The sequence below is a fragment of the Mercenaria mercenaria genome, chromosome 3 (assembly GCF_021730395.1).
Source record: "Mercenaria mercenaria strain notata chromosome 3, MADL_Memer_1, whole genome shotgun sequence".
NCBI classification, from domain to species: Eukaryota; Metazoa; Mollusca; class Bivalvia; order Venerida; family Veneridae; genus Mercenaria; species Mercenaria mercenaria.
Genome location: NC_069363.1, coordinates 100,908,679 through 101,022,672, shown reverse-complemented (window position 1 = coordinate 101,022,672; position 113,994 = coordinate 100,908,679). Strand labels below are relative to the sequence as shown.

Below are 113,994 nucleotides of genomic sequence, written 5' to 3'. Positions count from 1 at the left end.
CTTCGTTGTGTGATTGGGCTTACAAAGTTGATGACCGCTATAATTGTTGGAGTTACAGAATCAAATGTCAAGGTCACAAGGGCCTGAACATGGAAAACATTTCTGCTTAATAACTTGAGAACCACTTGACCCAGAATGTTTAAGCTTCACAGGATGATTGGAAATGTAAAATAGATTACACTTATTGATGTTTGGGTCACTTGATCAAAGTTCAAGGTTACAGGGGAAACCCATTTCTGATCAATAACTAGAGAACCATTTGACCCATAGAGTGATAAGACTAACAGAGTGAATAGCCACTTTTGATTTTGGGGTCACTTGAGCGAAAGCAAAGGTCACAGGGGCCTGAACATATAAACTCTTTCCGACCAATAACTGGAGAACCACTCGGCTCAAACTTTATAGGATGGTAGGGCTTATGGAGTAGAGGACCCCTTTTGTTTTTGGGGCAATTCCATCAAAGGTCAGGGGCCTGAACATGGAAAACAGTTTCCAATCAATAACTTGACAACCACGTTACTCAGAATATTGAAACTTCATAGAAAGATTTGACATGTAGAATAGATGACATCTATTGATTCTGGATCACTAGATGATCTCTACTTGTTTAGGAGTCAAAGGTTATGGTCACAGTGAACTTGCCGATCAGTTACTGGAGAACGTAGGGGCCTACAGATGACTAACATCTATGGATGATTGCCTGTGGTAACTAGGTGATCCCAGTTGTTTTATGATTGGTAGTTGAAAAGGTTAAATCACAGTGACAAAAGGTAATGACTGAAGTATGCTATGGCCTAGAATTTTGTAAAAGGAAGGACTATTTATTTGCCTATTGAGTGAGAGTTGGGACATGTTCGCTATTAAATTGCGAATTGCGTGTTTCTTTTCATGTTATTTTTTGTGAATAGGATAGTCTCGACTTGTGAATATAAATGTTTCAAAGTTCCATGCCTGTTTCGATAATCTCTATATGATAACTTAAAGAAAACACTGATCTTGAACGAATCTCGGCTTTATATTTCTAGGACTGGCTAGCCTGGTGTCAGTTTAATGTGGTTGCATGGGGTATTGTGTCGTGTGTCCGTGGCAGCATTATAAAGTCGGGCATGTTGCTCACTGCTAGGCACCATCATTTACATGACGGAAAATTGCTAAAAAGGACCCTTAAAAACACACGCACATACACGCAACTAACATGTCCTAATCTGAATTCCGAAATTTGTTTCGAACCTCATGCGATCTTAATCAGGGGCGTCGGAAGGTGTTTGATATTGGGGCCGCGAGGGGGTAGGTACGGGAGGCGGATACCCCCTCCCATAAAGGGGGTGTGGGGATATCGCCAGGAAATTTTTTAAAAAACAGGATCATAAATGGCGAGAGCTGGTGCATTTTAGGGGTACTGAATCGCATCTCAAGCCTCCAGTATTTTCTTACTATTTACATGACTACAAGCAAAATAAAGTTTAATAAACTCTTATCAGCATTAATAATGTGTAACGCAATACAAAGAATGCATGTATGTTTTTTTTTTGTATTTAATGTACTGAACAATAATTTTTCGAGTAAAAACAATTTATGTAATTAATTCCTTACGTCTTAGCGGCGTGATAAATCTTAACTAAAGACATGCCAATTAAAAACATGCTGATTTGTTCATGCGTAATTAAGTCCAATCACGGACACGTGTGTATGACTCCGATTAACACACCCCGATCGTGTCACCGTCACCACGGTAACACATTGCTCTGGACAGCGTGTATTGTTTACAAAAAAATCGTTTTGGGGCAATTTATTGGGGCCGCGACCGCGGCCCCTGCGGCCCCACTTCCGACGCCCCTGTTAATAGACAATTTAAAATAAATGAGCCTAAACGCCAAAATCTCTACAACCAGTTTCAAGCATATTAAATCTCCCCAGATATTTTTTTATGGAAACTGTACATGTATAACAAAGAAGAGTATTTGTTAATGTAACCAGCATCGCTTGATGATTTGCAATATACACGTTTTTTTTTTTTTTTTAAATATCTGAACTAACATCAGATCTGTATTTGTCAGGGATGAGGTAAATATGTACAGTATAATACTTTGACGTTTTCTAATAAATGTACTAGTATCTATTATTCAAAAACTTGAAAAACATATTTTGATCGTAGTTCCTAAACCTATTTACAAACCAAAAAATCCAAAACTAAAGATTATTTAGATATAAAGTGTTGGGAAGAAGGCGCGACATGAGAGTACAAGTGGCTGTATAGTCCATATTTCTTGAAACAACGGAAATAACCACACTTCAAGTTTTGCAAGCTAAGTTTAATAAGTAAAGTACGAAACAAATTCACATCCAAAAGACTGTAATTATCGCAGCAAAATCCCATTATTTGGGAAATTGACCTGTACCTGATGCTCCACTGTTATGTTGTTGTATTGACCCATTTTGTTCAAACATTTCTCTGTTTTGCAGAAATGTGTTTAAAGTATCCTGTACATTTCCTGTAGCACTTAATTCATCATTGCTTCCTTCAAAGTCATTACTTTTAGTAGATCTCCTGCTTGAATCATCAGTTGTTTTTAATTTAGTGTTTGCTGTAGGAGATATATTTTTTAGAAATGAACGATCACAGCTGCTAGCTTCGTTTAATGTGTGATCAATAATTTTCTCGTTCGTTGGACCAGTTTTATTGTTCGTTGAACCTGTTTTGTTGCCAAGACCTGGACTTGGAACTTCGGGTAACTCTACGCCATCTTTGCACTTTCTTTGTGAACAGCTCTTTTCTTTGCACAGACTCTCTTTCCTCGAGGCAGAACGGAGAATTTGTTTTGTCATGTTTTCTCTTTCTCTGATTTGTCTGTATGACTCCAAGGGGTGGATATCGCTATTTTCTCGTTTGTGCGAAGAGTTCCTGCTAACCACGATGTCTTGAGACGATGTTCCGTTCCTGGAGGACACGATCGCATACAAAGTGCTAACCTTCCAGTTCCTTCTTACGTCACTTCCGTTTGTACGATCACTTCCATTGCTCTCTATATCAATATTGCTGTTCAAATCAAATGCATCTTCAATGTTGTGTATTTCTTCTTTCAGTACCTCTTCAAATGTCGGACTATCATCACTGCACAAACTTGACGAAGTTACCTTTCTGGTACGTCCTTTTACCTTACTTTCAGCACTAGTCAAATGTGATTCCGATTTTGTCCGCTTGCTGTTATTTTGTTTTAAATGTGCTCTTTTTTCGCTTAAGGTATGTTCAGTTCTGAAGCTATTCTTTGAATTTGACCTTTTAACTTTTGCAATGTCGTATTTCCCTTTAACAGGTATTGGAGAACCAAAATGTTTCTGGAAGTGATGTTTATTTTGGGCAGTCTTTTCATGGTCATTGACAATTTCTCTTTTCTTTGGACAATTTTCATTTTCTGAAACTGTGGTTTCGCTTCTGTTGCTGAGATGTTCATGTTTACTTAAGTCTTCAGGACCTTGACCATCAACGTGGTTATTACTGCTTTCAACAGTACCCTTTTCCCCTTCAATATTTTTCGTATTTCTTACAAAATCAGAATCTAACCTAACTAAATGCCATGGATTGTCATAGGGGTTCTCACTCTGCTTGTACGGTATCATTTCTGGATATTCAGTATTTGAATGGTTTAGAAAACTGCTGTGGATGTATTGTATCTCACTGTCTGGTTGGCTGAAGCTATCGCCTTCTATTTCGTTATTATGGTAACGGACAAGCCAGTTGTCGCGCCAATGAAGGCCACCTCTTGGAACTGACACCATGTTTGACCCGCCGGACGAAGCGTATCTCGTTCTTTTACGCCTGTAAATACAAGTTAAAACGCAGACACATGGTAAATGTTATTAAAATCATTTAACAAAACTTCTAGGTAATATGTTTTGGATATGCCAAAAACTTGAAGAAACAGAGAAAAAAGAAAAATATGACAATGGAGGTATGTGTAATATAAACGAGTTTACATTAAGCGAATTTGTACTCAGGACATACAAATAATTAAAAGTGCACTTACACCAGAAATGCTGTAATGCCTAAAAGTAGCAGTATGACTATGCAACCCGCTATGACGTACAATCCTTCCAGCAAACCTCAAAATATACGAGAACACATATTAGCTCTCAGAAAACATAAAACTATATATTAACTTTCTTCGGTAAAGAAAACAACTTGAAGCATGAACACATCAAACGCACCGCGCAAATCGAGCCACCGGTGCTTTTACACAGCAACGGAAAGACCTGACAAAAAGCGTGCTTTATATTCATTCAAGATAAGATTAAAGTAAAAAAGGGACACTTGAGATATAAATATGTTTATTTTCGAGTCCATTTTAAAAGATGTCAAATTTCACTACAAAAAAAAGATAAACATTTTAACAAGACTAATATGACGGAAATCTTGAATATTTTGAAATTATAATGTGTTAAATGTTCTTTTTGGGTCATATTACCAAAGTTAGGTTTCCCGTCTGCTACATGTGAGTTCTCTTCCATAGATGGCGTGGTATTGGACTTAGCGGTACTGGTACTGACTACAGTCCTGCTACTTCCGTAATCTGTCGTATGCCCACTTGGTTCTGTAAACTTCGGATACGTGTGTACCGCCATGACTGTAGTGGTATGTGGTTTAGGCGGATAACCACTAGATGGCACTATTGTCGTTGACGAGGTCAATGTGGTAACTGCTTGGGTTGTAACGGTCGGACTTTGAGACTGCAGAATCATTGACGTCAAAGAAACATTTTGTATTGTCGCTGATATGACAGATGTAGCGGTTTTGGTCAGTTGTGAAGGACTGAGTGTTGATGTCTGTACATGACTGAGTGTTGATGTCTGTTGTTTTATATATTTTGGCGTTTTCACTTTTGATGTAAACGACGGCTTTGTTGAGGTAGTTGTAACCAAAGACTTCGAAGGCTTTCTTGAAGACATTATTGATTGTATTGTTGTAACTGTAATTAGACGCATTAATGAAAACTGGTGAGTTTGAAAAACTGAATAATACAGTGTGTGTCATATAATATGAAAAGAGGAAAAACGTAACCAGTTTAAACTATCGCAGACTCGGTTTGATAAAAGGTATTTAGATATGCAATCCATCTTGTGCCACCTGACATCTGTAAAACTTATGGTTACAACAACTAGAACAAAAAATTACTGCGTAATAGCTTATTTAACAAAATACCATAAACTTTAAATAGAATAGTCTAAAATACATTTACATAAATAACAATAACTTTAAAGTAATATTGTGTTATTTGAATAATTTATGTAACAAAATGTTATCATGAGTACCTGTTTTGCAGTTGAGTAGGTTTCCAGATCCATTACAAAGTGGTTGGCATTTTCTGCCTTTGCTATTATTAGTAATAAATGTTGTTGGACATACAGCGGTATTTACTCTGACATTTAATCGAATTCTTCTTCCAGCAACATGGGTGCCAAGTGACCGATAGTCTACTTCCGGTTGAATATGTAGACACAGAACATCGGATGTGAATTCCGAAATAAATCCCGTGGTCACGGCTAAGCCTTGCGTCATGGTAGAACAATTTCCAAAGTGTACTGAAATTGTATCATAAACGGGCTTCTGACCAGTACCAATTAAGCCGTTGTACTCATATGCTTTGTTGAACCCGAACTGGGCGTCTTCAACATGGAATGTCGTGTTCCTGGCCCCTGGAATGGAGACTTCCTTATAACAGGAAGTACTCATTCTTGATATTTCTTCAGCCTGGACGTCAAGTATAGGCGTTGTTTTCCCAATTGTGTACTTGATATTGACGGCGTCACACAATTCTGAAAATAGCTTTGATAATACAGTTACAAAGACAGTCAAAATAAAATGTTGATTCGTTCATAAAATAATATTATCATAAACAATAAAGACTATCGTTTAACTTTATCATTTATTAGTGGGTTTGTTAGTGGCCCTTTCCGGAAACATGTGGGGGTCCGTATAATGGAGAGACTTTTGCCGAGTCATCATATATATCATTCATACCAAACACATTCAATGAACTAACGGCGTCATTGATTTGTTTTATTATCCGCTTATTTTAGCAAAACCCAACATTAAGTCTACTAACCCTCGACAGAAATATAGCGGTAACAATGTGACCACTTGTAACAAGTAAAAATGATACAGTCTTGCTGGTGGAAAAAATAATTGTAACGGTTTAGAAATAATAAAGAAAATTATGAAAAGCACTTACCAGCATTTGCAACAGAAATAACACGATAAAGCACAAATAGTGTCACCAGATACATTGCCTCTATATGCAACAGCACGGTTAAATGAAATTATAAGTAGTTCCTCATTTCTTGTAGAAAATATATTTCTGTAATAACAACTGTCAATTTGAATAGAATTTATCAAATAGGAAACAGATATGAGATATTAGATATGCCCGTTTCCATTTTATCAAAAAACAGGTGGTTTTGAAATGTATTGACAGCATAATAACTTTGGAAACAAACATACAGAGATAATAATTTAATGTCGACAGGTGATGGTATTATTAAAACAATTAAATGAACAGGTATAAATTTACATCGGTATGAGTTCATACGTTTTAATAGTTAATGCAACAGTATTTTGGCGGGTCTATTGACAGGATAGAATATGCATTGCATATACTAACAGATATATGCATGTTTACATTATCATATAGCATATGTAGCACACGTAAATGGTGGCCATGCGGCGTTTCTTTGATGTCCCTGTCAAGAGAATGTCCTGTGTCTTGTAGCAGATTTCAACAGGAAACTATCAGACCAATTGTTCCACTGGAATCTAGTTCAAGCATCTGATTCCTCCGCAGACCAGTCTTCTAGCCTACGGCGTAGATGTTCCTTGTAACTCACTGAATACAGCTGTTCTTCATCAACGTCAGGACTATGTTCGCCCCACATGTCATTCGGATCGCCCTTGATAGCATGCCCACTTTGTGGCTTCTTTTGTCGTTCGGTTGGTCTGAAAGAGCTGGTTCCTGCGTGTGTTGCTGGAACACATGATCTGTCCGCTTCATCTTCTGTAGAGACATCAAGGTCAGTAGTTCTCTTGAGGACGTCCTGTGATTGCGAAGGACTATAGTTGTAAAAATTACTTCCTGTGGCAGTGGCTATGTATTTGTCAGTATAATCATGTTTTGTCTTCCTCGGATGATCAGTGTTATTGGACGCTGAACCATTACTATGTGTTCTGAAAGCGTTTGATCGGCTTGGTGTCTCGTTTCCACCATCGCTTGCATCTTTAGTAGCATTTCCTCTACGCTTCTTGTAATTCGACTCGTTCTTTTTCTTATATCGAGATTTGACACAACCCTTGTTGTCATACATCGGGTTGATGGTATAAGAGGACTTCATGGTGAAGCTTTTCTGAACGACGTTGTCAATGTATTCCTGATCATGCCAGTATTCTAGAGGGTAGTCAACATGGCTGATTGATACTTTATCCTTCTGTTTTCTGAAACAGTATAATTTTTAATCTGCTAACTGTTCTAACTTAAAGGCATACTGTTATTTTAAACCAAGTAATACTGAAATCTATTTATTTGATGTACATTTTGTATAAACAAATATATACATAAACAATGATTTGACATTTTTATGCGGAATACATATACATTTTATACATAACTTGCAATAGATACTAATGATTAAAAATAACTGTAGAAACCAATGCTGTTAGAAATATGAATACATGAGTCTAGGAAGCATAGTACCTTTCGAAATTAAACTATTGCAGGCTATATAAATTTCATGAGAACAATGTTCGATATATTTGTCATCTAAATACAAAACAGATAAATTGTTTATCTATACATAGTGGTTTGAATAGCAAAGGAAACAAATAATATAACTGCAGTTGGAAAAATATCAGAATATGAGCATTCGTATTACTGACGACTTTGTTACCTTACGAAAAAAGCGCACACCAGAATGAAGACGAGTACTAGGACGACGCCAAGGACGATCAGAAACGTGTAGAGAGCTACAAAATAAATAAAGGAATAATTTAACCGCCATTAAAAAGGCAAAGACATTCTGTGATTTTTCTTACGGAATTCAATAAAAAAACTGCCTTTTTTTATTAACATATGCGCTACCTAACTCGCATCGATATTAGACTCTGAGTCATGATTAATGCTTACGAGTCTGATTTGACCTCGCTGCTTGCAGTTTTGAATAAATGACTGAAACATCTTGTATCAACAAAAGTCATAATCTCATCAGCATTGATATTAACTAGAAAGTAAATTTCTTTGATTTTGTGTAGTAATCTCTTAAATTTTACATTTTGGAAAATTGGTGTATTAGAACTTTAGTTATATTGTTTTAGAACATGTATAATACATGAAAAGTACTAACTTTAAAAGCAATTATTAGACAATTTGGCCAAATACTGATAAAATAGTCATCATTACTTTATATAAAAATTTAACTAACGAACCTTTCATCGCCTTTTTCGTGTCAAAATTTCCAGACAAGGTTTCTGAAAAAAGAACAATTAAAATACCATTCTACACCAATGTTATAGTACATTATGTCCAACTAGTCAGGATAATTTTGTATTTAGTGACTGAGACTGTGAAAGCATTTATCCCCAGAATTAATTGCCAATCAGATAGATAAATCTACTAATGCTACATTTGTAAGAATGTGTACATCATTCTTTCAACTGTTATTCACAATAAGGATATATTTTTCACTGGTTTAGAACTAAGAAGTAATACGTTATTTTTCAACTGCATTTTATATCATGTTCTAACACTACCCCCTATTTGTTTTCGTATCAAACTAAGAAGACTGCGAATTGTCTGTTATTATGCAAAAATCAACCGTTTTTACGTCACAATTATTACGTCATAGCGTCTAAAGCCATAGCGGCTCGTTAGAAAAGAAACCCACATAAAACAGGTAAATATTTGGTGGATGCCGTTTATGATGTAAATAATAATTCTTGATCACATGTTAGATTCGAAATGCTGTATGACATTCAGATATTTGTGCTTGAATAAAATCATTAATCGTCGTTTAGATACGTATTATCATATCACTCTGGCTGCGGCCTCGTGAAATTATTCCTACGCATCTGAACTTCTATGGTTTTATTCAACGACAAGTCAAAGTTTGGGACACATTATTTCTTAGTCAAAAACTTACAGTAATGAAGATAATGCATGCGTAAAAAGAGATACCGTGTATACACTGATTCATCAGTTTAGGTCCAATACTTATTTATATATATATTTTTTAAATAATCCAAGACTTACCATTTGATTTGTCCAGACCATTCATCGTTGAATTTATATAATAGAGTGTGCTACGTTCAGTAGTATTTAGTGTTTCAAGTGTTGTCAACATATCTAAGTCGTCGGTGGATGTATTGTAATGGTTATTTTCTAACGTAGAAGTGTCTGGCGTTACCGTATACATCCCTCTAGTATGAACAGTTGTACTATCAGCACTGTGAACTCCATTTGTGGACAAAATTGCATTTGCTGGATTTTGTGTTGACGTCAACGCTTGAAATTAAATTTCATATTAGGTTTTCCATTGTACTTACTTGTGGGTTTGTAAACATTTAACTAAAATTAACGGTGACAGTTAGCATATATATAACAGTTGTTGCTATGTTTTATGTTGCCACGCTTTTACCGAGATGTACTATTTATGATACATTTTATTCTCGAACATTTTCGCAACTACCGGACATGATAAGTAACAGCATTCAAGCCAAAAGATGGCACTGACCAGATTTTTAATACGTATATGACCTATAATTTATGACAATTATATAGAGTAACGTGCTAGAATAAATTGTTTTCGTACAGTTGATTCAAAATATTACCTCCAGAGGTACAATTGATTTCTGTCCAATTTCCATATTTAGAACACATGTATCTTTTCCCCTCCTGGAAACAACCTGTATCATCTCCGGGTCTATATACTTCAGTGTATTCTGTATCATTTCTCCGTGGGCACATCCGACTCGTGCATGATAAGTTAATTGCTGACCTACTTTCACACCCTTTATCCTGGATGCTTTTTATTTCAATCGCTTCATCCGTAATGTTACACACTTTTATTCCATTTTGAGAACAATAAGAACAAGACATTCCTCTTGAGACGAAAGAAATGTTTTGACAACATGGTGAGTTGACAAGGATTTGGGATGTGTAAGAATTGAGGATCCGGATGTCGGTGCTCACATTGAGTGTTAGAAGCTGTGCCAGGTTAAGATTTAGATCGAATGTATGGCTACATTCAATGGAGAATGGAGGACCTTCAAAAATATAAATTAATATTTAGATAGAATATATGGCTGCATACCATTGAGAATGGAGAACCTACAAAAGTATTAATTAAGATTATCGGAAGTATGACTGTATTCTATTGTGAGTGGAGCACCTACAAACTTATTTATCAAGATTTAGATCGAAAGCATGGCTGCATTCAACTGAGAATGGAGGAAAAATAAAATATCAACAATTTATGGAAATATCAAAATTAAACATAATCTATACTCTTATGTCAAGAAGGAACATTAATGTCATGACTCGAACAAAGTTTGAGCGTTTGAGTTTAATGCTTAAGATATGATATAGTAGACCGTTTAGACTAAGAAATGCAAAATTTAACGAAAAATTGATTATAAAGTTTTGTTTAAAAAACGAACTTACCACCTTGGGATAGAGCAATCAATGTATACAACAAATAGCATGTTATAATAAACGTTTGCCTCTTCATTTTTTCACAAATTTAAATCTAAGAAAATATTAGGATTCAATTATTTTCTTACAAATAGCATAAAATTCAGTTATAAAATATCTGTGAGGCCTTCACAGTTAATTGTTAAAATTTTGCAAGTTAGGGAATGCTATCATTGTGTCCATGCAGGTGTTGATATTCTACAGAAATGTGAAACATGAATTGATACTATAATCGTACACTGATACTATTCCAATAGTTGACATATGATAAATACTTTTAAACAGATAAGGAGGAGTAAAACTTTAATATTATATTATGCTACCTAGTTGATAAGTTTCAGAAAACAATTGTGGCTGTTGCCATAAGCTTTCATTAACACATTTCTTGTCTCTTAAGATGTTTTTGATTAAACCTTAACATGGGTAGTAATGACCATACCAGAAAAGTATACAAAATTACAATTTAACTAAGTTTTCAATAAAACTCTTGCCCATATAAGAATATACAACAGTTCGCAGTTTTAATTATTATAGAATTTTAGAGAATTTATACGAACATACCACCACTATAACAAGAAATTAGACAAATTACGAGCTAGCAATACAGCCGAGGATGCATGATCTACAACACATCCGGTAACCTTCATCCCACTCCCCTCCCTTCCCTCCCATTCCCCTAAAAACGTTTCAATGCTGTTCTACACTTTCGAACTGAACTACACATTAGAATTGGTTAATCTCTGTTATAACATTTTCCAAACCAGCCGTGTCATTTTGTCTTTCCAAGGGATCGAGACTAGACCTGGGTTACCAGATGTGTTGCGGACTATGCACGCACGGCTATAATGCAAGGCTCTTTCTGGAAATTTGTCTGGTATCTTGAAACAGTGATGGCATGATTGTATAAATTATCTCAATGTCTATAATAATTTAAACTGTGAACTTTTTTTCTGTACGTCGATGGATCCCTTATGTTGGTGATTTGTCCGTATAAATTTTATCTACTCACACACACGTACAGTTACGGGCATACTGTGATTTATAAATGTGGTCAAAACGAAACAATACATCAAACGGTATATAAACAGCAAGGGCGATTTGATATATCGAACTTAACATTCTGGCGTGTCTATGCAATTGGTTGCATTCTTGGTTGCATTCTTTGCTTCCAAACGATCTTTTTACAGATTTTATTTGTATAGGTTTTACTTGCTCTTATCATGTTAATTAAATGACTTGAATACACTGAATTAACCCCTTTTACAGTTTGACGTTATGTTTTCCTCTTTGTTATGTCTGACAGGATAGGCGATTGACCCGTTCATCAGCACTTCTTTAAAATCCACTTTGACGCTTTGGTGTTTGATTTTTTTGTCATGTTTCTTTGGATTTTTAATTGTGTTTCACCTTTTGTAACTATTACGGGTGTAATGGATTCACTAGACTGGGAGAAATTTTATTTACACTGTCCTGTAAAAGTGGAACATGATGGGGATAAAGAGTATGTGTTTTGTACATAATAGCCGATCAGAACTTTCTGCAACTGACCTTTCCAAGGCGATACCCGTGTTCCTATGTTTGTTTTTCACCTATGTTTGCTTCACAAAGGTTATTAGATGCCGTTTAAAACAAAACAATAATTAAATTCCATGAACTCCAATAATACTCCATTCTGCCATTCATTTTCTTTGAAAATCTCAAATTTGCTTACTTACCTTTATTTCTCCTTCATCAGTATCCTTCCAACAATAAACCAATGTTGTTTTGCAACAAATACGTTACAATATCTACACAAGTGTTGCCACCCTAACGTGTTTGCACAATAAAATTGGTAAGTATCTCATAAGCGAGGTTATTAAATGTTGAAATGCAAAGATGTACACAGCAGATTGCCACCTTAGCTCTGTAGATAGCACCATTTTATTACAATTTAACAAATCTTTTTATTCCGAATTTATGAGTTTGGGAAACATCTGGAGGAATGGCAAATACTTGCACGAAATTAGTAAGCATTACTGTAAAGCAAATCCGTGTTGTTTTACACCTAAATTAACATTATCGTTAGGTGTTCTGGATTAGTTTGTAACAAAATTCACTTGATGCAACCAGGTAACAAAGTAATAACGAAAAAGATTTATCTTTCAGTTTTATTTATTCAAAATGTATTTAAATGATGAAGTATAAAAATGTATCTAAATAGAAATATAACTAAAAGTTAAAGAATACACTTTAAAACACATAATGTATGTAAATATCATCATTTAGTACAGATGTTTTGTGAGGTCACGGATTTTTAACACTCTTAGGTTCCTACAATACGAAATTTCCTACGTAAAATCTGACATTTTTAGTTAAACCCTCATTTGATGAGGATATTACGGTAATACTTTTAAACATTATCATTTGCACATACACTGTATGTATTATACATAGAATCTAAACTAACGTATATCACCCCTACTGGCCAATTCATACAGCGGTATATATACAAAATAAAGCCTTTCTCGCGACATCCATTCTTGTACATATACGAACATAACATGAAATTTCAGGTTTAGTACGACAACGATTTTTGAGCCGAACACCTAAAATGTCGAAAGCACTTCAATACTTGGTTTATGTCGAAAATGTGCTTTTGGACGATTTATTCGCCTGCTTTCAAAGTTTAAGCTACACTAAGCTTTAAGGATATAAAAATAATGAACTTCTGAATGCAGTCTTTTATCAACATTGACACTATTGCATTAGGATGCGTTAGAAAAGCATTGGGAAATGTTTTGTGTAACTTCTGAGCGGAAAATGCATAAAAGAATAATGATAAATGATGAAGGCATTGAATTTCTCATGTATTTGTTTAACATATATATCTAAAAATATTTGCAAGACATATTCAGTTAGCATATCCTAAAATCCAAGGGTATTGTTTATGTTTTTAGTTACTGGCTCAAATTGAAATATTTAATAAAATGTTGAAAGCGTTTACGTTCTAACTTGAACGACGTCAGTAATTCATAAAACTCCTATTTCTGTTCAGATAATTGGTAAAACTCAATTAACTGATATTGATCATAATCCTCGTAGATATTTGTGGTTCATAATTTATCCACAAATGAACGTCTTTAAATACTTCTAAACCGTCCCAGAGAGGACTCTTGTACCAGCTATATGCACTAATTACTTCCCCCCGACGATAATGGGATAATACATGATGTTACATACTCATTTATAAACTCAATAAAGTTACAATGGTACCTGAAACACGACAATATTTTTCGTACTAACGTTCAAATTACGTATGGTGTGCGTGACATATTTTTTGACGTCAGTTTCAAATTTGTCCTTGCATTGAAATGTTCTTCAACAACGATATTATCGATTTTACTCAAGCTAATGACAAATTTATTTTATTTATACAATAGTTACAAGTGAAGATGCATATGTAATAAAAAAGATTATTTGATTTGCATCGAGAAATATGCACTCATTTTTTAAGCGGAATAAAACTGCCCTCATAAAGTCACGCAATAGATATCTGCTGTAGAACCCGTGCTTATGTCTTGATACCAATTTGACATTGACCTATGAGCAACATATCATTGTGTAACATTAACTTTTTTAGTTGAAATAACACTTAGCGTTCTACAACTGATCTGTGATCTGTGCAAATAGATCTACAGTCATTTTTACTTGACAGCACCCTTTAGGCTTTTCAGTACTTTCTGTTGTGGCTGCTTCATTAGTAAATGGATGGATGCAAGCAACAGTAAACATTTTCCTTATAAACAACAGATGACAAATATGTCAAAACATTTAACATAATTTTTGACACACATATTCACACTTTTTCAATATAAATGGAGCACTTGCATCAATTTAATCCTTTCATACTAGAAATATATGACGATAATGCCAGGAAAAATTAAATCGCACATTATCATACATACGTACGTTTATGATATAAGCATTATAAAACCCAGTCAAATTCAAGTGTATGTGTTTATATATAAGGATATTTGTCTGAAGCAATCAATGTATCATTATATATAATTATCAACTACTCTACATATGGTGGATTTCTTGGAGAAAATAAATATTCAGTAATCCCTGACGTCTATCACAAAGGGAGAGCATTTTAAATCACGTCAATTTTGTTGTAATTATGACGTAATATGCACAGTCTTTTAATTCTAAAAATAGATACAAGTGAAATGTCACTCTTATGCTAGTATAGTTGTACAAATATGACATTTCTTATCAAATTTTCATTAATCTCGTTTTGTACATGGGAATCGCCACGTTAAAAAAACACAGAATGGAAGTTCCGATTGTGGAATCAAAAATGCACATTTTGTTTGAAACTAGACATGCATACATCACCATAAAATTTAGGTTTATGCAAATCACATGTAAAGAACCACGAAAGAAATGACAGAAAGGTGAAGAAAATTTGGTTTTCTGTGCAGAAAACCTGTTCCTTGAAGTTGTTCTTCCATCGTGACGACACACATATTTAAAAGGTCTTCTTCAACGTTAACCATCGCTCTTGTGTTAACATAACTGATTCTGAAAGACCTTCCGTAATATCATATTGCGTAGTGTAAGTTACACACATAATTGTTCGGTATATATGTGAATACACCATGTGTTTATACACTATGTGTAGAGTTTAAAAATTTAAATCTAGAGACACCACGCCCTGTCAGCACACCATACAACACTGTCCTGGCATCTTCTTTGGAAAAGCACAGTTTGGCGAAGGACACGGTGTGGTTTTGCATCGTATCTTACCCATCTGAAAGGTAATTAGAATATTTAGAAGACAAAAAAAAGAATATGACAATGGAACGGTAATCAAACTCAAAAAAGAAGAAAAAAATCAAATAGGGAAACGTCATGTTCCCAGAACGTAGCCCTCTCACAACAAAAAGCTAAGGGAGTTTATCAATGGATATGTACTATTTTTATATATAGACACTGAGAACAAGACCAACCAGGACAAATAAAAAAAATGAAGGAACACAGCTGTACTGGTCTCGTGAGACGACAGGCATACAGATTATGCAGTATTCTCTGAACAGACTGTGGTGATAAACTGATTAAATCGTAGATTCCTACCTTCGAACCATTTCCAATCAATTCATCACTTGATCCTGCTTCACAACCAAACCAATTCTACAATTTCCTCAAATTACTTTAATTTTGAAACTCCGGCTTGGATAATAAGTACTTTGGAAAGTTTAAAATCACTTAAAGCATTTTGCAAAATCAGAAAAAAGAACAACTTACTCTACATTTACACCTTGTACAATCATCTTTATTCCATTTATCTCCATGAGGATGTTTCTGTCCGTCATCATCCATACACATTATATCTTTTGTTGTATGTGACATCATTGTGCGCATCTAAAATAATGCACAAACATTTCATGTAAGTTTAGTTACATTTTCTTTATAGACATAATGACATCGATATAGGTAAATACTGGACATAAGAAGTATTATTAAAATTGTATTCAACAAAACAAAACGGCTTGCTTAAAATGTGATAGGTTGAAAAACAAAATCTTCAGAGATCCTTGTTGGATATCTTTCACAAAAGTACCAAACAATGATATAGACGAGGCATAAAATTTCGCCGCATCAATCGTATATGTGTACATCATAAATCTAAGTTCAATATTTTGCATCTCGTCAAAATCATTAGTAAAGGATTTATTTAACCTGTAACACTATTTTTAACTCGACTATTTAACTTGATAGTAGTAAGCTAACTAAACTCATCTCAACTTCTCTTCAATACAGCAGATGCTCTATCGCATCTAAAAATAAATCAAATAAATGTCATCACAACATACATTTCGTTTCATCTTTTTCATGGAATGGTCCATGGCTTGCATGATGCCCTGCATATCTTTCAGCCTGTTCTCCATGTGGTGCATCTTCAGGTCTATCTCCTGTCTGTTGTACATCTGTCCTCTCAGGTTCTCCAGCATCTCTAGAGCTTCGCCACCACTAGAACTGTCTGACTGATAACTGAACTCTGGCGCTCGTCGTCTTCTAAAATGGCTTGTTATAGATCTAAAGTCACCAGCTTTTCCGCAGTCTGAAACAAACAAAAAATCAATGATAACGTAAAACAAAGTAGGCTATATTGAAAGGTAACAAATTTAATTTATATTATTAATTCGTTTAGTTACATATCAATAAGCCATCCAATTAAACTCTAAATCTACAATGTATTATTGCACTAAATTCAATTTCCTGGTCAATTAAGGTCGGGGAATTCATTATTGAATTCAAAGACAATGTATTCATATCCTTAAGTTTCCAACTATTATATTATATTAACAATTGGAAAAACTAAACGGCTTTCATTCACTGTTTCGCACGAATACTCACAGGTGCCCGTCCAGTCTTGGTGCCCATACAGGTGCCGCCCCAGCAAAAAAAAAAAAAAAAAAAAAAAAATTGTCACAAACCACTATTTATATCCTAAAACGAAAAAAAAAAATTTTGAAAAAAAATTTTTTTTTCATATATACTCTTACATTGAAAAGGTACCGGTCTTGCCGTAACGCTATGGAGGTTTACTAGGACACGCTGTGGAACAACCGAAATGTGCAGTTCAGTACCAATGCAAGCTACCCTGCTGCCGTTTACACATCGGACATTTAGAAAACAGTAAACAATTCTATTCTACCTAGTTTACAGCCTAAAATAACTTACATTTTAACCCCAAGCCACAAACTTGTTTGACACTTCAAAATAACTGTGACGATCGGCCATTTTGCTGCAAAACGAAAGTAGAAAACCTATGCCGTACTGTTTCCGCGCTACTGGTTCCCGATGATGACGTTTACTATACAGATGAAAACGGTAACCATTGAATTTTGTTTACTTTTTGAGCGCTTTTTCAGACAAAAATCAAAAGCAAATATGAGTGCTGTAAATTGGTAAGTAATTTCTCTAGGAAATTGAATTTTATACCGAAATGTAAACAAAGGTACTCTTGTATCCAAGGGTGTTATAAGTAGCAATGTCAGTATGCAGGAAAGGGCCACGCTAATATTTCTTTTTGAGTAGTTGGGGGTGGGGGAAGTTTCATTTGACTTATGCTTTAAATTTATTTGAATAAAACTATAGCTATTAACGCTAGACACAGTGGTCCACTGGTAACTTAAAGACTGTCTGTACATAGAGGATAGTATCCCCGTTCAGGATATGGCCGCATTAACCGGAGTGAGGGAGAGGAATGGGGGGGGGGGGAGGGGGGACAGCAGCACCCCGCCTCCCCACACACACACATCTTACATTATCAAAAAATATGTTTTAACTTTTTTCTATGCAATTAAAAACAAAATTGAGCCGCATCATGGGAAAACCAACATAATGGTTTTGCGACCAGGATTCGTGCTGTTCTCTTTCAAAGCCTATTGCAATTAGGGAAACCATTAGCGAACATCATGGATCCTGACAAGTCTGCAGATGCACAGGCTGGTCTTTATCTATGTTGACCGCAGTTACTATGTTGATTTTCCCATGGTGTGGCTCAAATGGCATTAAAGGATTTATGGGGCTAATTGAAATAAAAAAGAAACAATAATGCTCATGATAAAAGAAATTTATAAGACATGTGATGAATTATCATAAAAACAGAAAACATATCGGTCCATATAAATGATGTACAAGTATACGCACCGGTATACAAAGGTTTTTACGCATCTACCTTGAAACTAGTGTTTCAAACCATTAATTTGACAAACAGGTATATATTAAAGTTACCCTATAGTTTTCTCATTAAAACAGTGTTACTTTTTTCAAGAACAGTCAGAACAAAAGAATTCGCGTTCGTCTAGATATTTTTTTCCATTCAGAGTCGGACTTAATTTTGGCACATTCCGATGTAGCCACCCGTCACAATTGTGCAACATATCCAATCCGTACCGATTTCCCCTTTGAAACACACTTTACATAGTTCGTCAATATCACTGTCTTCCATTGAGTGCGATGTGGAAGGCTGTGGTTGGATCCTACGCTACAGCCAGACGTGGACGGCAGAAGTTCAATATTATCACGGGAGTTAGATGTTGAGGGATGCGGAGCAGAATGTACGGGAGAACCAGTTCTTTTCGTGCTAGGAATTCTGAGCGATGATCCGCTAGATGAAGATAATTCCGATTCTTGAAAACTGTGCATAGCAGTTTCTACATTGCTTGATTGTGATTTGTCAGTTTTATCTAGCACTGCTAAATTTGGCATGTAGTCGCACTTCAGTATGGCATTTTCTAGATCGTTTATCAAAATAGATTTTTTTGCTGCTCGATTTAAATTTAACATTATATGCTCGCAAAAGATGTTGTATTTGCACTTTGTCATTACGTTAAAGACATCAACTTTGCTTAAAGCTAGACCTTTCAGGATAGAATGAGACATTTCCCTGTTTTCCGTCTCATCATTTCTGTATGGTTGAAAAAGTTACTGTCTTAACTGATGAAGACTCTTTTCTTTTGTTTTTTTACTTGTATCTGTTTTCTGTGTGCCATATTTTTTTGCCACAGAAAACGATTGAAACATATCTTTTCTAAATTGATTGAACATGACCATAAGAAACAACTGAGCAATTTCTTCAAATAGATTATGAATCAACGAAGTGGGTGTGTCATGTACATCGCTGAATAAGACACTTGTACATTTTCTACTTCTCACAACGCACGAAAACTCCTCAAACAAGGTAGAACACTTCATTAGTTCAGCTAAGCAATAATTATGCATATTTTCTCCATGTACTTAAAAATTTTTCTTCATTTAACACTGAAAGGCATTTATGGCTTAAATTAATGAAAAATTCAAATAAATCGTCAGATATGTGAAATAATCCTCTGTTCAGATTTTGCTTTCTCGTTACATCTATCAGAGAGCTTGGTACCGAAGTTACCTTTTTTAAATAATTTTCCTCTTCTCTTAAGCTGTTTAAGATATTTACCTTTTCGGCAGCATCATCAAATTCCAATTGCTTCTCGGTACTCAACAAATACATGCGCGACCGTTGCAATCTCAGATATTTTTGCGAGACCTTACTCAAACAATATCCTCCAACATAACGGATTCTTGCCTTCGAACCATCAGTCACGGTTCTGGTTGAACTTTGGGGGGGTACTTACCGGAAATAATTTTGATTTTCCTTTAATTAGAAAATTCCTAACCGCAGAAGTTATTTTGAAACAGATATGCGAGTTAATTTTACCGAAGGGCTGAAATAGCATAGCGCATGCTATCCTGTATGAGTCACTTGTTTGGTGAATATGACATTGTCTATAAAATTCCGTCATTGTTTCTGCTTTAACAGGCGACGGTCGCGAACATCCATATCATCCACAAGTTTTCCAATACTTTTAAACTCTTTCTTACAAAATTCGTTCACTTTCACTTTGTCTCCCTGAATCATTTCATTATAGCATCATTCATTTCTTTTTGCATAGGAGTTAATGGGTTTTCGAATATGCATTCTTTAAAACAATATCTATGTTAAAACTTTCGGAAGCTGGAAATTAATACCAGTTTCCTCTAAATTGATGTCTGCAATGACACGATCAAGTTCTTCGTCAAACTCATCATCCTCAATATCAATCATTTCTGAGTCTTCATCATCACCAATAACAAGAACATCTGGTCTTTCTTCGTCGGTCCTTCAAATACAAAAAAAAAAATATGATTTGATCATTTTGAGAAGGGCATATAATTATATATACAATTATACACTTTATGAATGGCTTGACGGTCAATAATCAAAATTATTTGCCCGAGGTCTAAGTCATTTGAAATGTGATTAACTACATGACATCGAGATTAAGTTATCAAAGATATTTCTTATTTCTTAACCAAGCATACAGGTGCTGAATGTAAGACCGGTCGTAAAACACAAGAAAATTTTTTTCTGTGCAAAATTCAAAACATGAAGAAGAAAAAATTTGGAAAACACTTATTTCGGTGTCATGTAACAAAACATTAATATGGAGATCAGTTTTTTACTATGACTGGCAAGGCATTCAATAAATGCATATCATTACATGACATTTTATATAGAAGAGCCGGCCCATAGTTTACGCTAGTGACCCGTATATAGGTCAACACAAGTTTTCGCTGAAGAAATGAAATGAGCCGCGCAATGAAAAAAACCAACGCAGTGGCTTTTGCGACCAGCATGATTCCATGCTGTTTGCCGACGATTTCTCTACTTGCAGTAGTCTTCGAAAGCGAACAGCATGGATCCTGACCAGACTGCACAGATGTTGGTTTTCTCATGGCACGGCTCAAATCTTTGAAAACTTGTAAATGATGTCATGTAGATAAAACACTTCATGCTTGGCTTGTTGGTCAATAGTTAAAAAAAAACGGATCACAGGCTATAATTTTGACTATTGACCGGCAAGCCATTCAGTAAACGTATAATGTATCAAAGTACGCTAAATTTGCATATGTAACGACAATTTACGATCATTTCCGTGCTAAAAGATGGTAGGGTTAGTATGCGCCGTCATAATAAAATTATCTTTTCTGTCTGTTTCAGGCTTCTTGATCGAGTTCTGGAGGCCGATGAAGAGAAGATATGACTATCTTATATGAATCGTACCGACTGGAAATATAGACAGTGGTTATGAAATTGAAATGGATAGGAGGTCCTTTGTCGATGTTTTCCTAAAATTATTTCCAAATGCTATAAGAAAAAAGGGTTCGACAAGGACAGTTTGTAAAAAATGTGTATGAAGGCATCAAGCTTAAACCACTTAAAAACCTGTGCTTACTTCTACTGCTACGCACTCTTTCGAACAGTTAATAATATATACCGTGTGATTTTGTAGTGAAAGAATATAGTGAAGAGCGTGTTCTATGCAACCTGGATACGTTCTTTAAATCAAATGGCAATACTGTACAGAAGAATGTCACTTTTCATAAAGATTTGATCATTTCTGTTAGTGTTGGACAACAAGCAGTTGATCTTAAGCAGTTAGGTATTTCCAACAGATTTCTGCTCAACCAAAATAGTATAGACCTTGTGTGTCAAACTGTACGAAAAATTGAACTATGTCACGGGATTGAAATGAAAAAGACCGTCAAGTGTACTCGTTTTCATACGCTGGATGCTTGGAGAAACGAAAACAGTAATGAAACAACCAAGCGTATCAGATCGGTTTGTTTTTAAAGGGGTTGCTAAGTTTACACCCAAAGACGAACGTTGTAGATATGTCAGCATATGACCATGGAAGTAAAGACACCCGGAAAAGAAAATCTGCAGATAAACGATCCTTCAGGCAAAAACATTACAAAAGAGCAAGTGAAAAAATTAATACCTGGGGCTCCAGAAGAAATGGTGGATTTTTTAGTCAGCCAGGCAAAGAATATATGTACAACCCCGAAGGGCAGGCGATGGAGCCAACCTATAATGTCTAAATGCCTCCAGTTATATGCCAAGAGCCCTCATTTTTATAAGCAGTTAAGAGACTCTAAGCTGGTAGTTCTCCCTTCTCCTGCTGTGATCGTTTTGTACAAGAACCGGGTAAAACATGCAGTTGGATTTCAAGACGATATTTTCAGGTAAATAAAAATTCCGTTTCTGCTAGCGGTTACATACACTTCAAGACATTTCAAATAGAATGTTCAATCATTGTTTCATTTTTTTCACATTTGTAATTACTTCCCTTTAAATACAGTCAAACTTGCTTAAGAGACCACTTGTATTAAGCAAAAGCCCGTGTAACAATACCATTTTATTCTAGGCTTCAATTATAGTACATTTCATATAGATTTAACTACTTAAATTAAAATACCATCTGTCTTATGAGACCACTATTTTGCTTTTCCTTAAGTGGTCTGTTAAAACAAGTTTCACTGTATATACAGCTGTGTACATGAAAATTTAATGACACTTCACGCATTTGAAAAACTGATTTTATTCTCCTTCTTTTGGTTTAATTGAAATGTATCATTCCGTATGCTGATTTCAAAGACCTGTGCTCTTGATTAAAGAGTCCCACTAATTTCAAGCGGTTTTTATCATCTTTTTTTTTTTATTTTTTACGTGTCAAAAGTTTTAATAACATATTTAATCTAAAGAGATATAGAAACGTTGTCGAACTTTAAAAAAAATCTGTATAATTGTTGCCATTGCTATGGTTTTACTTAGTCTTCCTTATCTCGGGTCCGGGCTATGTTCATGTTTTACGGATAAATGACGTTACTTCCGGTACCTTAATTAAGGACGTAGAAGTATATTTTTATGCCCCCGGCATCTACTGATGCGGGAGGCATGTAATGATTGTCCTGTCCGTCCGTCCGTCCGTACGAGGTTAACCAAATGGGACCGTTTTCGTATAGCATCAATACTCCTTACTAGAATGACTCGATACTAATGCAGATGTAACCTGTGACCTTCCTCATCTTCAGACATCACCTGACCTCAGTTTGACCTTGAACTTGACCTCGTTTTGGACTTGCTTTGTTTTCGACAAGGATGCCACCGGGGGGATCAAGCGTTTATTGAACGCAGTTTCTTGTTTTAAAATTTATATTTTTCTTACAGATGGATGCACTGTGAAGCTAGACGCCTTGAAATACCAGAAGAAAGCTGGGATGGTGGAATTTCTTGTGGATGAAATGGCAATACAAGAAGATATCCAAATTAATAAACATGGTGATATTATTGAACTCACAGGATTTGAAAACGTTGGACAGGAAGCAATGACATGTGCATTCTAAGAAAGGGAAAAAAGGAAATTACACTTGGAAACCACGTGCTACAATTCATATTTCTAGGCAATAGCGGATTTCGTTTTCCGTTCGCTCATTTTATTTCTACAAATATCCAAGGTATGAATTAGACACCCTTTTTTGGGAAGCCGTTTATCTTTTAAAAAATGTATGGGTTTAATGTTTCATATGTATGCATGGACGGTGCACAAAGTAATCGTACGTTCATGCATATTAACATTGGGAAAAATGCCACATCTTTGATTGCACAAAATCCTTGCGAACCCGAAAATCCAGTGATATTTTTAATGGACTCGTCTCATGTTTTTAAGAAAATTAGAAACAATGTGATAAAGAGTGGAATTCAAAAAGGTTGTACGCGACATCTTCAACTTCCCAATGGTGATATCATTAATTGGGAAATGTGGGCAATGCATACACCTGGGGTAAATCTAACGCTCTCCAATTACACAGGGAAATTGACAAACGAACACATCTACCCATCACCACAATCGAAAATGCGCAACCATCTCGCTGAACAGGCATTAAATACTGAATGCTACATCTTATGCTACAATATCAGTTGTCTTTAGGTAATAAAGGTAGTATCTTAAATGGCGCAATTGAATTTCTGAAGAAAACTTCAAGACTGATTGAATTATTTCATGACACAAGACCGATACGACTGGTAACTGATGAACGTTTACAGGAGCTGAAATGCATCAGTGACTGGTTTGAAAATGGACGACTGTATAAGAAGTGGTCCCGGATCTTCTGCCGAGAAAGCACATAAACTTATATCGCAGCAATCTTAGAAGATATCGGTCGTGTATAATAGGGTTTTTTCGAATTGTGTTACAAGGTTTTGACTGGAAAAACCACGTACATTATTCCAGCTCTAATTAATTCAGACGCAGTCGAGAATCATTTCTGTCAAGAACGTAGTACCTACAATGGGGCAAACACAAATCCCATGCACTTCAGTACCGGAACAATTTAAATTCTATAATTCTCGGCCAAAATATTGTTTCTCACAAGTGCAACACTGGAAAATCACTCAAGTCACCAGCATTGGCATATAGTCAAAGCAACAAAAAAACAGTTAAAAGAAAGAAAAGTGATTCCGCTGATAGCAATCCCCCAACATCAATAAAAGTCTTAAGAATGTAACGTATTATGAATATAATGCAAAAATGTAAGAACAATTTGTGGTTGTACATGCGAATGATAATTATATTGTACCTTTTGTGATGTCTACAACAGTTTAGGTTATTGTCCAGGTCCTGTGATTTCTGTGTAATAAATGCATGTATTTCATCAGGATGTGACAAGCATACGCATGGGTGAAAGTTGACAAATTCGTAATCCGTCCGGTTTTCTTACTCTTCCCATGGCGACACCAAGTTGACCAGGTTTAAAAATCTGTTGACAGTCGACCGTCACCCTGGATACATGTAACACATGATTATATGATTAGTTGTTTATTTATTATATTAATTAGATCTTTTATAGCTAGACGATTTGGTAAATAAAATGATGATATAGATTACAGACATTCTAATAAAACAGCAAATAGACAATGATACAGTTGTATGAATTTCAACTTTTTATTAGTTCCTTTATGTTTATATTATGATTATATATACTTTAGAATAAGATACAGACATAATATTGTTTACATTACCTGTCTAGCGTCATTCCTTGCGCCTTATGAATCGTTATTGCATACGCCAGCTTCAGTGGTACTTGCACTCTAGTAGCTATTGTCATGTTCTTATCAGGATTAAATACTGTAATATACAAAGAAAATGACTGTAAACAAGAAATGTATTCTCCTTCCATTCCGTTAGTGTTACAACTTATTTCTGTAAGAAACATCATCGGCACAACCGTAAAAAGAAAACACTTATTTAAAGATGTGATATGATTTGATATACAACCTTACCTGCCTGACATAAAAAACAAGCACGTAAATTCACAAGCCCCCCCCCCCCCCCCCCCCCCCCACCCGCCCCCCACCACCAACACACACACCCCTCAAAACACACATACAAAAATATGTAGAAAACGGCAGAAATTGGTGGTCTGTATGAAATGTATCGAAGTCGATATATAATTTACTGTAATCAAGTTAAAAAAAGTGTTGTTTTTTTTATTTATGAATTCAAGAGTATCGTTAGTAAAAATATATGAGAACAAGAGTGGCATACTGTCACAAGATATGCCCGTCATCAAACTTGGCCTAAGTCAGAGGTCATACTCCAAGAGCGTTTGGCGCGACTTGACCGAGATATTATGCCCACAAACATTGTCAGCAAGTTTGATGAAGATCAGATAAAAACTGTTCGTCTTAGAAAGCGGACAAGGCTAAATTCGCCCGTTTCAAGAGATTCAAGGGCCATAATCCAAGATTTTGCTGATTATAGAATCTTGCCGCGATATTATACGCTCAGGAACTTTGTCACCAAGTTTGATGAACATCGGATCGAAACTGTTGACTTTGGGCGGACAAGGCTAAAATTGCAAATTTTAGTAAATAAGGGCAATAAGTCGGGAGTTATTATGCCCATAAACATTGTAAGTAAGTCTGATGAAGATCGATTGAGAGCGGGCATGCTTTTCGACGCCGACAAACCGCCCGCCACGGGTGTTCACATAATACGCCCCGTTCTTTCGGAGACGAGCGTTTTAAGAAGCACTCCTTTAAGCTGCACACCTCCAGTTTTTTGCCAATTTTTGTACTAAAATTTAGAAAATTATTTCATTAGTAAATGCAGTTGAAAGGACGCATATACCTTTAAAGGTACTCATGTGCCTTCGTGGCTTAGTGGTTAAGGTCGCTGAATTCAAATCACATGCCCTAATCGATGCGACTTCGAGTCTCACCTTCATGCGAGGGCTTACTGGGTCTTCCTGTACCAACCAAACTGGAAAAGTCACCATATGGACCTTATATTTTGTCGTGCGACGTCACCTTCCCCCCCCCCCACAAAAAAAAAAAAAAAAAATAGAGGCGCCTACTCGCCAACACATTTACGGCGGGAAAAAATATTCGCTCAAAAATCCATAAAAATGCGAGTACATGTACTTAAAAAATGACTAGAGGTACAAACGTACTGACATGATTTTTGCAACATATCCAATAAAAATGTTGTGCATAAGAAATGTTGTGCATAAGGTAGTAAACCGTTGCGATGCTTTGAACAAATGCAGAAAAATCCTTTTTTCTTCATTTCCCAAACCGTGGGTATTTTGCTTTTTTTTTAATATTTGAAATACATTGCAACATGATATAAAATCAAAGCCTTAAGATGTCTGGTGGTTGCGGGTTTTGTTAGATTTATTTTCTGTTTAAATAGCAATCTATAAATATACATGAATGAAAAACAAATACAAATGTGCCTCATATCTAAGATGAACTCTGTCTGACCTAGCTTGTGATGTAACTATGGACTTGAAAACCTATTCATTGGTAGATCTTATATAATCTTAAAAAATCTATGTATGGATACAGATTGAATTAGAACTGCTTGATCATGATAATTAATCTGCATTGTTCATGAATGGGGCTATTTTATGTAGCACATGAACATCCTTTAATTGGATGTGATTTGGAATCAAATAAACATGCTATATGATTGTCAGAATTACACTTAACTTTGGTAGCGGGTAAACCCGCAACCAATTATGTAATATTAATGTTCTTTTGCAGGCATACCCCTTTTATATCTACACTTTGCCTTTACCTTCTTTTGACTTATTTATGTGTACAATAGGTTCTTAAATTAATCGTTTACCTGTGAAAGATACTTTCTCAAGTTTTGTTGTACAGCTGATGGAAGGGAAGTGGACTACGGGACAACCTTCTTCAAAATCCACAACTTTGCCTTGGAGTCCGTTCACAAGTGTTTTGCTGAGATTCCTGATTAAAATTACAGGGCATCCTTCTTTCAACCATAAACGTGGTGGCGCATTACTTTTAATGAGGACGCGTATGTCACCAGAATCCTCTGAAACAAATTCTCGAATTTGTCCAGGACATTTAAGAATTTCACGTCTATTATATATGTTGACTAAATCATTATTTGCAAATAACACTACACTACTGTCTGGGCCAACAGGAAAAGGTCTTTCTAATTTCTTAATAAATGAAATTGTTTCAGGGGAAACAGTGCCCTTGGACACTTCATGAATTGCTTTGATAAAACATTCATTGTCTTGTCTTACTACTTCTGTCAAAACCACTTTGTGTGGCAGCACCTTTTCAAACAGAGGGCTTGTAAAGCACATGGCGCCCTCATCTTTGTACTCCTTATTTGGCACTGGTGCCAACTGGAAGAAATCTCCTGAAACAATAATCTGAATGCCACCAAAAAGTCTGGACGGATCTTTGATCGAACATATCGCACCTAACTGCTCAAACAGCTTTGCACTAAGCATCGAAATTTCATCTATAATTAAAACATCTGCCGATACTATACATTGAAGCGTTCGGCTGTATTTGGGTGAATGTTTTATTAAATTACAAATCTCTTTTGAAGTATATCTTCCATCTTCCAAGCCTGCCCACCTATGTATCGTTTGTGCATGGAGGCCAAAATTAGTACATGCAATGCCGGTAGTACATGTTAGGAAGACGGTTTTACCCTGTGCTTTGAGCTCGTGATAAATATTGTTAATTACATACGACTTCCCGGTACCTGCGGGGCCAACTAACATAAAATTATGCCCTGACAATGCCGTTTGCATGGCTTCTCGTTGCTTTTTGATAATAAGGCCCGTCATTGTTGATTGCTACGCTCAAATATTATTGTTATTGCGCAATTTAAAATGGTTCCCGCATTTTACTTTAGTATACATAATACGCCGGGAACCATTATTGCGGAACAGTACGTCATAGGTTTTTTTACTTTCGTTTTCCAACAAAATGGCCGATAGTCACAGTTATTTTGAAGTGTCAAACAAGTTTGTGTCTTGGGGTTAAAATGTAAGTTATTTTAGGCTGTAAACTAGGTAGAATAGGATTGTTTACTGTTTTCTAAATGTCCGATGTGTAAACGGCAGCAGGGTAGCTTGCATTGGTACTGAACTGCACATTTCGGTTGTTCCACAGCGTGTCCTAGTAAACCTCCATAGCGTTACGGCAAGACCGGTACCTTTTCAATGTAAGAGTATATATGAAAAAAAAAATTTTTTTCAAAATTTTTTTTTTTCGTTTTAGGATATAAATAGTGGTTTGTGACAATTTTTTTTTTTTTTTTTTTTTTTTTTTTGCTGGGGCGGCACCTGTATGGGCACCAAGACTGGACGGGCACCTGTGCGAATACTGCTATAATTTTAGACGAAAAAAATGGTTTGCAGCGTCGGTAAGAAAATATACAGCATAGGGTCATTTGCTCATGTCTCATCTTTAGTTACTTACCCATACAGCAGTCACTCCACATTTTGAGATCAATTTTTGGAATGTCACTACACATTATGTAATCGTCACGTGACTGTACCATAGTGAATACGTCACGTTGAGCATGTGTAATAGAATCACTACTGTCACATATAACGCGAGCTAAAGAAAACTGTTTCAGTTGAACAAGCTGATCAGGACTAAACACCATTGGATTTTCGTACCAAAACCTGAAAATATTTTTAAGACACAATTAAAGATGGTAATTGTAAAGGAATTAGATATTTAACAAATATTCATACTTCTAGTCAAGCGCATTTTTCTACTAAAATTAACCTGTCCGTTTACAATATTTTGTTAAATTTGCAATGTACTCGCTTACGAAGTATATGAAAGTAAACTACTGAATCCATTCCATTATATTAGCAATATCACGGACATTCTCAAGAACAATAGTGCAGATATGTGAACAATACCAACAAAATGTGCAATAATCATCTCCAAGAAAGATATTTAGAAGTGTGGAATCCGGTTAAGTACAGAATTTTGTAATAGATCGTTTTAAGGTTTTGAACATAACAAACCTGTCCCCATCCCGTAATCTTTTGAACTGATCGGCGAGTATATGTGTAAATGTTGGGCCAACTTTGGCACCCTCTAGTGGTGTCTCTGCCATGCCACCGACAAATAAGTCAATATTATCTGAAATGTGTTTAAATGTAAATAAAGTAAATTTTAGACTTAAAATTGAAAAAAAAGAAACAATATAAAAACTGACACTATAAATGTTACTACGAGAGAAACTTAGATCTATGTGATCAAAAGCTGGAAGTGGAGACCACGTTCCTGGTCCCTACCTATCAAAGACAAAGAACTTCTTCTGACATTCGGCGATTTTCGGAAAAAAGACAATTACGCTGTCTTAAAAGATAAGTACATAAATAAATAAATTTAGTCTTTCTATTTTGCCACGTAAGAATATCTAGGTACGTTTACATACCAACATGTCCGTACAATAGTTCAAGACTTTCTCTGGTATTTCTGTCCTGTATTTCGTTCCTCAAATCATTGAAGTTTCTCGCCTCTGTCAGGTTGATCATCTTCCTGTACTCATTATAGAATGGTAGACCATGATCTCTTCCTCGCTGGATGTTTAGTGCCGCAAGATCTTGTCCTGTTTATACGAATGAATAATTATGATAAATAAACAGTACGAAAGTATGTAACAAATTAACTGTTACATTTTTCCGCAATACATTGAAAGGCAAAATTCCAAAGCATAATATGTTTTGCGCCAAACAGTCTTAATAAATTACTTTTTTAAATTAATGTACTTTGCCATAATTTAACGGAATGTCTGTAAATGTTTGATTTCTGAAATGGATTGTTGACTTTTTCAAGATTTCAGAAAAATGATGAAAAAAAAAAACAAGACTAAATAGTTTGATATTTGTAAGGGCCATTTACCACATGTATGAGAATAACATTAACATGTAAAGTCGTACCTATTCTGTTTGCTAAAGAAAACAGCCTTTCAGTCAGTTCAGAATTCATGATTTCATTTGGCATTCTTAGTTTAGCGCCTTGTGCAAACAACCCTCTAAGTATTGGATCAATTCCACCTTCTTCTACAACCCTGTATGGGGAGAAAAACGCCTTGTGAAGTGGCAAATTGCCTTCCCTAATTGGCTGGAAACTTGAATTAAGTCTGAATAATACCGGTTGTACTAGAGAGTGCCCAAATCGCATAGCAGCAGTTGCAAACTCATTAGTCACTGATGCATCAACTGCAGGATTGTATCCCTTATATTCACCTATCATCCTCATACCCTCGGGACCAATTATCTTTGGTAACCACCCTGTATATGTTATATGCTGCATCATTGCCCCAACAATCTTTCTAGCCTCGTGGTACAACATATTTCCATCCCAATGTGGATTAATGTCTAAAAGTTCTGAAGCTATTCTATTATGTTCGCGCATCCATAGAGTGTGCATAGCAGTTAGTCCTAGATGCTCGTTTGCTCTACTGTCTCCGGTTAGGAAACATGGTATATATCTTTTGCTGCTTTCTATCTGACAGTCAGCTGGTCCGATTATTCCGTGGAAGTCATATGGAAGTTGTCTTTTTCCTGAATCATATAGTGAACCGACTAATAAGTGGCCATGTTCATGCGACACGTCTCTCAGTCTTTCTGCTAAACTATCACTACTTCCGTATACTTGACTTCCATCTATGTAACTTGTCAATGCATTTAATTGTTGTCTGTGAGAAAATGTTTTGAAAAATATAGATGTGGTCCCTGTATTACATGTGGCGCTACTTCTATGAAATCCTAGACACGACTGTCCCCTAACTCTCTGATCGCTGGACGGTACAGGTATAGGGAAACACGGGAAGCTGTTTTCACATGTTTCATTACATCGTCGTCCATCATTGAATATATGCTGGCTGACTGATTGAGGGGTTAAGTCTATATCATGGTCAATAAACTGTCCCCACTGCATCACCATGTGAGTGTCTTTACTATCAGTGGAGACACTATCTGCCGTCATCATTACGGACGAAATTAACCGTGGGCTAGGTACGTGTTTACCATTATATAAGCGGGCTTTATTCCAGCCTGCAAATAGAAAATAACTTTCAGAAATTTCAAAGACCTGCGAGAAAGGCTTGTGTAACAGTACGTTCTAAAATACTTTAAGACTGTGTAAAATACATAATTTTACGTGTTCAACAAAGTTGTTAATTTTGATATTCAATATAATGAATCAAAGATTGAAAGTAGATTATTAGTATGCCGCTATGATTACTTGCATGTGTGTTTATTTTTGAGAAAAAAAACTAATAGACATCGTTAAGTCATACCTATAGGGGAGTTGAAACCATTTTCATATTGTGCTGGGAGAAGTCTTTGCAAGGCAGAATTGGCAGATCCCCAGCTCGGGTTCTGCAAGTTATTGCACGTGCCATCCAGTGTCCTATATTTCTTGTGGAAACACATGTTGGTGCACTTCTGTGGCAAATTTCGTCGGAAACATCCAGACATGTTTGCAATCAATGAAAGATGAGCTGGCGATACAATTTCCTGGTAAGACAGTTCTGGAAACGCAGAAAACAGTACAATAACAAATTAGATTATACAAAAACACAAAATACAAGTAACATGTGCTGACGCAAACAAACAAAAGGAATATAACTATGTTTAATCAATTGTTTTCACATTAAAACTTAACATTATATCATTTATATATACAATAACATTGTTAGAACTTTCGGAGAATTTCTGGAATTTTCATACAACTATTATACTGATATTCCTGACTGTACGTTGAATGCATGAAATGTTATTTGAAATTATTCTTGAAATAAAAGCAGGAATAAAGCGGTGAACATTTGATAATTCAAAGATCTTTAAGAATTTGACTCACCATTTCCTTCCAAGTCATAGTTATGCCCTTCAGCAACATGTCTGTGAATAATTTCTAAAGTTTGTTCAAATATTTCTTCTGCGCGAGCGATTTCTAGAGTTTCAGCGGAAGGATATCTGAACAGAGAAAGTAGATCTTCGACGTTGTGTGTCTTTCCTCTGTCGAACAATTCACTTCTAGTGATATTGATCGCGTTCTCTACACGTGATGTCGCTGACGATATTGCCTCGGTTACAAATCTGTCACCTGGTCTAACAACAGCATCTGTAATGTACATTACGGTATAAGTTACAAATTGACATAAAACATTAAAAAGTAATTCATGTCAACATCACCGCATATTTTTATGTTAAATCTAGGTGAAACTTGGGCTTTTAAAAGCATGAATGCAAATTGATTGCAGATATTTACAAAACGGAAGGATTTTCGACTGATCAATTTTATTTTTAAAAATAATTAATTATGATTTTCCATAAAAAAATCAAACTAATTTTCGCTGTCACCGTAAGTGTTGTTTACCTCTTACAATAAGTTTGACAGAATGTCGTGCAAAGCCTAATGTATTTTCCGCAAAACACTCATACAGCCCCTCATCGCTATTTATAGCTCGTCTGATGGTAAGAACGCTTCCCTCCACTAAATATTTCCTTCCGTTACGTAAAGTAGTTCCGTCTTTGATCCATCTAAACTGCGGAGATGGTTGACCATCTGCGGAACAGTCTAAATTAACATCTGCGCCCTCCTCCACATACTTCTCTTCGACCTCTCTCCGGTTAAAGTTCGGAGCAGCTACAGCATAACAAGTTATATATAGTGTTTATCTGAATTCTAAAAATTCTTAAATAAGCCTGTGTAAACATTAACAAACCTCAAAGCATGACTTTTTGAATCATTTCATTTCTATACAAGAATTACGAAACTTATTTTGTGATGGCGGACAATGAATCACATGTGCTAGGGTATGTCATATTTATCTCATAATTAGAAATGCAATTACACTTTAATGAAGATAAGATAAAAAGGTATATTCATTTGTGTTAAATAGCTAGACAGCTCTTGACAGCGGAATTTCTTCCTAAAGTGAGTTTAGGATCGAAACAGCAGTTTGTTATTAATTACTTTTTGAAGAAACTTGTAGTTCGGCTTGAGCTTCCATTCTGCCGGCGGCACTCTCGGCTCTACATACATATACATCACGATCCGACGTCTCTATCCTGGTAATTCTCAAAGTCCGACCGGAATCTAAAATCTGGAATCTGCCATTGTTTGGAAGTGGGTCATCTAAGATATACAAAGAAAAATTCATTAGTTAAAATGTGCTTTATCCAAGGTTTGTCAAACATGTTTGATCTTATTAGTTAAGTCAATTAAATCTGTATTAAAACTAAAAGCGGTTCCTTTTGTAACCAATGTCTAAGCCATATTGTTTTTCACTTTGGTAAATATCTTCTTTGCTCTTGAGTACCACGTTGCTTGATGTAATACCATTTCATTGTTATACAGTTTAATAGTATCGAAGCCACATCTTTTACCATATGACACTACCAAAATGAATTTGAGCCGTGCCATGAGAAAACCAACATAGTGGGTGTGCGACCAGCATGGATCCAGACCAGCCTGCGCATCCGCGCAGTCTGGTCAGGATCCATGCTGTTCGCTAACAGTTTCTCCAATTCCAATAGGCTTTAAAAGCGAACAGCATGGAGCCTGACCAGACTGCGCGGATGCGCAGGCTGGTCTGGATCCATGCTGGTCGCACACCCACTATGTTGGTTTTCCCATGGCACGGCTCATTTGTTGCGTCGAATAAACCGATTTTCACAATTATCAGAAAGGACAGATGGTAGCTTATATGTCATTTCTCCCGAGTCCACAGTTTCTATGTACAAGGTATCAGATCTAAAGAAGAAATCTAGTGTACTCACTATTTCTGTACCAGGATATCAGAGGTGTTGGCTCTCCCATTGCGTCACACTGGAACACTGCCGTACTATCTTCTGGCAAAATTATATCCACTGGTCGCAATACAAAGTGTGGGGCCACTGAAACATTTACCAATAACAAATATAAAAATAAAGATAATCATCAGATGGTGTTTCCATGGAGATTTTAAATACTGATACTTAAAGCAAATGGTAGTTGACTCATTGTTTGAATGCAATACATAAGAATAAAAAACGTGAATAAAAAACCACTTAAAGTAGGTTTCTCAAACATTTTCTGTTTTTATGTAACGGCGTCCTTGACCTTTTATTGTTTGATTAGTGTGTACAAAAATCAGTGTATATCGTCTTGGGAAACAAAATGGTTTCATTATCGCGTATGATATTTAGTGGCTATCTGTCCTTGCCCATACACTATATCGGTGTTTTACCTTGTACAACCAGTCTTGCAGTAGCAGTGATAATGCCCTCAGAATTTTCAGCCCTGCATCTATAGTCGCCCCTGTCGTCGTCTCTTACACTGATGATGTGTAGACCCCCACCCACTATACTGATACGTGAGTTCAGTCTAATCGCGTTCCCATTCAATGTCCACGCGATTTCCGGTTGAGGATATCCGGTCGCCGAACATGGTAAATCAATAGTGTCACCTAGGTCTGCGTGCACATCTGATGGCCTTGAAAGGAATGTTGGAGCCACTGTAACATGTAAATGTATCGGCATATAATATTCAGGTAGTGATGTTGCAAATCGGTTCTTGAATAATACAAGATTGTGTTTTATCACGTAATTTCGTGGCTATCAATTAACCGACTTAATTTTAGGCATGTTTTCTGTCTACTTCAAAATGCTAAAACTATATTGCGGTTGCACCTTATTTCATCACCACTTGCATCCAGTATCCGTTGTACATTCTAAACCACACCAGCCGCATTCCGGATAGTCGAGAAAAAAATTCCTCACGCACAACGTACTCTATTTGAAAATTTAAGAGTATTGGTGTAATCAACTTATATTTTTTAAAGAATATAATCTATCGTTCAAACCAATGTTAACCACAGTCTGGCCAGAAATTCGTGTAATTATGTAATTAATAAATATTTATGTGCCATAAAAGTAACTTCCTTTGCATGCTTACATGGTTTGTGCAAGTCATCAATATTGGGTGGGAAAATGCGTACGTGACATTTTGTATAGGATGTTTTGGTTTAGGAAGTATAATAGTGTTTAAGCATAGTTGTGAAATTTTAGATAAAATACGTGTTTATAAGTTATTAAATTAACTGTCTGTTTTATGCTAGTAACTTAAAAAGTTAGAACAGAGTCTTCTAGAAAGTTGCAGACAATATCTATCTGAGAATATATTGTTTAAGTTGTAAAACTTTATGCTTGACATTTTTTGAAAATAACTATAATAAGAAATCGATTAGGAGAGGAGTGTAATAAAGATGTTATTAAAGAAGTCGCTATTAATCGTTACATACAATTGAGTGACTACGATTAAATGTAACTTGTAAGATGTTCAAACTTCCCTGAAGACTCACATTTTTCTACATACCACCCGCAGGGTAAACTAAGTTAATCGAATTCAGACGGCCGTGAGTTTGAATCTCTGGGCGAGACAACATTCACTATAACCAAAAACCAAAAACCATTACTTTACCATTGTAACGTGGTTGATCATGACGACCAGGATGACGTTCAATTTGATTATCTAACTGACGCCTTTGATTCTGATTCTGTTGCTGTCGATTATGATTGTGATGATGATGGTGATGTTGTTCGTTCATTCGTAATTCTACGCCATCTGTTTTCACCTCGCCGGCGGTGTTTCTAGCGATACATTCGTAAGTACCTTCGTCTGTATCCCGTGCGTCTTCTATCATCAATGTACCGTCCTCTAGAATATTATACCGTCTTTCGGTCGTGTCCACTATCTCACTGTGCAGTAATAAATATTTTTTAAAGAAAACTGTATGGTCGTTTATCATATTTTTTGTCTATTATTCTGGTGAAACTTTGATAGTTCTTGAAGGAAAAAATGTGATTTGATATACATGTTTCAATCTATGGAAGGCCGTACACTTCAAAATTTTATAACGGAAGTCTACTGCGAAAAACGACATACACTTACTTGTTTTTTACCCAGACTATTTCCGGTGTAGGACTGCCTTCAGCTCTACATCTGAAGTAAGCAGTGTTGCCAAAACTGATCTCTACATCGGATGGTTCACTCGTTATTACAGGTTTTTCTACAACAGTAAAATCATATATGTCAATAACTCATTTATCCATTTGCCACTGACCATTGCAATTTATTTACGTTTATTTAATTTTATTATTTCAAAGTGGAAATGACGCCATGAAATAGCATTACTTATGAAACAAAAACGTCAGTTTCAAAATAAAATAAAATTCTTTTAGTCACTTTTAAAATATATATATAAAAGGAAAAAGTAAGATATAAAATGAGACTGAAGGTTTGAATAGTTGAATACTGCAAAGTGAATATATCACAGAGAGTGATAAATTTGAATTTCACAGATCAGAAGTATCTTGATGTGCAAAAACAAAGAGTTCAGGGGTTAGTGGCATAACAAAAATTCCCAATAAAGCACAGGATAAAAGCTGAAAGATATCTTTAATTTCTTAAAGGCATTATTAAGAAAAGCATTATGTGACAGTTTTAACGTAGCATGCTCGTATTTTTCACATGCTTTTAAAGGGACATTGTACCTCTACGGATGTTCAAGGCAAGTAACTTTCTCTGTGTCGCACTTGTGGATTCTAATACAGAGTTGTCGCCCTTAGCTAAAACGAATGATCACAAGATACATTATAATAACTGCTACCTAAAAATTGTATTCTAATAAAGAACTATTTTCGGCATTGGATTGATTCGCGAAAAGTAAACTATTTAGAGAAAAGAGTATTCATACATACCACAATTGAATTCTGACATATTGATTTCCATGAGTGATTTGCCCCTTAAGTTGCCAGGATGATCGCACGTTGCGGCAGCCTGGGTGTCGGCCAAGTTCTCCTTTAACATCTGTGCGAGCCATACCATCTCACAATCACAGATCAATGCATTGGAATCTAAACGTCTACAGAAATATAAGAACAGACACTGATATAAGGTATAAACTATACACCAATAACAACGTAAGAGATTCTTTATAGCTGTAAAATTGTAAAAACTTCCGGATAAAAATAGCAGAAATTCGAATATTTTTGTAGTTTGAACATGACGGAGCACAAGAGATCAACACTATTTTAACTCAAAACATTATTTTTTACTATCATTGTATTATATACGTTTTCGACAAAAATATTTCAAATATTACCAATGCTAATGTAGTATCTTAACAAAGGACGAAAGTTTCATTTGGGAAAAAGAAGTTTCATACAATGTTTCACTTCATTTTAAACATTCTAATTAAAATATATGCAGTTTCACATAAACAAATTTTTTAAACAATTCTAATTCATGAATATGCAGTCATGAAATGCGAATGAATACATGATTTATTGAGAAACGTTAAATTTTTACATTTGTGTAACTGCCAAGGTTTCTCTGTAATCATGAAATATGATGACAAACAACTTCAATGAATTACACTGAATAACAAAATATCATGTTTCGCACCAGCAATAATGACGATGAAAAGTGCATTCATATGTTAAACATATAATGAATGTCTGCAAATGTAATTGATAACAGAAACCCTCTTAATATTAATAACAATAAAATGTTTGATGCAGCAATTGACATCCTAAGGAATCAAGTTTTTATTTTCAATATGTAACAAGGTAGAAGTGTTAATACACAGAACAAGAATGATTAAAATAAAAAAAAAATATTGTTCAAATTAGATTTTGTCCTAGAAAACAAATGTAAACGAGTTGCAAGGAAATGCCGTGCAAAGGGAAAATAGAAATATGCAATGAATTTATTTCAGGTAATAGAAAGTTAAAAAAAGATACATTAAGCAATATTATTAATGTTACTTTAATTATATAAAAAATGCATCAAACGCTTTTGAAATTTCAAATGGATTTTTTTTTCAAAACTTTTCATCTCTCAAACATCTAGTCAGTTTGAAGATAACCGAGATTCAGTATACGGGCTATTCCCATGCGTAATGCATATAATAGATACAGTTTTTTTTTATAAAGAATGCAGACTTTAATTTCACATTACATGGGGTATAATTGCCTATTTGACACTGATTTGTATTTATGACATGCTTTTAGTTTGTGTATTAATGCATTAACACTAGAGAAAGGACTTGTGTTAAGTAGGCAGCCCGTGATTCAAAATACTTACAATCGCTTCAATTTCTTGTTTGACGAAAACAACCCAGGTGGTAACCTCTTTAAATCATTACCGTGCAGAAATCTGAAATGTATGATTATAGTAAATAATTTATTTGTTTCTCGAGTTCTGCTATGTTTCCTTACATAATTTTAACAACGGGTCGATACAGTTATAGGTCATATGGCGACTTTCCAGCTTTGATGGCAGAGGAAGACCTCAGGTGCCCCCGCCCCATATTTTATCACGGGCGGGCACCTGGTTAGAACCACCGACCTTCCGTAAGTCAGTTGGATGGCTTCCTCACATGAAGAATTCAACGCCCAAAGTGAAGGTCATACCCACAACGGTGAGGGGCAAATGATTCGAAGTAAGCGATCTAAAACACTCGGCCACTGAGCCCCCCACCTCCCCCCCCCCCCCTCAACCCTGTTTTTTTTTTATAGAAGTGCTGACAAGACAAAATAAAAACGCAAAAAAAAATGCAAAAACTGACCATTCAATAGTTTCAATAAAACCATATATTTTTCACTCTGGCCTAATACGAAAATTCAAAATTATGTCTACTGTATCATATTTCAGTAATACCTGCTTTGTATAAAACTGTGATTTTTTCCTGGTATGTGATCCGGTCAGATGTTATCGCATTTAAATTTAATTGAATAAACTAGATAAAATCTCGGGACAAAACATATTTTCGTTTTTATATACAATAGTTCATTGTAGACAGTTGTGCGCCATTATTGTACCTCTGAATGTAATATTATTGTATACTAAGCAAACTTTTTTGTTAATTAAAAGATTGCATGCGTGAACCAAAAGAAAGAAAAAATCGAATTAATTTAGAAGCAATCAGTAAAATCAATTTAAATTCGTAATGAAAATGATACAAAAAACTAGTTAAGCCCTTAACAGGAGAATAACTAATTTTGTAATTAATGTAATTTGGGAACTAGGTTTCAGTTAATAGAAAACATGTATATTATGCAATAGGCAAAGAATAACGTTTACCGTGTCCACACAATGTTTTATATTTGACCCAAAACCATTTCATTAAGAATAAAACAGGTGTTTTAGAAGATCCACCAGAAGCTCAGAATGCAACCAAGCAAAACAATTGCAGACTGCGGTTGTTCTCGAGATGTACTGAAAAGAGCAACACTCCGCGCGCCCCGCGGCATCGGCTTAAAATCGGAACTCAAGTTTAAAAAGAGCATTTGAAACAATATTAAAATTTCCCTTTCTCCCTTCACTCATTTGTTATGATAACGGTGCAATTTTTCCAAATAGTGCCCTGCGACACATGAAAATCTGAATGCGCTTTAACAGACCGCAAAACACAGACAGACCAGACAAACAAACTGACAGAAAGTATTTATCTTACAATTGTTCCAGCTTGTGTAAATGCTTGAATACATCTGGTTCAATTTCTTCAATTTTATTCTTGTATAAATATCTGAAATATAAAAATCAAGCACGCTACGGTAAGTACTTCCGGTGAAATATTCATAAAATGACAGAATTTGATAAAGATTACGTTCAAATAATAATTTTGTCTGACGTATAAACGTGGTAACAGTAAATTGTGGGTGTATGTCAGATTGCCGTTGAGAAAGCCATTAAAAAAGAATGAAAAAGTAATTAAATGACAGCTGTTATGTTTGATATCAGTAAATTAATCTGAAAAAGTCTTGTAAATCTGCAGCATGCCAGGAAATTTGAGGTATTTACAATCTTCGTACAGGTTATCAATCAAATGTTTTGGTTGCGTGAAGAACAAAGTTCAGACAAATGTAACAGTCAATCAAACATAAACTGAAAACTCCCGGGATGTCATTCGTAAAAAGAGAAATATCTTGGATAAATAAAGACACTGTCACAGGTTTGCACAACATCTTTCGAAAGTATGAGAAAAAATCTTCTGAAAAAGGCACCATACTATCACTGGCATCCGAACAATGCTGTTTGCCAACGGGTTATTGACTCAGTTTGCGTGTTACATCATAAAAAGTCTTAGTTGGGTGTCACCGTTGTTGATGTAGCATACAAGATTTTTTTTAGGGACACTTTAATGCGAACTCTAATTTAGTTAACTTAGAAAAGCCAAACAGTTGTATTGCTATACAGGTAAATGAAACCAATTCCATGCAAATCAAGTTTTCACTGCTTAGATCAGTCTTTAATTCGTAATTTTGATACATTTGATATATATACTTACAAATATCTTAATTCTCGAAGTCCTTCGAAGGCATTCGATTTTACAACTTCCAACTCGTTATTATTTAACAGTCTGAAAAACAAAAATAAAATAAAACAATGGTTTAAATCGTTGCATGATATGCTTATTTTGTATAGCGGAATCTTTGCCAAGATCTACATTATGATGATAAAACAAAGTAAATTTAGTCTATTATGAATATAATATAAAAACATTTTACCAGTCATTTTAACCGGTTTTTTTTTTTGTTATCTTTATAAACATCGCGGGATGCAGAGAGCAATCTCTGTAATCATAAATTTCGAGCAATTTGAAAATAAAATATAGCGAGGATAAATATTTATTTCCTACTTGTCGACTTTTGTCTTTTTCCCTTTGATTTAAAACAAAAGCACTAGAATGCACTTTTGCAAGTGCACTGATGATGTTTTGACATATAGAAGTCACTAAGGGTAATCTTGTGTTACAGATTTTCACATAAATATACAAGAATACAAGTAACATATTGAACAATATATCATGAGTGCAATTTTACAGCCTGCTTTGAGTTCCCAGTTCTACTGTTCTATATTCAACAGAAGTAATGACTTAGACAGGCCATTATAATATTATGTTATGCCCAATATTTATACTTGAAAAAAAATGAAGACTTTCCGCACAATATCTAAACATAAGATAAACTTGTTTGTCGATTTGTAAAAACAGTATTATGTGCTAGGTTAAAAATAGGAAACACTTGATAGATATGTAAAAATATATAAATTCCCGGAAACACACCGACCGCGAAAGTCCGGGTTTAGCAGTATATATACTGCCATTAAAAACTAACAAATGATTGCTAATACATAACATTTGACAGCGGATGTAACTGTATAATTATAAAGAGTAAATTTATATATTTATTCAAATTAAATATATCATATGATTTTTTTTTAAATTTGAAGCTAATTTATCCAATGACAAATATTTCAATGAAAGTCGAGCATAGTACACCTTTAAAGACACAAGTAGAATAAAGACACAAGTAGAACAATGGTAGGTACTTACAGAGTATCTAGTCTTGGTATATTTCTAAAGGCTCCTCTTGGAATGTCTTTTATCACATTAAATCTCAGATCTCTGAAAAAATACAGAAAATATAATCTTAGTTTATACTAATTTGTTTTAGCTCGATTGTGATGAAAGCTTCAATCTTATTGGAACCACTCTCGATTCCGCTTTCTGGAAAACCAGTGACTGGTGACACATGAGAAGTCATGGTCGTGATCCCTGTGGGACTTGAACCCACGGCCCCTGGATGGAGCAGCCGACACCTTATCCACTAGATCACCGCTCCCCTTAAGTTGAACAGTGGTCAAAAGACTTGGGGTCAAAACTGGACTTTTATTTTTGTGTAAAGGAAACATATGAGAGCATAGGCTTTATCTAAGGCTTGACATGTGCCGTTTGGCTAAGGTTTTACAAAAGATCAAACTATTCTGTGTTTTTGAGAAATTTTCTACAAAATTATCTGGCGACAATGCACAATGGGTGTAAAATACATATATTGTATTATACGCAAGTTAAAAAAAAACAGCACACACACACACGCACGCACGCACACACACACACACACACACACACACCATCTACGTATAATTATGTCGAGCAAAAACAATAAAGTTCTTTAATTAATCTTCGGAGAAAAAAGCAAATGTCATTTCTAAAGAGATTTCTCAAGAATGTGCAAATATATTCTCTCATTGAAAATACGCCTACTGTGTATTGCATTTTCTTTCATGATTAAGTGGTATACTTTCATAGAGAATTCGGTGAACAAATAAAAGATTGTTTAAACTTCAATTTGACAGAGGGGATTTTTTGGAAGTGGAGGAAGAAAAAAAATGTTATATTAAGTTTTATTACACATCACACGTAATCAAAATTAAGATAATCAAAAAAGCTTAATTACAATAAAACAAGAGATGAATACATATAATATATAAATAAATACTGAATTATTTTACAGTGGGTTTAAGAAGAATGGGTTTGATATCGATCTGGAAAGTAAATCAATCGATTCAACGCGTAACATAATTATCAAAATTTCATTTTTGATTATTATATCCGTGATATATAGTGTCATCATTTCTGCCTATAAATGTTCATACATCCTTTAAAATATACATTACGTTACAGGCTAAGTTACTAAATAAAACTTTCATTAACAGTTACCTGCTAGTTTCGTACATGTTCTAAAGGTTGTTTTATTTTATTGTGAAAGTAAAATGCATGTGCTTATTTTCAAATTATATGCTCGAGTTTGTTGGCAATTGTTTTGTCCAGAACATGTCAAAGTTGTTCCAATGACATTTCTAAACAGAAATTAACATTTATTTAACAACTGTGATACAATATTTTTTGTTGTAAACCGGAGACACTGGTAATTTAACACGATTTGAAACAGAATGAATAGCTGACATCCAACTATGTGTATTACAGCAGATAACAGAAGGGAACTATTTTATCACAGAAGTATTTTAATATTTCTCAAAATACTGCACACTACAATAATCTGAATCATTTTTATTACCAAAATGATCAAATTTACTCGTAACATTATCAAGCTAGGAAAATCCTTCAATAGGAACAACTACCAAGTCCCCATAGCATCTATTTTTTTCATACCGAAGAAGCTGAAGATGATTTTGGAAAATAACCAGATAAGTAATTATTATTCTTTTGTATTATGAAAGACATAGACTAACAAAGTCTGACCTTAGATGTGCGATTACTTTGATCATGATTTGCCTCTCGGACAAAATGCAAACATTGTAACCAGCTTAAAAAATAAATACTATTTTTATCTTCAATAAACGTATTCACCACTGAGTAAGTATTTGATAAATTGATTAAATAATGTTTAATTTAGTCCCCCATTAAATAAAATAACATTTTGATAATGGATTTACAGACGATAAAACCTTACAATTTTATGTTTTATCTAGATAAAAATAATTTTAATTTATTGCGTTAAATTATTTAATGGCCAGCTTTTTTGCATCACGACATTTCATTATGATGATATAGATACGTAAAATAATAACTGCTGATGTTTTCGAATATAGAAAAAACACTATTATATTCACCTTGCTCTTGAAGTATTAACTGATTTACTGAATGTATTTTTATCATTTAAAACATGATTTCCTAGTTCTTTTATAAATCATAACCACAGATCCGTTTGAGCAAATGTTTACATGCATGCGGTTTCGACAAAAATGTATCCACATTTGCACGAACATTAACAAGCATAACAAAATATATTGGCGCTGTAGAAATTAAAGAACAACTTGGGTAGACCCTGATAAAAGCGAAAACTCAGCAAAGCATTACTCGTCCCGAGGAAACAAAATCAAGAATAAAGGAATTAATTAAGCCATCTTTCACGACAAAACAGAAAGCGCGAGAAAACGAAGAAAAAAATGAACATTTAGACTTATTTTAAACCGATTCTCACCCCACTAAATCTGTGACGTTCTTATGCAACACAATCACAACTATTACGTCATAGCGTCAAAGATCGCAAGTGCACGATGAAAAAGAAATTCACACAAAACAGGCAAGTATTTGGTGGATGTCGTCAATGTTATAAAAAATAATTCTTAATATCGTGTTAGTTATTCACATGCATCATGTGAACTCCATGCAATGATTTTATTCAACGACAAAATCACTGTTTGGAATACATGTGTTTAACCCTTAGCCTGCTAAATTTCTAAAATGGAATGGTCCATCATTCAATCTGGACAGTACCATTTATCATTTGCAAGGGTGTTCAATGAAAATTTACTGACTGAATAGTGAACAGTGCAGACCATGATCTAAAGGTTAAACAAAAGACCAAACACTGTAATTCTGTTTAAAATGCTTTCTTGTGAAGAAAGATAACACTATTGCACAATGACTATTCAAAATATAATATATTTATTTACAATGAATTACATATAAAACTAGTATCAACCTTGAAATATGACCATTTTCAAACAAAATTAATTTGCATACCGCTACATTCAAATCTTCAAAGATTAATGCACCTATCAACATTTCTTTCATGTTTTAAATAATTATAGATTCGTTGCATTATACATATTTGTTCTGCCTAAATATAGTGCATGTTTTATTTATTAAGTTACAGCCATTTAATCTGAAGTTTTTTTTCTTTCTCTCTTTCTTTGATGAAATATGCAAATGTGTTTAATTTGAAATCGCTCCATCTTATAATTGAATGTAAATAAATAAAATGGATAATGCCTTGTCATTCCAGCGGTAACCAATATTCCTCGATGCACAACATAATAATAATAATAGTAATAATAGTAATAATAATAACAATAATAATGATAATGATAATAACAATACTACTACTACTAATGATAATGATGATAATGATAAAGCAAAAATGACAATGAAATAGAATTATACTCCCAAAACAGAAAGTAAGACAGGACTAGTCTGTTAGAATATTGGCTCGGTCTCAAATATAGACGGTTATGTTCATGCTCTGTTATTTAGAAGTCAGATCCATATTGCGTCATCAGAAATCTATCTTCTTGAACAGTGCAAAGAAACAGATCTGGCATATACATTTAGAACATTATGACGAGTAAATCTATAATTTGAAAGTAAGTTAATGAAAAAAAAAACAACGTAAGCTTAAGTTGCAATAGTATAATGATAATCATTCCTATTTCACCGGTCACATTTTCTCCCGTGTTGGAAAATTGCAACAATTGTGAAAATTGCAACGTTGTGGATAGTGGTTACTCAAAAAATGCTGCAAAATGTTCGTGTGAATATAACAGTAAAGTACAAGTGATTTTAACATGTACCATATTTACGGCAATTGTCAGAAATTGCTTTACTTTCGGCACATTGTTATATCTGCATCATTATTGTTCTTTACCCTTTACTTTTACACAGCTGTACACCAATATCCGGAAACCATTCTGTTTTGCTCAATACTAAAGGTCTTTTGTGATACATTTAATAAATAGGCATACATACATTTTTATTTGTTTTATTATACACACCCATCCTCATCCCCATCCCGAGGTTTAATTGTCTTTATCTCACTGGAGTCATTTTTGCTTATTTGTTTTAAATATATTCAACAATTTTATGTCAAAAGACTGAATATAACAAATTGCAGCATAACCAAAAATTGTCAAAATACTTCTGTAATATTCTCTTTGAACAAGATGTGTGTGTCGGCTAAATAGGATGATATACTCTACAGAGCAGCATCTAAAGACTGTCCCCATTTGTACAGTACATTTTCAAAAGAAACAAGAAAAACTTGATACATTTATATAGTATGCAAAACAACATTTGTAAATACAAATATGCTTCGTATTCACGAAACAGATTTATTAACGGAAGTATATTTTTGGTCTCATCATAGCAGATTATAGATATCGATGAAAGCTTAGACTGTTTGCCTTTACGTAGGTTTTTGTTTCAACTACTTGACTTAACCGCAACTCCTTAAATCAAAGGAAAATCGTTAAGCATGCCAATCTATTGACACACTCATATGATTTGACAGACACCCACCATTTGACGAAGAGTAATATCAAGTAGGGTGTTACTTTCTAATAAAAAAAAAATGTACTATTAGCTGCATCTCTCCTTTACAAAGGTTTAAGGAGTAAGATGAACAAGGGAAGCAGACATCAAACAATGAAACATATAAAGAACATGTGCAACTCCAGTATGTAATACGTAGAAACAAAATCCAATACAGTTTGAAATGGTAAAGCTTATTATATGAAAAGATTGTTCTTTTTACCAAATACTTTAACGAGATTTAAACAAAACGGTATCCAAATAAAGAGTTCTTGCAAGGGGGCGACTTTTCTGACCACTGACCTGCAACTTAGGGACATGGGTAGGATAATGAGAGACTTGTGAGGATGTACAGGCAAGTACGTAGTTTGAGCTACCAAGAGGTATTTTGCCGGCGGAGTCCCATTGTGTTCCTTACTGCGTTTGTTTTGCCCTTGATGCCTACTCGTCTACTTTGTCCGTGCATTTTTGTGAATATGTTTATCGTTTATACATCCATACATATCCTGTTGGGTTTTGTACTCTTTGGATATGGTTATTTCGTAAGGATCTATGTCCCTGATTGTAGAAGTAAAGTCATTTCTAACATGTAATTTTTACGGCAAACATCAGGAAATGGGTTATTTTTGTCACGTGGTGATATGAGCAGCGTTACTGTTTTCCAGCTAGTACTTTTTCACAGAAGGACACCATTATGTTCTTTTTAATATTATTATCAGTTAGTCCGATGCTTAGAGAAGAGCATACTGAGATATTGCTTGTAAAAGATCACTGCTTTCGTTTAGGCATGCATACAATTTCATTTGTTTTACAATACCTGCCAAAACCTACCTTAATGTATTTTACCTTGTAAAGTGTCAACCAGTTTTTGCTTTTTTCTTCTGTATAACAGGTGTTGATGAATGTTATCTTAACAGACATTAAAAAAAAAAACAAAATTTAGATGAATTTTGCTCACATAGGCGAAGTTTTCAATACACAGGGTGTCAAAATATTTATACAAATTCTCTCTGAACTGAAAATTCAAGACTTCTGGTTTAAGCAAATATTTATAACAAGCAGGTGCCCGCAGAAAGATCTGTTAAACGATGATATGGTCTAAACTGACTTCCTTTCTATGATATATTTTCACGCCAAGTGAAATTATACGAATGTTTATTTATACACTTGTATAGTTCTGATGCAAAATTGTTTATCAATAAAACTATAGAAATATAACAAATATCCAAGAACGGAAATACCTTTTAGCCTTATTAATAACAGAACAGAGCAGAACAGAACATAAGTTTATATACAGCTAATCTATTGTAATTGTAATATGCCTGGTCAATGTATCGCTGTATCTAGGCCCTTGACTCAATACTAGCTACTCTAATCAAAGGAAGATCCATAAGTATCTTAATCTAATGACAATTGACAAACACCCACTGGACGGATTTTATCAAGTAAAGTTTTGTTCTCTTATGAAAGCTGAAGTACTTTTAAGCACCAAAAAAATCAAATGTAACTCCAATAGGATATACAGAATCAAAGCTTCATACATATGAAAAATGGAAGTCATGACAATATATAATTATGATTTATCAAGCATTACCGAACGTTATATAAAACTGTAAACACTTGCTGATGTGCAACTATGGAATTTTGGCTGACATTCCACAATAGGTGCGTTTGAAACAAAACACTACCTTTTTAGTTTCAAATCAAATTAATATATTATAGCAAAAACAACAGAGGTTATGGTTTCTCAAATTTATCATTCAAATGAAAAACGTAAAATGTCATTTCAAATCCTTACAGATTAAATATACACCCTCACTGTAAATACACCTGGCGTATATTTCCATGTCTTTGATGAATAAATATCATGCGTTCTTTGGCATTTCAATAGACATTCTTAAACAAATCACTGAGTTTATAATCTGTTATTTACTTTTGTTTAAGGAATGTCTATAAATTTGGAATGTTGAGTGCAAACAGCTCTTTAAACGGAGAAAAAAATCGAAACTTAGTAAAAACTCATCCTTTCATGTGATTGTCTTCATTTCCAAGATAATAATGGAAAATGAGATGAATGCCATACAAATCACCAGACACTTGTATGCCACTTGTAGAATATGCGCTGTTATTACCGCGGGAATGACAACTACGCGCGATATTGTATACTGCACGCCGGTTTCCTCTTTTGCAAATACTTTAAAAATCACTCGAAGTTTTTTTTTATTTGAAATTAAGCTTAAATTCAGATTAACGTGTTCAAGATAATATGTCAAACTTTCAAAAATACTGAATATTATGTTCCTTTTACTGCAACAAACCAAATTGTCAGTCATAAAGATACAGATAGTTAAAGGAATACTGCGGTGTAGTTTTTGAATTTTTTTTACTAGAAATTGTTTGAATATTACTCAAAGATCAAAAACTTTTTCGACAGCGCATGACAATGGACAATGACGTTATTTTGATTTTTTTGCCATGACCTCCCATCATATACTTTTGGCTAGTTAATTTATTTTGTAAATTTTAGTGTTTCTGTGACTTTTCAAAAATGTGTTTTAGAGGTAAAATGGAGGAAATTTAGTTGATGATATACGATTGTCAGAAGTCGAGACAAACACTTACACAAAACTTGATTTATCTAGACATCTATATCACCCAACAGCGCAAGAAATATTTCTGACAGATAAATTATGGAACGTCGCAGCGTATAAATATCTTTCAGCTACAGTTTTTGTAAGATTCCAGGATCAGAACGTAGCGGAAAAAGTGGTTTCACAAATTTATTTTTTCCGTATGTGTTTCTAAGGATTTACACCGTAATCGTTATCTACCAGAACCTTTTCCCTGGATGTTATCAGTGAACTTTATTTATTGTATGTCTTTGGACAGATGTTTCTCAGAAAATATTTTAAATGAATAGTCTCACATAAAGTATTTAGCATCGGAACCGATACTCAAATACTGTAACTGTCACATTTTCAGACATACAATAGTATTTATTTAGCTGAAAAAAATGTTTAATTCAGATGCATTTTTTCTGGCACAAGCGTAGATTCCTAAACGTATGATATCATAATATTTTAGCACAACGTTTACTAGATTTGAAATACCAGATACTTGGTTATGTAAATATTTATTGGCACTATTGTCTTCGGAAGTAAGCAGAATAAGTATATGTTAAGACTTTCACACGCTCTTCTCGAGTGTTAAGAGGAACAATAGGCCTATTGCTTGTACACTAATATACAATGAGCTCAACGGCATGTTTTAATAAATACCGTAACTTCGTGTACATGTACCTGATACGTACATCATTTAATTTCAAAATCATACCATGTATTTGTCACGGTATAGAACTGGAATATTAAAACGGGGAGAAAATGTGTAGGCGGCCGGACAGCTCAGTCGGTAGAGCACCGGAACGGTATTCCGAGGCCACGGGTTCGAGTCCCGGTCTGGCTGCACATTTTTCTCACCCTGTGACATTTGGCACCCAACATGGGACCGTGACGGCATTACACTGGTTAGTCTCCGACGCCTGTAACTGCTTATATATAAAGTAACCGCTGAAATTCGAGGACGAATTTCAAAATGGTGGGGAAATATGTCACGGTATAGAACTTGAAATATATTAAAACGGGGAGAAAGTGTGTAGGCGGCCGGGTAGCTCAGTCGGTAGAGCATTGGAACGGTATTCCGAGGCCCCGGGTTCGAGTCCCGGTCTGGCTGCACATTTTTCTCACCCTGTGACATATTGGTCTAATTTAACATTTTTATAGCAAACTTTGACACAAGGCGAGAGAGAAATGATAAACTTTGTTGAAGCCACGGAACAGTTTCTGTAAAATACTCGAAGGAGAAGAACCTTTTCGTTCCAAATATTTTTGTGTCTGTAATCAGACATAAGTACATCATTGAAAAGAAACTAGATCTACACCTTATTTCATCTGGTCAATTAATATTTGTCTAGTCTAATACAAAAAAAAATATTGTTTATTCTAATATGCTTGTTTCTGTTAAAACACGCTTACGCTAAAATGACGTCACGTTAACGTGCGATGACGTCAATGTTTTTGTTGCGACAAAGAAAGACCGCTACTATATTTTATCTACTGTTTTGATTAAGGGCATGTTAGAATCGAGATAATGTATAGCAAAATCGTGTTTTACCTAAATGAATACTCTCAAAATCGGTTATACGTCGCCAGAATAATTCACTCGGGCTACGCCCTCTTGAAATTATTCCGCAGACGTATAACCTCTTTTCGTATATTAACAACTTTAAAACACGGTTTTCTTATACATTATTTCTTAATCAAACATATAATGTGGACTATTAGAATTGCTTAAACATGACATCAGTTTTGGGACCAAAAGTCCTTTATTTCAAACATTGTCTCTCTGCAATGTGTTCTAACCACAGGAAAACCACTAAATTTGCTCATCAAAAAAGGTTTCGATAATGACATGTTGATGTGTAAAGACAGACACTCACTGTATGACCCGAAAACACCGGGACAATCTCAAGTAGATGTTTGCTTCTAAAGTGAAAGCTTTGCACCAGATGCCACCGGTCTTAATTGCATCTATCAGTGTCTAATGTTTATAGAAAACAACTTATGGAAATAGATGTAGAGCATATGCTTCTTGCTGTGAAAGAACCTATAAAACGTAACATAACCAGGTGTGTAAATATTACATTAAACAGCAGATTTGTTTTGAAAAGTTAAAAGATGGTTACATTTCTTAACCCAGCTGACCCTTATAACGCATTCCTTAAATTTCACAATTATATTGAATTTTCCATCAAACTATATGTTTTATGTCTTCAAGCACTTCAGCATTCATCAAAAAGTAATATCCCATAAAATTGTTGAAATAAAGTCCTGACAGAGAAAGCTAAGCAAGGATTAAATATAGAAACACATGTAGCAGTATACAATTTAATGTCTTCAGAGATGATTTGACCGTTATAAAAACTACATTTTTGTAAACCTTTCAAAAGGTAACGCTTTATTGAGGTTTTCGTAGTTTGATAATTTTAATAAAAACAACGTTCAGTGGCCATTTAAATGACGAAAATATGTGAACAAAAATCACAAAATGCAATTATATATTTCATATTAATTTTCTTTTGAAACGAGTGAACAATGTACTGAGTTGCTGTTCTATCTTTTTTTGTTAAGTGTAAATGCCGCCTACATATTGTATGACGTAAATGCTCAGTTTGCCTGAAGAAAGAATCCCCTTTTCTCTATTTTTCTGTAGCTCAATATATTCTACGAATAAGTCATTCTCACTCATCTGACGTTCAGCAAATTTTCGGATACCACGGCAATCGCATTAAAAGCATTTTATTTATCTATGTTAAGGGGGCCCTTTCTTGTGCTTACATTATTTTAACAACAATCATTTTAAGGTTACGAAAAATGACAAGATTACACTATAAATTGAGATTTGCTGACAAACATGTTTTCTTTACCACATAAACTGACAAAGTAAATATGAAATAATACTATCTTCAAAGAAATGGTTTGTAACTTCTAGCTGTGTAGAAACATACGTGATGTAGGAAATTAATCATGTTTATAAATTGCGTCATCTATAATCTGTGATAAGGCAGTCTATAACGATGAATTATTAGTATTTTATGATTCTTAAAGTACATGAATTTAAATTATTTCAAACTCTTCTAAATTAACATAATATTAATATCAAAGATAAAAACTGTATGTTTTTCCTTTTTTTTTTCATTTTCCCTAGAGTTATGGTGGAACATCAATCTGACTGAAGTACTTGATCTTCTAAACGAAGATCTGAGAACGACCCATTCACATACGTCTTCTGTATATTTTGGATTTCCAGCATTGCTATTTTTATTTTAACCAATGAGACGACTTGTTAGAATGTCAAAGAGTAAGAAAAATGTGCAGTTATTCCAGGGCTCGAACTCGGGACCCCTCGATTACTAAGCAAGTGGCCTACGCCAGAGCTAACCGTCTATCTGACATATTCCGACATAAGAATTGTAAATATCAAAAGACAAGGCTACAGGTAATTTGCTAAATTTTGTAAGTTAAGCTCTGATTGGCTAGCGAAAGGGTCGCCAGAACGAGGCTATGAATAGGTCGTTCTCAGATCGTATGCGTAGCGTAATGGAGGCAGTAAACAGTTTTGAGCCGTTAGTGTCGAATTGGCCGGGGTGAAATTTACAAATAAGAGGCAATTTACGGAATGAAGTGCATATTTGAACTTCTAAATTATAATAATTGCTAGAATTGAAGTTTCAGCGGCTAGAATTGAGTTTCACTTATTTAAACAAAATCAGTTGAGTAGCCTTGATCTTGATAGTATGACGTAATGACTTGCAGGAGCGTATACATGCTTCCTCTGAGCTAGCTTAAAGTGGGGTTGTCATTTTAGCAGGGACCTCAGGAAAACTGGAACAGTGAAGAAACGGTACGGATGGCACATATATTTGAGCTTATTTTCAGATTTTACAGTGTTACTGGAGTATGGAACAGTGTAGCAGTTGGGGCTATAATTTTCAGGAAATTTTCTGCAGCGATTTAAAAATTGGCAAATTTAGCTTTTTTCGTCATCAGTTTCCGCGACCGGGAGAGCACAAAATTCAGGTCTTGTAAACAGAAAACTAGATATTAGAGATGTATTGTAGATGGTTTGTAACGATAGACATACAGTGATGTTAATGTTGCAATATCTTTATTTCAGGTGTGTGGTTACAGACTTTTGTGTGAGGTTTTGAAAGTTAGGTAGGCGACTCTAGGCTGAGGAGCTCAGAAAACTGTTTACTGCCTCCAATAGGAGATGTACTTTAGTCAGATTGGGTGGAACATTGTGCCTGCCTACATTGAAAACTAATGTATTCTTTGAGTAAATGCAATGACATTAATATCTTAGTGATTAAAATAGTATAAAGGTATTATAATATACATGTTGTTGTTTAGAAACTGAGCTAGTTTTTTTCTAATGTATGTATTCCTCCCTTACTGGAGACAAGTGAAATTGCAAACTCGCCTACAAGACAACAAACAGAGCAGCAATGCATGACTTGTAAGACTATCAACGGTGGCTTTTTATGAAGATGCCGCCTAAGATTGCATTGTTGATATACCAGGAAAAACTTATTGTTTTGAAATTTGCTGCAACTGGATGAGTTTCTACGCCAGTACTGCAAATGTACACGCTTATTAATAAATCTCAGATAAGTCTGTAAGTAAGATTTAATTTTTAGATAAAAGAGTATGTTTTACCTCGAAATATTCGACATTCGACACATGTTCACATTTCATACCACAGTGTATATATTATTATATAATCGCTAAAGCCTTGCTGTGGTATTTATTACAATTTGAATAGAAAACAATGAAACTGATAAGTTTAAAATGTTCTGCCATGCTGGTTAAGTGGATGTTTACTTCTTTAAGACTTGCGTGAAAGCTGTGCACTAGATACCGCCAATCTTAATTGCATCTATAGATCAATTTCAAATGTGAAAACGAAAAGATGTTGAAGAAATAAACATAAAACATACGGTTAATATGGAAAGAAGCTAATGCACTAAATCAGACGAAGTAAATGCTACTTTTGTTAGCACGAAAAAGATATGGATTTGCAAGTTATGAATATGACTTTGTTCAAACTCTGCTCTCCCTATACTGCGCTTGTCGCTATTTAAAAAATCCAGCTGTTACACATACACATGTCGAATTTTGGTAGCGACAAATCATACTTATGGTGCACAAGATTTGTAAGAAACGTAGAATGAAATGAATTTTGGTTGTTTTATCAACAACATGATCCCCATTCTCTTCGTGTTGATAATGACGTCTTACTTGTGTTCACCAAAATGGGATTAGGAGAATCCTTTCACTTTAAGCTCTCATGTTTGTTCAAATGGTATTCTAGGGTCATAATATACTCAAGATCAAAATTTAATGAAAAATGACCGTCACTGTTCTCTTGTTTTTACGACGATATCGTTCATCAAAATAATATTCCAATCAATTATAGGGATGCATTACATTTTCATTAAAGCCATTTTGTAGTTGATGTGCACATATCGAATACGTTTTGGTACTTTGCTACAAAATGGAATTGTGTCTAATGAAATTTGGTTGTTACTATAGAACTACGTAAGTTGCACTGCTGCCATTTTGAGGCGTAACAGAATAAGATTAATGCTTACAGTCATAAAAAAAAACAATTTCAGAAATTCTTATATCTTTCTTTTTATCAAACTAATGAATGAGGCTTCGATTGTTTACGTTTTGTCTGTGTTCCTGTCTATCTATTTGTACATTAATGAGCCGTGCCATTTTAAAACCAACATAGTGGGTTTGCGACCAGCATGGATCCAGGCCAGCTTGCGCATCCGCGTAGTCTGGTCAGGATCCATGCTGTTCGCTTACGGTTTCTCTAATTACAATAGGCTTTAAAAGCGAACAGCAAGGATCCTGACCTGACTGCGCGGATGCGCAGGCTGGTCTGGATCCATGCTGGCCGCAAACCCACTATGTTGGTTTTCCCATGGCGCGGCTCATTTCTGTTTTACTGTATTCTCGTTTACATTTAGTAATATATTTTCAAAATCTACACATATCACATATAGTTTACCCACCGCAAATGTTGTTTTTCCTAAATGCGGGTTATAATTTTTTGCATTCATAAATTATAACCAGCAGAAGATTATTTCCTATCGGCAGTCATATATATTAATTTGCAAGAGGTTCAGCACAGTCGAGGGGAACCAAGATGAACATCCGGTATGCGAGAATATTTGTGGTAAGCATTCGTCACGAATATGTTGCTGTTGCTTTTGTTTATTTTAGTTTACAATTTAAGATTACTTGAAATGACACAACCAGATTGGCATTATAAAATGACGTCTGCTGGGAAACGTGTTTTCTTCATTATGAAAACTTACAAATTAAACATGAAATAGTACATTCTTCAAAGAACTGAGAATTAATCATGTTTATAAATGACGTCATCTAGAAATCTGTGATAGCGATAAGACATTCCACACTGATGAGATAACAGTATCATATAATTGAAAACGGATATTCTAAAGGAAAGAGTATGCTTATAATTGATTTACACGGCTCCATATTTACATATATTATGAGTAATAGCTTTGTATATTAATATCCGCATGATCAAATGGATAGAATTTGAAGCATTTCTCACTTCTACTATCAAATAAAGTGACATGCATTTCAAAAGACATTACATATATGATGTATTAATAAAGACGCCGATAATTTTGTGGCGTTTAAATTGAGATGCCATCTAAGAATCATAGAAATACTTATCTTTCATGAAATTACACGAGTTGTAATGTAGCTTCAGCAAAATTACATTCCAAAACAATAAAACACGAAATCGGATTATATTAGTTTTAAAGTTTGAAGTTAAAGAACAAAATAATTAAGATATCTGACTTTGGTGATATGAATGACTGAAAATATGAATAAAACACTGTCCAGAATACATTACTACCATTCTGACGTACATTTTATATTTTTAGTTATTCCAATGAACCATTATCCCATCAGAAATTTAAAAGTCATTGTTTTTCTAATAAACTCAATGATTTCATATTTTGTCTTTTTGGCCGACATCTCAAAGAATATGACCACATTGAAAAAAAGAACAACGTAAAGGATATGTAAACATTACTATATATTTTCAACAGTGCAAATGAAGCTTTCAGCTCAACCCTTAAACCTTGGTGCTCATCCCTGTAATAGTGCATAACATTTAATTACCAGACTACATCAACAAGTCGCATGAAAGACTGGCTTTCAAGGACCGATTTGTTGATTTGTTCAAGTTAATTACATCTGTACTAAGTTACCTGCCCTGCTTCTTTGAAAAAAGAAAAGAAAACATGTTTACAGGAAAATCGCAACTGCAGAATCAATTTCAGATTATGTCACATAATTATATGTGCAGATGTACATTAACTTCAGTTAAGTTGCGATCAGCTGGTTTAATATATTTTTGAACAAATACAAACATTGAAAAGAAAGATATCAGTATGCATTTATGCAGATTTAATATGACATATCTAACGATACACGACACTTAAACGACATTCTGATGTTACATACGTTTCAGCTCCTTGAAGTTTTTATACATTTAGAAAGGAAGAAAATGTTAATGTAAAGGGTGCTAAAGAAAAAGAAACGCTGCTCCGTGACATGCAAGCCTGAAGTATAGGGTCTTCTGTCAGTTAATATGAAAAGAAGGCGTTCTAATTAAAACAGACACGGTTTGTCTTGATCAAGTATTGCAGAGGCCAAGAATTACATCACATTTCATGTACTGTCTTGTCAGTAGTCGGAACAAAATTAAACAAAAATAAACGTGCACGCATTGACTTTGTTGGCAAAAAGTCATCCTGACAGAAGTATTTACAGCATCACGATGTACAATTATCTTGATATTAGTATATTATTGCATTCCTGGAATAATGTTTTACACCAAATGTCTGTGTTGCTGCTGTTCCAGAACCTCTTTTTCTTCGCTTTTTGCAAGTTATTAGAAATTTATTTTGCATTATTAATATTCCCTGGTGTATTTTAATGCTTTTATCTTCTGATTACGCTTCGTAGCTTGCTCTGCTTTTGTCTGATTATATCATTTTGACAGATGTTAATGCATATGAAAAATGTTTTCGTTTCGCCTTGAATTTATACTACAAATCAAAATGTTATATAACTTAAACACACTTTTTTGTCTGTAGAGCCATACATCAACTTCTCGTTTCCTGTTATATGTTTTGTTCATTCTAAACTTCCTATATGTGAGATGTCAAAATATTTATACAACTTAGCTGCTAGATTTGAAATACTAGACTCAATATTAAATAATTATATATTTATTGCCGCAGTTCATTTTAGATATAATCAATTACAGAAATTTGTTCTTGTTTTACAACTCACCAGTGTACACCTGAACAATTATATATCATTACCACAATTTTCAGTGACTCCCTTTTCCCCTTTTTTCAACGAAGTGCACAGTAGCATGGCTTTTCGAATATGCTGAGACTGATAATGAAGTAACCCAAATGTAATGTTTTCTGACCATTTTGCATGATGGTAAATAAGGGACAAGCAATAATTTGTGATGCACATGTAAACCCCTTCAAGATACTGCAATTATCTGCCAATTAACCTATGACTCATATTAATATAACAAATACTTTTATACTATAGTACGAACTATCAAGAAAATGTCGTGTTTTGTTTAAAGTACGTCACTTTCTATCAACTACTTTTTCAAGAGAAATCCACTTAGCAAGACTATCACATCAGTTCCGATATTGACACATTCAAGTGGCCAAACAGACACCCACTGTATGGCCTGAGAACATCGGGACATTGTCAAGTGGAGAGGTGCTCCATATGAAAGCTTTGCACCAAATACCTTCTATTTTAATTACACCTTACCAATATGTTATGAAACATTCAAAGAGAATACTAGGCAACTGCTCTGATACATGCAATACATGTCTGGGAAATAAAAGCAATTTAATACACCAGATGTATTAAGTGACATAAAAATGTATTATTTATATTCTATTTGACCTCCTTTGGCACTCGTATGAGTTCTTAACACCATAGAATATTTCATTTAAAAAATACTGACAGGAGAGGCTAAAGCTTAGTAAGAATTTAATATTAAGGTAGATCTTCAGTGGTGCATTCATTGTCATAAAAACGTATGGTCATATTTGCTTATTTTATAGTATACCTCCGGATGTTTATATGTACCTTCGCTTGTATGCATGTCTGTACGTCTGTCCTTTTGTTAATTTAGTGCTTCTACGATTTTTGTAAGTTATTTCTTTAAGACTTTCCACGGGTGAATATTCTAGATTTTATTTAACAAAATGAGATATTTTGTTATGTAAGGATAGAATTTTTTTAATTAAGTTATTTGGTTTCATTATATGATTCATGCGCCGTTCCTACAGATCACGGTTTCTCGTGTTTTTGTAACATTTACCTCTCTCAATGTTTCATTTAAATAATATTGTTATATTACCCTTGCTTCGAGGGTTATTTTCTTAGTAACAAAATTTGACAAAATAAACACGTAAAGAAAGAAACTTCAAACAGATGACTTGTAACTTGTGGCTATGTAAAACATATTTTGTGTGCAAACACTGAAAGGAGTTGTTTATGAGATATTCTACCAATGAAGTTATCAAAATTTTGTAAACTGTAAAATATTATTTCATGGTTTTAACAGATTTACAACGAATTTTATTAAAACTGTACTTTTTCTTGTATATAAAGTTATTTCAAAACTAGTAATTTATTGCAAATATTACATTTCTACAAAACCCTATAACTGCTGGTCTGGATTTTACATTCCCTACGAAAACACGTTGATTGAAAGTACAAACAATGAGTAATATTCTTATATTAATGTCTGTTACAGAGATTATATAATCATGAATTCTAACCATTTTTTTCTGTCCAGAAAAAAGGTCATGTTTATTTCTTATTTTCCGTACCTCTGGGTATATACGTACCTAGATTTATAAGGCTATAGGAGTACTACGCAGTGCTATGTAATTATTCAGGGTATGCCAATTTATCTGACAGAAATCAAGAATCAAGCAAATATGTGAATTTCTGACATCTTATGTTCAGGAGTAAGTACAAATTGCGAAGGGAAACCTATATAAAGACTGTTCCGGAGACCATCTTTTCTGAAAAGATATTTACTCAATTATTCGCATCATAAACTTTTTACGAGCACCAAACATATGTTTACGGTGTGTTTATTAGTGATTTACTATATATAACGACATACCGAACACACCAAGTGTTAGTCAGTGTCAGTAGCTTGCCAAATTATCTAAAATAATACTAATCAACTGTTCCTGCCTATCCTACATATTCTATAAATATTCTTCTTGTAAATTTCATGATACCTTTTGACAGTATTTTTCTCGTAATGTGCCTATAGTACCATTTCACCAGTATTATAATATTAAATAACCTTTTCTATGTCTCTAACGAAGTTATATACGCAGTATAGGAATATCTATGCTCCTTCCATGACAAAAAAAAATCTTAGACGAAGGCGATCGACGGATTCTTGAAAAATGGCGGTAAAATGAATGAAACATTACAATACGTTACTATATACATAGCGCGGTGCCTTGAGGGTGCTTAGCATGATGTGGATACAGCAACTTATTAGCTTTGGCATTTAATTAAGATACCGGTTAAGATAAGATTGTGCATGTGATAGAATGTTTATCTTAGAAATGCTATGAATGTATATGAACTGCAGTATAGGAGTGTATTTTGCATAATAACTTTTTCTTGTAATTAGACCCATTTACTTCCAATTTAATTGAACGTTATTTTGATCCAAATATATACAAGCACATTAATTGGACGTTATTTTTATCAAAAGACTTATCTTAGATGTAAGATGTCGTACAGAAAGCAGGAATAGTTTATTGCGCAAAAGTGTTCTCTCTTGTAAACAGATTTACATCGATCATATCTCATATTTAAAATTTTTCACTGAAAGTGTTACGTTAAAATTCAGTCATTTGTATCTATAACAGGCCATATGATTAATCAACAACAGAAAACTAATGAAAGTAATTTTTAAAAATGTTTCTCTACACTCGATGTAAATATCTGAGTTTGAAACACATACTACAAATACTCTGAAAAAGGTCCATGAAGGAAAACAGCTGTCAGTTTCAGTGCATGTGGTTGGCAAGCCATATTATATTGTTAATATACCATATCCTGTTATATGATTATTGCTTTCTCATAATATGTCTAGCAATAAAATCATGATTATAATCAAAATTCCTAGAATATATTAAAGCCGTAATATTGTACAGCCATGACATTAAATGATATGTTACGTAATGAAATTTGAATTGCTCAAACTTTAATGTCAGTGTTGATGTGTCTGTACCGAGATGGTATGAAGACAGCGGCCTCGACGGCTGGTTTAAAACTATTTTTGAAGCATTTCATATGTTATATTGCGTTGTTAAAGTATCATACATCATTTCATTACAGACAACTCAGTCATAAGACGAATTATAGTATTAAACTAAATTTCCTTTTGAACAATGGGTTACAGTTTTCTTAACATAGTTTCGTTACTATATATATTCTATGTGTGCAACAATCATTGTCTCTGTGGCGACTGATACTTCTGTTATTAAGCTGTGACGCCAATAAGCAATGTCACAATCAATGAGGAATGTCTTATGTAATCCCCATTCAGATTCCCATTTTATAAAATCTTCAGTATAATTTGGGTTGCCCCTTATATTCCTAATATAATTAGATCAACATATATATAAGTATAGTCATGTTTGCTTCGATATTATTAAAATAAACTTCTACCCTACATTTTTTCTCTTTGATTTTTTTTCATTTGAGAACAACTGCTCTAACGACGCAAAGAAACATATCTGACAGAAACAGGCTCAACTTCATCTCTTGAGTTGGATTTCATTAACAGCAACGTGTTGTTCCACATCTTCATTAATTTCTCTGTAAGTTTCACTGTTTTCTTATCCATTCACCTTCCAGCCTTTACTTTTATAATACAGTCAAACCTGTGTTAAAGACCACCTCTGAACAGAGACCACCTGGCTCTAAAGATCACATTTTTGTTTCTCGTTTAAACATTTACAGTGTAATTTAACCTGTGAGTAAAGACCACCTCCCAGTTAAGACCACATTTTAGCTCTTCCAAAGGCGGTCTTTATAGACAGGTTTGACTTACATCGTATACGTTTTCACAGACGTTGATTTTGTCTATGTAACCAAAGTCTTCAATTTGTTTAAACAAAAAAACAAAAAACAAAAAAGAAACGTTCGAGTAAAATGGATTTTGCTGGCATAGACACAATTTCGTAATCACGAGGTGTCAAAATATTTATACACATTTTTGCTCGACACATAACTATGTAAATATTTACTATTACTGTTGTCTCTGAACAAATATCTGCCTGAGGATCTGCCCATGATTATAAACATTAAATACAACAGAAAAAGGAATTAAACTGCTAATGAACTTGATATAATAAACACAGATATTATTTTTTTGAAATAACATGCATTCAAATGTACGGTTCCAAACCCTTTCTGAACCAAGTATAGTATCAGACAACATAGCGAGGTCGGTAAGATTGTACTGAATGAGGACGCCCATTTTGCTCGTTCGTGCTTTAGTAAAGTTCACTGTCCTAGTCATTTAAGAAATACGACAATGAAAACGGGAAAGCCTCTGAACTGTTGCTATAGAATCAAACTGTTTCATATTCAATGTATAATCACTCTACTTCGTCTTTTGTTTAAAGCACAAATCTCTTTCTAACGAAAGGATGATCCGCCCGGCAAGGGCAAGTCTACAAATAGGTTTGTTACATTCAAATGCTCTTATAGACACCCACTGTATGGTCCTGGATCATTGGGTCAATTTGAAACAGACGAAGCTGTATGTAGATGCTTCATGTATATAGAATAAAAAAATGAAAAATGAGCATTAGAATGGTGAAAGACATTTTTTTCTCGTAGGTTTAGTAGTTATATTGAAAACATATATTTACTTTATATAATAAATTCGCAAATAATGCTTATTTGAATGAAATGCGTTTTCTACATATTTTTAACAGCACATAAAGACAGGCATTTTCCTTTAAGGGTTATTCACGTCAAGACAGATGACACCAATGTAATATTTTCGACATTTTTCTTTGAAGGTTGCATGAAATGGGAAAAACAGAAAGACTTGATAGATAGATGATTGCTGGGAAACATGTTTTCTTCGTTACGCAAAGTGACAAAGTAAACATGATCAAATAAATGATTTGTAACTTCTGGCTATGTATATACAAACATACCTTAGATACAAAAACGTAATTAATTTGTTTATGAATGAGGTTGTTGTCATATAAATGAAACATTCAAAATCGTGTTATGGATGTCTGCTATTCGATTTTATAGGTTATTATTTAAGTTTTAAGAGAAAGCTGTTTTCCTAAAATTACAAATCTTAAAAGTATGTATGAAAAACTCTGAATTGGAATCCCCTGACAGAAATTTTGACTTGGTCAGCTATAGTTGTAAAATATTATATGACAGTCGTTGTTTTCTTCATCTACTTGGCGTGGTTCCGGGAAATTTATTACAACAGTCTACAACAGAAACGTTTTAAAGCTTTGCCTCCTTTCGTTTGTCGACACGACAAAAACACGACAAAATATTGCGTTATACGATCAGCATAACAGAAAGATTGATTATTATTGCAGACTACGAGCAGAAGTATGAGTAATGCACTAACATTAATATCTGTATAATTAATTATTTAATGATGTCGTTCAGCGAATGTGCCAACTATTTTTACCTATCTCCGTGACAGAAGGATTGGCAGTTCTTTGATAGCAGTACTACGTTTTTCTTGCTGCACGCAAAAATTATAAATAAGAACATCAAATGGAATCACTTATATTACTGCAGTGTGAAAAGTACTCGCTCCATTAAACTTTCTGACAGCAAAGCTTGTGTATTAAACACGTGTTTACAGCATGTTTAATAGTAATTTACCACATAACAACAGATTATAACAACATGCTTGTCATTTGGCAAAAGCTTACCAAAATATCTAGACAAAACACAAGAAAAACGGCGTCTGTATGCCTATTCTTATATAGTATCCACTTTGTTGGATAAACATTTTTATGTAATATCTTTATACTTTATATTTACTGTAAATTAAAAGAAAATACACAAAAGATGGCGGATAGGCAGATTTTAGAATGATATAAATAAGTTATTTATAAGAAACATGTATCTTTATACTGAAGTCAGTAAAGATTAAAAGAAATTGTCCAGCTACATGATAGGTAATCATTTGTAAACCGCTCTAACATTACTTTATTTTCAACATGTTACTTAGGCATGCATATAGAGCTTTAGAGAGAAGAGACATGCACTGATGTTTTGTAGGGTGGATATATTTGAAGTATTAGTGTTGGCGTTTGATTAAGATGTCGGCTATGATAAGATTGTTAACATGATAGGAAACCTGTCTCGGAAATGTTCCGAGGCAAGAATTGTCAGAATGCTGGAGTTTCTGCCTACCTGGAATGTGAGAGTCACATGCTTTTTACAAATCAACTTAATTTTTTGAACACTATGATTATAAAACTTACACGATCCGGTACAACATCATCTGGAACCCAGGAGAAATTTGACATAAAAATGGTAAAACTAGAACTCCATTTACGTACAATCCTTGTATACAAATACAAATGTTATTTTATGTCTAGGTTCACAAATATTTTTAAAGCAAATATCAGAGATGAATTTTGAACCATTATTGCGTAAATATTTTATATTACTTGAAATATTATTGTATGTACTTTTATATCTAAGAGATAATATATCCCAAACAATGATTTGTCGTTGAATGAAGCAATCTGGCTTCGTTTTATTATTCATAAGTGTTTAGTTTTTATTTTATAAAACATGCCCTGTAAGTTAGTGTATTCTCTATAGATCATTCATTACCTTCATACGTTTTGACCTAAAGTAATGAAAATGCCTATACTTGTTGATTTGCATTCGACGGAGATTATCTCAGTATATTGCCAATTAACCTTTGTTCGTCACTCACACAGGCGGCATGTTAATGACAATTCATCTCTCTACCGGGATAAGTAACTTGTTTTAGTCATGGCCTCTTCTTTAGAGCACTTATGTCTTTATCAAATATTTCATCAAAAGGAAAGGTCAACAACTGGTTTTGGTATTGACACATTCAAGTGGGTCGGATAGACATTCACTGGTTGACCTGAAAGCACGAGGCCAATGTCAAGTATATAACTCTTCTGGAAGCTTTGTAATGGTAACCAACAATCTTAATTGCATATCCCTCAAAAGTTTACATCACACGTGTTATAGAGGATGCACATGAAAAGACCACTAACCAAATTCGACCTCACTTTTATCGTGTTTGTGGTGGACATCATTAACGAGTTGAAGTAGTTCCATACAGAGCTCCTGTTGATTTTGCCTCATCAAGTTAATCACACTTTCTACTTGGCAAAAGTTGCTCTTAATGTATCAGTGCAATAAAATATCATAAAAAAGGTTACATCCCATAAATTTGTTACACCGAAAGCTAAACAAGGATGAGAAATCGACAAACACGAAGTAAACAATTTAATGTTTACAGTGATGATCTCACTATCATAAAAGTCCTATTTTCGTAGATCTTCAACATTATATTCGGATCTTATAACCATAATAAATTTAAATGATTCTCTTTGAGCAGTTGTGTTTCGTTTAGTGCTCATGTTTATACTGTCTTTATTTCTTAATACACTTGGTTACCTTGCAATCGCACCTATGCTTTTTTGGCAAAATATTCTTCACACAGATTTTTTCTAAAACTTCTGGATATATACAGCAAATACCAGACCATGATTAGAAAATGTTAATCACAAAATTGCTTTACACAACATGATTACACACTGTAATAATGTACTAGGAGACCAAGTGCACTGCTAGAGCTTCGCGCTCCTGTCCCGCATCTTTGAGGTGAGTGCAGAATATTTCTGTGGACAGCGAAGTTTTTATTTAGCATGGTTACATTTAATGATATTGTTTTTAATCCTTACTCTTCTATATTTCTAAAATAGACTGGTCCATTATTCAATTTGGGCAGTACTACATATCATTTAAAGGGCATTTCCCTGAACATTTACTGACTGAATAGCGAACAGTGCAGACCATGGTCAGACTGCACGGACCTGCAGGCTGATCTTGGTCTGCACTGGTCGCAAAGGTAGAATCACTTGCCACCAGAAGGGTAAATATAAAAACAAGGCATGCGGAATACCAATATCATAGCATCATTGTTTCATTGTACATTAATTGTTAGTAATAGTTAGTTATGGACATGCAATTATGACTGTGGGATTAATTAGGTACTGAAGCTTCTTGACAAATATTAAGACAAGTCTACCGTGCTGCCAATATATATAAAGAGCGGTTGATGCCGACCATTGTGAAACCTATATACACATCCGCTGTTATAGCGTATACAGCATTTCCACGTTATATTTCTTCCTCCAAAATCTGTACATTTGAACTACTTTGCAAGTTTATCTTGCATAAATCAAACAAATATTTTGATTTCTTAACTTTTATGTTAAAATTATGTATATATAGGGCGAAATGAAATTTAACAGCTGCTTCGGGACACGGCTTTTTAATAACTCTTAACTAATAAATAGGACACATGTTACTTTATGTGAACAAAGTTCTAGGCCAAGGCAAAGGTTTGCCAAATTATCTAGAAAACGCCTTTTTTCTGTGAGACATTCATACGCATTTCACTTACCTGATGTCTTGCTTCAAATTATTTACACATTACGTTAATGTAACTTAAACGAATACGCTCCAAGTGAGACGTTGGAGTCTAAGAAACATACACACTGTGAGGCTAATTAAATAATATATTACTGTTAATAGAGGCACATGATATATCGTTTTGTAATGGGTCTTAAAATGATAATGTTCACAATAAGACTGCACTGTGGTAATCAGTCTACATCAGGCTTCAAACCTATAAGCGTTTGGTAACTAATTTAGAACTGGTAAGAAGTAGTTTGATAAAAGATAAGAATAATAGTAATTAGCTACATAATACTGGTCAGAGATCGCATGAACTATTAATGTAGGTAGCCAAGTCCAACCATCCGTCTATCGGCTCTATGACTAGGAACTTGAAGTAGTAAATAATCCTGGCATTTGTTGTAACTGGACTGAACTCACGATGTCAGCACACGAAATATTTGCTAAGTAAAATTAAGTCACGGTTGGAAAAAATCATTCAGTTATTTTATACCCCATTTTAAGTTCAGAATATACCTTGATTTTTTTTCTCAGCATTTTAACATCAAAGGATACATGAACAGGACACATGGTTGATTTCGTATCAAGACACGTTTTTGCCATTTCTAAAATGTTTAGATCATATTAACTGTAATATCAAGTCTCGATAAAAGTAATACAATACAGTTTTTTTGCTATTTTCCTTTAGCATGTCGTAATATTGTAAATAATACATTACAAAGAGCTCATTTTATATTTCTAACATTATGCTCTTGCAATGAATTACCAACTATCTTGATCTCAATATTCTCATAATAAATTTTTTGCATTATCATGTTGCCTTTTTCCGAAAAAGTGATATCTAAATTTGTGATCTAATTGTTCTTGTTTGGTCCATCGTCATACCGGGTTCCGAAAGCCCTTTCAGGAATTATTGTATGCACAAACGAATACCTGAGTTGAAACAACAAAGTTCAAGACCGGTGGCTTGAGTCAACCTTTGAAAGGGATTGCCCTCTCGCGGGGGCTCAAACCGATATTCACGAGGATCAAAATATACGAATAATTAGATATTATAAGAGCATAAGGTTTTGTAACCTCAAAGGAAATGGTTAATGTTGGTATGTTTTCATAATAGAGAGAGAGAGAGTTATATATAATATACGTTAGGAAAATGGTAAATCCCCCCTCCGGATACTAGTAGCGTACAGTCTATTCATTCATAGTTTTCATTTCATGTAAAGCTTAAATGTTTCAACTGTGAATGAATAACTTTGAAAATCAGCAGTAAGTTTTAAGTTTGGATTCTCGGTTAATAAACTGCATGGTGTCTGACTTGGGAAATATGTTGCATGATTATTTATACAGATGCACACCTGAGTTCAACCGGTCTAATATATTTTTGCTAAACTCTAGTTTTCAATGTTAAATATTAATGAAAAAATTATAGGATTTATGTAAATTTTGTATGATAGTGTCAGATTATATAATATGAATGTTAAATGGTATTTCACTATTTGGTGTTAATCTGCATACATTAGTTTTATCTACTGAATAAAATAAAATGATATCACAAAATGACAGATGTTCACACTGCCGGTGTATAAAGTTATACGAGAACGATGGTTTAGTGTGTTTGAATGGTATACAAAGATGTCATTATTATACAAAGATGTGGTATAATCACCCGAGACAAGGTCAAGGCTCTATGATTTTAAGTAATATCCTAGGTAATGTCCTTGCCGATAACAAAAATTACAAACACTGCGGAAGGAAGGTTTTGTACATGGAATATTGTGGGGGTTAGAGTGAGGTGGGTGCGCACCATAAACCGGTTTAAGCTCCTCAGTGGTGGTTTTGCCACTGACCGTTCCAAGGCGGTGCCCCACTACATGTGTTCCTTTAATTTTTCGTTTTGCTTTGTATGTGTGTATGTTGGTACTGTACACATCTGTGTGTGAGTTCCGTTTTGGGGAGGGTGCATTGGAGTTTAACCTAATTTAAACATTTGTCCGCCACTTTTATAACTGTAAAAGTATAAAGTATTGTGTCAACGGAAATATGTCTCTGTGACATCATCAATAAATAACACTAGTCTACGCATAATCTCTTGTTTAAGGCACTTATATCTCTATCAATATTTCAACAAATCAGGGTCATCGATAGGTTTATATATTGACGCTGTCAAGTGGGTTGGATAGACATTCACTGAGGGCATGAGGACAATGTCAAGTACGCAATTAATTCTTCTGGAAACTTAGAACCGGGTACCACTAACTGTAATTGCATGTCTCGCAGTTTGAAAGGTTAATACGTGTTATAGAAAAACTATTTGAACAAGATACGTGCGAAAAGAACCAATTTCAAAAAAAAAAAAGTTTATTAATATCGGCCTTGGTTTTCTTGCGCTTGTAGCAGACATCCTATAAGAGCTGAAATAATTTTCAATATGACGCTGATGACTTTGTCCCAACTTCCCTAAAGAGTAAAATTCGTTTACCTGCATGGCCAAAATTATGCTAAAACTGTTTTACCGCAATGATATACCGGTATTCATCAAAAAGTTATATCTCATAAATGTGCTGAAATAAATTCCTGACGATGAAAGCTAAACAAGGATTAGAAGTAGACACACGCATAGCACTTTACAATTTAATGTTTACAGTGATGATCTCACTGTCATAAAACTACTATTCATACATCTAATTTATTATGTCCGGATCTTATATCCACAATAAATTTGAAAATATTGAAGAATATTCTTCAAGTAGCAGCTGTGTTACTTTCAATTACTGTTATTGAAATTGCTGTTTTTGATTGTTCTATTGCTGGTTTATTCTCCGCATAATACATTTGGTTCTCTCACAATCGCGCCAATGCAAGTAAGCCAAATATTCTTTTTAACAAATGCTGTTGATGATTTGTGAAACATGGCACAGGTCAGATAAACTTAATTAAGAATAAGAAAGTGTGAGCATTGCCAAAGTATTCTCAACATTTTAACATCAAAGGGTATACCTACAGAATATATGCATGATTTCATATTAGATAATATTTTTTGCAACACATCTCCTGCAATATCAAAACCTAACGAACTCTGTAATCAAGTAATACAAAACAGTTTTCACCTGGCGAGCAAATGTACTGTTGTAAATATGAAATAATTAAAAGAACCTTTTTGTGTTTTTGATATTATGATCATGCAATAAAAAATCACTTGATTGAAAGTCCTGTAATCAATGTAATACGTCAAAAATGTAACATGCTATGTGTGACTGTACATGTTTGGATTATATTCATACCGACTGTTATGTTCATATGAGAAAGGTCTTTGCTAGAATTATATGTGATATACGAGACACCGCAGGGAAACCAACACCGTCCCACAACCAGCTGACAGGTGCAATTGTCATGTCCCAAGGTCACAACATAGTGGACAGAAGATAAGGGAGCAGCAGCAAGCAAGGAGGTTCCACAGCAAGCAAGGAGGTTCCACAGCAAGCAAGGAGGTTCCACAAGCCTTTGGTTAATGTTCAAGACAGAAGTGTGTACATTTTCTCTCCGAATGGCATGTGGTACAGATGCAATTTTTGTCTTCCTTTTCATACATGCAGTTTCATATTTATTTTGGAATGCTGAATATAGTGTAACTTTAAATATATTTACACGCCGTAACTTGATTATGTTATTTAATAAAATATGTTATCGAACTATCTAAACGTTGAAATATAATTCAATCATTAGCGCAACAGTATTCTACACGTGTAATATCTGTTTTCATAACTTCCCTAATTTCTTCAAGAGCTTTGAGTTTCATTATATGAAACAGATGCACATTTTAAATTTGGATTTTCGGTTAATTGAATTGCATGGTGTCTGACATAAAAGTGTAAAATTGGAGGCAAAATCGTGTGTAGAATACTTTACTTCTTCTGTACTTTAGAATGACACTTTGCATTGTTTAAATGTCAATATAAGGTACTCGTTTATTATAAAGGCCACTTTCAAAGACTTGGATGGCGTGTAGCTTTACGGCACAGTTACTTAGAAGGTGGGTTCTTGAGCTGAAGTAACATCACTGGTAACAACCCTTAGCCTACTGATGGCAAATGATTCTGCCTTTGCGACCAGTGTAGACCAAAAACAGCCTGCACATCTGTGCATTAATAGTGCATTAATAGCTAATGGTACTGTCCAAATTAAAAGATGAACAAATTCATTATAGAAATTTAGCAGGGTAAGGGTTAAATCTTACTCAGTCTGTCTATTATTAAAATAGAAACAGGTGATATCCTAAAGTCACCCTAGTGTGTTGTTCTAACGTAACCAGAATCAATAATGGCAAAATAAGTCAAAATCTATGCACGAATGTACGAGCTGACGCAATGTCTGGCCACGGTCACTTTTATCTTCTGTGGAAGAAGTGTTTGCCTGAATGTTGTATGGAATATGCTGTTCTGGAGAAAAAAAAAACTTTGTTTTTGTAGGAAGGTATTTACTTTAAAGAGGTTTCATATATAGGTTTGTACCAGTTGAATATTTTGCCTCGATTTATAAAGATTACTTGTATGCTGAATATACGCTATTCTGCAGCAAAACTGAATTCTTCGTTATAGTGGTACATTGTATACCAATTGAGATTTTGATGACTTAGTTAAGTAAGCTATTTTAGGCTAATGTAGCTTTCTAAAGTTTTCATTTTGATTTTGGTAAACAAGTAAAATACAGGTAAAGTATTATGCTTATCAGCTAATACCTGTACTAGCACATGGTCCCTATTTACCAGATATCAAAGTTCACATTCCTTCATAGCAGGAGGTATTGTTAAAGCTATCAAACTTTGAAATGTTGGAATATTTTAATATAAATTACATAATCTTACCAAAAAATTTGTAATTACTTAAGGCGCGTAAACATTGGAAAGGTAAACAATTGACCCTGGCATCGAATGAAAATATTGTTGTTAACTTTTGTCCGTCTTTAATATCGGAAATATATTCAATAAGTTATTCCGGGCATGTCTGACTACACTTTATCTCTTGTTAAATACACTTATATCTCTATCAAATGTTTGAACAAAAGGAACTGGCGCACTCAAGAGGACATCAACTGTATGACCTGAGAGCACGGGGGCAATGTCAAGTTATTTGTCGCTTATATCGAATATATTCTATTTATTCGGGCATGTCGATACACTTTTCTCTGTAACACTTTATCTTACAATTGACAAGATGCGCACTCAAAGGAATCACTGTATGACTAAGCACGGGCAATGAAAGTATGTATCTAGAAGCTTGATGGTACGAACTAATTGCGTACCAGATCAAGTAAATATAGACCATTAAATCATTGATCGCGGCCGATGATCATATTGAATAGGTAAAGTATATGCGCGCTGGGGAAAATATTTCATGATGGACCTGTGAATTCTTTACTTATGGGTGAAACAGGTCTCATAAGCGCAAATACGACTAGCTTCTACTGATTATAAAACATACCGTACGATTTGTTGTGAATTAACTGTTGTTGTACTTTTAGTAGTTCAATCGCCACCCTTGTTTAAGTGCAACATTTAAAAAACACGTTTTTTTTTTCATTTTCAAGTAATAAGTAAGTAGACTCGCCCAGTTTAATCAATCTAGACGCATAATCTAACTCTATACATAGAGCGCCTACTTCACCCGATTTACATTCGGAACATTTTCACGCGTTTCGGGCTTTATCGTATGTTTAACATGGGATTTTTGAACCGTCCAAAGATGTTGGAAATGTTTGTCTCATTGTTTATTTTTTTTTTTAATAAAACTGTTACTGCTTTCATTGTCTACCACTTTTTTCCACCCTTGCCTGAAAAAACAGTAATGAGTTTGTAGACTGTTCAGACAATTGTGCTCTGTTGAAATTTAACCAAACACAAGTTTACCTGCATAAACAGAAAGCATGATATGTCACCATGCGCGGATCCAGACGGGGGGGGGGGGGGGGACCGGGGGTCCGGACCCCCTCTGGAAAATCTTTAAAAAAGGAAAGAAGACAAGAAGGAAAGAAAATGTTTTTCGAAAAAGACAACATTAGGACTGCAAGTAAAGTATATGTGGCTGCTGCTACATACGACCCCGACATAATTCATATTATTTATCTAAAAGAAACTAAGAATTTTACCTTCAAGAAAGCTTGATTTTATCATTTTCCCAAATTTAACAGGTAAGTCCATAAAACTGTCCCAGAATGCAAAAAATGAAGCGCTAAATTTCAAAATTTCCAGGGTGTGTGTGTGTGTGGAGGGGGGGGGGCAGGGGATCGGACCCCCTCTGAGAAAATTGGCTGTGTCCGTGCATGGTCACTATACCTGTCCAGTACTGGACATTATGGTAAACGCTTCTTTCCTGCACAAATGACAATTTCGCAAATTCTGTCCGGTTTGTACAAATTTCTGGCCGCGATAAACCATTTGACTTGTATAAATGTTGAATATGGCAGATGAATGCAGAAGGAAGCCGAAGCAGGATTGATGTCGGGAAGTTTGTCCAACATTTCAAAGTTACCGAAATGGCAAAAGTTATGCTTTAAAGTTTTACCACAATAAACTAATAGTTAAAACGTTACATCCCATAAATTTGTTGAATCAAATTCTGACTATGTATGCTAGCTAGACACACACGTAGCAAACAAATCCATATATACACTGATGATTTGGCTGCCATAAAAAAACCTACTTTCCTTCTTCTTCTCTTGAGAAGGAACACTTAGAATTGGCACGTCGCATTTGACTGAGTAACTGATCTCGAAAACTGTTGTCATTATAAGCTGGCCAATCAAACTCCGTTACCTTAGAAATAACTTATTCTTCCTAACTGAGGCGACTCTCTGGCTGAACGCGCTCCGCGTATTACATATCACTAAACCTGAGGATGGAAAAGTGGCGTTGTTGAAACATGTCAAACATCTTATAAGTCACAAAGGTTAACATACGTCGTTACCTTCGAGTGCATGGTCAATATGTGAAAACAAACCCAACTGCGACCTTTCATTGTGCACAAAAAAAAATCACGCATGGAATGCCCGGATGTGACACGAACGAGATCTAGGACAGATACTAAAAATAGCCATGGATTACTTGATTACCACTATGTTTGTTGTATGCGAGGACGTAGACTGTTGGCGCATAAAATCACTACATTACGATGTTAAACAGAAAAAAATGAAGCGAATATATGTCAAGAAGGTAGAATGGGATTGTCTTTGTGCCCAATCCTAGGGTTCCACACACTAATGACCAATTTTTAAAACAGACATGGCAACCAAATTTTTACAAGATAATCATTATTTATTTATATAGATGTGCCCTAGAAGGAGCTGTTGCCATGCTTTAACTTGTACTTTTGATTTATTTTGTTCCTGTCTTATAGCTACAGTCAATGGTATCTTTGTACTGAAGCTGTTGTTTCTGTTGTCTGCGTTTGTCTGTCCGTACGTTTGCGTTTGTCTGTCCGTACGTTCGTTTGTTTGTTTTGTTCTCCAATGAACTGACTTGGTTACCTCGTAATCATTTCTTACATGTACTTTGCTCAGGACATACGAAACATAGTATAAAGTGTGTTGTTGCTTTTTCAAATAAAATAACATGAAATAAAATCATGTTTATTGTTCAGCATTACCATAACTATGCATTTCAAAATAAACTTGACATAAACTAGAACTTTTTATTAAATGCATTCTATATCTTTTAATCAAATCATAACTGAAAAATGATATTTTAATGAAACGAGCATGTTTATAATTGATTCACAAATAGTTTTCTTCACATTTTAACTGAAATCAATGAAAATTGTTTACACTTGAGCATTCGATTTCCGATAACAAACAACTGTACTTACTGATTACAATGGGGTGTTCTTACAAGAAACATTATAAAAAGCGGAATGGTTTAGTTATACGGTTTCGCCCCATGTGCCGGAGGTTTGAGGTTTGATTTCGATAGGACCGGAATATCATCCTGAGCTACTGAATCCCTAAGCAACACTATTATTCCACATAGTTACCCGATATACGCAGTTAGAAGTTGCAGTATTTTAAATGCTATGGACTTATTGACTAATTATATGAGCCGCGCCATGAGAAAACCAACATAGTGGGTTTGCGACCAGCATGGATCCAGACCAGCCTGCGCATCGCGCAGTCTGGGCAGGCTCATGCTGTTCGCTTTAAAGCCTATTTGAATTGGAGAAACGTTAGCGACACATGGACCCACAACTCGATTCCAGCTGTCTGGATCAGCTGTCGCACACATATGTTGTTTGTATGACGGCTCATATGTTGATGAGTTCGTTCGCGCGTTCCGGTAAGCATGCGAATTGAGACTTTTCTTTTTCTAGTCAATGATATTTATATCATGATATTCAGTCTTTAAAGACATAAATGTACTTTAAGAACCCATTGATGTATTTTTTTTTCAATTTTGTTTTACAGACAGTACGCTTGCTTATAGGGATTCAGCAAAATGACAGTACGGTATTTTGCAATTTTTCGTCCTGCCGTGTTGTCGTTTTGGCGGGGGCGAAAGAACAGTACAACGGCAAGAAAGATAAATTAGAAAATTTCATTTTAGCGAGCAAAAGAACGCTCTTTCGCTGTTCTTTTCATTGTTTCGTTGTCTGTAATCGCCGCCAGAACAACAGAACACAAAGACTTTTAAGTTTAGGGCGTCATTCCGGCCTGCTCATATTAAACTGTCGATCTGTCGTTTTGTCGCGCTGTATTTGATTTGTACCGTACCTGGGCGGTTTGTTTACTTCATTGCAAAAAAACTGAATGCATAGCATATACAAAACAGTCTTAAATATCTCATATCCTTTGCAAACTATCGGAAATAAATCGAACAGATAGTCTGGTGTCTTTATTTTCATACATGTATCCTACAAAATGAAATCTAGCAGCTGTTTCGGAAACATAACTCCTTCAAAAACTCGCTCTTTATTTTGTTTTCACCAGTACCAATGCCACAGGTATCGCTCATGTTAACTAACTGGTACTAGTGTCTTGTCTTTAATAATATGCCAAACAGACAAAGCAAATATTTGCCGTTTTATCTGGAAAAAAAGACAACCTCGGCTGCCTATTTCTTTATTTCTCATTCACTTTTTTGCAGATTACACATGCAGAAGTCTCAACTTAGCGTTTTAGATACTTAATTTCTTGTTTCAAATTATTTATACATTACGATAATTGTAAATTAAACGAATACACCCAAAGAAGTAAGGCGGTTGGTTCTAAGAAACATGTGCTTTAGGTGATTAAATGATACACTACACCTATAATAGACACACGATATATTGTTTGGTAATAATAATGTTCACGAAAAGGATACGTAATAAAGTTTGGGGCATACATCAAACCTATTAGAGTTTGCATGTTATTAATATAATAGTATCTGATGTAAAACAGTTTGATACACGATAAGATACAATACTAGAGTCTGCTGCTACGTAAAGAAGGTTTTGGCGAATAAAATCTTTTTCTTTTCTTCTTTTTTGTGTGTGTGTGTTTTTTCTTTTTGTTTTATATTATATTTTAAATCATCTCAAAATATTGCTGAGACTATGCAATTTGTAATAAACGCTGGAAAAAACGGCAAAAGTAATTTCAAATTCAAAGAAATATTTGAAATATTGAAATACATAGTTAAAAGAAGACTGAACTCACATTAATTTCTTTTTTGTCCGCGAAATATTAACAAGTTGTTGAAACGTTCACATTGAAAATTACTTTGTTACAAAAACATCGCTTTATTTTCAAAATCTATTAAATTCTAGATATAACTTTTTTTTTCTTTTTTTTTCATCTTCATCAAAGGGTACGCTATCATAAGAACATATGCATGATTTCATATCTTAGATCATATCTACTGTATATTAAGTGCATAAAGTCTCGATAAAAACACTTTTTGTTATAAAACATGTCTTAAACATTAATTTGTTACATTAATGTTGCAAAATTTCACAATTGAGAGACTTTTAGATTTTTTTCTGCATTAAAATCCCACTCACACTGATATTGAAATGTGTTGTCTCGAAAAGATCACGACAAGTTACATGATTGTTGGCGTATACTAGTAGACATCTTTATACGACACGTTTCTATACTTTTGCAAAAGAAGGAAGATCCTTTGCACAAATTATTTCACGTACAGGCGAACACGTCAGTGGAATAAAAATCGTTCCACAAGCCATCTGGACATATTGCGAACTTCTTTCAAATAATTCTAATTTATTAAGAATCGAACCAACGGTGGCGAGGAAAGAGAGTTCAGGCCACTGTCAAGCTGTGAGTATATGAGAATGTTTTGTAATGAAGAAATGTTTGGATTTTCGGTTTATTCAATTGAATGGCAATCTGACTAAAGTACATATCCTATTACGCTACGCATAGGATCTGAGAACGACCTATTCATTGCCTCGTTCTGACGACCCTTTCGCTAGCCAATCAGAGCCTAACTTACAACATCCTGCAAATCTACCTGTAGCCTTGACTTTTGATATTTACAATTTTTATGTCATATCGTATCAGATAGCCGGTTAGCTCAGTCGGTAAGCCACTTGCTTTGTAAGCGAGGGGTCCCGGGTTCGAGCCCTGGAATGACTGCACATTTTTCTTACTCTTTGACATTCGAACAAGTCGTCTGATTGGATAAAATAAAAATAGCAATACTGGAAATCCAAAATATACAGAAGACGAATGTGAATGGGTCGTTCTCAGATCTTCGTTTAGAAGATCAAGTACTTTAGTCAGATTGATTGAATGGTGTCTGACCTGGGAATTAAGCTGCGTAATAGTTTATATAGATGCACCTGAGTTGAGCCGGTCTGATATTTTTTTTTGCGTAATATACAAACATTAACGAACTATTTATGACAGTTTATGTAGATTTAATATGATAGTGTCAGATTATATAATATGAATGTTAGATGGCATTTGGTGTTAATCTGCATACATTAGATTTATCTGTTAGATGTTGCAAAATGGAAATACAAAATGATATTACAGATGTTCATGGACGCTGCACAAACCAAGCTGATATGAATTTTTTGTATGCACAAAGAAAAACTTCCCTTGCGTCTGAAAGAGAAAATTGAAATAGCTCCATTTTATTAATAAAACATGCATATCCATCATTGAAAAGGTACACAAAGTTAAATCCAAGTATTACAACATATTGCAAAAGCTGGTGTAAAATCATATTTCGGTCGATTTACTTCATTTAAAACATCGATTTGTACTTAACAAGGGTACTTTTATTTATTTCAAATGCCAATAAGTACTTTTATACATTAAAGGCCACCATTTGTTATAAATGTAAGAGAACTACGTACTGAAAATATACGGTGGTGATTTGGTTCAAGAAAGTGTGTCTGAATGGCCTGTAGCAGCCTCATGCATATGATTGTGCAATTCTAGAGCCGTTTTCTTGTAAATGACCACTGAGAAAAGCACGGTCGAAATTCCACTGGTATCTAACCTGTCGCCTTTCTGATGACAGGACAACCCGACATGCTTAAAGACCCGCCACAGAATAACTGTAATGATTGTAATTACTTGCATGACAAAACTTGAGAAAAAAACAGTATCTAGGTAAACTGACGTCAGCGTATATCATATGAGTGCAAGACAATAATAAATTATGTTTAATGTCTAAATATTTTATTAAATTAATGCAGCACTAATCACACTACTTGATGTAATCAGCTTAGTTTAGACCAGACTTTGTTTCTACAGTGTAATTTATCTATACTTTTTAAAACTATACCGAAAAGATATTGACTGAATAAGTTAGCAGATGAAGTTGTGTAAACATATTAATTCGTGAAGGACATAAATTGTCAAGCTGTCATCTAGAAGTATACCTGTACTATCAAAATGATTTTCATAACGTTTTTGAGGTGGGAAAAAGTAGGTCACTAGGTTGTGGTGGGTCTTTAACCCAATTACTCCATCATATACAATTACAACATGCTGTTACTAAAATGTTTACTCCAGTTAAAGGTCCAAGTCTATCGTTATTGTCAAAATTATTAATAGATATGCGTGAGTTCATGTAATTGAAAGAGGAATAAATGTGTTCATTTTACATGATATTTTCCTTGCAAAGAAATGTCCATTTACACAGGAACTGGTGAAATTTGCAAGACAATATCTGTCAATGTAGACACAAATTTGTATTCCAAAGCGTCGTTCTGCAGAAAACAAACATATCTGTAGTAGCCTTTAAAATTCATGATGACATAATTTAGTAAGATATTTGTCAGCTAATAAAGTTCTTTCTGCTTCTGGTAAACAAAGAACAGGTAAAAAGATTATGCTTATCAGCTAATACCTGCACTTAAACATGGCTCGTATTAACCAGATATCAAAGTTCACATTCCTGCATAGCAGGAGGTATTGCTACCAAACATTGAGATGTTAGAATATTTTAATATATATTGTGTAATTTAAATTATTATCATAATGGACATGCTTGATTCTGCCTTTGCGATCAGTGTAGATCATGATCAACCTGACATCCGTGCAGTCTGATCATGATCTGCACTGTTCGCCATTCAGTCAGTACCTTTTTCATAATCATCCATTTTAAGAGTTAATGGTACGGTCCAATTTGAAAGATGGACAAGTTCAAACAGAAATTTAGCAGGGTAAGGGTTAATAATAATTCAATATTCTCGTCATGACTGCAAAACCTAAAAACTCAAAAGGTGTATTTTATATTCAGACAATTGAAGAATATGCATGTATTATTTTCACTAGAGTATGGATGGTGGTTGTTATTACTGCCTCTTTAACAGCTTTATCTATTTTGAAAAAAAATAGTTAAAGCTGCCTACTTTTTTACTGATTAATGGAAGGTAAAAAAATCCTTAATAACCTCGCAAAATGTTTACTTATAGGAGTTCACCATTTAAGATCTAATAAATTAATTGGAAAAGCAATATTATCTTGATCGAAGTTCAGTAAGTTGGGGTGAATGTATGAAGTAAGCTTCTTAAACGATTTCTATTAATGTGTCCTTATTCGACCTTTCTTTGTGTGCACGTGTTCTCATGCGCAAATTTGCGGTTTTCTTGCAAAAGAATAAGCTTAACTTATTTATTACTATTCGTGTTTTATTCGATAAATAGCTGGATCGGGTAGACAGACAACAAACAACAACCCTGCCATAATCAGCTTTGAAGATTTTTGATTTGTATGTTTATTCAAAAGGATTGTAAGTAAAAAGAGAAGGAATTATAATAAAAACAGTAGACTATTTTTGAACGCGTCTTTGAAGCCTAGATTTATAATTTATTTCCTTTTATTATCGATTTGCCCCAGTATGAACAAAGTCATTTATTTTCAATTTAGTAACAAAGAAATCTTTTGTGATCTGTTATAAGCATAAAGCGATCAAAAACTCCTAAAATTCGATGATTTCTGTGTTATATACGCCGTTTTGATTCGTAACATCTGGGGACTTGAGTATTAAATTTTCTCTGATCACCGATTTGAAAATTCCTTTTATTGTGAGTAGCTAAACACTTTTGATATTAAAGAAATTTTCATTATACATTTTAAATATCACATTCTCGTGTATTTTCATTCAGTAAGTGAGAGAAATATTACTTATTTGCAAACAAGACATTTTTAAATACGAAAAATGAATTTGTCACGAACATTTCAATACTCTATCTATTTATACTATCAGGTAAGAATGTTTAATACATTTCACAGTGCAAATTTAGATTCTTTATGACCACCTATTGATATTAAACATATTTTCTACTTAATACTTTACGTGGATGAAAGGCATACAAAAAGTCATCTCTTTAAGTTTGAATATTGAATTTTAAAATGCACCGTTTCAAATGTGGCCAGATAGATAAATTAGTTTTAAAGACATTAACAGTGTAGCGAATGTGATCAGACTTTAGATGGTGTACTGTTTCACATTTTGATACAATTTTATGGGCGAACATTTTGAATGTTTCTCATTGCAGAGTTGGTGCAGCCGTTCTGCGCATGCGCGGAATTATTATCAAATGGAACGCACGGCAAAAATACTCATTTTTTTGCATGTCCGCACGCATTTAGTGTATAATGTGCATAATATACTGACTAAAGGTTAGAGTTAGAATCACCATGGTTACAAAATATATACATTTAAGGTATTTTTGTTAAAATTTAGTTAATCCGGTATATACCGGAGTCTGTAATATATCACGGGTGCACCAACTCTGTATATAGTCACAGCCGAACATTTTGTGTTTTTTTGTTAAAATATCTGATACGAAGATAAAGAATACAACGGTCTGTTTCCCAAAGCCTACTGATGTCAGAGTTTAAACTTAGGTGAAAGGTGGTTCGTGATAATCATAATAAATGTGTCTATTTTAACTTTTAGACGACAAGTATTAGTATCTGTTTAAAAATATTCAAATGTCAGTTTTGTAAAAACGACAGTGTCGAATGGTAAAAGTAGAGACCTATAGCACTCCGTGTTATATATACTCTTTATTTCCACTTTTCTTTTCAGTAATATACATTTCAAACACAACATAGATTACAGATGAGAATGAATATAATAATGAAGCAAACAAATCGGTACACAAACAATATAAAATGTAATGAAAGTATTAAGGCCATCGTCACCTCTTTGCATTAAGTAAGTTATGCTTAAAGATATAAACCAAATATAACCTCAGTTTCATTAATTTGCAATGATATTTGCGTTTTATTTACCTATATAGTCAAATTTACACCATTAAAGATGAAACACGTAAAGTGTGTATTGTAAAGCAGAGAAGACAAATAAACAGTTGCAATCTACAGACAAATAACAGTCATTGGTGTCTGCCAAATGATAATATGTATCACTACCATCCATGACCAACATTCCAGGCCCAGACTAACAAAATCTGTTGTGATCAAACATTTCTTAATTTTCGAATCTTAACATTTTTTCTGAAAATACGTTTTCTGTACAGAGCCACCAACAAACCCCTGTTTTAGAGAATAGAAATGCTAAGTGGAAAAAAAAACTCTTCTGGAAGTAAAATCAAATACTGAGGTTATCAAAGCTGCCTTACCATTGGTCAGAGCCAAACTTAAGCCCGGAAATAACCAATCAGCTTGTAGAGTTTTGAGACTGATTATTTCCGGGGGTAAAACCAAGGGACCAATCATCGTATTGCTTTCTACGTCCATTTCAGCATGTAGCAGCCTACACATATTTTTTTCTTTCCTTGTATGCAAATTGCAAGTGTGTTTAAAGTGAACCTGTTAGCTTTGTTTGAAAAAAAAAAAACAAAGAAATCAAAAACTCCAGGTGTGAGGAAATTCGAGGAAACCTGTTCACGATAATGACATTAAACATATTTCCTCTTCAGACATATGTAACAATGATTGACGTCTCTATTCATAACGGTATCAGAGCTCGTGCTGAGCTACCGCTAAGCAACTGGTGAGCTCTTTCTAGGGAAAAGTCATCGAGGTTATCCTGTAATGTATGTCGTCAAGTTTTTTTTCTTTTGACTAAAAGCTCATTTATTAATATATATTATTAGTGTTTCCCATTTTGATATTTAAAGGCGTAACGTAAATGTGCCAACAGGAACCTCGGCTGCAAACACGATGTTTTATGTGATTTCTTTTTCTTTAAAATAACATTTTAAAGTTTACAAATTTCTAAAACATTACGATTTGTGGGTATGAAACAGCAGGTGCAATGATGTATGTACATCTACTTTTAACATCTACATGTACGTCTAAATTATATATATAAAATACGATTTTTATCAGTTGAAGATATCGTTTCTAAATGTCATAACGGTCAACACAATGGACCTGACACACACATAATTTATCTTTATTCTTTCTTTGAGATACTGGGATATGTTAAATTTGGAGATATGTCCCTACACATTTTTCCTAATCTCACTCTAATTTGCGAACATGTAGCAATTGATCTCAATTTTATAAAATTTCCAGACTTCATCATCAGCAATCTACACTTCCTGATTAATTTATTTGTTTTTGTAATGCATTGTTTATGCAAATGAGCGACCTGTTGGTGGGAAAACTGAACTCCGAGACTGACAGCTTAATTAATATTGATCGCATATGCATTTATAATTATGTATGATTTATCTACGTCAAGTTGGGTCTATCAAACACTTATCATGCTGGACATGACAGATTCTGCCTTTGCGACCAGTGCAGATCATGATCAGCCTGCACATCCGTGCAGTCTGATCACGATCTGCACTGGTCGCCATTCAGTCAGTATCTTTTTGGTATGCACCCCCTTTATAACAGTTAGTGGTTCTGTCAAAACTGAAAGATGGATAAGTTCATTACAGAAATTTAGCAGGGTAAGGGTTGTTGGATCGGTAAATGATATACTTGTACATTCTTTTGGGCTGTAGTATCTGTCAAACAAATAGAAAGAGACGGTCACTAAAAAAAGGTGGACAAATATGCACATCGTTATACTCTAACAAACATCATCTTTGCAGTGACAAACTGCATTTTTATTGTGTTTTTTCCCCAAAAGTTTTATTGACTTATTACTACTGTTGGGTACAGCGTTTGTAAAAAGAAAAAATCACCGGGAACCAGCATTTTTTTCGGCAGCACTGTACAGTTGTATACTGGTGGTTGGTCAATAATGACTGCATGGCTAAAATTATGCAGAGAATATAGTCCATAGATCAGACGGTGTTCAACTTCAAGAGTAACTTTTTATTCAAAACATCGAACAGTATGTCTGTATAGCGTTAAACACTGCATCCTTTCGCCTGGCAGAGCACGTTCTCACACAGTAGTTTAACGCGCGACATTCCGGAAGTCCACAATTTCGTTTTCTCATTTACACACGTTTAAAGGCTGCAGCCGACATAAAATTTAATGGTGTCATGTCAAAATTTGAATGATAATGCACACGGTGACATTTTAAGTAATACAATCTTTATAGGTCAATCAATACAAATTTTGAGTGCATTTGCAACTTGTTATATATGCTGGTTGTATTTATTTACAGGTTATAAAGAGTACAAACTTCTATCGTGTGCAAATGAATATTTTCCTCTAATATGAAAATAAGTTTGTCAAAATAGTTTCATTAATCGCCTTGTTATCTTTATTTTATCTTAATCGTGTCAATAAAGTAGATTAGTATAACATTATTCTTTTTGAACGCAAGACTTAGCTGACAACCAGGCTATGATTTATTTGACAGCGCGCAAGATTATGAAAATCATAGGCGGATCAAAAGTCAATAAACTAGAAAAATTATCTACCGTACCATAACTAACTGCAGTGACTTTATTAATGCAATTTTATAGATTGTTAGATGGTTTCAACTGTAGAAGATTATGTAATTTTATTTTGACGTACACGAAGTAGTGTTTAGCTTTTAAAACAAGCACTCAAAAGCAGGTTTTGGGCAATGTATGTCATAATTTAAGAAAAATCATACTTAGGAACGTTTGTAAAGCAGGCTCATAGATCCAACCCTAAACCTTTAAGAACAGATTACAGGAGCAACATTAAAGCATCAGACAAAGCAGGCTTAAACCTAAGAAAAGGCAGTCTAATAAATCCAATTCTTAAACCCCAGACAAAGTAGGCCCACACATCCAACCTTAAATCTTTAAAGAAAGCTGGCTCATAGATGCAACCCTAAACCCTAAGAAAAGCAGATTCCTAGACCCAATCCTTAAAACCAAATCCAACACTAACCATCAAATAAACATGCATCTAGATCCACCCTAAACCCTTCAGTCAAAGCAGACTCCTATATCCAAGCCTTAAACCATTCAGTCAAAGCTGGCTCATAGATCCCACCCTTATCCTTCTTACAAAGCAGCCCCCTTAATTCAACCATAAAGCCTCAAACAAAGCTGGCTGGTAGATCCAACTCTTACCCCACGAAGCAGGCTCCTAGATCCAATATTGACCATATCAGACATGTCATGTCCCTAGATCTATCCCTAAAGTTCCAGACAAAGCAAGGTCCTAGATCCAACCCTTATTCCTAAGGCAAAGCAGTCTCCTAGATCCTATCCCTTACCCCCAGTCAAACAGGCTCCTAGATACAACCCTTATCCCTCAGTCAAAGCATCTGCTAGATCCAACCCCTTAACCCCAAGTCCAAACAAGCCCTTAGAAGATCCAACCACCTTATCCCTGCAGTCAAAGCATCTCTAGACTTCGAAACACCTGTACCCCGATCAATAAGCGGCTACCCTAGATCCAACCCTCTATTGTCCATTCGCAAAGCAATCCTAATTAAAACAACCATATACCATTCCAGACTTTGGATCCATGCTGATCACACACAATGTTCTCTTTCTATACGATATATATTAACTACTGCAGAAATTACTTCACAAATAAGCGTTACTATGTTGGTAAAACATACTTCTGTCTCTTGTTATTATAATAGGTTTGTATGTATGTATTATGTCTGGTCTGGCAAAAGTACAGGTGCTTCCACGTTAACTGGTATTCAGAAAACGTGTTCGTACAATTTGTACATGCGTGTACAAAATCTCGTGCCTTTAGTTACGGAACTGTAAAAACACACAGCCATGTATCAAATTAACTACTTTTCAATCATCTACAAATATTCAACTAAAAGGATTCAAATCTCTATTTTGTTCACTTTATGTTGAGTTTTCGCCTTGTTGGAACTGGCTGTGTACAGGGGATCGTACCAGTGCCATAGACGATGGTACCAGTACCCTGAACATCCGGTGGGTTATACTGAATTAATTAATAGATGAACAGTATCGATCTAAAAATTTCCTTTACCGGGTTTCAATTTTCCGGGGTGGGTGATTAAAGTAACGACACCCGAACTTGCTGGATCCAGGCGTGTCCGTTTTCTCACTAAATAAAGGCACAAGGCCTTTTAAATTTGTCAGTTGACGGAATTTAGGTTCAGTACTAAATCACGATACAAATGTCAGTTAACTACATGTATCAACATAATTCAGTCATGTTCCATGCTGCGTTACAATTGAATAAATTTTGACATTCAGACTGATTTTATCAAGTACTTTTTATCATGACTTTTTTCTACCATTTAGATCAATGGGCTATCAAATTTTGTGCAAAAACATTTGAAATTCTCAAAATTTTATCAGCAAAAACACGCAGCCGAGATTTGCATGAGATGCCGATAAAAAAAGGAGGAAAAAGTTTATTTTTGCAAATTACTGAGTCATGCCACAAGCATTCACCCTTGTGCTATTTTTCATTAAATTACCCCCTCAATACCTAACTTAATGAAAGCAGACACATTATACGGCTGTATTTAACCCAGGCCACTGATGCTCTCGCTAATTACAGCTAACCTGGAGCAGAATAAGCGCAAATGATGTTTTAAATCCATCAATGTCAGCATACTCTCTCCTCTGTGTCATATATAACTTTATTCATTAAATATTCAATATAAAGCTGCATTTTACATGTGATGAAATCCACCGAAGCATAATATTTTATCGTTTTTATAAAGGAATTAGAAAATAGCAAGATAATCTTTAGTTACGTGAATTTATGTTCGATGCATAGACATGCTGAAAAGCTATACATTTATTATCAAATGTAGGAGTATTGAATTTTCAAGATTATTTTTTATCAGGCTGATATCGCGGTCAAATTTACTGTATTTAATGCTGGGACCTCCGGGGATGAAGATTGCTACTGTTTCCTATAGCAACGTTTTTGGTTTGTCTTTGTCGAACTAATTTATAGTCAGAACGTGTCAATTTGAATGTAATTTGTCTGGTTGATGTTTAAACTTAATTATCTGTTACACTATGTTTTGACGGTTGTATTTAAACCGTTCCGCGATAAAGTGTAGCAGACGACAATTTTAGTTACCCGCTTCTACACCCATTCCCCCAACACACAAACACCCCTCCGACAATATCCATCAAGACTGATTGACATTCTGACTGAAATTTGGTACATCTTCAATAGTAACAAAGCGATAGTACGATCCGTTGTATTTTGATAAAACTAGAACGTAAACAATAAACAAAAAAGGGGTCTTTATATGTTGATTACAAGCCCATGACTTGACCACCAAATAAGAGTAGCGTTGATGCGAGTATATTGTTCACAAAAGCCGGTGCTGTATATTATTCAACACTAAAGTGAGAAATCCCAGAGTCTTTTGATTGTAAATGTACGTACGCTTTTCGACATACCGTCTAAACACACAAAGTTATAATCCACCCGTTTATTAAGATTTCACTATCATTAATATCACTTCACTCGCTCGTAAAATATTGATTGTACATAAAGAGGAGTATGTAAATAAAACTTTGGGAATTTTAATATGTTATGATAAGTTTTATACTTACAAGATTGTGGTCGTCCTTGGCACAGCCGGAATAGTTTCCAGTTGCAGAAACATGCACCTGACGGTTGTGCCGTAGCACTGACACCGGTCCGGGCACTGGGCTCGAACCGCGTACATAAGACCGTATAACACGGTCAACGTAATATAGCATTTCATTACGTTTAAGCCGCTCATATCTAATCTTAAAATCTTCGCTGTTCCTTAATCCTTGTTTAGCCTAATCACTTACACTACAAGGTGTCACTTTGTTAAAATGAAATATTTCCACTGTTTTATAAATTTCCAATAATTTCCAATAAATCCACACTTTCAAATATTAACTGTTTACAAATTAGAATATCATAATTTCACATTTATCATTTTCTTATCTCACAATGAACATATTCCCTCAAATTTTGAAACAATCAAACAATAAATACACTCATCCACCTACGATCAGTAAAAATCCCCATGTAATTACTTAAACTCCAGCAATCGCTTTATCTCCAACATTCCGCTCTCTCCTTATTCGCTGCACGAAACATGCAAAATACGTCTCTTTATATTACAAGCATTCTAGATAATGTAACGTATTCTCTCGGGGTCTTAAATCCATAAAACTACTCTTTCATCAAAGAGAAATGTACCCATCGAGAGTACACGGACGTACTGAATTTAAGCTGTATGAATTTCACGCTCGCCTACTATAAATATTATGAATCATCTTCAAACGTTTGTATGTTTAAAACCGATTGAAGTATACGAATGTCAACTACTTTTCCGTTAATCCCAACAACATCTACTTTTTGGACATTATATCTCATGATTTAAACACGCATTTTTTTCTGCTGAATAGGAAAATTTTTAAAAAAATAATTAAAATACGGAGCAGACTTATTTAAGGGTCAAACACGGTCAGGCCGGTCAGAGGCTAATAGATAGATTCGAGATGGATTATAAAGACAAAATCCAGATATACAAATACTGCTAACAATACTGTACATGTTTGATCTAATACTTAGGTATTGACATCCAAAGGATCCACTATCATAACCGAAAGGGAAAAGAGATAAGAAGGGTGGTTCAGTAAAATACTTAAATACGTTAAGTGTCACTTTGGACAGGTTTTAATGTCATCTTGTCCATTCTATTAAAGAGAGTACGCGCCGTTTAAGGCTTTATCATTTCTGCACCTGAAACGCTTGATTATAAGGGATGTTTTGAAAATAAAAATTATTGGACGCCACGAACGTTTATTTTCCACATGCCGTCTTTTTAATAACATTTTTGGTTGGATGACCAGGTCATTTTTTCTTTTCATTTTTTGTCCATTTAACGTTGAAAAACTTTTAATTAAAGAAAACTTTCTTAAACCTGGTCATTACAACCCAAACTTGTTTTGCCTGTAATGTTTTTGTTACGCGTGTCGAAACATTTTCTTTGATTTTGCCGGTATTGGTGGCGGATATTGTAGCCTTTTGACAGGGAACCGAAGTTGATAAAACATGGGGCGGTACTATTTCTCAGATCTTATCTGGACTTTGACAGGCCAACTGACAGCCTTCAATTACCTTCATAAAATAATCATAAAATACAATAAAGAAAACATATCGTCAACTAATATTAGACATGGCTCTTGTAAGAGTATCCAATAATTGTAATAAATTGCATTCTAAATATTTCGGTTCTAAATTCTTTCCCTAAGTCGGCGAAATTAGATACCATAATGGTCATCATGATCATACGTATAATGAATTGAAACGCGACATGTTTATTTATTTATTTATTTATTTGTTTATTTATTTATCTATTTATTTATTTGTCTTAACATCTATCCAAACATCTATCAATCCAGCCAAACAACTAGTCCGTGCCTGTCCGTCCGTCCGTCCACCAATATTTACACGTTATTTACTTTCAGAGATAATTCATTCACATTTTCTGCGGCAGACAGGCCTGCGAAGTTGTAACGCATTAATTATAATTAATTGCCTAAATATCTGGAAATTCTTCAAATCCTCCCGGACTAATTACATGCATAAAATGTAATAAACGTGAAACAAAGAAAGTGTTTTGATTCTTGGATTATTGAACCCTGCTGACTCATTCATGATCTTTCACATCAAGTCCACATTACAACGTGTCATAAGCCCGGGTGTCAAGTGCCATATTAAAGAACTGGATAGATAGTTCAATGAACGCAAAAAAAAAAAGAGAGAAAAAAATCTTTTGTCTTAATTATCGTGTAAAATCAACCAAGATTTATTGAAAGATTGACAGAACTTTGTTCTCAATAGCTTTAAAACTGATCTTAATACCAACACTACCAACAAAATACATTCTCCTGCAGTTACTAAATATTGTTAACTTTGTTAAGTGAGTGAGTTTGATCTTACGGCGAATCGACACAAAAAAGTTATTTAAATAGCGCCAAAAACTTGGTACTAAAATTGTAAAAAAAAAGAGATTTGTTTCTAAAGATTCATTGATGTTTTACATGTTTCATGCCTTCTGTCAGTTTTGTTTCTGATTAAATCATTGTTATTTTTTATATAATTTACATTAATTTGATATAAGTGCTATCAGGTTCGGATTAATGTGTAAATAAATATATACTTTACAGTTTAATTTAGATAGGTTTATCTGCCTAAATGAGTATTCTATTGGAAAAGAAGATAGCGAAAGTTCTGAAGCAGGTAGCTTTGATAGCGAAAACTATTTTCTGAGGATAAATCCGCAGATTTGATCTTTATTTTATTACAGGTCTTGAAACTATTTAATGGTGTTTTTTGTGCTGTGATGTAGATATCGGTCATTGCATAACGTCAATCTAACGCTTTTGTAAAAATTAGAGGTATCAGTACCAGAATTGTCGCCCCTGCATACATTTCAACATTTTTATCATTATCAAAAAAAAAAAAAAAAAAAAAAAAAGTAGAAAAACAGAAAGAAAACCCACTTACTGGAATGGAACATTGTTTTTAAGCTTATACATATCTTTTATCTTTGATGTGGGGCAGGGGAAATATTCTCATAAACAGCATCTATCAGATGCCTTCGGTGACTGACGCATTCATGCAAACTGTAAAAGTTCTTTTCCCCTTTTAAAATCACGTTTTGAACGTGACGTTTTGTATATACTATTATTGACACAAGAATTACATAAGTACAGCCCTGCCTAATATTGAGGCGTCGGCCTATCATACTTGTGACGTAAGTATAAAAAAATCAGCAAGTTTTGCATTTAATCTTTCGACTTTGTCCGATGACTCAAATGTCCTATTTCCGGTAAATACTTGATCATGATCATGTTTAAAGTAGTTTTTTTTTTATGTGTGAAATATTGCGGTTTTTATTAAATGAAATCTTTAATACGAAACAGGGTCAACAAACCGTGTGGTTACAACGCGCTGTGAAAAAAGACACCATTTCTTTTCAAAAGCGAGTCAACTCCCGCACTTTAAGATGCGCAATTGTCAGATTGTCAAGGGTCATTTTCAGCAACAGGTGTGAAATTTTCTTTTCGATTTTCAGCTAGCTGGAAGATTGTATTACGATTGCCCGGTCTATTAGAAAAAGAAGATGTAATTTAATTGGCTACTTGGAGGTCTGCGGGGAATACAAATTAACTGAAATATATCTTGTACGATAGGTTGTTGAACTAAGCTACCCATTCGAGCATTTTTTTTTACTATTTTACAAGTGTTTACGAAAGCATTAATATTCAAACCGACACTATTTACTAAAAACCTATATTTTGATACTTACCTTGAGATTCAAGTTTGCAAATACTAAATGAATACCTTGAATTTCAAGACTAATTTTTTATCAGTACAATGCATGAGAAGATTGACTCTAGTCTGCTCATCGACTAAATAATCTTCGTGCTTTCTTTGTTCTTTTACTTTTATCACTTTTTGATATTTCATCCAAAATATTTCTTTGCCTTTCAGAAACTGATAAGTATGATTGCTTGAGAATGAGAAATTCCATGGTAACAAAGAAACGAACAAAGGAACGAACAGAAACGGTTGGCCAAAAACACAGACGAAAATAAAATACAACCAAAGAGTATAATATACAATACATTTTCTGTGATACAAATGAGAATTTGGTCAGCAGGTGATGTTCCTCACTGAAAAAAAAATGCACCGACCGACCTGTCTGTATTCGTCTATCAGTTGAATTCCATTGTCCGTAATCGTGATAAAACAAATAATACAGAAGAAAAAGTCCCTGTCATGAGGGACCAGTATGATTGTTTTTATCTTCTAACACTTACCGACTCTTTTGGAGAATGGAATGATATCTCTAATGAAAAGCCTACAACGATAAGTTCATTTACAGCATTCATCCGCGCACCAACACTGCGCAGATATACATGAAGATCGGCTACCGAGAGATACACCCAGGGGGTCCTCTCCCGGAACGGAAATGAGGATTTTCAAGGACCACGACTAAACAACTGTGGTTGCGCTATTACAATTCGTTGACGTGTGTCATAGTCGAAAAGCAGTCTTTATTATCTTAAAGTAACTGAAAGAACGCGATATAACGATCAAAGCGTTCCCTTCAAAATTATGTTTGGTCATACTGAATGCATGTACATTCTTTTGAATGGAAATTAGATCATTAAACTAACATGATTTGACAACTCAGCTTAAAAAAGTATGTATTAGACGTGTGAAATTAAACAGTAAGTATGTTACACAAACAATGGCTGTTTCTAGTATTACACTCATTTCCCTTACATCATACCCTCTACTGAATAGCCACGAGGAATCTGACAAGTGGTATCAACTGTCAGTCACGCTATATCCCTTTTTATCAAGGGGACGATTTATATGTACATACAGTTGAATTAATTTGTGTTTCTTAATACATGACAGGTATGCTGCGTTGAATTTGTTGGACAGCTCTTATGTCAATATGTACATTGCAATACAAAGGGATATGGTGTCAAAGAAAATAAATTACGAAAATATTTGGTATGCCTTGTCTTTGAGTTAGAAAAACAAACAAACAACGTTTATAACGCTTAAACCATGTTATAGCGTATCGTGGACTGCCTTATTTTTTGTTTGTTTATTTTACTCTATTCTGTCACATAACAGTGGTTTGCCAGTCTATAACTGTTCCAAGATTACTGATTATCTGCAAGACAAGCAGTTCCGGAGGTGGAATGTCTCGGGTCAACGCGGGACGTGTAAGAAAGAGTTCCTTCGTCATTTAAGGCTCGCTGGCCGATTAATTTGCAGTCAACCAAACATAAGAATCTATTGCTAATAAAGTTATTTATGTAATGCCTTGAAAAAGTAAAGGCAAAGTAGACAAAGAATTCTATGATAATGAAACAAGTCGTGTCAGTTTGTAAACTAGCAGTGCAGTGCTTCCCTAGATAAACCTGTGGCCGTAAAATATATATCAAGCTGGTAATGATAAGATAAATTGTCTTCTGACTACGGGTTCGTACCCACAGTAATTCGCTGTCTCCAGTCTTTGTGTTTTGATTGTGTCTGTTTGCCGTTTTTCAACAGTGTTTCAGCCATGTATTGGCTGTGTTCTTGGATTCTGTACCACCGGTACAAACCTGTTCTCCGCAAGTTGAACTACCAACTTCCACACACGAAGGTGAAGGATGAATGATTTCAGACACAAAAGATTGAATTTCATACATTTTACCTTACCCTTGACTTCATTCATAAAATGCAGAATCTGAGAGAAAATAAAAGCAGTAGCATGAACACTTTACCTCTCAGCAATACTATACATTTGTAGTAGATAAAAGTAAGCAATTGTTTTGCACACATATACAACCTTGACACCTAGCTTTTACTGCCTTCATTCTGCAATCATAACATTTCTCCTGAGTGCGAAAACTCTATTGTATATGCGTCTTTTGACACAAACAGTTGCAATAGCTTTATATTTTAGGAGAAAAGTTATGTCCTTTGTTGTTAAAAGGGTCATAAAACACGAAATAGAGTTAAAGATAAACGTTTCATTGCCTGTATGTACGCATTTCATTCTGTAAATAATTATAATGGCAGTAAAATGAATAATAAAAACATGTAATTTAAAAAGATTAAGAAAGGTATGAACAAGTAGGCAGTAAAACATCAGAATGGCGTTTTTTTCCCACTTTAAAGCATACAGAAAAAAAATGACGCATGCGCTCTGATATTTTAACTTTTCATGTAGCAGTCTTGGAAGCGAATTTGCCGGGTTCAAAAAGACGAGTCTCCAAACTGAAGGTCCTGTTTCCGTCTAAAAGATATTCCATGCAGATTTTGTGTTTTGGTGCTCCTGCATTGACATTTTTAACAAGCATTCTCAGCTGACCTCTTGAAATCGGTCAGATGCGCAACTGCAAATGTCGATTGCTAGCTATAAGTACAAATGCAAAAAAAATAGGTCTAATTCTGCAAGGACTACTGGAAAAAGTAACTAGTTTGTGGGGAGGCACTGTGAGTTGTGGGACTCCTGCGTTTTCCCTAACATTTTCCAACTGGCCAAATATGGTAATATTTTGGAAAATTGGTTCATACTATCGCGGCCTAATGATTTCAGACTCAATGTTTTTATCAAATCGTCACGGAGAACATACGCCTCGTCCGGGGATCGAACTCAAGGCCCCACACTCCATAAACCTGTGCTCACTCTATTGTGCTAAGCGGACTGGCACATATAGTTCTTTGAAATGAGATAAATATTTGTTCTCAATAACTTGACTTGTTTTAATATTCTAGTATATGAAGTGTATACTAATACATCTAAAGGCACGTTTTCAGATCATGTCCGCTTGCATAATTCGCGTTATAAAGATTATATCTGATTATGTTTCTTTTGGATCTAGACAAAACTTATTCAGAAAGTGTATCAATGATATAACTAGATCAGTATCACTAAAGTTATGGGCCATAACTGAAAATGATCAAACAGAATGTGCAGCACTTTAAAGGGCGCGCCTCCGGATTTATGTAAACGTTAGTAGTTACATGTATAAATAAAAAAGTAAAAATAAAATGATTCAGTAAGTTCTAGAAAGTATTTAAATTTAAAAACTCACAATTGGTTTGTAAGACGCTCTAAAGCGTTAGTGGCACCAAGAAAATCGACTCTAAAAAGAGGAAATTCCGTCTGAATTTGAATTATTCTGCTTTATGTTTATTTTCATATTTAATATACGTAGCTATAACTGTAATTGTTTTTTGTTTGAAATTTTTATTTTCTTCTAAAGGCATGTCCCTTAAACGTCCAGTTCTGTTTTTATAACTAACCTATCCGGAACAGTTATCGCGAGAGTTATGGTCCATGCAACTGCAGTTCATTTAGTCAGTCTTAATGAGAACATTTAAAAGTATATATATGTATCTAAGATTTTCTTAAAGTTTTCGAAACATTATATTATATAATCTTCAGTATATGTTGTTTTCTGTACAATCTATTGCCGTTTTGGTGGATAGATGAAGGTTGACACATGACTTAAGGTCGGAAGTGAGGGAGGCTACATTTGTACATTAACCCTTACCCTGCTAAATTTCTATAATGAACTTGTCCATCTTTCAATTTGGACGGTACCATTAACTGTTAAAAGGGGTGCTTACCAAAGACTGATTAGCGAACAGTGCAGATCATGATCAGACTGCAAGGATGTGCAGGCTGATCATGATCTACACTTGTCGCAAAGGCAGAATCACTTGCCGCCAGCAGAAATGTCATAATCTTGAAAAAATCATGCGATCTTAAATAAAGAAAGAATAGCAATAACAATATAACAACCAGTCTAAGTCTATGATCTTTTTAATCACGATATTCAAAAAAAAAAAATATTCAAAGTATATGTTCACACGTAACACATTCAGTAACAAAATGTCATCTACAAATGGTAATCAAGATATCAAATTTCTTCATTTAATAAATAAGTCATTTATGCCCTCTCATAGAACACTCTTGCTTTATCGTCCTTTCTCGAGCTTTGCAATTTTTGCGTTCTGTAACTTGGTTTCCTAGTAGATCTAGATGCATATGATGGTGGTGTAGGGGAAAACGAAGCCGGCCTGGCTTTAGCTGTATGATTCTTTGACGACATTTGTGTTGCATTTTTGTCCGTTTCTGCGTTTGCAAATGGTCTTTTATGGGGATCAGCCTTTGATGACTTTATTGGGGGCAAAACTGGCCGTCTAGCTGGTCTTTTTTCAGATGCTGCTTTCATGTCCTTCTGTTGATTTGCTGATTTTACGTTCGGAAGAAGTGTTTTAGTTTTGTGTTGATTGGCTGGTTTTATGTTTGGAAGAGGTGTTTTATTTCCAAATGACGAAGACGATCTCGGTACGTTATCGGCATTCTTTGTTGCCATAGACACATTTTTCAATGGAGGAAGATCGTGGTTTTTAGCTTTTATACAAGATGGTTCCTTTCTTATGTTTGTTACGGCATCTTTGTTGCTGTATTTCACACGTGCTGGTTCTTTCCTCGTTTCTTTTCTATTTCTAGAAGCAGACTTATCAATTTTTGTAATAGATTGAATAAGCTTTCCTGGTTTATTTGCCGTGGTATTGGTCGGTCGATGTTTTAATCCAGTGTCAATCTTTGATTTTATTTCTGTCTTGTTGCAATTTTTTTGAGCATTTTCGTGTTTCCTCACGGAACGTTCGCTAAGCTTATCACCTGACCTACGGATTGTATTTCCCTTAAACTCTCGGCATTGTTCTGAAACAATGCTGCAGCTTGTGATATTATCAGATCTTTCTACGTCCGTTCGGTCAAATTTATCAATCTCTGGATCAAAATAACCTAAGCTTGATGTTGTGGCATGTCCTTTGACATCTGGTGTACAATCATCTCTTTTATAATTTTCATCCTGAGTCTTCATTAAGGATCTACCTTCAGAGGCTTTAAGAATTTCACTGTCTCCAGCAGCGCGCCCATAAGGTCGCACAAGTGGTTTAGGGATTCTAGATTTTCTCTCACGAACAACAGGCAGTCTTGCAAATTCAGCTGCAGACATTTGCCTTTCCGGTACTTCCGATCTGCAACAGTCAGGTGATGTTCTTTCGTCTTTAACTGCGCATACTGGCGCATCTCCCTCTCCAATGTTTTCATCAGTGATTTTTACACTGAGAGGCTGTGGGACGTACACGGCTGTGGTGCCATGTGGTTGACCTCTTTCATTGTTAAATACCTCAACAGAATCATTTCTTTCATCGGTATCCCAATCTGCAGATATTTTCGCATTTTCATCGGAAGGAAAGTTTTGCTCATTAACCCACTTTAATAATATGCCATTTTCAGTTATACTATCGTTCCGAGGTGTCCCAATATCTGGAGAAACATTCCCAATATGTGCGATATCAATTTCTAATTCGGGACGAATCATATTTTGTGAGTTCAGTGGTGGAAACTTAGAAATACTACTATCAACTTCTTGAGCAAACGTTCCCTTTCTAACATACGTAATACCATTGTCCATCAGTATCATTCTCAAACTATTAAATTCTTCTATTTTCTTTTTACTTTCTTCTTCCACCTCCTCGTTTTTGTATTTCAAGAGTTCCACTGCACATTCTGTTTCTTTTGTGTCTTGCTTTAACTCCTGTAATCCTAAAGCCCGTCTTTCTTTCATTTCATTTATTTCATCATACAGTTCACGGATTTCCTCTTTCAAGTCTGCATTCTCTTCTAACAAAATATCTGAACTGATCTCTTGCTCTATATGTTGAACTCTGAGTCGTGACGCTTCGTCTTTGTAATTAGTGTGGGCTTTCATTGCATCAGCAAATGCTCCAGTTGCTTTTTCTAACTCAGCATGTTCTGAATAAATTGATTCCATCACCTCATCCATCTCTCTAAAAGAAAATGATGTACAGTAATTAACAAGTAAATACTGTTTCACAATGCTGTAGGATAAAATGATAGGAAACTCTTGTAATTGTTGATGCGATTAATTTGGCATCAAACACAGAGATTCAAATAAATTATTAGAACATCAGAACAAGTTAAATTTTGAAGCGTGAATATTTGTCTTAACGTCTGTAGATTTACGTCATTGAGCAGTCAAAACGGAAAACAAAAGAAAATATAACAAAATGGTTGGTACCTCAATTGTTCATTTATCTCATTTTCTCGTTTCTCGATCAATTTTTCAAATTCTTCTTTTTCTTTCAAGTGAGCTTCGTAAACCTTTTTAAGTTCCAGCATTTCTTGTGAACCTGAAGGACAATGAGTACTGAATGTGTATTATGAATGTATCAAGAGAAAAATAACAGAGCTGTGAACGCAAGACTTTCACAATGGAATCATGAATAAATAACTTCACAGTGTTCATGTTTTAAAAAAGTATACTACATGTATATTAAAATGTATAATGTGTAATACTGAAATACCTGGAGTTAACTGATTAGAAAATTGACAACTAACCGTTAGATTCACTGCTTTCCTTAACAGCAGTTGTCTCAGATACAGTTATTTTAGTTGACTTCTTGGATTTGCTTTGTTTTGTCCTTGTACTTTTCTTTTTCGATTGTTTGGCTGTTGTATCCTGATTTACTGCGAACTGTTGCTTCTCTCTTGGTTTCATCTTGATCAGCTCTTCTTTCCGCCTATTTTCTTTCTGTTTGATATCATTTTCCACTTGGGTATACTCTTTAGAGCAACTTGTGTTTACACCACAACGGTCCATATTCCCAAGCGTTTTCTCCATGGCCAATGCCTTACTTACGGCGACCGTGTCGATATCGTTATTGGTAATGGAAGTTTCCGAAGTGGCTATCAAATCAAAAAACATAAATTGCAAAGGCAACGTTACAAAGAAATGCTACATTTTAAACATTTAAGTGTAAGTAAGTAAGTAAGTAATTTATTTATTATAGTGACTTGTGTAAACAGTTTTCCATAACTAGGTCATGTAAATACATACAAAATACACCCGGCCCAATGGGCCTATAGGTCACTTTTAAACAAGTAATCATAAATATTTACATGAGTGTATGCTAAAGATATGATTTAATGTGTAAATGCATGTTTTTGTACACAATGTTCTGATCTTTCGAGCCTTTTATTTAGGTAAAAAATTGTAATTTGGTTCTGTCTAAGAGCAGCTTCTTTATTCAATTTATGATTAGAACATACACCCAAAAATGTATGTTATTCTTAAAATCTTCTGTCTCATATTTTCAAAAGGTCTTAAAGGATTTCGAGTTATAGAGTTTTAAATGCACTTTAAAGAATGTGATGCAAAATTAATTCATGCATATCCTAGGCGTCTTTTGTATGACCTATCAAGGTGCCCGCCCGTGATGAAATTATGCATCGAGGGGCACCTGGGGTATTCCTGCACTATCATAGCTGGAAAGTCGCCATATGACATAAAGTGTGTCGGTGCGATGTTAAATCCAACGAACAACACAAACACGCTTTTGCCTGACCTGTTTTATATAAAATGCCACCAACTCTACTATAAAGGATGTTGACATGAAAAAAAAATGCTTTATTAACTTTTTATCATATTTTGTATTACCTTTTGTATGTGAAACAGAGTAGCAGCTTTTATTGTTGTCGTTCGACGTTGGAATCTCAGAAAGAAGTTTCTTTTCTAACATCATGATATCATGTTGATCCTCTGGATGTCTCTCTTCTGGCGTAGAGGTTTCTACTGGCTTTTGCCAGTTAACTGGAGAGTAGGAGGAGCAATGTCTGCTGTATGGTACAGGTGAATAAATCCTCCGTAATTTTACGGAAGTATGCTCCATATATAGAGTGTCCATGACTACAAAAGTGTCATTGACTGGGGTCACAACGTCTGCCTTAAGTTCAGATTTATGATCTGTTGCAGACGCAGGCATGTCACGCTTGATGAACGGAAGTGGGGCGTACACTCTAGAATTCATCGATCTTGGACTGATGCGGATGCTCCGAACTGGAGTTCCGTTATCATCTGCAAAAATGAAACTGATGTCAAATGCAAGGCAAGCAACTTATAGAAAAGAAATTGTATGCTCAACGATAATAATGATGAATAATCTATAAATATTTAAAAAAAATTATTCTCAGAATAAAGTCGACTGCTGTTCATTGGAGCAAGCTATTCCTATAAATCAAATGATACCAAGCACTGCAAGGTTTTCGACGACTTATTTTTGTACAAAAAGTACACATAACATATACGTACCTTTTTGAACGCTAGGTTCAAAGTCCATTTTCTCTTTCAATACAGGAGTCTCCTTTACGTATGCTGGGTCAGGAGTATGGTGATCAGCAACAGACATGTCATGTGATGATTTGATCACATGATCTTCTGTTGATGACCTTTCTATGATGTCGTCTGATGACGAGGTCATATTTGCATCAGTCAGTGGTTTAAGGCGTGTCATAACGCTGGAAATAGAAATATAATGCTCACCTCACGTATGAAAGAGTGGTGTAGAGTTAAAGCTCTATATAAATGGGGAATATGTTGAGTCTACTTTTTGATCAACGTTATCTGTAACGAGTTTCTTAATTTCTCTTTGGATATGAAAATCATGTAGATCTATCATTCTACAGAATTAAAATGGTGATTTTAAGAAGCTTTTAACACATTTTTAAATCTTTGTAAATATTAAATCAGTCGTGAAAAATGATGTTGATAGAATAAGTTAATTTCGGCCATTTTTGGAACGCGAACAAGTTTTAAAAATTCAGTTTTGATTTTGTTTGTATTATTTGGTTGTTAGCAAACTTTCAGGCAGTTTTGTTCACATCAAAGCAATGTGTTCCTATAAGGAATTATCGCACTTCTAAAAACACTCACAGGCCAGAATTTTACACATTTGAAAAGACATTTTGACCATATATTATCATTATTTTAGATGTTTTAAAATATAAAAAGTTAATACTATCTCCTACCCCCCGAAGGGACCTTTAAATATTACAAAATTTGTGCCTGAATCTTGAAAAATAGAACCAAAATTCAAGAAAACCCTATTTCAGATTTGATTGATTCTTACTCTTTATTGTAATTATTTTTCTGTTCTAGCATCAAAATGACGGCCAATAATCATGACACTATTCGTCTAATGTCCGCAGCTAAATGACAACTGTCGTGGAGAAGAAAAAAAAAACAACAATAGATTTTGATGTAATTTTCTCGCGGTCAAGTATGTCACGACTGGCTTGAAAGTTGGAAACTCCGCCGATTTATCGAGCAACCACTACAGTTTGTTCCTAAAAATATTACATGAGTAATTTTGTTTGGGGGGGGGGGGGGGGGGGGGGGTGTGGGCTTTGAGTTTTTAGCACTGGAAAGGAGTTCAGCTGAAAAAAGCAATAAGCTAGTTTCATAAAAGCGCAAAATTAAACATGCAGTCTCTATTTTATCGAAGCCGCTAGGTTACAATGAAAACATAAATCTTTTGAATGAAAACTTCGATATCTGCATGAGCAAATTAATCCGGTCCTGGTCTACGAAACATATATTAAAAGAAATATATTCCTCGCGCATAACATACACAATGTGCAGCCGTAATTGTACTATTAAAGAAGATTGTTGCATGTGACAGAAATGAAGAAATGATTATATCTTTCTCCACATCTGCTTCAAAATACGCTTAAAGAAAGAAAATGATCAAATAAGAAAAATAATTCTATATTGATATCTTACTTAAATATATCTCCCAGTTATGTCTGTTTCTGGTGACCTGTCTTTTCTTATCTAAATCACTACATTACTCCCGTTTTTTTTAAATGAAAATTCTTATTCAGTAACTTTCAGTTCCGTCTTATTCTTTCTGGTGTTTGCGTAATCAAACTGACAGGGAAATGTGAGGACTGATGAGTGAGGACTGTTGAGTGAGGACTGTTGAGCGGCAAGCCGGCAACCAAGTCATAAAGCGGTCAGTTATGCAAACTTACACTTAATTGAAAGGCTTACCGGTAAATAGTTAAAACTATTGCCCGGGGTCCGAGAACCGAAGGATTAGTATGTTGACTATTGATCGCCCAACCATTCAAAACGTCTTTTATTACACGACATCAGATATAAAAGGTTTGGTTTTATTTTCATTTATTTGACTTATTAGTTCAGTAAACATGTGTTTGATGTAGAGCGGTCATATAGTACAAAATGTGTACCGGTGATGCAATTAAGAAGTCGTGTATAAGATAGCACCTGGACTTGAATATGTCGCGGTAAAGAACTTGAATACTAAAACGTGGAGAAAATGTGTTGGTGACTGGGTAGCTCGGTCGGTTGAGCATCAGAACGGTTTTCCGATGTCCCGGGTTCGATTCCCGGTCTGGCTGCACGTTTTTCTCACCCTGTGACAATAGTCTAGAGTGAATTACAAGTAAAGCTATACGAAAGTGTGCAAATATAATTGTACACACCCATTTAACAGTTAAACGCACCGCTCACAAACCTCAAACGTCACTGTTCGATTTAAGGACATTTAGATCTGGAGCCTGTTTGGCAAAGGTCCAGACCTTTCATTCTAAGTTCTTTCCTTGGCGTTTTTTTTTTTCCCAAGCGGTTAAGGTGTCGGCCGCTCAACTCTGGGGTCATTGGTTTGAGCCCTACTGTGGTCACGACCATGACTTCTCATATGACAAAGTACTGGTTTTTCCAGGAAACGGAATCAAGAGTTGTTCAACTAACCTTTAAAGCCCTGCTCCGCGGCTATACAAATTCTATTGTGTGTATGCAACCCATGATTACAATTTACAATAGGTAACAGTTAACGGCCACGCGCCACACTTTATTTCACAGGTCATAGTCAGAATTTTCATGCTTTTTCAGTGAATATTTAAGGTTAAAAAGTAGGACTGGAGCACGTCTTTAAGCTTTCATCACAACCGAGCTAAAATAAATTAGTAAAAAACTAAACTTAGTATATGTCCTCGATCAATGTGGTGACATATATGATTATATTTTTGTTCGACACAGACGAACAGATGGCGTTTTGGTGAAACATTTTTTTCTTTAGTTCAGATCTTCGTGAAACGGGTCCAAGAATAATAAAGGAATTAAACACTGGTAAAGAAAATCACAGTCTTAAAGAAGGCGAATTTAAAATCTATGAATACGTTTAACGCATGCCTATCATACCGTCATTTCAAATCAGTATTTAATGTGAGTCACTTTTTGAAAAAGACAATCACAAAATTGTATTTCAGAATTTGGTTTTATTGTTTTTAATTTAATTGTTTAAATGTGTTTTACATTATTCAATATCTTATGACAGTGCTGTTTATGTGTACACAAATTATATATTTGAAGAAATGGCGCGATCTGATGAGAGACAGTAAATACCGGACTCGTTTTGAACAAATCTAGAGACGTTTGAAAAGAATATCTAAAACATTATTTCAATACAAATGTCTCATATAAAACAATATTTGTAGATATTAAACAATGTATCCACTTACCATTGCTCTGTTAGCTTGCTGTTTCATTTTAATAGTTTTCTTTGTTAGTAAAAAAAAACGTTTTAAATATGAATGCTCGTCTGACTAGCAGGACATAACAAACATAACTGACGTTGTGTATCCAAGACCACATGACGTCAACGACGTTACGTTTCTACGTCAAAACGTTAGCGTCATTATATCTTCTTGCTCAGTTAAAACAGATGGCAGTTAATAAATTTCTTGCATAAAACTAGACCATTACTCATAAATATATCATTAGGTCAGAACTTGGACGGCTATGTTTTTCGGACAAATCACATATCTTATAAAAAAATGTTTTGAAAGATCCAAGATTCAGCCTAATGCAACAATTTATAAAGTTTCACAGCAGTGGCTGTTACAGTAGTCAATATATGTGGACTCTCTCACTGGTTGAAGCAGCGAACTGAAATATGTGTCTCGAGGGTAACAGTTTGGGTGGTAACGAGTAATAAAACACGTAATAGAGTTTCATTGCTATGTACGCATTTCATTCTGTAAATGATTATAATGGCAGTAAAATGAATAATAAAATCACTTTAAAGATTATGAAAGGTATGAACAAGTAGCTTGTAAAACGTCAGAATGGCATTTTTTTATTCAATAGCAAGCTGAAAAGATAACGCATGCGCTCTGGTATTTTAACCATTAAAGTGGAGGAACATTATATCGTATTTTTTTCAAATTGAGGAGATATACACATTTGACGTAATAACCTTCACCAGAAATAAAGATAAGTAACTTTGCTGTTCAGGTCTCTTCCAAATTAAGTTGCTGTCAATATTGTCTTTCAATCTTATTGCATATTTTGCTTTGATGCGTAGTCAAGCGTTATTGGAAGTAGTTAATGTGGTGTGTAGGCGAGCGGTTATTCGTATAGGCGTGCTGTAGTTAGCGATGCGTATAGGCGAGCTGTAGTTAGCGATGCGTATAGGCGAGCTGTACTTAGCGGTGCGTATAGGCCAGTTGTAGATAGAGATGCGTATAGGCGATCTGTACAAAGCGGTGCGTATAGGCGTGCTGTACTTAGCGGTGCGTATACGCGAGCTGTAGTTAACGGTGCGTATAGGCGATCTGTACTTAACGGTGCGTATAGGCGGTCTGTACTTTACGGTGCGTATAGGCGAGCTGTAGTTAGCGATGTGTATAGGCGAGCTGTAGTTAGCGGTGCGTATAGGCGAGCTGTAGTTAGCGATGCGTATAGGCGAGCTGTACTTAACGGTGCGTATAGGCGATCTGTACAAAGCGGTGCGTATAGGCGTGCTGTACTTAGCGGTGCGTATAGGCGAGCTGTAGTTAGCGGTGCGTATAGGCGAGCTGTAGTTAGCGGTGCGTATAGGCGAGCTGTACTTAACGGTGCGTATAGGCGAGCTGTAGTTAGCGATGTGTATAGGCGATCTGTACTTAGCGGTGCGTATAGGCGAGCTGTAGTTTGCGGTGCGTATGGGAGATCTGTACTTAGCGGTGCGTATAGGCGAGCTGTAATTCGAATGAGTTACCGTGTAGGTTAGCTGTTCATGCATTTCAGGATTGTTTTACCGAATATTTTTCAGTCTACTCAACACATAAGTATGGCATCTTCTAGAACTGTTGGCAAGAAAACTTATTGTAAAAAGGTACAAGTAAAATAGACAAATCAGATTTACGTCAAGTGTTTATTATTAAAGAATTAGGAGAGTTATATCAGTTGTTCACTGATGTAAATTTCTGCATGTAATATTAAGAAGCAAAATATATTTCAAGTGGTAAGAATAAGATGGAGATGTTTCTAAAAATGTTTCGAATGATTTCTTATGCTTTAATTCACTGATTCCATACATTTTTGTTATTCCTATGGCTGTATTTCTGAGAAAAAAAAACAGTAACATTAAAATTTTACCTTCCAGTAACTATAGAAAACGGCATCAGTTATTTCAGTAACAACATGTAATCAGCATGAGCAGCAGTGACGCTTCTTTCTAAGATCATGATATTTTGCCTCCCGATTTTTGTATTGTTTTTGTTGGGTTCAACGTCGCACCGACACAATTAAAGGTCATATGGCGACTTTCCAGCTTTGATGGTGGAGGTACCCCTCCATGCATTATTTCATCATGGGCGGACACCTAGGTAGAACCACCGACCTTCCGTAAGCCATCTGCTGGATGGCTTCCTAACATGAAGAATTCGTTACAAAATTTTGTATAACAATAGTATTAAGAACTATTACAAAGTTCTTATAATTACATAAAAATGATTACAACATTTTATTTGTTAAATACATCAGAAAATCGACAGCTTTTGTTCAAACTAACTGCAAAATTAACAGGCTGACAGAATTTTATTCCATGTCTACATTTTTTACATATTTTGTTTTTAACGTACAGTCTTATTTAAGTCTCGATTAATTAGAAAATGATTAAACAGAACAGAACAGAACAGAAATAGCTTAAAAGAAATGTTTGAATCACCCGTTCGTTGAAAGAGTTTCTTTGTGTTCATTTTGCATGGAGCCATATAAAACCTAGGAATGCATGTAGTTTCTTTTGAATGGAAATTAAACCATGAAAACTGACATGCTTAAAAAGTATGACGTGTGAAATTAAACGGTATAGTGGTATACCCTAGGATCGCACTAATTTCTATTACATCATACATACTGTGGTGTACCCATTAATTTATTTTGTAAAAGCGGAATTCGACCGGGGGACAACAGCTTCCCAGCACGATATCTCTTTATCCGATTAAGAGATCAGACGAAACGACAATACAATTTAAAGTAATACCAGTGTAATTGTATCAAATATGTGTATCTTAAATCACGGGAGGTATGTCTGTATATTTTTTTGTCTTATGTCAAACTGTGATCGCACAAATTATAGCTGAAGCATGTGACTTTTTGAGGTCCTTATACGAGGAAAGGCTTATGAGCAAATCTAACATTTAACTGTTAACTAGTCGGTAAGTCAGCCTACCCATGTTTTTCGTATTTAGAAGATTTCTCCCGCGTCGTGGTATAGTAATATGTCTTCGCCCAGAAACGTAATCATAATGAATTAGCGGGCTTCTAGACAAGCGAACCAGCTTATAACTATCTTTTCGTTCAGGCTATAGATTTGTAAAAACTGAGATCCAATGACGCCATCTTCAAAATCAAACATTTCGGTATTTTTCTTTGCTTTGTCGTACACTCTCAGGAAAGAAAACTTGCTAAAGTCTAGATAATTTATTTAAGAAATAACTTATAGCAAAACCGTGTTTTAACACTATTTATACACGATGGGCGGTTCTACGTCAGGCGTAATAATTTCACGAGGACGCTTCCCGAATGAAATTATTTCGTACGACGTTAAACCACCCGAGTGTATAAATAATGTTCAAACACGGTTTTGCTATAAATTATTTCAATTCTATTAAATGTATCTTTATATAAAGTATGATAGAACTGTTTATTGGTGCATGTATGGTGCCAAATGGTAGGTCGGACAGTTATACTGTGACATTTCGTTTTAAACATGTTTTAACTAAAATGTTTGATGAAATATGAAAGCGCTATTTCTCGATGCGTAAATGGCTGTACATAACACGTCGACGTGACGTCTGTGGCAACGTTAAATGTCGCAACGCCGCTAAATGTCGCAACCACCGCTGTATGTCGCAAGGTTGACGTTAAATGTCGCAGCCACCGTTAAATGTCGCAAAATCGTCTGCCGCTAAATGTCGCACCTTTAACGTTAAATGTCGCAAAAATTTGCCTTACCGTTATATGTCGCAACTCCAACGCTAAATGTCGCACAGCAAAATAAGGTAAGTTAAACAGTCTTTACAACTTAGAGATAAGATTGGATAATGCATGCTTGCATGCATCAGTATGCAATGTGTTGATTTTGGAAGGGCTGAAATGACCTTTCACTCAAATCTGCACGTTTGCTTTTCAGTAGTCCCGCACCATTCATACGTTATATCTTCTATATAAAGGTTTGAGCACTAATGTAGTACTCGCCACAGTACTAAATTTATTTCAGGTCTGAACTATGTAATTCTATGAAGTCCTGTTTAGCTCATGAGATATTAAGCTCGCGCGGGTTGTATCGCATGTCTTGAGTCGACCTGAATTTCGTTACAAAACAGCCCGGGGGCCAGAAATTGTTGATGGAAAAGGGGGGAGGGGGCACCAGGTAAAAACAAAAGCGTCACCGGCGACGTGCGGTAGGTACAGGTTTCCTCTATCCGTATTTTTGGGAAAGTTTTTTTATGTACAGGTATGAAATGCTGGCCTGTGGTGCATTTTTGTCTATTTTTTGAGGTACGTACTAGAGGCGCACTCCCCTTATTTTAGGTGGTTAGGGTCTTTTCCCCTTCACAATACAGGTATGGAATGCTGGACTTTTATTGTATATTTGTTCAAAATTTCGGTGCATGAGAGAAGTTATGGGAGGGAAAGTATGAAAAACAGGTATAAAATGGTTGCCTCTGGTGCATTTTGGTCTTAATTTTAAGGTACTGGAGGGGTACTCCCCTCATTTTAAGGGGCCAAGGGTTCTTCCCCCCTGGGGAATTTTGAAATATAAGTGTAAAATGTTCGCCTCTGGGGCGTTTTGGGTCTACATTTTGAGAAAATATTATTTCCAAAATAGTCGGGTGCAACCTAGGTGAGTATAAGTCACTACTAAGCCAACAAGGGTGGGGTTGGGGGTGGGGGATCGGCTCGGGCCGCGATCCGGGCCTGTTACACAACAGGATGTTTAACTACGCGACACGAAGACTGTAACTGTGTTTTGTACCAGCTGTAGAAAACCGTGCGAAGATTTTCTATTAATCAGCCATGGTTTCTATTACTTTTTTTGGAGGTTTACATTTAAAGTCATAAGGTAACCGGCATTAAGCTTCAGTATATATCCTTTGTGGCCCTTTTTACATTTTTTTTAGGTAAAGCGGGAATTTTGATATTATTTTACTTTTAGTCTCTTAAAATTGTTTTGTTTAGTCTCATTCCCCTAATTAACCGACATTTCCGCCTACCCACACATAACCCCCTCTCTCTCCTTCCCCCCCCCCCCCCCCCCCCCCCCCCCCCCACCACACACACACTCCAGAAATGTAAATATTTATATTTTCTATTAATCATGTTAATTGTCTTGGTGCTGTGTGTTTGTGTCTTAGATTTCTGTGTCGTTATTCACCCCGTTCCCCAACCATACCCAACCCCCACAAACATACAACATCATTACCAAATCGTATTTAGTTAGAAGAAACATCAGAATATTTCTGTCCTAAAACACTGGTCCTATTACAAAATAATAAATATTTTTCTTGCGTGACTGTTCAAGCAAGGTGTGGAACTCAGGTGAGCGATCTAGGGCCAACAAGGTCCGCTTGTTGCTATACGTTACAACACTTATCATTAAGATAATTATTTGTATTACATAACCCTGTTTATTTTTCTTCCCTCAAAAAAGTAAATATACACAAGTAATTGATATTCATAGTGTCAAATAGGAAGTGCGACATTTAGCGTTGGTGTTGCGACATATAACGGTGGGCAAATTTTTGCGACATTTAACGTTAAAGGTGCGACATTAAGCGGCAGACGATTTTGCGACATTTAACGGTGGTTGCGACATTTAACGTCAACCTTGCGACATATAACGGTGGTTGCGACATTTAGCGGCGTTGCGACATTTAACGTTGCCACAACGTCAACTTAATATCGTTGGAATGATTAAAGCATTGATAGTCATATTAGAATTCTTAATTCTAACACGGCCTGATTAATTTTGCTATTAATTCTAACACGACCGGATTTGAGTGTTATTAACTATACAAAACAGAATAATATTTGGTGGATGACGCCAAAGATGGACATAATAATACATGATATCGTGTTAGAATCAAAACATATATCTCAAGCAGAGATTTTCTCTTGAATAAAATTATTTTTTGTTAGTTAAGATGCATTAGAACAAAAATGCATGTCAATGCTATAGTCACAAGATTACCTTTGGCACTGGTCTTTGAACTGCAACGCTTATCAATGTTACAGCAGCTGCAAGATCTCAGACATGTTTAAACTTTTGACATTCGGGCAAGGTGACATGGTCTTGCGACCGTTACGTTCGATGATTGGACATTTGATTTCCTAGGAGATTTTCTTGTCCCCGACAAACTTTTCTTTCTTGTGAATATTTATTTTGTGCAAGCTGAATTCTCTTTTCTGGTTGCAGAGCTTTAGAATAACAGGAAATAGATTCTTTGAAACCTAAGGTCCCTACCCCAAAATATAAGACTTATATTTTGGATTTTGCATGCCCGTTTAAATGTCTACGTATTCTGAAAATCTGTCAAACTTGTCCCACGTGACACATATAATCTCTTTTTACAAAGACAGTTAGATCACTGCTATAATCAATTGAGCTGGTGTCCTTTCATAACATTTTTACATAAAACATTGTTTCTAATGTGTGTGTTTTTGTTTTGCGCTTCTCTACTAACCAACAGTTTGTAATAAGGATATGTATTTTCCCGATAATTCAGCCGATGAAAAACAATTATTAAATTGACTGCTAAAACATTGAGTACATGACATTTGTCATAAATATCTGCCAGCATGTTTAACATCCAGTACCTGACATTAATTAGACAAATTCCATACAGATATCTGCCAGCAAAGGCAACTATTGTCCGCAGCAATCATAGACTGTTTGCATTAACAAATGGACAAACAACCCTAAGACGGAAAAGAAACACGAGCAATGAGAGAAAAAATAAAGATTTCGGATGATTAGATAGGAACACATGTATCTGCAATTAACCAGAATTTGTTCTGAAATATAGAAATATTTCTAACAATCGAGAAACTCCAGAATTTTGTTCTCCCGCGTTGCTTTTAATCGCATGATCATATTGTTATTAGAAGATAGGGTCGTTCCAATTATTTCTCTGTTTAATATTCATTCAAACTCCTTACAGGAAACATTTGCAATAGCCATCTGATAAATGCTGAGGAAATGAGTCTGTTAGTCATCCAGGATTTTTGTTGTCATATTAAAGTAATGGGATATTTTCCATACCGTCTCTTTACCTACCACAAAATGTAGATATAAACAAATATTCGGCAGCTCTTTTCCGTACTTAACAATGAGACAACAAGAAATTTCGTTATACAGAAAATGGAATGTAATATTTAGATTCAGAATATAATGTTCCTACTTTGTTAATTTATTTATTACATGTAATAAATACGTATTTTCATTGTCATACCTTAAAAAACAATTGTTTCTGATTTGTCTTTGAGTATTTTGGTCTGTCATGTAATTGTAGTGTTGTACTGTCCCATATAATATATACCAACACGAGTGCAACTGTATCAATTTTGTGGGAGGTATGGCTTAGTTCCTGTCAAATCATTGGTCAGTTTTTACATAAATATGTACATTGCAATACAATAACCATCATTTTACGTATTGTTTGGAATCATTTAAGACGCTAGAAGAAATAACAGCAAGAAGAATTTAGCTACATGTGATCGTTATAATATTTTGTTTTGTTGTGTTTAACGTCACACCGACACAATTATTGGTCATATGGGGACTTCCCAGCTATAATGCTGAAGGGAGACCCCAGGTTTCCCCTCCGTGTATTATTTCATCATTGGCGGGCACCTGGGTGGAACCACCGACCTTCTGTAAGCCAGTTGGATGGCCTTATGAACAATTCAACACCTAGGGTGAGGCTGGAACCCACATCGGTGTGGGGCAAGTGATTTGAAGTCAGCTACCTCAGCCACTCAGCAAAGGAAAGTTTCTTTCACATAATTTTTTGTGAATTATTGAAATATCAGAGTGAAGTATATTTGATAACTTCACGATGAAAAATATTAAACACAGCTGATAAGATCTTATTAAATCAGTGAATAACATGGAATAAGATTTTTTGTGTGTTTGACATATGTTAAATTGCTTCACTCATAAACCCCGGATCTCATATGGGAAAATTAGACCCATCGATTTTTCACACGAGTGAAAATATTTTATATAGCGCAAAGAAGGAGCCCTTTACTTTATTTAAATTCATGGAAAAAGTATTATAGGTATTTTAGCTTTGCAAACGATGTGATAATATTCAATGCATTGACTTTCTTATGAATATTTTATTTTAAAAATGAATTTAAAAGAAAATGGTCTTTTTTTGCGTATACTTTATGTCTGTCTATCTACAATCAGAAATATAGTAAAATATGGATAATTTGCTGAAATTTCTTCTGTTTAACAAAGAATAAATAGATTCTTATGTGTGCTTAAAGACCTTTGCAAACGACTTAGTAATCTGTATTCATTTAGCTATTGTTTCATACTAAGTTCAGTTTTCTAGGTGAAGAAGAAAATGGTCTTTTTTAAGCATTTTGCAGATGAGTATAGGGTTTTTTTCCTTATCGGAAAGACTCGAACATTCTCGTATGTTTCCGTCAATTCTTACGGAATTTAAGCTCCTTAACGGTAAAGACTGATATCTTCTCACCCGCTAAACAGCACACATGTACGGATTTATAAATTAGTGGACGCTCCATAATATGATTTGTTTACAGCCAATAGTCAATTTTAAACAGCTTGAGGATCGAAGTTCAAAATTAAAAAAAGAAACGTTGAAATTTTAGGCGGCATATTTTGGGCAAGTTAGAAGTAGAAAATCAAAATTCAAATTATGAAAGGATGATGTTGAATTCCGCTTACATTGAATTTCGCACAGACTCGGAAATTGAAATTAAAATAAAAAGAATTCGTCGAATTTCGAGACAGAATTGAAATTAGATCCAGCAGGATGACCGAAATTCAAATATTTTGAAGGGAGCGATCGTCCAGTGAATAATGTGTCGGCCGCTCAACCCAGGGGTCGTGGGTTCGGGCATACGTGAAAGGAGTCAAGACCATGACTTCTCATATGACACCAGTACTGGGTTTTCCCGGAAGCTGGCTGTTTAAAAGATAGTTTCACATTCAATACCAGTTTTAAATTCGATTGCTTTGAAAATTCGAGCATGCTTGAAATATAATACCGAGAATAATCTATTTAGATTTTTAACAAGGAGCTGTGTTCAATAAACGCTTGATGCCCCCGGTGGCATCCTTGTAGATACAAAGCAACCTAAGTCCAAAACGAAGTCAAGTTCAAGGTCAAGGTCAAACTGAGGTCAGGTGATGTCTGAAGATGAGGAATGGTCACAGGTTACATCTGCATCAAGTCATTCTAGTAAAGGGTATTGATGCTAGACGAAACGGTTCCATTTGGTTAACCTCGTACGGATGGACGGACGGACGGACGGACGGACGAACGAACGGACGGACAGGACAATCACTATATGCCTCCCGCATCAGTTGATGTCGGGAACATAAAAGCTTGAATTTCGATATATCCGATCTTGCACGATTTTTAATCTTTGAATCTTGAGCAGATCGCAGTTTCAGTATTATACTGAAATTCAGCTTTTCAAAATTTGAAGTACGTTTTCGATTTTCGAGATGGCTCGACACTAATTGCTTGCTCGATATTTGACTTTTTCATTTCAGTATCAATCTTGGAACAGGCTGTTCATTCAATACGAGATCGAAATTTAGCTTTTGGAATATCGTAAATTTCGATCATTGAGCTGGCCCAAAATTAAAAGCTATTTTGCAATTTGACGTTTTTCGATCTTCAGGTGTAGCTTAGGATCAAAATTCGATAAGTTATGAAGTTGAATTTCAATCTTCGAGCTGGCATATGATTCTAAGCTAGTTGGACACCGCTCACGACATAATAATAAATGTGCAGTTATTTGATTACATAAAAAACTACTTAAAATTTTTATTTCATAATCATGAACATCAAAGAAAGTATTATAAAAGCGAGTTTCCATCTGATTGTAAGAAAGTAGAAATTACTTTTGGAAAGTCATTGTTCGGTTTTATAATAATGTGCTTGTTGAGAATACCGTTATAAATGGTATTCTACGGTGCCCCTAAAGTGACATGTTACACACTTTTTTTCCAATTAGGTAATGTGAGACTTTTTTTATTTCGTTTAAACGAAATGATTTCGTTTAAATGAAATAAGTTATTTCGTTTAAATGAAATAAATGAAATAAATGAAATAAGTTATTTCGTTTAAATGAAATAAATGAAATAAATGAAATAAGTTATTTCGTTTAAATGAAATAAATGAAATAAGTTATTTCGTTTAAATGAAATAAGTTATTTCGTTTAAACGAAATGATTATTTCGTTTAAACGAAATGATTTCGTTTAAACGAAATAACTTATTTCGTTTAAACGAATTGATTTCGGTTTAATAACTATTTCGTTTAAACGAAATCATTTCGTTTAAACGAAATAAAAAAAAGTTTCACATTACCTAATTGGAAAAAATGTGTGTAACATGTCACTTTAGGGGCACCGTAGTATTCTGATTAAACCACCAACAGCCATTTAGGTTTCTATTTTCTAATCTATCTTTGCAATCACTGTAAATTAGACTTAACAATATCCCTAAATCCATATGATCAAAAGTATTAATGTAACGGTACATTGGCGAAGAAGGGTTAGACATCGGCCTGAAATACGGAGTAGGCCGAAAACTAGCGGACAGTCTCGAAAGCCGATTTACCTGGCCAAACGTATTATCGGCTTTTGTGGTGATTTTCACGATGGGTCTAATTTTCCCATATGTGCGGTTTTTGTCAAAGCAGTGCCATTTACAAAAATATTGCATCTGCATGGTGATTACTTCCTATTTTTCACCAAAACAAACAAATATCCAGTGGTCTGTTTTCACTATGATTTTTTGTTCACGTGGTTAGTCAGCCGACTAATATTCGCAGATTTCTGGTATCTTCAGGGCACACAAAGGTGGAACAAGAAAATGCTCCTTGTCATGGCTTGTGGAGCGTTTAAGTTATTTCATTATTTCAGGCAATTATAGGGGATAATTGTACTGAATATTTTGCCGTCCACCAAACATTAAGAGGAAATGAACTAGGTAATGTCTGCTTGCAGAAGAATCAAGATAAAGCTAAAGTAGACAAAACTTACGTCAAAAAATCAGTAAAAAAAGGAAATTGTTTGTTAAAAATCAGCTTGCGATGACATTCTGTGCTTCCTGAAAAAAAAACCCTTGATATAGAAGAAACAGAAGCAAAATTTTAAAAAGTTGGTAGTATGAAGGGAAACCCTCCCGTTTTACGCACTTTTGGTTTAAATATCCTCGAAACTTTTTCTTACCCTTGTCACAAAATCATGGGCAATGTTTTTATTAAGTTTTATTGTTTGTATCTTATAAACTGCTCAGAGGGAATTCAGAAATACTAAAGTAAAACAGTTTTGCTTTACTGAAACACCATTGCTTTCCCAGATTAATTTTTGACCCACATTAACCGTTTTTGGGATTTTTTTTAAATTGGCTAAAATTGCTAAAAATGACACTTTAATTCCGGTTAAAAACTTAATGTTTTTTTTTTCTAAACATTGCAACTTTTTTGATTACGAGATTTTTTGTTAAAAGAGAAATAAAACACATAATGGATTACGGTGAATCATTTCATTCCTTTTATATGTAAATAATTTTTTAAAAGCAGAAAAATGTATTATCAATGATCTAAAATTAAAAAGGTATAAAATGGGCTGAAAAAACCCCTTGGGAAGGGCAGCCTTTTTTTCATTAAAGCATCTGCAAAAATGACGCTGTGCCAGTATTTAACCCTTTTCAATAAAACAACAATAAACACCTTTTTTGCACACTGGGTAGACTTTGAGTTTCGCACTCCTCGAAACCTAGAAAAAAAATTTCAAACAAAACTAACATTTCTTCAAAATCAAAATTTGTTGAAAAAGTTTTTTTTGAAAAAAGTATTATCGTAGCAGGTTAAAATTTTCATTTTGCACTCCAAACAAATTTTGTATAACCCAACAGTTAAACATTTAAAGGGAACATTAGCTCCAAACTGCTGTAAAAATCAAAACGTTAACATAATTTGCACAATAATGTTGAAAACTCATGTTTCAATCGTACAGTTTTCGTGAAAATTTAAAACCCTTTCATGAAAAGAATCTCGTTTTAAGTGAAAAAATCATGGTTTTTGCCTTTTCATACTTTTTGATACCCTGATTCTTACATGTTTTGCTTTGATGATAAAAACTGGTTAAAATCTAAATACATTAAAAAATGATAAAAATGGCCATTATTTGATTCATCTATTCAATGGAATACCATATAACATCGTCGGTGTTTATAAAAGGGAAAAGAAACGTTTTTTTTTTTAAATTTTTAATTTTTTTACTTTTTTTTTAAATATTTACCAAAACAAAATTTTTCCTTTCAAAATTCGTTTAAACAACAAAACCATTCAAAATTCTTGTGCAT

General features: G+C 34.7%; 3 protein-coding genes and 1 long non-coding RNA gene across 5 annotated transcripts; 1 reads left to right on the top strand and 3 right to left on the bottom strand.

Annotated features, from left to right (window-relative positions):
* Positions 1 to 12,863: 12,863 nt before the first annotated feature.
* LOC123523842 (peroxidasin-like) lies at positions 12,864 to 86,913 on the bottom strand. 2 transcript variants are annotated; one of them, XM_045301562.2, is made up of 22 exons: positions 86,226 to 86,913; positions 41,834 to 41,905; positions 40,787 to 40,858; positions 39,953 to 40,024; positions 38,581 to 38,652; positions 37,194 to 37,357; positions 36,987 to 37,061; positions 36,385 to 36,502; positions 35,914 to 36,191; positions 34,682 to 34,948; positions 34,233 to 34,349; positions 33,427 to 33,588; positions 32,827 to 33,096; positions 32,308 to 32,571; positions 31,745 to 31,978; positions 30,381 to 31,499; positions 29,876 to 30,049; positions 29,460 to 29,577; positions 28,897 to 29,105; positions 16,586 to 16,833; positions 16,017 to 16,133; positions 12,864 to 15,522 (listed from the first exon to the last, which is right to left on the bottom strand). In XM_045301562.2, exons 1-22 carry the CDS (start codon positions 86,396 to 86,398, stop codon positions 15,430 to 15,432), a joined length of 4,488 nt encoding a protein of 1,495 aa, XP_045157497.2. In that variant the 5' UTR covers positions 86,399 to 86,913; the 3' UTR covers positions 12,864 to 15,429. The 2 variants fall into 2 exon arrangements, with proteins under 2 accessions (XP_045157497.2, XP_053395477.1); XM_053539502.1 differs by lacking the exon at positions 36,987 to 37,061.
* LOC128555824 (uncharacterized) lies at positions 52,726 to 53,166 on the top strand. Its single transcript, XR_008370371.1, has 2 exons — positions 52,726 to 52,852; positions 53,126 to 53,166. It is a non-coding gene; the product is annotated as an uncharacterized LOC128555824 (long non-coding RNA).
* A 6,956-nt stretch (positions 86,914 to 93,869) lies between the features above and the next one.
* LOC123523306 (uncharacterized) lies at positions 93,870 to 101,724 on the bottom strand. Its single transcript, XM_045300993.2, has 6 exons — positions 101,606 to 101,724; positions 98,373 to 98,578; positions 97,722 to 98,138; positions 96,623 to 96,970; positions 96,303 to 96,414; positions 93,870 to 96,051 (listed from the first exon to the last, which is right to left on the bottom strand). Exons 2-6 carry the CDS (start codon positions 98,572 to 98,574, stop codon positions 94,134 to 94,136), a joined length of 2,997 nt encoding a protein of 998 aa, XP_045156928.2. The 5' UTR covers positions 98,575 to 98,578; positions 101,606 to 101,724; the 3' UTR covers positions 93,870 to 94,133.
* A 726-nt stretch (positions 101,725 to 102,450) lies between these two features.
* Positions 102,451 to 103,149, bottom strand: LOC128556003 (uncharacterized). Its single transcript, XM_053539882.1, has one exon. It carries the CDS (start codon positions 103,147 to 103,149, stop codon positions 102,451 to 102,453), a length of 699 nt encoding a protein of 232 aa, XP_053395857.1.
* Positions 103,150 to 113,994: the final 10,845 nt, after the last annotated feature.

Excerpts from the sequence above, each read along its gene's own strand:
- LOC128556003 (XM_053539882.1), bottom strand. The coding sequence starts at position 103,149 with ATGCATGAACAGCTAACCTACACGGTAACTCATTCGAATTACAGCTCG.
- LOC123523842 (XM_045301562.2), bottom strand. The coding sequence starts at position 86,398 with ATGAGCGGCTTAAACGTAATGAAATGCTATATTACGTTGACCGTGTTA. Across the intron at positions 34,949-35,913 it reads TGATCAACCACGTTACAATG|TGGCTCCAACATTCCTTTCA; the intron begins GTAAAGTAATGG and ends TACATGTTACAG. Across the intron at positions 33,097-33,426 it reads ACTACAAGTTTCTTCAAAAA|CTGCTCCGAACTTTAACCGG; the intron begins GTAATTAATAAC and ends GTTATGCTGTAG.
- LOC123523306 (XM_045300993.2), bottom strand. The coding sequence starts at position 98,574 with ATGACACGCCTTAAACCACTGACTGATGCAAATATGACCTCGTCATCA. Across the intron at positions 98,139-98,372 it reads TGAACCTAGCGTTCAAAAAG|ATGATAACGGAACTCCAGTT; the intron begins GTACGTATATGT and ends TCATTTTTGCAG. Across the intron at positions 96,971-97,721 it reads CTCTGTTTCACATACAAAAG|CCACTTCGGAAACTTCCATT; the intron begins GTAATACAAAAT and ends TTGATTTGATAG.